Consider the following 144,179-nt stretch of genomic DNA (forward strand, 5'->3'; position numbering starts at 1 on the left):
TCTCAGACGCCATCTTGAATTCCAAGATGGTGACTTCCGGTTTCCGGAACAAAACCTTAAATGGCCGAATGACAATATGAGTATTTCAGGGATCGGGATGATGCGCAGACACCAGAAATAAACTCCAAACGTGATTTTTTAATTCAGGATGGTGACTTCCGGTTTCTGGAAAACATCCAAAATTGACCAAATACCATCGCATATGAGTATGATGCCAAGAGACGAACCAGAAGTCACCATCTAGAATTGAAAATGGCGTCTGAAGTCGATTTCCGGTCTCAGGGCGTCATTTGATTTTAAGATGTACACATATTTAGGGGAAGGGGGTACTCGACCATTCTGGGTTGTTTCCTAGAAACTGGAAGTCGACATCTTGGGATCCAAAATGGCGTCTGGGGTCATTTAATGGTATCAGAGCATCATCCCGATTTCGAAAATACTCATATTACTTAATATTTGATCACAATTTGGTGTTTTCCAGACACCGGAAGTCGCCTTTTGGAATCAAAAATGGTGTCTGGGGTCGTTATCCAGTCTCTGGACATCATCTCGATTACGGAAATACACATATTAGGGTATTTGACCATCTTAGGTTGCTTTCTAGAAACCGTAAGTCGCTATCTTCAAAATGGCGTCTGGGCCATTTTCCGATCTGTGGACATCATTCCAGTTGCGAAAATAAATATTGGATGGTATTTGACCTTGTATTTTCCATTGTTTCTTTGGCTTCTAGCAGCCCCTATCTATTCCGGAAGGACCATTTTGAAAGCATACCACTTACTTACTTACTTTACTTACTTAGATGGCCGTACGTCCTAAGAGATGGCCAATACACTCGGTCCATGGCTGCCTGCCTCCAGTTCCGCGGGCACTCGGTACTTCGCAGATCGTGCTCTATCTGGTCCACCCATCTCGCTCGTTGCGCCCCTCGCCTTCTAGTTCCCGCCGGATTTGAAGCGAACACCAATTTTGCAGGGTAGCTATCCGGCATTCTAGCTACATGCCCTGCCCAGCGTATCGTTCCAGCTTTAGCCACTTTCTGAATACTGGGTTCACCGTAGAGGCGCGCAAGCTCGTGGTTCATCCTACGCATCCACACTCCGTTCTTCTGCACACCGCCAAAGATGGTTCTTAGCACCCGACGTTCAAAAACTCCGAGTGCTCGCAAGTCCTCCTCGAGCATTGTCCACGTCTCATGCCCGTAGAGAACGACCGGTCTTATTAGCGTTTTGTACAGGATACACTTGGTGCGAAGGCTCAGATTTTGCGACCGTAGTTTTTTATGGAGCCCATCCTCCATCGTAGCCTTAATCAGTCTTGTCAGCTTCCCCGGGAAGCCGTTTTCGTCGAGAATTTTCCATAGCTCTTGTCGGTTTATTGTATCGTATGCGGCTTTAAAATCGACGAAAAAATGGTGTGTAGGGACTCTAAACTCATGGCACTTTCGGAGGATCTGCCGCAGTGTAAAGATTTGGTCAGTTGTATACCGTCCTTCCATGAAGCCGGCCTGGTAGCTTCCTACAAACCTGCTGGCTAATGGTGACAGGAGTTGGAAGATGACCTGGGAGAACACATTGTAGGCGGCATTCAGGACTGTGATCGCTCGATAGTTCTCGCAGTCTAGTTTGTCGCCCTTTTTGTATATGGGGCAAAAAACCTCTTCTTTCCACTCCTCCGGTAGCTGTTCTGTTTCCCAGATCTCGACGATCAGCCGACGATGCAGCGAGCTAGCCAGTTTGTCGGGGCCCATCTTAATAAGCTCACCTCCGATGTCGTCTTTTTCGGCCGCTTTGTTGTTCTTGAGCTGCCGGATCGCATCCTTAACTTCGCTTATTGTTGGGGGTGGCACATCGTCGTTCGTTGCACCGACCACGTCTTCTCCGCTCCTGTTGTGGTCTCCTGCTTGCACGCCATTCAGGTGTTCATCGTAGTGCTGCTTCCACCTTTCGATCACCTCACGATCATCCGTCAAAATGTCTCCATTCTTATCCCTACACATTTCGGCTCGTGGGACAAAGCCTCTGCGGGATCCGTTGAGTTTTTGGTAGAACTTTCGTGTTTCGTATGTGCGGTGCAGCTGCTCGCGCTCTTAATATTCCTCCTCTTCCTGGCGACACTTTTTTTCGTTGAAGAGTTGGACTTGCTGCCTCCGTTTCAGTCTATATCGCTCCACATTCTGACGGGTGGTTCTACGCAGCATTGTTGTCCGCGCTGCGTTCTTCTCGTCCAAAATCTGCCGACATTCTTCGTCAAACCACTCGTTACGTCGATTCGGTTGCACGTGTCCCAGGACTTCCTCCGCAGCACTGCTGATAGCTGTTTTCCCGGCACTCCAGCGATCCCCTAGAGGGGCTTCTTCAAGCTCTCCCTCTCCTGGCAGTGCATCTTCGAGCGATGACGCGTACTGTGTTGCGATGTCGTGTTGCTTCAGTCGCGCGAGATTATACCGTGGCGGGCGACGGTACCGTATGTTATTCACAACGGATAGTTTTTTGCGTATCCTAACCATCACTAGGTAATGATCCGAATCGATGTTAGCGCCTCGATGTGATCTGACATCGATAATGTCCGAGAAGTGCCGACCATCTATCAAAACGAGGTCGATTTGTGTTTCTGTTCTATTCGGTGATCTCCAGGTGAGTCTATGATGGAGGCTATGCTGAAAGAAGGTGCTACGTATGGCCATGTTCTTGGAGGTGGTAAAGTCGATTAGTCTGAGGCCAATTTCATTCGTCAGCTGGTGTGCACTGAATCGTCCAATCACCGGTCTGTACTTCTCCTCCTGGCCAACCTGAGCGTTGTAATCCTCGATGATGATCTTGACATCATGTTTTGGGCAGCGGTCATATTCACTCTCCAACAGCGCGTAGAATTCGTCCTTGTCGTCATCGGTACTTCCGAAGTGTGGGCTATGCACGTTGATAATACTAATGTTGAAGAAACGGCCTTTGATCCTCAACCTGCACATTCTAGGGCTAATTGGCCACCACCCGATCACCCGCTTCTGCATCTCTCCCATCACTATAAAAGCTGTTTCAGCTCAAGTGTGCTTCCACAACTCTGGTAAATGGTGTGACCATCCCTGTACGTACGCACCATCGTCCCCTTCCAGCATACCTCCTGCAGCGCTACGATGTTGAGCTGCGGGTCTTCAATTCCTCGGAAAGCACGCGGGTACTTCCTAGGAAGTTGAGAGATCGGCAGTTCCGAGAATCCAATCATTAGTCCGTTTTCGTTGCCTAGGTCCTAGCCGATTGTTCCGGTCCGTACTTTACGTTATTGCGTTCGTTGCTGTTGTTTTTCAATGGTGCGGGCTTGCAAGGCCAGCGACCAACCCCACTATGTCGCAGGAGGGCCATCGTAGTGCCATTGTTTAGAGTCCCGGGCACTACCAGGACTTGAGAAGGACACTGCGTTACTTAGAACGCTTCTGTTGGTGTCGATCCCAGGAAACTCCCTTCCGAGGAAGGAAGCCCCGCCCCCTGTCAGCATGCGACCAGCAGTCCACCAGGGTTGGTTACCCGACCTTCCAATGGTTACTCGCACATCAGTTGGTATCACGAGAAGGTAGGGGAACGGTAGCTGGAAGGCAGAGGTTCACTAGTGGGAACTGTTATGAAACTTTGGTCCAGTCATTAACCAAACAAATCATTAAAAGCATACCAACAAAACTATTAAAATGGTTGTAAGATTCCATTTAAAAAATCACGAAACCATAATATTCCTCAGTTTCGGAGCACATCCGCATATCACTAGTTATTTTTGAGTAATATCTGTACAAAAACATCGTTATTAAACACATTATTTCATTACGTTTAATGGCACTTAGTGCGTACTTTTGCCCCACAATGAGTTTTCAACTGGTTTGAGTATTATGACAAACATCAAAATATTTCCGGCAAAACAAATTCTGTTGTTTTCGAGATTCTGTAGTTTCTGGTTAGGTCAATCATAGTTCCCAAAATTAAGAAAATTAGATCAAAACAGCTCAACCCACAACTTTCCTCATAGCTTCGTCCCATTTACACGGAATCTTATGTGTTTACATGTGTGATTAACTGACGTTATAATACTGCAAATTCATACAATGTTGCCAGTTTATTTTATTCGTATGCTTCGAAAAGGCCAATGCGCACTTTTACCCCGTGCGTACTTTTGCCCCTCACTACTCTAATGTCAGTTGCTTAATTGTCTTGAGTCCAGAATACTTGCTATCACTGAGCGAATTATGAAAAGGGCAGACATTTGCACTCTTAGATACCTCTTTGTCAGTAAAACCAACAGCACAGAATGCAATAAGTCATCCACTCGCTAGTAGCGGGGTTAAAAAGTTCACCAAAGCTCTCACGGGTAATCCAATTCAACGGAACACTGGTTAATTGAGCCAAAACGGAGACGATCTTTATTGATAGCAGAGAGGTGTCAATGTTTCCAATGAACTGACATGTCTGACGTTTCGGCTGAAGGGAAGTCGAGTGAATTTTATTTTGATATTGTAGAAGAATTGGGAAATTATTTTAGTCTATGTAGTTGAAACTACTTTCCCAAACTTAATGAATAAGTTAGTGATCAGGCTAAAACACTTTTGTTTTCACATAATTTAATAGAAATAGCACAACGAGAAGCATTCATTATTATATTTATGAACAATTGAATTAACGCTATAAAAGCATTTATAATTACTCTTCTAGAGCCCAGTTGAAATTTTCTCGACCTGTTTCAGATACCGGCAACGATGGAAAAAGCTCCGGTGACTTGGCAAAGTCTAAATTGAGCACAACCTGTAGTTGCTGCATCAATGCGAGAGGAATAATGGAACAAAAAACTTTCGTAACGAGACACATTTTCCTGTGTCATGTTTATGGCGTACTGCTATTAGTGAACTTTGTTTTCAGCATGATGTTTTTATTTTAGTCTCTTGGTTGCTGAAATTGGCTACACTATAGCACAAAACTTTCCGAGTTTAAACTTGAGCTTTATTACAGCAGTGGTGGTTTTTACTCAATTGGCTGCTTTTCACTTGAAACTTATTCCTTAATGCTATTCATAATTGAGAGAGGAAAATTGGTGGTTAGAGTGCATGGTGAAAGGGAACCATCTGCTGATGTTAATATTGAAAACGATGATAATCAGAATACCTACAATATATTAGCGCTTGAATGGCCGCATGTAAATCATAATGAAACGAAACAATGCAATGAAGCCAATCACTGCTGTTGAGGTAGCTTTTGTTCCCCCGGTAGGGTCCTCGGAGCAAAGTACCGATTTGTTTACACGATTCATAATCCTTTATCAGATAAAGTTTATGGGATTGATGGCCTAGTAGTGTTTTATGAGAGCACGTTTCAAAGGTTTAATCATACACTCCGAAGACTCTTCACGTGTTAATTCACTAGTTCTGGTTACCAGGTTAGTTTTGCACAGTTATTTCCTGTTCCGCTGTAGTGGTGAAAGTTGAAAGAAATGCAACGGTTCATGGACAGAGCCTATGGTGCTTACTACGGGAGTCACATCACGGTGAAATATATTTCACTCTCATGCTCACTTCACTTTTTTAGACCTATTCCCGATTCCACCTCAAGTGAGGTGACAAAAATCACCTCCGTGGGGTGAGATTGACAGTGAAGTGAAATTGAGAATAGGACAAGTGAAATGAGATTGTTTCCCAGCTCAAAAATCTCTAAGTCCCAGAAAGTCGTTTTCTTAGATAACACCAGATCTTGACGTGTTCTGCACAGGGGGATGCTAAGGAGGTTATGTTTTATGAACCAACATCTCTAGCAGACAATAAAAGAAGAAGAAGAAAGAGAAACGTTATTTGTAAACATCGGGTGTAAATACTTGCAAATTATTGAATAAAGAATACTGTAAATAAAATTTACTGTGTTTTAAACTTTCCTGCAATCCGAACGATCGTGAAAACAGAAAATAAAACGTCAAAAACAACTTTGTTTTGGGCTGTATTTCGAATATAGCCCCGATATGAAACCTACTGTCAAACGTGTAGGAATGAGATAGGGTTGCCATTCCCCTGGTTCTGTATTTCTAAGACATTCGGCATCAAAAAAAAATGTTTTTTCGGTATCGAAAATTTCCTGAACTAGTTTGCATTTTTTTCATCGGGCAAAAAAATGAAAATTTTACCGCTTAAGGCACGGATCAAATTCGGATTCGTTTCGTTACTGAAGAATAAATCCAATATTTACCATTAGATCACAAATCAATCAACTTTAAGACTTATGGCAGCTTCGTGGAATCATTTCACCGTTCAAAATGGTCGTGAAATAATTCCACGCGAAACGTTGCTTTTTCCGTTCTCACTTCACTGATATGACACTCATAATAACCCAGATTCCACGGCAGATGTCACTTCGCGACGTTTTTCTCACTTACGTGAGTCCCGTAATAGGATTTTGTTCACTTCACTCTGATTTCACCGTGAAGTGACTCCCGTAATAAGCACCTATAATACACAAAAGGGAAAACAAACACAAATTCTACGTAAAAAAGAATCATGCATGACTCTAGTATTATACATAAAAAGAAATAGAGTAATAATTCTTACGTTTTCGTTACTCATTCCCAGGAGACAAAAGTTTCAAAAATTTTAAACTCGAATTACTTTTATCTAAAGCTCACTTTGTTTGGTCGGCATCTGTCACGAGAGAATCAGTCCTCTTGAAGCAAACCACTAGTTACAAGATACCGAGCCCCCGGATACAACCTCTGTCAACAAATCGTTGAAACGGATACCAAGCAACCGACCGCTGGCCAGTCGGTTGAATAAATGGTCAACTGTTTGCCGCAAACGATTGGGTTTGATTTACACAATTACTCACTCTATAACTAATCAACCAATCGTTCAATCTTTAATCGCCCGACGGACTGAAAATAAATGGCTCTAATCGAAAACCATTTCTGTCCGAGTATTTCGTTTCTTTTCCGTTACCTTTGTATTCTGTTTGATTTTTTTTTTGGCTTGGAAAAAAGGTCAGTCTCCTTGGAGTATGTCACCATTCGTACGCGGAATCCGAATTTAAATTGTCATTTATCGTCGGAATCAGTTGATTATGATTTAGTTGAAAGTGATTTGATGCGTATGGGTGTGTATATTGTAGAAGTTTTTCCGGAAACATTGTTGGTTTTTAGTAGTACATCGACTCAAGAAAAATTAGTTCCTTCTACGCCACTAGTGGGGTCATAACACTATTCTACCCCTATCCATCATGGTGGCCTATTACGAAATCCTATTTCGAAGTGTACCTAACCTTTTTTCTACTCTCTACCTCTTCTATGTGTGGTAGAAAATGCAAAACCAATAGATCGCGCTTGATTATTCATGAAATCTTATCGAACAGAGCATGGTGGAAAATAAAACCGAGTTGACTACGAAACCGGAAATTCTAAAGGTCTATAGCCTTGTGCGGTGCTCTGGCGGGGCTGGAGGAAGTGAGAGACGATATCGAGCTCTTCAGTAGCAATGTTTTTCGTGAATATTTTACGTGCAGGATTTACGATGACGGCTGTTTCGGCGGATGACGCTGTATATCCACTGTGTCGGTTAGCGATGCAATATTGAACAGAAGCGTTGCAGAAACTGTGTTCAATGCATTTTTAATTGATTTTTTTTTGATTCTATAAAACTTTTAATATAAGAACTTTAGACAGATTTCTCTTTTTCAAAACTAGTGCAAACATATAAAGACATATAAATATTTCCTTCCGGTTATTTTCATATAGAGTATACTTGCTTGCTTGTAAACGAGGAACTTGGTGGCTCAGTCAATTTTTGGCGTTCGGCGATCAATTTCAATAATTTTCCTTTTTTGTTCATCTATAATTTATTTGACACGGCACAAATACAATTTAATGTTTAACGGCGCCAATTATATCTGGTAGCTTACTTTCTAAAGTATCTTAATAACTAAAAGCAAATTTTTTATCCTCGCTGCCGACTACGAGCTGAAACTAAATCTAACTTAAAACTATAATATTTTGCATAAAAGCACTGGTTGACTGTATGATGGTTTTCATTGCCATAGGTAAGCAGCATATTAAGTTTGTTTCGCTGCTGGGCCAAGATATTACGGACTGACTGGCGGACTGGGTTGTCTCCCTCGGGCCTTGAAAGTATCGTGCGGGTCTGATTGCTGTTTCCGGATCCAGGGTCTTAACGTGTTCTTGTCGTTAGGTTGGATGTAGGCGGAAGGGGATAGGACTAAACTGGGGCGTGGATGGATTTCAGGAAAACGTATATAAGGGACATGTAGGATAGGTCACGGCTCGCCAAGACATCACGAACAGGAACAGCCGACTGCCTACCTTCGGCCTGCAGGGAAGCTATTAATTTAGACCTGGCGTCACGGTGTACAGGGCATGACCAAACAACGTGCTCTATGTCGTGATAACCTTCACCACAGGCACAGACACCACTCTCTCCGAGCCCAACACGACAGAGATGCGCGTCGTATCTATAGTGATTGGACATAAGCCGGGACGTCACGCAAATGAAATCCCAACCTACATCCAACCCCTTGAACCACGGGTTCGTCGACACCTTGGGGATTATGGAATGTAACAACCTTCCCAGTTCCCCTCTGGTCCAAGCATTTTGCCAACTGATGATCGTATTCTGACGTACAAATGAGAAAAATTCATTAGAGGCAATTGGTCTTTCATAAATTCCACCGTTTGTTGCGCCCACCTTAGCCAAAGAGTCCGCTTTCTCATTGCCCGGTATCGAGCAGTGAGAAGGGACCCACGCTAAGGTAATCTGATACGATTTTTCGGATAAAGCACTCAGATGTTCCCGTATTTTCCCCAGGAAATACGAAGAGTGCTTAACATCTTTCATCGATCGGAGAGCCTCAATGGAACTGAGACTGTCCGTAAAGATGAAATAATGGTCCGTGGGCATTTTTTCGATAATCCCTCGGGTGTACTGAATTGCAGCCAATTCTGCGACGTAAACAGAAGCAGGATTATCGAGCTTATGGGAGACGATTAAATTGTTATTGAAAATACCGAAGCCAGTGGACCCATCAAGAAGTGATCCGTCAGTGTAGAACATATTGTCGCAGTTGATGTTTCGATATTTATTGGAAAAAATTTTGGGGATCTGCTGCACGCGTAAATGATCCGGGATTCCACGAGTTTCTTCTATCATGGATGTATCGAAAAACACAGTAGAATCAGAAGTATTTGATAAGTTGACACGATTTGGAATATTCGAAGAAGGGTTAATATTTTGGGACATGTGATTGAAATACAATGTCATAAAACGGGTTTGAGAATTGAGTTCGATTAACCTTTCAAAATTTTCAATCACAGGACGGTTCAAGACCTCACATTTGATAAGAATGCGAGAAGACAGGCTCCAGAAGCGGTTTTTCAATGGTAGTACTCCAGCTAAGACCTCCAAACTCATCGTATGGGTCGACTGCATGCAACCCAAGGCGATATGCAAACAACGATATTGTATTCGCTCCAGTTTGATCAAATGTGTGTTTGCTGCGGAGCGGAAGCAGAAACACCCGTACTCAATGACAGACAATATCGTTGTTTGGTAAAGCCTTATAAGGTCTCCTGGGTGGGCTCCCCACCATTGTCCGGTTATTGTACGAAGAAAATTCACTCTTTGTTGACATTTTTTCATCAGACACCTAACGTGACAACCCCAGGTGCCTTTAGAGTCGAACCAGACACCAAGATATTTGTGTACCAAAACCTGAGAAATCGTTTAACCCATTAATTGCGTTTGAAGCTGAGCAGGTTCATGCTTCCTAGAAAAAACTACTATCTCAGTCTTCTCCGGAGAGAATTCGATACCTAGCTGTAAAGCCCAAGCAGACAAATTGTCCAAGGTATTTTGCAATGGTCCTTGCAAATCGGCAGCTTTGGCTCCTGTAACAGAGATTACACTGTCGTCTGCAAGTTGTCTTATCATGCATGAATTTGCCAGACATTCGTCGATGTCATTTACATAAAAGTTGTAAATGAGGAGGCTTAAACATGAGCCCTGGGGAAGACCCATGTAGCTAATGCGAAAAGTTGCCAAATCGCCGTGCGTAAAATGCATGTGCTTTTCGGACAGCAAATTGTGCAGAAAATTGTTCAAAATTGGAGTAAATACTTGTCGGTGAAGTTTACCCGAAAGAATGTCAATAGAAACGGAATCAAAAGCCCCCTCAATGTCCAAGAACGCAGACGCCATTTGTTCTTTGCGAGCATACGCCAGCTGAATATCTGTTGAAAGCAACGCAAGACAATCATTCGTCCCTTTGGCACGGCGGAAGCCAAATTGAGTATCTGATAGTAGGCCATTTAATTTGACCCAGTGGTCTAAACGACGGAGTAACATTTCTTCCATCAATTTTCGGATACAGGATAGCATTGCAATCGGCCTATAAGAGTTGTGATCAGAAGCTGGTTTCCCTGGTTTTTGGATGGCGATCACCTTCACTTGCCTCCAATCCTGCGGTACAATGTTTTGCTCCAGGAACTTATTGAACAAGTTCAACAAGCGCTTCTTGGCAGTGCCGGGTAGATTCTTCAACAAGTTGAATTTGATTCTATCTAACCCAGGCGCGTTATTGTTACAGGACAGGAGGGCAACTGAAAATTCTGCCATCGTAAAAGGTGATTCTATCGCGTGGTGACCCGGAGACGTATCGCGAACAATGTTTTGCGCAGGAACAGAGTCCGGACATACTTTCCTGGCAAAATCAAATATCCACCGACTTGAAGACTCCTCGCTTTCGTTGACCGTTACGCGATTCCGCATTCTTCGGGCTGTGTTCCAAAGAGTGCTCATCGATGTCTTCCTCGACGTCTCCCTCCCTCTCGTTCACGAACCGACGCCAATATCCGCGTTTCTTTGCTTTAGCCAGGCTTTTAAGCTTGGTATTAAGCTCCGAATACCGTATATAGTCGTCGGGTATACTTCCCTTCTGGAAGGCCAAAAACGCGTCGGATCTTTGCGTGTAGACATCGGAGCACTCTTTGTCCCACCACGGAGTTGAAGGCCGCTCTTTGATCGTTACGCCGGGATATTTCTTCGTTTGGGCTTGCAACGCGGCGTCGAGGATTAAGCCCGCGAGGAGGTTGTATTCTTCAAGTGGTGGATGATGTTGAATCGACTCGCCCGCTTTTGAAATCATTTCCTCGTATAACTTCCAATCGACATTCCGTGTGAGGTCATACGGAATGTCAATTGGTCGCATGCGGGTTGACCCGTTAGTAATTAAAATAAGAATAGGCAAATGGTCGCTACCGTGGGGATCGAGGATTACCTTCCATGCGCAATCCAACCGTAGCGACGTCGAACATAAGGATAGATCGAAAGCGCTTGGACGCGCTGGAGGTTTCGGGATACGTGTCATTTCACCGTTGTTCAAAATAGTCATGTCGAAGTCATCGCAAAGGTTATAGATTAAAGAGGAGCGGTTATCATTGTAGGGGGAACCCCAAGCCACACCATGAGATATGAAGTCTCCCAAAATCAAACGTGGCGAGGGAAGAAGTTCTATTAAATCAAAGAGCAACCGTTGCCCAACCTGTGCTCTGGGAGGAATATATATTGAGGCAATACAAAGCTCTTTACCTTGTATTGTCATTTGACATGCGACAACTTCGATGCCTGGAATCGAGGGGAGGTAAATACGGTGAAAGAATAGCACTTTCTAATCCCTAGAAGTACTCCTCCATTTTGGGTGTCTCGGTCAAGGCGAATAATATTAAAATCATGGAAGTTGAGATCAATATTTGAAGTAAGCCAAGTTTCACAAAGGGAAAATGCATCGCATTTGTTTCTATTTATTAAAACTTTAAACGTATCCATTTTTGGTAAAATACTTCTACAATTCCACTGTAAGACAGAGATAGAATCCTTCGTATACGCAGATGAATTAGGCATCGAAGGATACAATCGCTGCAAGGAGGGGCCATTGGGCAGTCAACTGCTTCAAAAATGATCTAACTGTTGGGAGGAATGCTGTAAGAAAAACTTTAATTGGATCGGGTATATTGAAATTTTCAAAAATCCAGTCCACAATGTCAGAGAATTTCACAAATCCAGAGTTTGTTTCAGCAACTGGGTGTGCAAAAGGAACAGCTGGGGTTTTAGATGTTCCTGGCAGTGCTGGGAACTCCTTCTGGGACTTTAAATTTGCAAGCCCAGGAGGAGTTTGCTTCGGTTTTTCCGCAGCACTGTTTGATTTGTTTGTAACTTTCATTTCACTTTGGGAAATCTTAGGACCTTTTCGGGGAAGTTTAGGAGAGGAAATATTTTTCCTCTTTCTAGACGCCCCAGGATTGGCATAAGATGTTCCCGCTGGTGAATCGTCAGAATCGGTTTCATCAGAGGACAACAGATTAAAGGGGTTCGATGTAACGGTAGAAGTTGTCACGGTCTTCTTCAGCATCTCAGCGTAAGATCGCTTTGAACGCTCCTTAAATGACCGCTTGATTTTATCTCTGCGCTGCATGTACACCGGGCATGTGGAGAGCTCATGCTGATTTTCCCCGCAGTGAATACATTTTTCAGCATTTACACTGCAAGAATCGTCCGCATGAGTTTCTCCACATTTGCTGCATCGTGCCTTATTGCAGCAGTAGGCGGCTGTGTGGCCTAGCTGCTTGCAATTGGTGCAATTCATAACACGGGGTACATACAATCGCACAGGCAGACGAACCCGATCGATCGAGACGTGGCTAGGGAGAGCAGATCCGGCAAACGTAACACGCAACGAGTCTGACGGAGTGTACACTTTTGTGCCGTTGACAAGAGACACAGACCGCAATTGCTTGCAATCTATGATCTTTACTTTTACGTCGTGACACAAAGCATTTTGGAAGCAGCCAAAACCGCTTGCCAAGATACACTCGACCGACAGACTCGAATCGGTTATGACACCGTCGATCTCCACGTCTCGTGCGGGTATATAAACGCGATACTCGCGTGTGAAAAGCTCGGAGCGAGCAATAGCGTTGGCCTGTTCCAGGTCGCTGACCACGACACGGAGCTTGTTGGGTCTGACCTTGGAGATTTCGGTCACGGCCTTGTACCCCTTCGTCAGGTCTTTCGAAATCTGCAAGATGTTTAACGGTATCGATTTCGGTCCTGCTTTTGGCCGAAAGAAAACAGTAAAGCTGCCCTGAGATCCGTCCGGGTAAAGCCTGGGGCGAGGGGAGACTGGAGAATTAACAGATGAAGGGTTGGCAGGAGGGACAGGGTCGGAGGGGTTCGGGGATGGTGGCACGGGAGGCGAAGGATCCACATCCATCGCGCTAAATCTAGCGCACAAGCGCCGACAGAACACGTACCTCTTTACTTCTCCTTTCAGCAGGGTTGGTTGTCCGAACGGTCGAAGCTGCAGCCGTTACAGCCAGCAGCACCAATACAGCAGCTCCAAACAGCCACCAGCAGCGAGCCGGGTGTGCGATCACTCAGCACAGCGACACAACTCGCTGTCAACTGTTGGCTTCTTCTTTTTCCTCCTTTGTGTTGAGATTCTCGTACACTGCTGTAGCACAAATCACTTAGCAGCCAAATCGGCTTACGCACCAGCAAACAGCCATGATGCGAAACAGTTGCACAAAGGCGGGCGACCTTGAACCTTCATTCGAGCAGGCAAACAATGCCAACACTTGCTCACGCGTCTTTTGTTTTATATTCTATCGAAGCGATCACCAAACACGTCCGATACTGATGCGTGTTCGGCACAGAATGAATTTCAATAATTATTCTTTTTCAAATCTCTATTTAACAAATGATTGGTAACCTTAAAAAGAGTCGTTTTTTCAATTGAATTTCAGTCATTCGAAAATAATGTTGAAGATTGCTGAAACACAGTTGTCGGTAGGTGGTACTCACCGTCCAAAAGCTATGTAAAGTCCAGCATGACATGGACGGGACTTTGTCTTTCTCTTGACTTTGCCTTTTTTGCCACGACCAGACATTGTAACTTGCAAATTCGATTGAACGAAATAGCGATATGACGAATGCTACTTGTATGATGAAAAAAGCCGTGTGGTTGCCTTGAATGCCTACGGAGAGGACTAACGTAAAAACAAGGCGGCGCGGTGTAGATGATGGAATGAAGGAATGTGTAAAAAAGGGCGGACTGCGTTGCACTTAGTTATTTAAACTTAAATTGATGAGTATTGGAATGCCCATGGCGAAATCCAAATTGTTAATTTGCAAAAATTGAATTTTCATTGATGTGTGACATCATCATGTTAAGAATCATCCTCTCAAACAGTTTACTTATCGAAGAAAGCGAACGGATTGGTCGATAACTTGAAACTTATGCTGGATTCTTATCCGGCTTTAAAATTGGAGTAATTCTTGATAAAATATGCAATTTTGAAACAGTTATTGAAAATTTTAACCATAAGTTCCATTGTTCTCTCAGGGAAATGTTTGATTAATATGTTAAAGTTCCCATCATCATGAAGTGTTTTCTTTTTTTTGAAATTTTTGAAGCCTTTGAACCTTCTGTTCATTAGATATAAGAAAACGATTTTTCTTACTGGAATAGGATTTGAAGGTTTCTTAAGGGGTAATATCTACCAAATGCTCAAAAAAACAAAGCTTTTTTCATGAATTTTTATGAAGGACATTTGAGATGTAAGATATATAAATAATATATCGTTGGATTAAGCAACTCTTGGAGAATGGAAAAAAAATTTATTGCTGCTTTTTTACAAAATGGCGGCTGTGCAGCAATTGCCGTAAACCGCTTTTTTTAAAAGTTGTACCGCGGAGAGCAGTAGAAGTCGTGCCCAACTCCATCATCACCAAAACAAAAATTTTCTCATTACCTACATAAGTGTCGCTAGTGAAGCACACATGATTATATTTTTAGACTTTTTCTTCGCAAAATGGCAACGGTTTAAAAAAAAGTTCATTTTCGACAAAAAAATCGACTTTAATTGTTTAAATCTTTTGTTGTTGTTAATCAATCGCCAAAATCGTGTGTACTTCACTAGATAATCTAATGAAGAAGCTACAGTTAAAATTTCAAGTCAGTCGGATGTAAACTTTTTCAGTTCTACTGCTCGCCGATTTTGAAAACATGGTTTTGAGAAAAACGCATTCAAAGTTTCAAAATGCTATAAATCTTAAGAATCGCAATAACAAAGCCCCTAATAATTTTTTACCTTCAGTCAGCTATTCCTGCGCCGTAAAATTGTCCTTCCTTGGTTTTATTTTCCACTTCTTTTTTTTTGTCATCTGATCTATGGCTGCGCCTAGCCTCTTTCGCGATGTCGGACATGTGATGCTTAGCGACTTTGACACAATTGGCGCCCGATCCCACGCAAAACTCAAACTTGTCACTCATATTTAAGTACTTTTGAATATAACTCACAGTTAAAAAGTATAGAAAAATTCAAACAAAGAATGTACACAACGAGAACGGCTGATCGACTAAACAAAGGGAAATTGTCAGTAAACACGTTCTGTAGAGACGCTATAACGGTTGAAATTTGATGCAGAGACCTCTATACTTCAAATTTGAAACACGATAACGATCGTAGGTAACTTCTGCTAGTTTACAAAGCCTCGAAATAAAAAGAAAAACGAGCATCGCCAAATTAAACGAAAAATATGATTTTGGAGTATAAAAGTTGTTCGGTAAAAATTGATTCAAACGAACTTTGAGTTTAGATCTGTACTTGGGCAATGTAGATTTCGATTCTTGGATAGTTTCAGCATGATTTAGGCCAATAAAACAAAATGGCGAAAAAAATTTTTTTTTGGGTTGATATAACCCCTTAAGGGAAGGGAAGGGTTTTGAGGGTTCAAAAAAAGTGATTTTTTTTATTGCATTCTTGACGAAAGTTCTATAATCTATGGTCCCGGCATTGATGATTCTATGTGAGTAAAATTAAAAATAAATAGCTTACTAAGTTTTATCGGGGTCTTTTCGCTACGAAAAACTTTAAACGCGCTTTTCTCAAATCGATGTTTTTTGAGTCGGTGCACTCTGTATCTCAAAATCTATTCAACCGATCGTTCTCAAATTTTTTACAGTATTTCCTTACATAATTTACGAGGTAACCCTTTTGAGATTTTTTCGTTTTCGTTTTTGATTTTATTTTTTTTATTATTAACAACAATAGTCATGAGTTTAGGCCAAAAATCGGTATTTTCACTTTCAAGTCTTGTAAAAAGTTTAAAAATTAAAAAAAATGGAAAAACTCGACAGAGATACCTAGAGGGACATAAAAATTAAAGGAGGTATGACGTGAACCGCAAAAAGTATTTTTTCTGAGGCGCCTGCGAAGAATTGCTACCATTCGGTCAATTTTCAATATTTTACAACCAATATTTTACAGAATATAGTTCAATTACTACTCTTTAATGTACAATAATCAGAAATAAATTTACTTTCACCGTACGCCCAAAAAAAAAACTATAAAAACCTGTTTTTTTCTGCCTTCTAAACCCTACCCCCCCCCCCCCCCCCCTACAGCTAAACGGGGATTGGTAAAAATTTGTCATCTGGTTGCGGTTACAAGTAGCACAGCGAAAATTTTTACTCTCTTCCTCAGGACATGTGTTCTTTTTGTGAGGGTGAGGCCACAATAAAGGCATTTACAGCCATGTTACAGAATTCAAATTCATGGCCATATTATGGCAAATACGGCACTTTACCCGTACATGAAAAAAAAAACACAAGAAAATGGGAATTTGGCTGAAGCTTTTCATAGACGTTTCTAAAGGCAAAAGATACCATTATGTACTATTGGTTTAATTTTTTGGAACACGATTCATTTTTGAAAGGCTATTGAAAAATGCTATTTTGGGAAGGTATATTTTTAAGGCCAAAATGGTTTGTTTCATCGGTGTGACGTCTTGGGCGAAGTTGTAGATAATAATTTTATCTTTCCGAAAAACATACACTTTCAGAAAATTTATTTATTCTTTGAAAAAAAAAATTAAAAGAAAAAAGAAGAATTCATTGTCTAAAAGAGCTCATTTTAAAAAATCTATTTTATTATAAAAACTATAAAAGATTACCTAAACAATGCAATCGGTCCTGTCGGACCGCTCAATGCGCGCTGAGTTGCGCACAGTTTGTAGATGAATGCTGTCCGTGAAGTTTATTAATTTTCCGTTAACTATATAATCCGTCAACAAGCTTATCGTTAATATGGTATCGAAGATAAACAACAAAAAAACAGTAGACCGAAGTAAACCATTTCATTGCTTCTGCCAAATATAAATTACAACCGACCGACCGATCGTTTGATAATAATAATTAAGTAAGAAGTAATGCTGAAAAAACAGTAATATGCATATGACTTGCCGGGTGCCACTATTGTGATAACACCTTAGTATTGGTGTTTTGACGAGTGGCAGGGAAATAATAACTACTTCAATTGAATAATTTTGAGGTGCTTAAAAGTGCCATTGGTGTAACACAATAGTAAAACCGGCAAGTTTGTTTGATTTATCTGTATTGCGGATTGCTATTTGCACGGATGACTTTTCGTGTTGTTTAGGAATTAGACTACTGCGTCCATTATTTAGATTTTTTTACTATACGTGCTATTACCAGTCACCCAGTATTGATCGAGTGATGACCGATTGCCTCGATACGCTTCCAGTCAGGTATAACGTGCTTAGCAGACTAAATTTCACTTGGTTGTAAGCAACCCTTGTTGAGATATTTGATTCTTTTTATGTATAATGCACCACAGCTGCATAGCAGATGTTTCGGATGACTTTAGTTCTGTTATTACTTCTTCTAGTTTAAAATCGCCGCCAGCTTTGCTGCGACCTGCTTGCTGCTGGTCGATGCACTTTTCAGTAAATCATCTTCTTGCAGTAGTGATCAGATAGACAATGAAGATTAATTATGTGCATGCTAGCTTTTATGCGTGAGTACTGCGAGTTCACAAAGTTAAATCGTATACTTAGTGTTGGCTGTGCTGAGGAAGATGATTGGTTGTTTATTTTAATTTAGACTGACACTGAGAATTTCACCTGAAATGTGACCTTGTTTCAGCTCTGATTGGCCGAAAAATGCGTTCAACATGTAAAAATGGAGGGAATCCGTTGGTAACTGACTGAGTATCATGCATTTGAAAATAGATAATTTTTTGACGCTCTCGATGGTTTTAGTTTTTCACCATGCACCCCTGTATCGCTTCGAATCCCGTAGTTTATTACGTAAATAGGAAAAAAAATCATCTCATAGGTCGGTCAGCTGAAGGAACTCGGTTCAGCAGTTTGTTTATTAAAGCGGAAGAAAGAGTGGTCTTGCAAGAGCCTAACCTTTCACTTACGTAAGCTGTGGCAAAACATAACAACTGCAAGAATTTCAAGAGCAGCATGTTAGGAATACAAGTTGTGACCATGGCCAAGCGAGGCAGAGTAGCAAGGTTTTGTTTAAAGTTAATGTTTAGTTAGGTAGGCGGATAAGGTCTGGGGTCAGAGTGAGCATTAAAATGAGAGTATACAGTTAGTTAGGTAGATGTTCGTGACAGAAAGTCAGTAGTGGATGATCGTGAGAGTGAGTCAGTGGGAGATAGTCAGTTGTGAAGTGTGTTGTAGATTATCGAGGTGTAAAGAAAAAGAGTTGTAGTTTACCATTATTAAAATTGACTGTTCCATATAAGTGTAAAGAAAAAGAGAACAGGACCGATAAATTTATGGTTTACGTACAGAAGATACAAGTGATGTTTTTATATAGACTGTTCCGAAAATTATAAATACATCTTCTTTCTTGAATAAAACAAAAAATACAGGATTTTTCAGGTCATTTTATTCTGAAATATAGATAATATGTGTTTTTTTTCCAGTTTCAATTCAAGTTGGGATTATTTTTCGTAGGATACGCGAGTTCTCTAACTTTTCTCTTAACACTACTCATGGGCTTTTGCACAGTGTGTTCTCCGACCATTTTTACCACTTTAAGCCAATCTTTTTTAAATTTTTCAACATTGTCCGCTGGTTTGACATATTTCCTCAGCTTTGCCTTGGTCAAAGCCCAAAAAGTTTCAATAGGGCGAATCTCAGGGCAGTTTGGAGGATTCATCTCCTTTGGGACACATGTGACATTATTTGTTTTATACCACCCTAGTGCATCCTAATGGCAGGAAACAAGATCGGACCAAAAGATTGGAGGATTGTTATGCTGCTTGACCATGGGTAACAACCTTTTCTGCAAACACTTTTTCACGTAAATTTTACCATTCATTGTGTCATTCGTAATGAATGGACGAGATATTTTCCACATTCACAAATGGCCTGCCAAACCATTACCTTCTTGCCGAATTTTTCGGTGTAAATGGCTTTCACTGGTCCAGGGACATCCTTTACCTCCGGTGATGTATAAAATTGCGGTCCTGGTAGAGTCTTATAGTCCAGTTTTATGTAGGTTTCGTCATCCATGATAACACACCCCATTTTTTTGGTCAGAAGTTTGTCATAAAGCTTCCGAGCTCTCGGTTTCACAGATTCAGCTTGTTTTGGATTCCGTTTTGGCTGCTTCTGCTTCCGACGGGTCTGCAGACCCATTCTCCCCTTGGCACGCATAACGTTACTCGCCGAGGTTTCAAGCTTTCTCGCCACATGTCGTACTGATACTGAAGGATGCCGCTTGTAGTATTCCTTAAACTTTTTGTCCATTGTGGGATCAACAGGCCCGGGTTTTCTACCACGTCTTGGGGCATCAGTAAATGTGCACTCTTCACAATACTTCCGCAATGCGGTTTGAACTGCTCCGACACTTCACCTTCTTCTCTGGCTAATTTTGTAATAGAAAGACCACTCACGGTGCCCCATTTGTGCACAATTCGCTTTCTTTGCTCGGGAGAAAGGCCACGCATTTTCAAAATTTCGCATTGAATGTTAGAAAAAATGACAGCATCTGTTTCTTTTGGATGTAAACAACAGGACGCAGCCAACGTTTGGTTGAATACTGCACGTTATTTGAAATGACGGTTGATCGTAAGTGTATTTATAATTATCGGAACGGTCTATACATAGTGATATACCACAAACCTAGTGACGCCTTCGCCGCTCGGTCCGCAACAACGCTACACCCCTATGAGAGAACCATTTTTTTAAAAAGTGGCATTTTTAGTCAAAAAGATAGTAAGATAGTAGAAATAAAGTTACTCTTAATTTTTGAATGAAATTAGCCAAGAAATAAAAGAAGATATCAATTTTGAGCGGCCAGATATATTTTTACTGGAAAATTTAAATTGCATTTTTAGCGAATCATTAGTTTTGATTTGAAATTCAAAAATTCCATCATGTTTCTGAGAAAGTTTTACACGGAAAACACTAATCACCGAGATGTGTTATAATTAAAACTCGAGTGACAGCATTTTAAAAAAATTAAATCAAATTTTGTTTAATTTGTTTATAAATTTAATTTTAATTTTTAAAAGAAATTTGAAACAACGGGTTTTGACGAAATATGGCGCTTTTATCAGAAGAGAGGAAAGTCCCACGATACTAGCGGTGGTCCAAACGGCTGAGTAAAGATTTTTCCATGGTGACCCTTTATAAATTCTTCGTTAAACATTGAGCCAAATCTGAGAAGTTCGTTGACCTATTTGTTCTTTTTGGCACATTTCAGAACGAATGACAAAAATCCACGCGATACTATAAAAAAGAAAATTACGTCCAATCTTTACCTATGAAAATAACCATCGTGAAACGTTTCAATATGTCAAAAAATTGTTCTTAATTATTGTAAAAATTGGCGAAAAATGCAAAAAAAGAATGAAAATCAAATAATTAACAAACACCGAATTTAGTAGACAAAAAATAAGTGTTAAATTTAGGGTTACTTTTTAAAGGTCAGAACTTGTAGAAAAAAGAATAATTTCGAATGAGGCTCAGAATCTCCATAAAAAGCATCAGAAGTAGGGTTTGGAATCCCGGGAACGATTTCCCGGGAATTACCTTTTCTCGGGATTCCCGGATCCCGGGAATAGAAATATTGAATCCCGGGATCCCGGGATTCCCGAACTCCTCGAAGAATTTTCCATACAATATTGCAATAAAACTAAATATCGTATCAAAACACGAAACTTACGTCGTAGAAGTGTAAAGCAGCTTCAAAGTGTGCATTATACGAAGCACATATTTGTAATATCAGATCAATCAATATTTGTGTAATATCAAATTATTTGCTTAAATTATTTGTCAAAAATATAAGCGTAAAATTAAGAAATATTTTCTTTGTCTTATGTCTTTTTTTGCTAATGACTTTACCACTAAGCGGATAGTTGCTTGATTTTTTATTGTTTATTGACAAAAATTTTTGAAACCTGTATATTGATAAAAAAATTGAAACCCGTAAATCAATGCATAAATTAATAAAATTCAATCAGTGTAACTTGGGTAACTTGGGCCGCGAATTCACATCAATTACGTAGGCATTCAAATGCTCTAGCCTGCCTGCCAAACACTGCTTTATCTTCAACAAACTAAGAATATTGGACTCTTCAGTTTCTAATAAAATGTAGCAAGAGCTGGAATCGGTGTTTTAGAAGTTTTCTAGAAATCAGACACCAGCGGTGATTCAGTGATCTTAAGCAGAGTTTTACAGAAGGGAATTACATCATTTGGGCTTAACGGAAAATTGTCAGCGGATCTGAGGCCATTGTTCACATTTCACATTTGCTACAAAAATCGATCGTGAATTTCTGGAGTGAACTTGAATAAGTTTTGTTTTTTAAACAGTTTTGCATGGAAATTGATAATGAAATTGTAAACGATTGTTTGATACCTTTTATTATTGAACTTTATTTGAAATCTCATTTTTGCTATGAACTTTTTTCCATTCCCGGTTCCCGGGAATTTCCGGGAAATGTGATTTTTCATTCCCGTTTCCCGGGAAATTCATTTCCGGGAATATTGCTTCGAAAATCAAAATAATTTAATTAAGCTAAAACATCTGTCGAGACATGTTTCTAAAAGCCTAAGAATGGTGAAGTATAATTATACCAAATTAAAATACCTTAGAGTAAAGCCATTGTAAAATAGTTCCCTAATAAAAAGCAACAAGAACTGGTTTAGCAAATGTTGTAAAATTAACGCCAAAGTTGAAGAAAATAGTTTTCAAGCAGCATTACATTCAAAATCTTCTTAAGCTCAGAAAATGTAAGAATTTAAGAATAGAAAATAGAAAACAAGAAAAAAACGCTTCCATGTACGATTATTTCCAGACCATTTTCAGACAATCGTAGAAAAACGCCTTTCTTATTGAAAAGGACTCTCTTTCAAAACAAACAATTAATGCAAAGCTGCATGAAATGCGATTCCAGAAACAGTAGAATTTTAGTATACTTACGTGTTACTTTTGTCACGTGTAAACTGCGCTTACCGTTGAATCATGTGATCTGTTGTTAGAGGTAGCTTTCTTTTGTTTCGATTCAAAACTTCACCAGTTTGTTACAAAATTCAAATATAGTTTATTGTTACAGGTTGATCATCCAATAAAACTCATAGCAGTGTTTCACTTGTCTTATTATGTAGTTTAAATATCTCTCTTCATTTGCTTGAATATTATCCGTTATAATCTTGCGGTTGACTTGCAGTTCTGTTACAGGCGCTACGTAAGCTTACTACCGCTGCAAATATTTAAACTTTTTACAAAATCATGACTTTGTTTGAACATTTCCCGCTGGAATGGCTGCCTATCTAAAAAATTCTTCTTAAAAACTACTTTCTTCAAGCCAACTGTATCTTATTGTTAGTATCGCTCTTGCATAAAATCATAATCTCTTCCAGTGATTTCATCTCGAAGATGAATGTTTGCCTACGCTATTCGGAACCTATAAAGCTACGACTAAACTTAAGATATGATTTGATCGATTATGTAATAATCCTACAATCGAAAAGTCAACTTTAATTCTTGATTTCCCCTTGATCGGTAATATGTACACATTGTCTACGGTTTGGGGATTGAACGTTGTTTGCTTTTTCTTAGATATGTAAGGGTTTGGGAATCGTTCCTATGTATTTAGTGGTGATTTGACATCATCAGTTCTTTAGTTCGATTTTTTTCAACGCCGCTTATGTGTGTTTTATTATTCTTTTTCAATTGTTCACGGTTTAAAAACCTTGTTTGAAAAAATGTAACGGAAGTTACATCGAACTTGCTCGACGCTCAATCATCAGTTAACGAACGATAGTTCGAGAACAGGATTTTCATTTGGAGGAGACTCAAATATCCAGTTTTTAGCTCAATGCAAAAAGTCTTTGGTATGAGTAGGGGTTTTTTTATATTCTGTGAAGGTATCAAAAATTGATAGCAGTTAACCTATAATGAACAAGACTTTGACAGATCTTTATAAAGGGAAAATAATTGATTCGTCTGCATGTATGTAGAGATATTTTGCACCGGTTTATGAAATTATTATATAGATCCACCTTATCAGGTCGCAGTCAGACCGGGTTATTTAAAATAATTTGAATGAAATAAATGACTTTTTTAACCTTTTTGAGTAACATTACAATTTAGTAAACCGTACCCTTTTTGTGTTGCTGTTACTGTATGGCAATATATTATTAAATACATTCTGAAAATAATCAAACCTTAAAATGTTAGGTTCATAGAGTAACGAATTATGAACTGTTTTTGTTTTGGTAAATACCTCGTTTTTAAAGTGTTCTGGAGAAAAAAAATATGAAAATTAGATATATTAATCAGTTATTCTCAAGCAAATGTCCACTTAAGATATAGACCATTAAATCCGTTACTCCATGCACAAAACGCGCTAATGGTTCTATGAATAAATAATTTTAAAATAATATTCAATTGATTCTGTGCCGATTTATGCTTAAAGTGGGAAATCATACAAACATTGAGAGAGCTCTACGGCAAGTGTTGCTGAGATTAAATTAGCTGTTAGCAGACGCCTACCGAATGCCGTCGGAACTCGAATACATGCGAACTAAGGCATAACCTACCTATTGTAAGTCCATCCGGTGCGAAATCCATCAGACTAGTCTTAGTCTCAGTGGGGCGCGCGAAAATTTTCCGCTTCCTTCGTAAAACCGACGACGGAAAACAAGGATAAAACAGCTATAAAAAGGTAATCAACCCGAATAAATTTTTCCTTTCGTTGAAGTGCGAGCTCTCTGTTGCTTTCAGTGCAGGTGAAAGCCAGCATCAAGCGATAACAGCGCGACAAGAGGGATTCTTCTAGTTGTGTAGGAGGTTTGATGGAAGGCTGGCATTACTCTCCCTCAGGGAAGACTAATAACCTTTTTCGCTGATGGTAATTTCATACACCAAGATTTCCCGAGCGCACTCATGGGGAACACGGGGAACACGGAAAACAGGAAAGTTTGTTGTTAGATTAAACGGTCTAAGTGGCTTGCACGAAAACTTGACTGACTAAATAATGTTGCTGCAAATTCCCCCTCGCGTGAGATCTACGGAATTGACTCTTTTTCAAAAGTGGTTTATGGTATTCACAACGTAATTATCTCTAACCTTTCTATATAGGTGAAGTGATGTCAGGGTAGTTGGAAAATTGGAAAATGTTTGTCCTTTTCACATGTTTAATTGCGTGGGGGTCGTTATAAAACGTTGCTATGACACTGGAGTCAACTGGGTCCGGTTAGTTTAGTGGAATGGATGTTGACCTGCGGTCGAGTAACTTCACATGGGCTGGGATGCACATTCTACTGATATGATGTTGTTTCTACTCCTGTACAAGCATTTACGTACACTTACACATACACCAGTTGCAACATAGAATTATTTTCACTGGTTCTTCCTACACTGTAAGTAATTTACAAACCAAAGAAGGGAATCAGAGCACACCCTATGGCTATTTTACATTTCGTCTCTCCTCAAGTTTCTAGACATCGGTTCCGGTTCTGGACCCGGACGATAATGTGGTTAGTAGGGTGGTCTCGTATTTCGAGATGGTCATAGTTGGTGCGGAAGAAAATGGTTCCGCAATAACCGGGCTTTCCAGCCCGCGAATATCCCCCTCCCCGCTGCCCAGCAGACTGCACTCGGGCCTTCGAGCAATCATCATATGGCTAGACTTGACCGCTATCCACTCGTTCCGGGAAGCATCGAACCAAGTCAGGCCCAGATTGTACCGCCCGTTCAGATTGGCATGCTGACAGTGGGAAAACCACCAGCCCCCTTCGTAATTGCCCGCACAATGGGTGTTAGAGATATCCCGATCGACGTCAATAGCAGAAAATTGCATGTGGTTCTGGTACTCGAAAGCATCCGAAGCGTTTCCGTCGTAACCAGCCAGTTCCAGCCGGAACCCATCCTCTCTGGAGCCGATTCTGAATGCGTCGTAATCGGCAAACCAGGTATTGTCATAGATATCCTGCATCACAATCCGTAACATCGAGCAGTTGTCGTTAGTAAGATGATGCAGTGCTTGATTACCGATCCAGAACTCCCCGGCCGGCGATCCGAATCCATTCGCGTAGTCTTCCCAGGAACGATTGAAGTCCACCGAGCCGTCCTGGCGTCGCTGGATGGTCGTCCACTCGTTGAAGCACTGCGTCATCAGGGGATGATGCTGCCCAGTCGGGGCAATTAAGTAAAGGTTCCCTTCGCCACTTTGGCCCGTTTCCCCCAGAGTTTTCATTTGCTCGATTTGGCTGCAATCACGGGGTAGCTTATTGATAATGGTCTCGTACTCGGTTTCGACATTTTCCAACTGTTGCACCAGTTTAGTAGTGTGCTGCAGCTCCGTCAGCTTGGATGAGACGTTGTAATCCGTTCGTGATTCGGCCTCAAACTGGAAATCGAGACAAACAGAGAGAAAGCGATAGTGAGAAATTGAATTAATCACAAATTCGATGGTTTGTTCGATTACATGGAAAGTCATTTTACATCTCGGACGATAATTTCGAACAGTAAACCGATTTTCGTTGATAGATTTCAAGGCAATGGTAATCGGCATGCCTAGCCAACACATACAGATTAGTTTACCTCTAGTACTGCACTTTAGGGAGGAGCGGCTTGATTTTAAGGTTGGTGAAAGGTGAAATTCACAAAGGTTAGGAATACGAAAATCATTGAAACACCAGTACGACTCGAAATGTCTTGCTCGAGGCTTAGTCTTAGACTACCGAGAGATACTGGAAATTTTCCGCTTTCAGCAGGTGTTTTTTAAAGAGTACCTGCTAAATCGCAAAGTATTAAATCAGTGCTTAACGTTTAACAAGTGCTTAATGTATCTGTTGAAATTTGGGTGAAAGTGAAGTGAATGTTTCCAAAACACATGGACGTAACAAAAAAGCTCGCTTTAAGCAGCTACAAGAAAATGTGACGTTTCACTTCCGAATGATCCAGAAATTTCCAGTAATAGGTATGATATTCTTTCTTCCATAGTTAATCCGCAATTTGTAGCTCTTCATTCTGAACATAATGCCGTAGTGAAGAAAGCTAAAGCTCCATCTATTGTGGTAATCGTTGCAAATTTTGAAGCTTCCCGTTCAGAACTTTCATTTCTTTAGTGTAATACTGGTTTTATTGACATACTATTTTCAGAAGATTTTAAATAAAGGTTTATAAAAAGTCTCAGAAAATCATCACAAGTTTTAGTTTGGAACTTTGCCGCTAGTTGTACTGCAAAATCTATTTTTTCAGTCTTGAACATTTGAGAAATGTGTCTAATTAAAAGTTGTAGTTAATGTTAAAAAAAAAAGTTCAAAAGGTTGTTTATAAGACACGACCGCAGAGTTAACGTAGAATACGACAGCCTGTCTTATGTCATTGTATTTCTTGGAATAGGTTTGGGAATACAATCACAGCCACGCACGTTAGCCACACATGCTATATAGCAAGCCACACACGCTATATAGCAAGCCACTCACGTTAGCCACACACGCTATATAACATGCCACGCACACTAGCCACACACGCTATATAACAAGCCACGCACGCTAGCCACACACGCCATATAGCAAGCCACGCACGCTAATAGCAAGCCACGCACGCTACATAGCAAGCCACACTCGTCATACAGCAAGCCACGCACGTTATGAAGCAAGCCACGCACGCTAGCCACACATCTTATATAGCTAGCGACACACGCTATAGATATTCACACACGTTATGTGCACACACCTTATATATGGGTCATTCCATGTCAAGTGATCAGGCAAATGCAACGACCCTCTCCGATTCGCTTCAAAATTAATAAAATGACTTGTTTTAGGTCGAAACTGAAAAATCCAGAGTTTTGGGTCAATCGGACAACCCCCCTCCGATTTCGAGGCCCTCTATTTTTGTATTTTTTGACAAAAAAATCATTTTCCATGTTTTGGAAAAACATTATATCTCAGAGACCGTAAGAGCTATAGGCGATATTAGACACTCTTTTTAAAGGTTATTAAATTTACAATCGAATGGCATCATCAGATTTTGTAAAGAGTGTTGCCAATATTGATATTTCCACGTTTAAAAACTAAAACTTCGTATATTTCAAAACACCCCCAATTTTTTTTCAAATCTGATGTCACCAATGTGTTCAGCGGACTGGCCAAACTGTTTTTCACGGCTTCCGCATATAGTTTGCAAACGGTGAACACCATATCAAAGTTTGAACAATATCCATTCTCGTGATGTTAAGTGCGATCGATTGTGATTTGCAGCTGTACACTTACTTTTTAAACTCCAACCTACTGAAAACACCATTGTTTTCACTGTCGTGAAAACTCAAATCAACCTGCGTATGTTTTGACAGAAACCACGTTATGAAAACACAGGAATAAACCATCAAAAAGGCCATGAGAAACCCACATTTGAGATGTGAAATAGTGCTTTTGTTTCGAGTGCGTTTCAACATTAGGTCACCTTTGTTGTGTGAATTTAACGAACTTGATATCTTAAAAGTTGAATATCTCCGCAATGGCGCATATTGCATTTTGTGGATAGATGATTCTTACGTAAAATTTTCCGCTGAACACATTGGTGACATCCGATTTAAAAAAAAAATGGGGGTGATTTGAGATAAACGAAGTTTTAGTTTTTAAACGTAAAAATATCAATATTGGCAACACTCTTTGCAAAATCTGATGATGCCATTCGATTGTAAATTTAATAACCTTTAAAAAAAGTGTCTAATATTGTCTGTAGCTCTTACGGCCTCTGATATATGCTGTTTTCCAAAACATGAAAAATGATTTTTTATCAAAAAATACAAAAATGGAGGGCCTCGAAATTGGAGGGGGGTTGTCCGATTGACCCAAAACTCTGAAGTTTTTAATTTCGACCTGAAACAAGTCATTTTATTCATTTTGAAGTGAATCGGAGAGGGTCGTTGCATTTACCTTCACATGAAATGACCCATATCCATACGCTGGATGATGGTGGCTTCTCAAACCACCTGGCGGTGCGAGTCTCTTTCAGTTTCGAGTTGTATTCACCCAACGATATCTGAATTCGATTACCGCTGGTGGGATCCAACTCAGATCGAAGGGAAACCGAACTGAAAGAGGTAGGAACTGCAGCTAACCACTACCACCCCCGCTGTTGCCCGCTGCTGATCCACGCTGCCTTCGCCTACTGCCATCGCTGCTGCTAGTAAACTGATTTGCTTGAGGAGAAATAATCTCTTATATAGCCCAAAGAGTGCATTCCTGGCCAACTAGGTACTCCATTCTGTCGTCCTTTTCAGGGAAAGAGGCAGCAAACGACCAATAAAAAGTCGATGTTTGCGTTTCGACAATGTTCAAGAATTTTCAGTATAACAATGGTTCAAACAATCAGATTACAGTTTTTTGCATTTGGACGGATGCTTAAATGATTTTCCAATCGCTTGCGGCAAAACTGATAGAAATCGGTTGAAAACTGACTGAGTTTGAAACGTTTGAAATTGGACAATCTTCGTGACGCTCTCGATGTTTTCGGTTTTGAAATTCGATCCTTGTATTGAAATTGGGTCCCTGTATAAGTTGCCGTAAGACGTATTCTACGTCAAAAAAACTTTGCCGAAGGCACATTTCTTAAAACTCCTTTTGTTTTGGAGATATAAAGTTTTTTATTACACTAGTCCCTAAATTTTTTTTTCAAATATCTCAAATATGTAGCATTTATGACACAATAATATTCAGTATATACATTTCACATCCAAACACACAACTTTGTAGAAGACACAAGAACGATAGCATTCACACAGACCGAGTTACAGAGACGTGTCGATTTTATCATGGTTCGTATTTTTCACGTTTCGTTTTTATTACTCTTGAATTCCTCACGCATCACCTATTCATCGACTTGAAAACCGTGTACTATTCATCGACTTGGAAACCGCGCACTATCGACCGAAAAGAGCTATCGACGGCGATGAGTTCGAGGTAGTCGACGAGTTTGTCTATTTTGGCTCACTGGTAACTGAGGACAATGATACCAGTCATGAGATCCGGAGGCGTATAATCAGCGGAAATCGTGCCTACTATGAGCTCCACAAACAATTGCGGTCGAACAGACTAAGCCCCCGAACTAAGTGTAACCTGTACAAAACGCTTATGAGACCGGTTGTTCTCTACGAGAATGAAACGTGGACAATGCTCGAGGAGGATCTGCGAGTGCTCGGAGCTCCCGAAAGACAGGTACTAAGAACAATCTTTAGCGGCGTGCATAAGAACGGAATATGGAGGCGAAGGATGAACCTTGAGCTCACGCAGCTCTGCGGCGAACCCAGTATTTTAAAAGGTGGCTAGAGCTGGACGGATACGCTGAGCAGGGCATGCTGTTGCTATCCTTCCTTCCCCTAACGACCGGCATTTGGAGAGACAAACGCAACGAGCGAATCGCTTCTCAGACCTGATGTAGTCTAGTAATGTGTTGTGTTTGTTTGTTGTCCCAGAAACATATGCACCATATCATCATTTCATTATGGGTTGAGAGGATTCAAGTTTAGTCGCGGTCTGTACACTTCATGAAGTGGACATGGGGAGAATAAACGACGATTGCATCATATTCGTTTCGTTTCCATCACTGTAATCGCCAAAGGCATTCGACTACTCATTAGTTACTTAGAGTAACTAATATGATTCGATCTAATAAATCTGAAGGCTATTCCGCTGGAGCTGCTCTTCTAGACGATATAGAAAAGGCATTCGATAGTGTTTGGCATGAAGGTTTAATAGCTAAAATGTCCAATTTCCTTTTTCCTCTTTACATCACAAAAATGAAACAAAGTTACTTGTTCGACCACTCTTTTCAGATTAACTACTTGAATGAAAAATCTGGGATTACCTGTTCGAGCTGGTATACCTCAAGGAAGTATCTTGGGTCCAATCTTAATTAATTACGCAATTAATTACACAGTGCAACATTTTTTTTGCCTTGGCTTTTATGTACGATTTTTTATGTACTTTGACGCAAAAACTAACTTCCCCGAGTTTGAACACATTAACCGTAAGGGGCAACAGTGGCGCCATTTCGAATTTTTAAGAAATCGGAAATTTTCGATGTTTTTTCGACACCATTTTGTTTCGAAGCCAAATATCAAAATTCTAAGAATTGTCCACATATTAGCATTTTCTTACCCACCCTTACTTTTAAAAAATACAGATCTTGAATCGGACAAAAACTTAACTCAAAACGGTGATTCAACGGAAACGGTTTTGGCATGGTTTTAGTATATTTCACAAAGGGAAATAATATCGAGCATATATAAGCACCAAGCTAAAAATAATTCGTAAGAACGGTAGTGCAAAACCGGCCATCATGGTTCAAGCTCAGTGGTTTGAGTATCAAGCAACATGTGTTTCCGAACGAAGGTTCCTTCAAAAACACCATACCGATAGGAGGTATGTGTTTTATCAACATAAAGCACCATAAAATTATACGAAAAAATACATACATTGCATTTGTACTTAAAACACGCAATCCAATGTCGATTTGAGAGACAAAATATCGAAATGTTTTGCCATTCAGCACATATTTTATATATTTTATCCTGAAAACTCTCTAATAGCGCAACTATCCAAATTGATATGCAACACTCATCATCCCACGCCTTGGATAATGTGTTTTTAATTACTGAAAAAAAAACTAAAGATTACAATTATGACACATCATCACCATCAAAAACCCAGTCACGAATTCATCTGTTACAGGTACTACTGCCATTTCAACCAAAAGTTTCATTTAATTGGTTCGATTGATTCATCGCTGTTGCTTGTTTACTGCCTTGTATGCTTCGTGATATAAGTGCAAAATTATGTGAAAGTGATTGACATACACTGATGGTTCATCATTCGATTTTCCCACAATTAATTGATGATAATTAAAAAACCTTGGTTGAATTGAAACAATACCGTTGATGAGCTGTTGTACAACTTGTAAACGGGCTTACGTTCCGGATGTTATAAATTAACATGTGCGCTGTGAGATACGACAATCGAGATAATTATAGGTCGTTTTGGGGTATGAACGTTGCATCAGATTTTTGTAATATCATAACTCAGTATATGGAGTGAAAAATGACCGAATAAATTCGACGAGTGAAGCCAACGCCAAATACCAACGAAGATGTGCTGCTTAATTACTCAGCTTAAAACGATCCATTTTTGCTTGGGTGCAGCATACAAAATCCCATACCAACTAAAAGTATCACTGCATTGGGGCCGGTTCTCCGTACTTTGCTCTATAGAGACATGTGAATATCGAGAACCTAAAAGAGCACTTTTTTCTGCTGCATGTACCCAACAGGGGAGTGGGAGATGGTGCATTGGGACAGTTGCTCTACCCCCTTGAACCACCGGTCGGCGTCGGCTAGCAAAACTGCGCATATTTTTTCTCTGTCCCCATGATACATGACTAGGGCCATTTATGGTTTTGTAGCCGACATCATTTCATATTGCGAATGTGCTTCCACTTCTGCGTGGTAAACCGATAACAGAACCATGTAGAATGATGGGGTGACCGCACTGGTGCCGTCGCCATTTGTTAGAAAGGATAGCATTATTAAGAGATAGGTTGATTCACCCTTCACCTTGCTAGCGAAAGGTTCGAAGGAAAAGAATGAAAATTGGTGCCATTTCAAGTTTCTTTTAAAACCTACAAGAAAAAATCTATTCAATACATACACAGTCGGCTTTTCAGACCAGTCTAGTGTGACTGCTGCCAGCTGGAGGAAGGATTGCTTTCTGCAGGTCAATCTAGCACGATTTTATCCCCGTTGATTGGTAGCTTCGCCGCTGGAAGAAATGAAAAATGATGTCCGTCCGCGAGTTTATCCTACATGCCTAGTTCGAACGAGGGCATGCTGCAGGACACGAGGCCGTAAATATTTCCGGAAAATATGTGCGCTGCTCTGCGAGGTTGACCGTTTTAACGACACCTCAGTCTGTTATTAGGTAAGTGAGTTGAAAGTAATGTCATAATTGATTATCGACGTTCACGTTTTAGCACGAGTTGTCATTGCTGCGTTGCTATAAGTATCCAACCCATGGATTTTCCCATAATGAAATAAAATTATTCATGAACAATTATATCATTGAACTTTCATTTGATTTAACAATCATCGAGCTAGCATATATTTGAAGAGCAATGCTAGCAGAAATAATCAATTATACAAAAAGGGCAGTCTTGCCAAAAATTCACCGTATTCTTATTTTAAGATAAGCGCAGTCATTGCCTAGAACTTTTCATCGCTCGCTACAAAGCAGATCGTCTGCCGAGATTCTGTGTCGGAGCGTTCAAAGAATGTTGGCTGTGAATTCATGTTCTTTGTATGTAGACACACGCACACACTGTTCTCTTTAAGTGCCCTAGGCTGCATTGTCAAGTTGATTCAAAATATTTCAATGTTTTTTTTTCTGTTCTGTTCGGAGTTACATTTCGTGAGGAGCATGATCTACTCCACAGTGACTATTTTAAATAAAAAGAATGATGACACCTTTCTAAAAAATAATACGGTTATCATCAACATTGTTCTAGCATTGAAGTATGATTGCAACACTGTTCGTATCATAATAGTGTATAACTGAAAAACTTCCAGCTGCAGAGCAACGGAATCCAAACTGAATCACAATGTGTGCCACTTTAGCATTTCAATTTCTATCAATATTTGCTTAATGTTGGCAGGCTCTTTAAAATCTCAGCTTGGATCCGTTTTCTTGGAAAATATTTTCTTAGAAACCAAGTCTAACACAGTTCGTCTGGTACGATGAATAGGTGCTTTACCTCCATGCGGTATTCTATCTTGCTTGGATACGCAACATAACTAAGAGATTTGAGCTTGGCAACCGAAAAGTAGAGCAACATAATTAGTAAGTTCACATTCGTTTTCCAAAACCAAGAGCAAGTTCCATTCAGCTGCTTCAACTTTGCGGAAAGTCTTGCAGAAGCTCGTCGCACTCCACTTTCGTTCCACTAATAATTGCCGCAGTTCTGTGGGTGTACCTCACCGAAACTTCCTAAGTGAAATGAAAAGCCTCGGTTTTCCTCTAGTAGATACTAAGAAAAATTAAATTGGCTACGAACGTGTCTGTTTGTTTTGGTCTGGAATAACGTTTGGCTCAACGTCATGAGCGAAAACCAAAACTAATAATCCAAAAAGTGCCATCACAGCAGATTTAGCTTCATGCTCGTCTTCTCATTCGAATCGACGACGGCAAAGTTTCTAAGGCGAGTCACGCAGGAAATGCGTATTTCCCAGTATCACACCGCAGCAAATTAGGTATGAACTCGCAAACTGACTTCGTACCGGTGTTCGCTCGGCTAGATTGAGACTGCAACATAACAAGGCGGGAAAAATACCATATTATATGCTCGTTCTGTTGCTGGTTATGGTGGAGGTTGATCGTGGTCAGTGAAAAAAATATATTAAAATGCCGACGCAGTGATTTCAGTAAGTTTCGAATGTGATTTTTTTTTAATTGCAACATTCACTTTATTGCGTGTCAATGAGTTCATTAATATTAGTTGGTGTAATTTTTGGTATGCACTCAAAATACTATCGAGCGTCGTTGAATCATTTTTAACTTTTTTTTAACTAGTTTAGTGTACCCGGTGTAGCTTAAGATAAATTCACATTCAGAATCGTTTGTTATATTTTGTTACTCATTCATTGGATTTTGATATGGCATCTTGGGTTACTAATCGACCTTTGGAACATTATCCTGGTCCTGGAATTTCAGTCCAGTTTAGCTTGTTTTCCTATAACCAAAGTCACCATCTTGGACTTCGAAATGGTCTCTGCTGTCGAATTTCGATCTGTGGGCATCTTTACGGTTCAGAAATATCCATATTGGGTAATATTCAGCCATTTTAGGCAGTTTTCCAAAATCGGAAGTCGCCATCTTGGATTAAAATTTGAGTTATTTTGCGCTTCTGGGCAGCAGTCCAATCCCGAAAAAAGTTGTTGTAGATGATACTTGACAAATTTAGTTTATTTTATAGGAACTTAAAATGGCCGTCTAATAATCGCAAAAAAAAACATCTGGAGATGACTTTCGACCTTTCGACCGTGAAGATAGATTTTGGAAATACCCATATTGGGTGGTAAACCGAAGGTTTTTTTTTATTCTCGCTTATTTTCCGTCGGTCTAGTTCCGCCACTGTTGTGGCCAATCACCGACGCCCAGGGAGGCGACTCCACACCCAGGACCCTAACTCACGACCCGTTTATTAACGGACCGGCGCCAACGGCTTTACTTCCTCATGCGATGAAAGGCGTGATCCCAGAGATTTTTCGCCTCAGAAAATCTCCCGGTGTCGGCTAGGATTGAATCTAGACCAGTTGGGTTGGTTGTGAGTGGATCACGCCACCTCACAACCATCGACACCTATGTCGGCGGTGGGATTCGAACCCAGGCGTCGAGCGTGGTTGGCGGAGACGTTACCAATCACACTAGGCCCCCGATAAACCGAAGGTTGTCATTTTGGATTTAAAAGCGGCGCCTTTTGTTGATTTTAGACCTTGCATGAGTCTTGATCATTCCACGTTGTTCCACATGAACCGAAAATCGAAACCTTTTATTTCAAAACCGCGTCAATTTTCGTGTCGGCCTCTGAGTATCGGAAATATGTATATTCCCATTCTCCAAAAAAATAAAAATTAAATAATAACATAAGGGTTGTATGCAAACCCACAACCGCAAGATTAACGTAGAACCACATAAGGTTTTTTGTCACTTGTATTAAATATTTTAAGCTTTCGTGCAAAAGAGCAGTTGAAAAGGCACAGAAATGGAACAAAGTGCATGCATTTTAATTATAGCGCTGAACGAAAATATTAAATCTTCATTTTATTTGTTTGGTTGTTCTAAAAAGGCCAGTTTGTAGTTCAATTTAAAATCGAATGTGATGTGGATATACAGCGGAAGTTTTGGTGAATTTTCGTATGTCGAACACATCGAAACATCTGTTTAATAGGCGAAATATTTCAAAATCTTGTTATCATTGGATACAAATAAAATTATCAAATTTCAATGAGGCACTCTGATAACAAAGTGGAAGGCTTTATTCACACTAGAAACTAGATACGGCCGGCAGATTATGTTTGCCAGCATCCCAAAAACATTTGTGTGTTGCCAAAATACAGCTATTAGTTAGGACCGTCCTAGTGGCCAACCACTAGTAAAATGATTGGTTTGGGCAGAAACAGGCCCTTATATAACCTAAATAGTACATTTCCGCTTGACTAGGTATATCATTCTGTTGACCGTGTTAGGAAAAGCGAACATTAAACGACCAATGAGAATGATCGAAATATGCGTTTCAACAAGGCGTGACCATTTTGCTTGACATGGTGTTGCATTTTGCTGAAGGAAAAGCAAATTAGGATAGTGCTGAGACATGGAGATGAAGTCGAATTTACAACTGTCTTTATGAAAGAGTTCTAAAAATTTGAATCAAGCGCAATGAATGAACGAGTAAATATTACCTCTTCGTTTGAGTACTTAATTTGTCTTCACAAAGACAATTTTTTGTTCAATTTAATGCCGGATATGATCCCGAAAAAAAAAATAACATCAAAAACACCATGAGAGTTGCTGTGATTGTACTCAGTTATACTATAATTTAACTATGTTTTTCATTGTAAATACATCAATTTTACATTAAATATTATTGTGCAGAACAATAAAAAACATTGTTTTTGCCATTTTTACCATGAAAAAAGGGGGGTTTTTATGTATCTTAACAGCATTTTTTCAGGCATGTTTTCCATACATTCAGAAGTCACTGACAATGTTTTCCATGGTAAAACTATTGTCGGTGGTAGATTCAACAACAATAAATGTTGTTAAAACGTGGTTATGACAAAAAATGTTTGCAAGTTCACAGCAAAAATACCATGTTTCTCAAGGTTACAATGAAAAACATTGTCCATTTACTGTTCTCAACGCAAAATACATCGTATTTTTTTTCGGGATACTGATTGCATCACTATGCAATAAGGCATTCTTTTGATCATACCACAGACTGACAGACGTAACACTGGTTCCAAGCTCAACCACCACAAAAAACTCAATCATTTCGAATTTTCATTCAAATAACAGTCGCGCGACCTCGCCGACTGAGGTGCTGTCATAATATTTCATACATTTTTCGTAGTTCCAAATTTGACACATGCACGTACGCTAGTGCTGTTGTCAAAATATAGAAAGCAGCGCGAACACGGCAGCAGGTGGTGCTAGTGTTACTTACGTAAACTACTTTTATCATCCGAACGATGGATTGATTGATAATTTGTTCAAAGTTTCACTTCGATTGGCAAGGATGTAGCATATTTTATAAGAAACAACTTTGTCAAAAACACCATACTTCCACAGACAAACAGATGTGCCACTCGATGACGATTTCATCGACCAGAAAAATAACGATTATTTTGAAATTTTGCTTAGTGGGCAATAATGCCGCTAGTGTTATCATTATTATCAAAGACAAAAACCATCAGTAATGCCACTTGTGTTGATTTAAGCAAGCGTGCACACCCATTAGCAAAAACAACAACCGATTTACGAGAATAAGTTAGTAGGCGATAAGCTCACATGGTGGCGCATGAGTGCAACGCTTTGAATAAGGACGAAGATTTTTCAGGATTTTACTTCGAAGAGGCACGTCTGTTTGTCTGGGATACTTCTAACTGCCTATTTAAATGGACTTTTGTGGAGTTTTTTACAAATTACCACTAAAAATCATTTTTATATATACTAAACCATTTCTATATTTAAGTATAAGTAAAACATAAGGCATCCTGTGTATATATCTGTTAGTAAATAAGTACATTATTTTAATAAAAATCTTTCTGTATAAGTATAAAAGATAAAAATGAACTTTCTTCAGTAAACTCGTGTATTTTATTATAGTGAACAACATTGTTGAACATTGAAAAATTTTAGAAAATCACAATGAAACGTTATATCAAAAAATTATTTTAAGGGGTATTCTAAAGGGAACTTCACAATGGTTCGTTTAAATTAGCAGATATAAGTATAATGTCTTTGACAAAATTGTTTCTTATAAAATGTGCTACAACTTTGACGACTAAAGTGATTTTTTATATCGTACAATTCGCGCTACGGGATCTACCCTGGCGTGATCCGGATAACCTCCCACCGTATACTGATCACTGTAGACTACTTGGCCTTGACACAACGTCGCCGAAAAATACAGCAAGCTGCTTTCGTTGCGAAAATTATGAATGGAGAAATTGATTCACCGTCGCTCCCGTACCAACTAAACTTCCGTGCTTCTCAACGTGCCTTACGATCTACTGGCCTGCTTCAAACCTCCTTTCATCGCACATCATTTGGATTCTACAAACCAGTCACCGCTGCAATCAGAACCTTTCTGAGTGTTGAAGATTTTTTTGAGTTTGGCGAATCATCCCGCAAGCTTGTGCATAAGTTGAAGCAAGCAAACATGTTGTAGACTTGACCCTGATTCTTGTTATTTATTAAGACTTTTGTCAGATAAATTGAAGTAAAATAAACAAATAAACAAATAATGAGAATAATTAATGGAACAACTTTACTGAAGACACTGTGGCTCTAAAATCAATTTTTTTGGGTTAAATAATTTCGATCACGTTTTTGCAGTTTTGGAAACAGCGTGCAGAGGTCGAATTCTGTGTTTCAACAAAACTAGACTATTTTTATTACAATCTTCTGCATTTGGGCAGATACATAGATGATTCTACAATCGACTGCCGCAAGAACGAAGAAAATCATTAGAAAAATAACTCACTTATTAGTATTTGAAATTAGAGATATTTTTATCTTTTTCCGTTTTTAGATTTCCGTTTTACGTCCTTATTTAGCCAAACTTCCTAAGAAACGTAGTTCTACGTCAAAAATTATAATGGACGGTATTTCACCATTTTAAAATGTTTTCCAGAGAACGGAAGTCGCCATTATGCAATTCAAAATGTCGTCTGTGGTCGTTTTCCGGCCTCTGAACATCATCCTGGTTCCAAAGATACTCATAAATAGAAGCTTCCATTTCTAAGTTTGGCAAGAAAAATCGTAAAAAAAACGTTTCATACACGAACATCTTGGAATGTTATTCTGAAAAAAAAAAATGACTTAGCAGTGAATACGTTCAGCAATGAGAAAAAAACTTTTAAAAATAAAACAAAATGGTGAATTTATAGAAAATCACGGCGGTTTGTTACTGACAACTCAAACAGCGTGCAAGATTTCGCTCTTTCATCAATATAACTATTTATAACAGAAATATAACAATATTTTTATGAACAAAAATTGTCAATTTTTCATGGGTTTACCGCACTGACGAAGCTATTTACCCATGCAGTATCAATCATAGTAACTCATGGTTAGCAAAATAAAAATCCATCAGTCAAACTCTAACCGCGATGGCGAAAACAGTGAGGCTGCAGCGTTCAGAAGTGTGCGCGTTCAAATGATGCTGAGCTCCGAGGTGAAGTCCATTTCACACACCAAGTTACCCAAGAAGGTGCTGCTGCGACTGTCAATCAACGAGAAGGGGGTGTCAAAGCCGCTCTTCTTTCACTCCGGACTGGCCGTTAATAGGAAAATTTATACTACCAAGGGCCTGCCAGGAGATGCGTCGTTCATCAAGAGATACAATGAGGGCGAAGACGCGATGTTCTGGTCGGCTCTGGCATCGGTTCCCTACTCGAAGCGCTCGTTTGAGGAGATTCAGCCGCTCCGAATATCGATGTAGACTCGAACCTACGACGACTGGCTTATTAGGCGAGTATCGTACCTCGAGACCATTTGGGAGATAGAACTAAGCAGAAAGAACTCAAAAAAATGCCTACACGCATATTTTCGTTCGCCATGGCGAACGTTCCGGTTGACTACTAACGTTCCATGGTAAATTTATCAAAGCTGTCTTATTTGTTTTTCTATTTCCAAAGTCCATTTTTTTAATGCAAACCTTAAATTGTGTTTTTTTTCAGATATTTAATTTATAATTATTGTTTTGTGTTTTTTTCACTGATTGATCTTTATCCTATGTTTTTTTTTTCCTGGGACAAATGATAGTACGAAATAGCACAATAGCATAAAATGATATCTTTAAACCAGAAGAACATCTGTGCCTAGTTTCACGCGAATCAAAAATGACAATAAAAAACATATACTCAAATTTAGATTAAAAAAAATACATTGTTTGGTAATGTTGTGGAAGCACAACAGCCTATTTTCAACATTAATAAATCAATAAACGAAGATGAACACACGAAATCATTTGTTTTACTCTCTCGTAGAGACATGTTCAAACCTAATATTCATTCAGCTCTCATGCAAGTTCCATGTAATCCTTCAAGAAAAATTTGAAAAAAACAAAAAAAAAGTCTTACACGATTATTTACGATTACAAATTTGCATCTAGTTGTAATATTTACATTCGTATCTGGTTTTCTGTCCATGTGAGGTAGGATTTCAATAAATAACGCCTCACTTTTATTTCATCGGTTATCAAACTCCTACCATATGACCAAAAATAGTTCACCAAACCATTTAAAATGGTTTTAAGTTTCACGGCGCCTCTCCGGGTTGGTTCCATCGCCATGGGCGATTTTTTGCACGATTCAAACACAGTTTAAATTTCACGCTCGTTGACTTCTCTCCTATCGCGAGGGACAACGGTGGATAGTTTCCCATAGGAAAGGGGGCGTAAGAAAAAATATTGTGGGAAACTATCCGTCTTTCCGTTTGCACCGGGCGGTTGTCATGCAATCATCATTCGTGTGGAACCCGTCGCCGGTTGGACAGTCGAGCACACAACCACACTATTCACTTTATCGATTATTATTTGTGAACAGCAATGCTGACAACTATTCGCTAGAGAAAATATGCAAACGTTAGCATGGAACCATCTGGGAATGGTATCGTTGGAAACGATGTCTACAATTAAATACGTTAGAAGAGAGATTAAATCAGGCAGAAACAGAGCGAGAGATAGAGCTGAGGTCGATCTAGATTGATTCCAGGATTATTTTTTATTTAATGTTTATTGTAATTGATTGAATGTTTCAATCGATTGCGAACCTACAAAACAGTTGGCATCTTCTGTCAGGAAAGTCAGAAACGCAAAAAGTATGTCATTCAGGGAGAACAGTATTGGTCCAGTTATCGTTCATTATATTCATTCGCAGTTAGAAGCAAAACAGTATTCAATGTTGTTTGCCTCGTCGTTTTCATCGTTGCTTTTTGTGACGAAATGTAACAGTATTATCGTATTATATAGCGAGATAAGAAACGATATTTGCTTGTGATTTTAAATTATATATCAATTAATGAATGATACCTGGCAATTCTGACAACAACTGGTTGCCGATCGTTGAAATTTGAGGCTCTGTTATGTGATTCGATTACCGACTTCAACCTCAAACTAGAACCAGCTCGAAAATTAAGCTATCTATTTCCTTTTAGATATTGATAACATAAGCTGCATTAAATCGATTCAGAGTATTCGGAACAGATTCTATATGGTAGATAGTACAGAACTGCTGAACTCACCTTTTCTAGCCGATTGTGGGCCATTTCTCGGTGGAGAAGAGCTGCCGACTTTATTTTATCCAAGTCCCGTTTCATCACCTGGATTTGCTCCTCCAGTTTGCGAACATTTTCCCGTTCGTCCTGTAAGGTGCTCACACTAACGGCCATCGCCTGGATACTTTTCGCGATGTTGTGGCCCTCCTCTCTCAGTAAGCCCTGTTCGGACGAAATCTGCGCTGCGTTGAACTCCATTTTCGATATCTCCCGCTTGATATCGGGCAGTGTTTTTTCGAACTTGTTTTGAATTCCCTCGACGTCCTCCAGCAGCTCGAGCATGGAACCGTGCAGTTTATCCAGACTAGCCACCTGCCGGCTGATGTTGAAGTTCGCATTCGCTAACCTGCGCTGTTCGATTTCCAAACTGCGCAGCCGATCGGCCATCCGGTGGTTGAAAATGTCATTCAGTTGTCGCTTCATTGCTGTCTGTTTCACCTCGAGCTCGTGCAATTGCTGGCGGAAAAAGCGATGATGACGCATCCGGTGGTCAGCTTCCGGCTCGACAAAATCAATTGTCTGCGGCACCTGTGCGATGACACTCTGGAAGTAGAAAAAGAAATAAGAAAAAACATTGATACATATTCATACCGGTAAACAGAACACAACGTGAACGTTGCCATTTAGAGGACTTAAAAAACTCTATTCAGAGGTAAAATGCGCAATATTCTGGTGCAGGTGCAGATTCAAGTCATAGAAACTTGTCCCTCCGAAAAAAGTTCCAACTACGCGCCTGATGGTCATAGACGATTAATTCCTATTGAAGCACGCGAGAACAGAAACACCTACGATTGCAACTGATGCATTGCCAATGATGTATTTGCCTCCGGCTTGCACTGATTTAAAGCATACATATCGCCTAAAGTGCAGCATCTGTCATAACTCGGAGGAAATGCTTTCACAGAGGCACATAAACCGGAGCCTTCGCCACTGAGTCTCAAACAAACCACACCAGGCACTTATCTCGTCCATTAATAATGGACCATCCTTGTGGGCTCTTTTGCAGGCCCGATACGGACGCCGTACTTCACTTGGATATGGATATTAGGGCGCCAATCATCGTATGGAAAAAAGTGACCAGAAAATTAAAAAAAAAAAACCCTATACAAAATGTTCCCTCGAAAAAACACCCTGTGCAAAATTTCAGCTCAATCGGACTTAAAATGGGGTGGCGCAAAGCGATTGAAGTTTGGCTTTTTTGAAAACCGAAAAATCACCCAAGGGGGGGGGGGGGTACGTGAAATTTCGGTTTTCGACATTTTTTTTTTGATGCCAAATGACTTAAAAACGCATGAAACGTCGAAAATTGGTGTCATCTGATTTTTTTTTTTTTGCAAAAATTTTCTCTCTGGGACTTAGTCGTTTTTTCAATTGCGGAAGGCGGAGTTCAAAATGTTTAGAATTTATCTTTTGAAATTGATCACTAGTCTCTCGAAATAGCTTGTTTAATGATATACACTATTCGATGCTAGGAATACATTATGTTTCATTAGGGTGGTTCATAATATTGTGTAAAAATAAGTATAAAATGAAAAAAATCACTTTTCACTGAATACCAATAGAAATATTCCTGAAAATATAATATTTGTTATATCATTGTTGTTAGGGTAGCAATGTTGAATTGGAAGAATTATAAGTAAAATGGCAAAAAACTACAGAACAAATTTACAAAATATATTAAACTACTCTGTGCAAAAAAAAATTTATCTAAACCAGAATTAAGATTGTGTCTCGTGGAAAATGTTGAATGCTTTCATGTCATTTGCAAAATCACACACGGGAGGTACATGGAATTTTAATTTTTGAAAAATGTTTTCGATTCCAAGTGTCTTAAACTTTTAAATGAAACGGTGGAAACTTATGGAATATGTTATATTACTTTGTTTGAAAAATCTACTCTCTAAGACACTTGAACTCGTCTTTCGAATGTTGTACCAGACAATTTATTCGTTTTATTTACCACAATAATGTCCTTTGCCAACACTTGAATGAACACACAGTGCTCTGGCTTATATAATCGGACATAAGACTGTATCGATGTTATTCAGTGATAATGAGAGTTTAGGGATCTTAATCAGATACGCAACACAATTGACTCGTTGTTTCTGGGTTTGCGTCGTTTTGACAGTTCGACCATACATTTTCTGTCAAGTTTACATCATCAGAACGTGAACGTGCCCATTGGCTGAAACTTTGCATAGACGTTTTTATAGGCAAAAGATGCCATTTTGTGCTATTGGTTTAATTTATTGAAACCAACTCAGTTTTGAAAAGCTATTGGAAAATGCTATTTCGGATAGGTATTGATGATCACAAAATTTTTTAGAGCCAACACGGTTCGTTTGAGCAGTGTGACATCTTCGGCAAAGTTGTAGATAATAGTTTTGTTTTTCAAAAAAATATGCACTCTAAAAACAAATTACTAATTTAAAAAATAAAAGAAAGTTATAAATTAATTATCGAAAACAGCCCATTTAAAATAACTGTTTTTTTTATAAAAACCTCAAAAGTTTACCTGAACAACGAAACCGGCCATGGAGAAATCGGGAAAAAAAGTTATAAATTTTAAATTTATTTTTTTTCACAGAGTACATTTTTTTGGAGGAACGAAGTTATTATTTACAACTTTGCCAGATACACTATGCCAATCAAATAAACCGTTTTGACTGTAGAAATATTCTTGATTCCTCATAGAGTGTTCTATTGGAAACTAAAAATATGTCTACAATCGAAACGGCATAGTGTCTTCGGCAAAGTTGTAGATAATATTTTGTCCTTCCAAAAAAATATGCCTTTTAAAATAAATAATTAAAAATATTTTTTTTTTCAAAAAAAATTTTTTTTCAAAAAATGATAACTTATATTTCTTAATTTCTATATGATCGGACTGGTTTCATTGTTTTGGTAATCTTTCGTAGGTTTTATTAAAAAAATCAAGTTTATGAAAAATGAGCCCTTTTGAATAATTAATTTTTAATCTTTCTTCTAACTTCTGAATGAATAATTTTTAGAGTGTAATTTTTTTGAAAAGACAGAATTATTATCTAAAACTTTGTCGAAGACGTCACACCAATCAAACGAACCGAAGAGCTTTTTTTATTTTATACTCATTTTTCACAATATTATGAACCACCCTATGCCGAATAAATGAACCACCCTAATGAAACATAATGTATTTGATGCTAGTAGGTATTTTTCATCCTTAAGTTATTTCAGCTGTTGAGCGTGGTTCATTCCCATATTTTCGACATAATATAATGAGATAGACATTTACCATAACTTTTCTAGAAGAACGACAAAAATGCAGGTAGGACTGGTATGCGGTTATGGGCAGTATAGTGTATATCATTATACAAGCTATTTCGAGAGACTAGTGATCAATTTCAAAACGATAATTTTTTTCGAAAACCGAAGTTTCACGTTCCCCCCCCTCTTGGGTGATTTTTCGGTTTTCAAAAAAGCCAAACTTCAATCGCTTTGCGCCATCCCATTTTAAGTCCGATTGAGCTGAAATTTTGCACAGGGTGTTTTTTCGAGCAGGTGAACATTTTGTATAGGGTTTTTTTTTTTTGAAATTCGGGATGACCATTTTGCCTGGCACCCTAATGGATATATCCCGTAATCGAGCGGTTGCGGTTTCATTAAACGATACAAGTTCACAATCCGGATAAATCCTTTTGTCTTCGCAGCCATCCGAACGAGCGTACGAGAAGTGGCCTCAAGAAGAAGCTGACGAGAGGATGGGTTATTTTTTTGCCTACCGGTGGATTGGTTCGCTACCTGTCGACACCGGCGAAGACCACTGCGGGAAGATTATCCGCAGAAGTGTTGGATTGATTTGAAACATTCATACGATGAATGGGATCTTCGTTCGGGAAACATTTCTGATTGGTTTCTCCTAATCGAAGTCAGAACTCGTACCTTCCCGGGTGGTTTTATCATGATTTTGCTAGCATTTTTGTAGTAGACTAAATTGGTACTGCCGTCAATTTTGAAAATGACACGAATTGACAAAAATTTGATACTTGAAAAGCTCAATAATTTAATATATTTTATCATGATAATCGGTTCAAACATTGTTTATTTTTTTAATTTCTCAAACGTCTTGTACGTTTTTACATGTTTTTGATGTTGTTCTGGTGGTGCGAAGTTTAACCGTTATGTAACGGTTAAAAATGAATCTCTCAGTGACTGAAAAGGTTAAATCGAATAATAAATGTCGCTTCAACTATTTTGTAATTTAATTCGAATTCGAATTCGAACATGGAAGAGCCCTGCGGTATCTATGTACATCGATTGAGTGGGTCGTAAAAGCTATAGATAAAAACATACAGAGTCAATGATGCAAAATAATGGAGCAGCTTTACGAAAAGTGAATAACCATTTCAATCGACTCTCTGGATGAAAATTTACACCGATGTTCCTATGTGCTGAAGAGAGCAGGTTCGAGTCTCGGCTTGGGAAAGACTGTTAGTACCTATCAGTAGGATCGTAGCGCTAGCCCCGCAATTGTCCTGTACACTAAACAGACGGCTGCGAAGTCAGTGTATAGAAAAAACAGAAGGCAAGTTCCGAATCGCAATGTAGCACCCAAGGCTTTGCTTGCTTTGCTTATGAAAGATTAACTAAATATTGATAGCTGTCTGATCATAGAGAAATGGGAAAAAGGTAAAATTTTCAAAACAAGCGAAGCACCTGAATGACCGAGTAGTTAAAAAGTGGTCAATGAACAAAAAAAAAAACAAGCGAAAAATATTTTTGCCTTTCTCCTAGAAAGGTATAGCAATCACTTGCAAAACCGAAAGTATAAAAGTGCTCCAAAGGGCCGAATGGCATATATCGACTCAGCTCGACGAGCTGAGCATTTTCTGTATGTGTGTATGTGTATGTGTGTATGTGTGTGTGTGTGTGTGTGTGTGTGTGTGTGTGTATGTGTGTGTGTGTGTGTGTGTGTGTATGTGCAGATTTTAATTCTCACTCACTTTTCTCAAAGATGGCTGGACCGATCCTCATGAAATTAATTGAAAATGAAAGGTCTTGTTGCCCCATAAGACCCTATTAAATTTCATTGTAATCGGATTTTTAGTTTAGAGGTTATGTGTCAAAATGTAAAAATCATGAAACATTATTATCTCAAAAACTACACAACCAATTTGAACAAAATTGGTTCCAAATGAACGGGCTACCTGAAAAACTTTTAACTTTTGAATTTTAAAAAGATTGGACATGTGGTTCAAAAGTTATGAAAAGAAACGTGTTCTAGAGACCGTTTAATCTCACTCATGTTTCTCAGAGATGGCTGGACCGATTTGCATAAAATCAGTGTCAAATGGAAGGTCTAGTTGCCCCATAAGACCCTATTGATTTGTTTTGCAATCGGACTATTACTTTGCCTGTTATGTTTAAAAATGTGAAATCCAGCTATGAAAAGGAACATATTCCGAAGACTACTTGGACTCACTCACTTTTCTCAGAGATGGCCGACCCGATTTCCACAGAAATAGTGTCAAATTAATGGTCTAGCTGCCTCAGAAGACCCTATTGAATTTTACTGTAATCGAACTGTAACTTCATTTGTAATGTACCAACTTGTGAAAATCACGAAACTTCATTATCGCAGAAACTGCACAACCGATTTGATTATTATTATCAGATGAGCGGGCTAGTTAAGGGTTAACTGATGAATTATGATTGAACACGTAGTTTCAAAGTTTGGCTGCCCTACACGTTCCCATTTCATTTGATTATAATCGAGCTTAAGCAACCGTTATGTATTAAATTGTTAATAAAACAACGAAAGTCTATTATCTCAAAGATTACATGACTTATTTGAACATAACTAGTGTCATACGAACGAGTCATCTCTCAAACTTACAAATAACAAACTTCATAACAATTTGATATGTGGCTCAAAAGTTATGGAAAGAAGAGAAATTCAAAGACTATTTAAAACTATACCTGCTTTGATCGATATATGTGGCCTCAACATAATTTAAATGTGGTATCGTACTATTTGAACGTTCCAAATTCATTGATTCCTTGTTTCAGATCTGCAAATGCACGACGAATCGGCCATAGGATATGATCAAAGTCAAATAACAAATCGTTTAAAATGATTGGTTTTATCGAAATGACAACATCCTCGACTTTTGGCTTCTGTACATCGCCTTAATTATGAATATAGTCATATTGGGTGGTATTCGGTCATTTTCAGCAGATTTTCTGTCATCAATCTGACACCGGAAATACCCATATTGGGAGGTATTTAGTTATTTTGGTTGTTTTCCAGAAACCAAAAGTAATCATCTTTAAATTCAAAATGGTGTCCAGGGTGAATGTTTGGTTTCTATGCATCATCTCCATTACGGAGATATCCATATTGAGTATTATTCGGTCATTTTCGACCGTTTTCTAGAAGTTGCCATTTAGCAATTTAAAACGGTGCCTGAGGTCGATTGTTAGCTCATTGCATCATTCTGGTTCCAGAGATACTCATATTGGATGGTATTTGGTTATTTTAAGCTGTTTTTCACAACCGGAAGTCGCCATATTGGATTTCAAAATGGTTCTTAAGATGATTTCTGGCCTCTGAGCGTCATTCTGGTTGAAGAAACGCCAATATTGGGTGTTTTTCGATCATTTTCGGCTGTTTCCCAGGAACCGGAAGTCGCTAACCTGTCTGATCCATATAGGCTCGAAAACTACCGAACCGATCGACGTGAAAATTTGTATGTAGGGGTTTTTGGTGCCGATAAAGGTTCCTATGATAGTTTGAGACCCCTCTTTCTTCTGGAAGGGAGGAGTCCCATACAAATGAAACATGAATTTCTGCACAACTCAAGAACAAACCAAGCAAATGAAACCGAATTTGACATTTGGATGTTTTAAGGGGTAAATAATATGTCCATAATAGTTGGATGAAACGCAAATTTGTGCACATCTCGAGAACAAATCAACCAAATGGAACAAAATTTGGCAGGTAAATGTTTTTAGTGGTAACGAATATGTACATTATGGTTTGACACCCGACTCCCTCTTCTATAAGGGAGGGATCCCATGAAAATGAAACACAAATTTCGCACAGCTCAAGAACCAATCAAGAATATACAACCAAATTTGGTATGTGAACGTTTTTAGAGGTAACAAATATGTCCATTATGGTTTACGCCCCTTCCTCTTCTGGAAGTACATGTTTCTTCACAAATTTCTGCACATCTCGTGAACTAATCAACTAAATGGAACCATATTGGTAGGTGAATGTTTTTAGTGGTAACAGATATGTTCCATAATAGACCTCAGACAACATTTTGGATTGTAAGATGGCAACTTCCGGTTTCTGGAAAACAGCCAAAAATGGCCGATTTCCACCAAATAAAATAATATCCGGATCTAGAATAATGCACAGGAGCTTAAATCGACCAAAGATAGCATTTCAAATTCTAAGATGGCGACCAAATATAATAATATCCGGATCTAGAATAATACACAGGAGCTAAAATCGACCAAAGATAGCATTTCAAATTCTAAGATGGCGACTTCTGGTTTCTGAAAACAGCTGAAAATGACCAAATACCACCCAATACTAGTTTTTCTTTAACCAGTATGCCGTTCAAAAGCCAGAAATTGTCTCCAAATACCATTATGAAATCCAAAATGGCGACTTTCGGTGTCGGAAAAACAGCGGCAAATGACCAAATACCACCAAATATGGGTATTTCCGGAACCGTAATGATGCACTGGAGCCACGAATCGACTTCAGACAATATTTTGAATTGTAAAATGGCAACTTCCGGTTTCTGGAAAACAGCCTGAAATGGACGATTCCCATTAAATATTAGTATCTCTGGAACCAGAAAGATGCACAGAAGCTAAAAATTGATCACAGACACAATCTTGAATTTTAAGATGGTGACTTCCGGTGTCTGGCAAACAGCCGGAAATGACCAATCAATATCAATATGAATGTTCGGAACCAGAATTACGCCCAGATGACAGAAATTGATTTCCCAGGCATATTTAAAGTCCAAAATGACGACTTTCGGCTTCTGAAAAACAGTCCAAAGTGACAAAATATCACCCAATATGAGTTTTTCTTTAACCAGTATCCTAAATACAATTTTGAAATCCAAGATGGCGACTACCGGTTTGTGAAAAACAGCCTAAAATAAACGAATACTATCCAATATGAGTATCTCTGGAACCAGAATGATGCAATGAGCTAACAATTGACCTCAGGCACCATTTTGAATTGCTAAATGGCAACTTATAGGCAACAGTCGGAAATGACCGAATAATACTCAACATGGATATTTCCGTAAACGTGATGATGCATAGAATTCAAACATTAAACCTGGACACCATTTTGAATTTGAAGACGACCACTTTTAGTTTCTGGAAAATAACCAACAATACCTCCCAATATGGGTATTTCCGGTGTCAGATTGATGACAGAAAGTCTGCTGAAAATGACAGAATACCACCCAATATGACTATATTCATAATTAAGGCGATGTACAGAAGCCAAAAGTCGAGGATGTTGTCATTTCGATAAAACCAATCATTTTAAACGATATGTTATTTGACTTTGATCATATCCTATGGCCGATTCGTCGTGCATTTGCAGATCTGAAACAAGGAATCAATGAATTTGGAACGTTCAAATAGTACGATACCACATTTAAATTATGTTTAGGCCACATATATCGATCAAAGCAGGTATAGTTTTAAATAGTCTTTGAATTTCTCTTCTTTCCATAACTTTTGAGCCACATATCAAATTTTTATGAAGTTTGTTATTTGTAAGTTTGAGAGATGACTCGTTCGTATGACACTAGTTATGTTCAAATAAGTCATGTAATCTTTGAGATAATAGACTTTCGTTGTTTTATTAACAATTTAATACATAACGGTTGCTTAAGTTCGATTATAATCAAATGAAATGGGAACGTGTAGGGCAGCCAAACTTTGAAACCACGTGTTCAATCATAATTCATCAGTTAACCCTTAACTAGCCCGCTCATCTGATAATAATAATCAAATCGGTTGTGTAGTTTCTGCGATAATGAAGTTTCGTGATTTTCACAAGTTGGTACATTACAAATGAAGTTACAGTTCGATTACAGTAAAATTCAATAGGGTTTTCTGAGGAAGCTAGACCATTCATTTGACACTAATTCTGTGGAAATCTGGTCGGCCATCTCTGAGAAAAGTGAGTGAGTCCAAGTAGTCTTCGGAATATGTTCCTTTTCATAGCTGGATTTCACATTTTTAAACATAACAGGCAAAGTAATAGTCCGATTGCAAAACAAATCGATAGGGTCTTATGGGGCAACTAGACCTTCCATTTGACACTGATTTTATGCAAATCGGTCCAGCCATCTCTGAGAAACATGAGTGAGATTAAACGGTCTCTAGAACACGTTTCTTTTCATAACTTTTGAACCACATGTCCAATCTTTTTAAAATTCAAAAGTTAAGGGTTTTTTAGGTAGCCCGTTCATTTGGAACCAATTTTGTTCAAATTGGTTGTGTAGTTTTCGAGATAATGATGTTTCATGATTTTTACATTTTGACACATAACCTCTAAACTAAAAATCCGATTACAATGAAATTTAATAGGGTCTTATGGGGCAACAAGACCTTTCATTTTCAATTAATTTCATGAGAATCGGTCTAGCCATCTCTGAGAAAAGTGAGTGAGAATAAAAATCTGCACATACACACACACACATACAGAAAATGCTCTGCTCGTCGAGCTGAGTCGAGTGATATATGCCATTCGGCCTTTTGGAGCACTTTTATACTTTCGGTTTTGCAAGTGATTGCTATACCTTTCTAGGAGAAAGGCAAAAAGTATCTGATCGGATATGAAACCAGACAGTAGTGGTCTCATATTAGTATTTTATCTGCCCAAAAGAATCCGTTTCAACTCAAAAGAGACGTTTAAATAAAAAGCACGACGTACTGTTCAATACAAAAATATGTTTGAAAAATCATCAATTGCACCAAAATTGCAGCTGAAATGCTGAAAAAAAATCACAGGAGAGTTGTGTGCAAAGCCACGACCGCAAGGATGAAGTAGAATACTTTTACAAAAAAAAACCCGGCTGCTTGCGTGTCAGTCATTTTTTAATTTGTTGTTCAGTTCAATATCAGGTAAGATACCGATCACATCTTAGCGTTATCACTGACAGTACGAATAAAGTATTCCTTGTGATAAAATAAACAGTGAAAAGCTGATTTAACACTCAAAACTGGACGGCTTATGTGTTGTCAAAATGAGTCATCATTTTCAATTGAATGCATTTACTAGTGCCCGCTATCGCACAGAGACTGCATCTCACTAAAGTGCCTCACTGCATCAGCTGCTATCGATGCTAAACCCGCTGCAACTGCTATGCTATCCGTAGCCATGCCAATGTTTTAGCCGCTATACGCTGCTATTGGTATCCGCTGTCCCTGCATGAGCTGGCCCAGCTGCTATCGAAGCTGAGATCCGCTGCAACTAGTGCACTATCCATTGCTATGCCACAGCTGTGGCCGCTATCCGCTGCATTGCTACTGATGCTGCTAAGGAAGGGCTGCTGTTGTCGCAGTCTAGAATTATAAAGAGCGACTTCATGTGAAACAGGCTCTTATATATGCCAAAGAGCACATTTCAAATGGCAAGGTCTATGACTCTGTCGACCGTGCTTGGGAAGCAATCATATAACGACCAATCAGAGGTCGAAGTTTTTGTTTTGACAAGGCTTAACTATTTTCAATAGTACAATAGTTTGAAAAAAAAAATTACAATTATCTGCATTTGGGAATCTTAGAAGATTTTCCAAGCTATTGCTGCGAAGGAAATCCATCTAATACTAACCGATTTATTAGCATTTGAAATTGGATATATTTTTCTTTTTTTTCGGTTTTAGATTTTCATTTCACATCCCTATGTAGCCGAACTTCCTGAGAGAAGTATTCCACTTCAAAAAATCTCCTGTGCGATTCCACAGAAACGGGCATCCAATTCATTCGACCATTTTTTATTTGGCTAAAACTTCTAGGACAAAAAAATCAATTTTGTGCTATTGGTTTATTTTTTGCAACACGACTTATTTTGGGAAGTTATTGAAAATACTATGTTAGGAAGGTTTCGATGATTACAAATATTTTTAGAGCCAAAATGGTTTGTTTCATCGATGTTAGAAGTCTAAAATAAACTTCAGATTGAAAATACCAAAATACTCAAACGTTCATAACTTTTTTGTTTTTCATTTTTTTTAAATTTTGACAGATAGTAGTACATTTTGTCATCTTCAATGTGTTACTAAATCAAATTTTTGAAAAATAGACTTTTTGAGATATTAATTTTTTGTGACAATTTGGTAATTTTTGCACAGAAAAAATATTCCATTGGTTTTTTTTCTAGAACCGCAAATTTGGAATTTAGAACCGCTGAACCACTTCAATCAAGCAAGTCGTTTTTCTTATATAGAAATTTTTATCTATCAGTTACCATTTTGAATATGCCCTCTTGAAACAGCAGTCGACATGAAGAACTGAAATCATAAAATGATTTTTTTATCAAAGAGGAACAACTGTGAAAAGTTTCAGTGAAATCGGAAACGATCGATCGAAATTGCGTGGAAGAAATCTTATATTGCAATGCATATGAGACAGCATGGCAATATATGATTTTTTTCTCAAATTAAAATTAGTGAAATTACCAAAAAAAATCAAGTTTTAGGAAAATTTTTTATCTGTTAGGAAATGAGGCATCTATGATGAATCGTGTATGAGCTAAGGGTGTATTTAATCATATATTTATCATCCATTTTCATAAGATATGGTGACGTTGTCGTGAGTGATGGGAAACTTATTGATACTTATCGATAATATTGATAAATGATGGTCATCGATATTATTGTTAATTTTTTGACGTTAGCGATAATTATCGATATTATAAGGGTGAGCACAAGTCAGTGCGGCTGGTTACTGGAGGAGACCCAAAAGAAGGAAACCTCACCTACCCTACCCCAGGAGTTGCTTCTGCCGCTAGGTATTTGTTGGGTGCTGCTATTCGACAAGATTTAGCATTGTTGGGGGTGGTGCGGGCGAGCCTTTAGCCCCGGGTGTCGCTGAGTTTCTGAGAAATAATGGTAACTAATAAGGTATTTATAGATTTTAGTTTTCTAAGAACAGATGAATTCGACAAGTTAGTACTGGAGAACTTTAAAAAAATATCCAAACTTTTTGCACCATCTCATAAACAGCAATGATACGAAATTGTAATAAAATGCATTTTCTTTGGCTTGCCAACTCTTATAATAAGATGGACATGCATAGCGGCAGTCTATTGGTAATTCTCTGGTAATTGTTTAGTAAACTTGGAACTGTTTAAGTTTAGGCAATGACGCAGCGACAGCGGTTGAATAAGATGGTCAAGCCGATTTTCCCGGCGAATCGCGACGCGGCAGTGGTATTGGACGACTAGACCTATCTCACCCTGGATGGCAACGACTAGCAGGGCTCTTCGTATTTTACCTCCCCCACGAAGGAAGTGAGCACCGAGGTAAAGTTTATTTCACAGACCAAGTTCCCAAAGAAGGTGCGGCTGTGGCTGACAATCAGCGAAAAAGGGATGTTAAAGTTGCTCTTCTTTCGCTCCGGGCTGGGAGTGAACGGGGAAATTTATAGTACGAAGTGCCTGACAGAAGTTGCGACGTTCATCAAGAAATACCATAAGCGCGAAGACGCGGTGTTCTGGCCAGATTTGACGTCGGTCAACTACTCGAAGCGATCGTTGGAAGAGATGGAGCGGCTGAATATCGATGTGGTACCGAAGTTGGCGAATCCGCCCAATGTCCCCCACCCGCTTCCCATCGAGAATTTCTGGACAAACTTGAAGCGCAAGACCTATTCCAACAGTTTTGTCGCGAAAACGGAGGAGGAATTAATAAAAAACGAAGAAAGAGCTTAAAAACATGGCTACACGCATGTTTTCGTCCGCCATGGCGAATGTTCCGGTTAACTGCCGGAAGGCTGCACGCAAGGTCGTAATATTTTTTTGTGAGGAAGCTAACATGATGACCTTCCATGGGAAATTTATCCAACTCAATTATCTGTCATAGTTTTTTTTCATCACCATTTGAAATAGTTTTTTTTCATCGCCATCTGAAATTTTTTTTTACCGCAAACGTTAGCTATCAAATCATCGATACTTATCGATAATATCGATAAAAGCCCCGGAATTATCGATTGCTATCGATGTCCGTTTTGGGCGATATTTCCCATCACTATGTCGTACAATATCGAGTATTGACACTGCCAGTATCGATATCCGTCCCGCAATATTCCTCGTACATCGAAAAATTTGAAATATTCGTATCGATACCATGAACTTGGCCTAATTTGATGTCTCGAAGGTAAAGGGCCTCTTTTTTAAATAATTTGTTAACAAGCTGTTAAAACCTAATGAAAATTGATGTCTTGAAAGAAAACACACTGGTAAAAGTAATAGTACCGTACAGTACAGGTGGAGCAGAGCGCTTCTGGTCTATCATTGCAGCGGTACATAATTTTTATTCCTGTGCAATCAGGAAAAACCGCAGTGGCACAAATATTGAACATTTTTGCAACAATTTTAGGTTATAAGATTTTTTTATTTTATTTTATCTTCTATGTTCACTAAACAATGCCCACTTTGATTTGTTCAGAAAAGTTTTAGGCAACGAAATTGTGTATCTAAAAAATTTATTTCGAAAGAAATCTGAGAAGAGCATTTTTTTAAATCACTTTGTTTTTAATTTTTTTTCAGTGTAGGGCCTCGAACATTAAATAGGCAATTCTAAAAAAACTGATTTCAAAAGAAATCTGAGATGATCGATTTTTTCAAAATCACTTTTTGTTTTAAAAAAATTGTTTTTTAGTGTAAGATTTAAAATTAAAATTTTCAAACACCTTTCTAAAAGTCATCCCTGGATCCCTTTTCCCCTTCTCTTCCTATTGTTCCGATATATCGATTTATGAAACACTTGAGTCTTTTTCAAATGTTAATATAAATATAACTTCTAAAAAAAATCCCACAAAGTTTCATGAAATTCTGAGAGGATGCTGCCAGCCCCTCAGCCGAGTTGGGCGCGGAATACTTCATAAACTCTTTCAAAATATGTCGTGATTCAAAAGAATACTAATAGGTAGCATAGAATGACATTTAGAGCCCATAGGAACATCTGTGTATAGTTTTAGCCAAATCAAAAATAAAAATTGAAAATATTTGAATTGAGGCGTTTTTCATAAAATTGCTCAATGATAAAGGTTTTTCTTAAAACAGGAAAAAGCGACAATTTCTTGGACCGATCAGTTTTAATTTTCTTTACTGAAAACATCATTTTTCTTTTCGTCAATAAGCTAGAATGCCCACGCGTGCACAGTATTCTTCAAGTGATTCTACTCCCAAGTAGGACGAGTTTTTTTGATAAAACACGATTTTCGACTTGTGCTCTACTAAGTAAACATTTCCTTGCAAACAAAAAGTTGATATTGATACAGTTCTTCAATGGAAAAATATACGACTACGGTAAGCATTCTGATTGCTCTTTATGTTTATATTGGAATTCTGTTGTTCACAAAACCTTCCCACAAGCGGTATTTTTTCTATCGCCGCATTCTGCAGTAAATTGTAGCAACCTTTCCAGAATACTACCAGGTTATCGCGAACTAATATACCAAATGGCTATAATTCAGCGTACTGAATGTTGTCATTGTGAATTATGTAAAGCTTTTCAGGATAACCCCCATTACGTAATCTACAGCTACCCTAAAAACAATTAGTGAGTTACGAATGTTAATCCATTTTTCACTTCCCCTCGTTGGTGTTATTCGAAGCGACTGACCAACAGTATTGAAATCTATCAGCGCAATTTAGGTTTTCCGGATCAGAATTGCCGGTACCAGCTGCCACCGGGATTTGAGCCACATTATAGCAGGATTAATATGGCTATTCCGATACGGTTATTATCGAATGTCGACTGGAGCATGAGCATGAGCTCGATGAAATATACAAAAACATTGTACAGACATGCTCTGATTCTCTTGCGGTTGTGTTTTGTGCTATTTCCAAGAAATTACTACTGGTGATTCAATCATATTTTATTGTCGTTGATTATTCTAGCACAATTTCTACTGGAAATAGGTTGTTATGATTGGTTGATTACATTTCCAACGCACTCGCAGCTGTGCACTTACCGAAACCGGTCTGAAACGAGGTGCCAAACTACTATCACAAACTGAATTGAAAGTAAATGTGGCATGGTTCAGTATGATTTCAGCTAGAAAGTCCTGTGTCACATTTTCAACTTGATTTAATCCTGCGACCCATCCCGTCACCCGAGAGCTTAATTCACTGAGCTGAGGGCGGCATAGGATCCGGTCGGTAAGTTGCTGCTGTCCCATAAGAGTGATTTAATTTGGATAATGAGTTTGGCACAAAAGAGATAGGAAAAACATTCTCAGAATGGAACGTGGAAACTAACAGAAAAAAAGAAAAGCGAATACGTGTTTCTTGGGACCGGAAATGGTTGTTTCGGAGAGTCAAGTGCAGATGGTCTTTTCTCAGCATGTCACACCGCGTGGGAGGAGACATTACCGGCATGTCGCCCATTGCAAAGGACAGTGAGTGGAAGCACAGACCCATCTGCCCGGAACGTTGGACGTGGGTTATTAAGTTTTATGGAAATGTTGGAACGCTTCCAATTAGTGGTTGTTTAAACGTCAAGCGTTATTGATTGTTCGACCCTTTTACGGCGCAAGGCCGATTCGTTCTAATTAAAGGTAACTGCCACTTGCACATTGGTATCGTAAACTTACAGTACACTCTGATTGCTCCAAAGAGCTGATTGCCCTTTCCTCACAGTTGGCCCTCTTCGCAGTAAGCTCTATCATATTTCCAGTGGCACTCAACCCAGGACCGGGGATGATTTCAAGCGAGCGGAATTAAATTTGGCCCAGCTTAATTGTATTTGCATAGCAAATATTTATACATTCAGTTAGCTTGGGGGAAAAGGAAGCACGGAATATAAAAATAATGAAAAATCTGAGGGAATAAAGCTCAATCAACTGTTGGAGACCACGCATGAATGCTTCCACGGTACAACCCAATGAAGAGTATTAAAATAGGGGATGAAAACTTAATTAAAAATGTAAATGTGTAACCATTTTGTAAATTCAGCGGGCAAATATTTTTTATAAGCGGTTTGATACCCAAGCTGGGCTGAAAAAAAGTGTATAGATAGATGGGTGGTGGATACGGGAGAGATTTTTTTTCTCGTTTTCCAACTGCTCCACTGGATTGTATAGGTGATGATATAGCAATTCCGTCAGCGTTTGTTGCAGCCAGGCTTATGAGTCGATTGCCTTTTCAGGGAAAATTATATTGTAAGGTAACAAAAAAACAATTTGTTGGTAGAAGGATACTTTAAAAGAATCCGTTGTTTTAATCTGCACGAGAAATCATACAAAACTAGAATATTTGGATAACATTAGCATTATAGCATAGCAATGAATAATAAAACAATATACTGTTGGGATGGTGCTCAATACTCTCTTAACAAACTGGGCGTACGCATACAATTGATTAGCAATCTGTCATCAGAACAAACAACTTTGCCGGGACTTCAATTGACAATGATTATGAATGATGTATCTGTTCCATATATTGATTCAACCATGGCTTGTTGTACAATTCAGAAGATGTGGAAAATAATAATTTTTTCCTTTCGACATGCATCACAAAAGCCGTTGTCACCGTACGTACAGAAAGAGTTGGATATTATTCACACTTGCCTTGTTAATTTTGTTGTGATAATAGGTAATTCACATTTTCCTTCTGGAAAATTACGCAAACTTTGTTCGATCATTGGATCTGATATAACCACGGCTTCCGTAGTTGTTCATTTCATATTTCAAGCACGTAAGGATACACGTGAATGTATCTACATGTAAAATATGCACAAGCTGCAGCTTCGCTGTAGCAAGAGTCCTATTTGCATTATACTTCCCATCGGAATGCAAATCAAAGCCGACCGGAAGGAACCGGTGTAAGTTGCAAATTTAATAAAGATATATAAATTTATATGCAAGCCCGTACTTCTTGCTGCTGCAAAAACATTCCCACCGGCAGTGGGACTCGCTTCTTGGGCGATCGCCTGCAATGCAACTTGCCAGCGGAAAGTAAAACTGATGCTTCTTTTACGGATGAGAGACGCAACAAATGCTTGGATTCCAGCAATCAACGAGCTGAAAAGTTCATAAACAACTGGTCGATGGCAGTACTGAAGATACCGTTTGTACATGTATAGTGCACATCCAAGACTCATTTCGCACTCAGCCCTCAGAAGTGTTGTGGTGCCACTGCGTAAATAAGGAAGCCGGGTGTGACCGCAAAGCAGGTTGCAAATAAATTAGGATTCGTTACGATGGTCCAGACAGCAGCTGTACGGAGGTGCTAGAAAAAGATTTTCTTTTGCAGAACGGCCACTAATGGAATAAATTTCAATTTACTCAATTGTTCGGCTTTTAACGGAGTCCACTTGAAGCACCTGTTGAGTGAATGCAGGTTAGATCGGGTGTTAATCTTTGCGATAATCTGTTTGTGGTTAACACTTCAAAAAGAAGCGCCAGAAAGCGGAACAGATTATTAGTGAGAAGAGCGGTGGGAGGAAAGCAGTAGTGATAAACAGGTAAAGAAAGAATGTTTTATCCCATAAGGGAACGGACCTAGATTTTGATTTTCCTTCAACATAGTTTTCATGACGTGGGTGAGCATTGTGCTAAATAAGTAAAGAATTGTGAAAAAAAAATCGACTTTCGACAATCGTTTGTATTACACTGCAGTAAACTCAACTGTAAAAAAATGCTTGTAGAACGTTGAAAAATGATACAAAAATATTAACATCTGTTTGCTGCTAGAATTTATAATTATCAATAATTTTTATTATTTTTTCAGCTTTAAAAAATATTGGAAAATTGTGTTTTTAAACACATTTACGTGAAACGCATCCTTTCCTACGGAATGGGAGGAGAGCGGCACCCAATATGATTTTTTTGTACACAACATTCCCAGTTATCGTATGATTAAAAATTCTGAAATCTTTTATGAGAAATTGATGGGATCATGAATGTGTTAAGATTTTTGATATTGCATACCACTCTATCATTGAAACTACACGAATTAAGATAAAAAAGCACTCTCGATTACAGTGATACGTTTATTATTGCAGTCTCCATCCCACTGATAAAGTTTACGGTTCTATGTACGACAAACTTTTTCTACAAATTGTCCGTACATTTCGAACTTCACAATTCAACAGCTCATAAACAGTGTATTGTGAACACAAATTTATTGCAGGAATTACAGGAATACGCGCAGCGGCTGGAGGTAGCGTTACCCACGGAAGAGCGGTTTGGGGCAGCTACTCTTAAAGACGGCTGAAGGAGCCGTGTGATGTGTGTAGTTCGAGTATCGGGGCAGCTCTCGAGCTTTTCGAAACTCGAAGAGGTTTAAGGTAAGGTGATGGTCTCTCGTGTTTACTGTCTAACATTCCGACAATAAGTCCAAATCAACTTTTCATTGCTTGACAGCAACCGTAATAAGTTGATTTGTTGTGCCGTTCCTGCACATACACCAGAACATCACGCCACTTTTTTTAATAAGGAAATCTCTCGTCGCGGGAGAAATGTTTCACCTGTGTTGGTTATCATCGTGCAATCGATTTTATTTGATGGTGATATTGTAGAAAGATAAGGAATAATGAGGGGTTTTTGGTAGGTTTTGTAGCTCTCAAGCATATGCGCATGAAATTTTGACGTGCATTTTGAGATCATAGGCGCTTAAAATTTATGCGCCATCAAAATAGTACGGGCTTACAAAAATGGTCTCATTGTTAGCAAAAATGAATTGGATTGTTTCAGCTCAGTTTTTCAGAAAAAAAATCTAGCCGTGTTCTTCAATACAGGGATAGATCAAAATCAACTTTGGATATTCAATTTATTTGTTAGTCAGACGACGATTCGATTTTCGTTTCAAGATTATGAAAAGTTTCAAAAATATCAATATGGCGCGGTTGGTAATTAGTTGGCATTAATCGTAGCCGCGATAAGCCTAGTTCAATGATATATATGTTGTAAGGTGCGGCAAAGGTTGGATGCCTGCATTATTAGAGAAAAATATGGTAAATCCCTGAGGCCTAGACAACTTTATTTTTATGAAACATCTGACATCACACCGACGATAATGAGGAATCAACAAATTTTGATATAAATAGAGAGGTGCACGAAAAATGCAACGATACATATTTAGTTTAATTGAATATTGAATATATTTCGAAATATATCAATAGTGTCTTGCCCCTACCTTATCTTTTAGGACGCATAATTTAACGACATAGGAAATTATTTTCAACCAAAACAAGACAAACTGGCGATAAAATTTAAAAAAAACTACCGAAAAGTACTAAGTTTGCTGTGTTACTTTATTAGATTTTTGGAGTTCTACGTCATCAATGTTCACAAATGCGCTGCAAGATGCTCTAAAGCATTTTACACACATCTTACGGAGACTGCGACAGAATTCTGCATCACACTAAACCAACTCAGCCGCTTTTGTCTCACCTGTATGTATATCATTGCCTGCATATATTTGTTTACAAGTTTGACAGGTTAAAACTGGGCATTTGAATGACCGCAATAAAACTGGTTTCTATGTTATATGACAGCAAGCTGGAGTGGTTTTAAGGGGCAATAGATAGTAATAATAAAACCAATAATAAAGCAAAACCGCATTGACTCTTGCCGGTTTTATTGGAAGTTTTATTAGAGTTTTATTGGCAAGCTATCAGTGTTCATTACGACTTGCTATTTTTGGCAACGGGTTTAACCGCCATAAACCGTGATAAAACCGTTAGAAAACCAAGTAGCTATAGAATTGTTACTTGGGTAAGGTTGTGGAGGACCAACGTGCCTTCGCGGTATTAGATGATTCTTGAAACCAATCCGACAGAAACGAGACGGAGAGATGCACAGCGAGCAAAGTAGATCGATCAGGTGGGAGACGACCTGCGGACCCTGGGCAGGCTGCAGAGTTGCGAGCTGCAGCTATGGACCGAGTGGAATGAACGACTCTTACGTACAGCAAAGGCCACACCACAGGTTGGGATTGTTTGGTAAGGTGAGTAACCAATCACGAGCTCGCTTTTTGTTTGTGATGTTTATTTAAGACCCATGTTGTACCTTGCTCCACTTTTTTTTGGTTTTGTCATTTTTCTAGTTTCGCAAAATGCAAAGAGATTTTATTCCTTATGAAATACGAATGTACGAAAATGTACGTGTAGCGGCTTGGTAAGAGGACAATCAAGTTCATCCGACAGATGGCTGAAATCGTATCAGAGAATTCTCATGAGAGAAGCCTATTGAACCACGCATACAACGCGAAGTTTGGCATCATCTTTCGAGAGAAAAACGTAGTCGCCAAAAATATACACCGTGAACTTCATTGCCTATTGCCATTGCCATTGCCGGGAACGATTCCCCGGAGATATTAAAAATAATGATTCCCAGGATCCCGGGATTTCCGAATTCCTCGGAAAATTTCTCTATAGTTTTATATACAACAGTGCAATATAACTAAATACCCGATTAAACGCAAACATCATCGAACTGTATAGCAGCACCAAAGTGCGCATTCCATGATGCAAATATTTGCTTGAAATGACAGTCAATATTTGTGTACTCGTGCAATATGAAACTATTTGCTTCAATTATTTGATATGAATATTACTGGAAACTGGTATGAGCAAACTACAGCAAATGGATTTCAGTGTGTTACTTCAAATTAAACGTTAGGATTTTTCACAACACAGACTAGTTCTTGGAAAAATGAACCTGATATGTTTTAGTTTTAGTAAAGGTTTCTGAAAACGTAAAAAAATTAAACCCAACTTGCAAGTCATTCTGCGCATAACTTTCGTTAGAAGGATTTATTATTTCATTATATCATATGAATAATGTAGAAAAAATCTGTTTTAAGCCCCTGAATCAATTCGACCTGAGATAAATAATCAAGTAACTCAAAGTGCAATTTGCGTGGGTTGTGGCCGTGAAATCAACGTAGAAATCATCTTCGCAGGTAAGTTACGTGGGCATTCAAATGCTCTAAAACCGATTTATTTCAAGTCGTATCGAATAGAGGTTTTCAATACACATAACAATGTCAGCAATACAGTGCCTCCACGATTATGGGTCAGCTACAATTATAGGTCACTTTTACGCAAATACGTCTATTCTCACGAAACTGAGCAATTTTCATTGGCAGTGGTATTTTTCATAACTCAATTGTAACCCTATTCATACGACTGAAATGATTTAATGTTGAAAATGTTACTAAAAACAATAATTCTGCTCGGTGCAATAAATGAAGCGATCAATAATTGTAGTAATGTTACGTTTTGCGGTGCACAATTGTAGGTCAGTCCATATTTTCGCTATTTTTATTACTTTTGCATGAAAATGCATCACGACCTAATAAAATAAATTATTAAAATAAATTATTATCAATAAAAAAATAACTTTTGTGATGGAGTTTGATGGTTTTATAAACTAAATGATCTTGAAGGCCAAAAAGTGACCCATAATTGTGTCTTTTGCTATGCAAGTACTATTTTTCTTCTAAGCCGATTTACACACATCAGCTGCAGTAAAACCAATTGTCGATCGAAAGTATACATCAGAACACAGAAATAGATAGTAAAACATTCGTAGTTAATAACTTTTCCGATTTTATATTCATTTTTCAACATTTAGGCAACACGTTGACTGACCCATAATTGTAGAGGGACTGTATATGCGCGAAAACTCATTTTCTATCACCAAGCTGTGTATATAAACCTTTCTGTGCCCCTTTAACACAATTTTCGTGACATCGTGACAAACATAATCAGTCACAAAACATAAAAAACCTGAATTAAGCCACCTAGCGGTAAGACCCAGCCTTTCTTATTCAAACTTATTATTTGTAAAAATAGATTTACATGGACGCTTCAATCCAATAAAAGTATATTCACTCTTTGGGTTCTAAAATATTGATGTTGTAATTTAAGTATAAAATATGAAATTTGACGTAATGTTAGTACTTAAGAAATAGCGAAATAAAAGAAATGACTTTTGATTTCGAACAATTTCATCACGAGCGATACCGGGAACGTTGAAATAATACGAAACCACATTTAAATTATGTTCAGGCCACGTATATTGATCAAAGCAGGTATAGTTTTAAATAGTCTTTGAATTTCTTTTCGTTCCATAACTTTGAAACCACATATCAAGTTGTTATGAAGTTAGTTATTTGTAAGTTTAAGAGATGACTCGTTCGTATGACGCTAGTTATGTTCAAATAAGTCATGTAATCTTTGAGATAATAGACTCGTTGTTTTAACAATTTTAGATATAACGGTTGCTTAAGTTCGATTACAATCAAACGAAGAGGGAACGAATAGGGCAGCCAAATTTCAAAACCACGTGTTCAATCATAATTCATCAGTTAACCCTTAAATAGCCTGTTCATCTGATATCAATATTGATCAAATCGGTTGTGTAGTTTCTGTGATAATGAAGTTTCGTGATTTTCACATTTCGACACATTACAGACGAAGTTACGGTCCGATTACAGTTAAATTCAATAGGGTGTTATGAGGCAGCTAGACCTCTCATTTGACACTAATTCAGTGAAAATCGGTTCAGCCATCTCTGAGAAAAGTGAGTGAGTTTAAGCAGTCTTGTGAATATTTTACTTTTCATAGCTGGATTTCACATTTTTAAACATAACAGGCAAAATAATAGTCCGATTGCAAAACAAATCAATAGGGTCTTATGAGGCAACTAGACCTTCCATTTGACACCGATTTTATGAAAATCGGTCGAGCCATCTCTGAGAAACATGAGTGAGATTAAATAGTCTCCAGAACTCGTTTCTTTCCATAACTTTTGAACCACATGTAGCCCGTCCATTTGAAATTAATTTTGTTCAAATCGGTTGCGTAGTTTCTGAGGTATTGATGTTTCGTGGTTTTTACATATTGATACATAACTTCTAAACTAGAAATCCGATTACAATAAAATTCAATAAGGTCTTATAGGGCAAATAGACCTCTCATTTGCAATTAACTTCATTGAAATCGGTCCAGCCATATCTGAGAAAATCGAGTGAGATTGGGAGAGCGTTACACACATACACACACATACACACACACACATACACACACATGCAGAAAATGCTCAGCTCGTCGAACTAAGTCGAGTGATATACTGCATTCGGCCCTTTGGAGCAATTTTATACCTTTAGTTTTTTCAATGATTGCTATAGCTTTCTACTATAACTATAAAAAGATCTTATTGATTTAAAAACTTACTAAAACAATTATTCAGAACATATTATGCCCCGAAAATAATAACTGTACCTTAATTTCCAGACGTTTAAAAAGTTTCGTTATTTCGAGGTAAAAGTTATGTTTTATCGTGGTTACCTTATATTAGGGTTTGCAATATTCCCGGGATTCGATTTCCCGGGAAACGGGAATAAAAAATCTCATTTCCCGGGAATTCCCGGGAGCCCGAAAATGGAAAAAAAATCATAGCAAAAATGAGATTTCAACAAAAAATCGGTTACAATTTCATTACAAATTCGCATGTAAAACGAATTAAAAAAAATACAAAAGATATTCTAGTATGCCGATCAAGTACAAAAAACGTTATTTTGCTAGCTTTCTTTTAAAGTTCATCCTAAAAATTTATGAATAGAAGAAATGTATTTTGAGTCATTTTACTATTTCAGGGAATCGTGATTCTAAAACATTATTTGAATTCTATTTCATTGTGAGCATTTTTGTGGAAGTTTTTAGTCAGTTTCTGTAGAACGAATTCATGTTTGGTTTCAATTGAAAGTCGTTTAGTTTGAAAATTGGTGATAACCGAAGATCTTGTCAAACATTGTTTAATTTAGTAATCGAGTTTATGTTTAACAAAGTTTTTGTTTTAAATGGGAAGAACTTAAAAATTACTATTACAAACACCGCATAGTAATAATTGTTCTGATTACAACAAAATACCGTATTCCAAGAAAGTGTACCAATTCCGCATTAATGCATAACGCTCGAAAATCTTGATTCGAATCAACAATATCGAAACAAACGATAGCGAACGAGCATTACTCAAAATAGTAAAAGCTAAAGGGATTCGCATTCTAGTGCTGCTGCCGCGCCGGTTCCTGCATCAGACAGGACAGGAAACAGCGAGCCCCGAGCGGCCGTGAGACACATTCTGCACCGAGCATTGAGTCAGCGTGGACGCAATTCCGCCACACCGGCACCGGCTGTACTATCGTTTTTCCAGCTACGTTGCTCAATTTTCTCACGGGATTACCGTGGATCGTATCGTATTCCTGCTAAGTGATGCCGGGCTCTGCCGAAGTGACTTGTACGATAAACAGCAATTCCTGCTTCTGTCCTCCATCCTTGCTGGACGGGATCAGGGTTTGCATTCGTAAATACGTGCTGTATAAACCACGGAACGAAGCATATAAATGTTGCGAATTAGCATAATGTGGAGTAACGGGAACCATATGCCGTTTCAGTTCGCGCGAAATAAGTTCATCGCCGGATCCAACCTGGTAACGCTCCTGCTCGTAGTGTACGCGCGGTAGTCACAACACAGGATCTATGCTGACCCGCTTGCCTAAGGGTAGCTGCGTATATCCCCAGCCAACCCCATCAAACACAATGCCATCGCAACGCCCTGGGGACGAGAGTTTTCCCATGCTCAAATTTAGTTGTATTAAGAGCATTTCACATGAGAAACCGGTAACCGACGACGGTGAATATGGATGAAGCTGCAAAGTCGTATAGTAATACTGCTGCATGCAGCCACCATTGTTGATCGTAATGCACATTTGGGGATACGACTGGCGGGTCTATATGTTGTTCAAGCAAATAGCCATCATGAAGCAATCTGCCGAAAAGGAGCAGACTATGGCACGATGATTAGAACAGCAGCAGAACTCATTTGCTTCGTTCCAGCCACGCTCTATTGTTCGGATGGTTGGAACAGGAGGAACACCATGATATGTTACGGATTTTCTACTTTGCTGTTGTAGCTTTGTGAACAGGAATTATGGCAGGGACAATGCTTCTACCTGGCATGCTTTTTGGGGGAGGTGGAATATTAATAGAAAAATTGTGTTTTATTTGGTTCAAATTATACTTTTGCTTTGTTTATATTAACGTTAATATTTTTCTGGGAACAATTGTAAACCTCAGGGTTGAAATTATTTTTTTTCTGTATAAAACATTTGAAAAATGAGATTCCTATATGAGATGTGAATTTGGTTCGGAAAACAGAATTACTTATTCGTGTCTTTTTAATTCTATGATTATGTTATCCCATGTTGTTATAAAATGGCACAGTCAAGTAATTTCATTCAAATCCTCCCGCGGTACGAAAATCTGTGCACAGTTATAGTTGTAAAATACAAGTACAAAGTACCACTTTCTATCTAGTTCGAATCGATCGACGGTACGAATTACGGTTTGTGATGAATAACTAATTTTCTGCGATGTATAGCTTGAGTACCAGCTTTCAATGGAGACCATAACGAGGTTACCATCAAACTAACAATCTGTTGAACAAAAATAATTAATCCTAACTGAACAATCCGAGGTCACGAGGCACTCGTTCCGTTCGCATTCAATTTTCTACCGGAGCATAAGCCCTCCCGCCGTAATCCCACACAGCGTCCCAGTGCAAACATACATATTGACCCAAGGACCAAGCGAGATGTTTACCGAGCAAACTTTTGGTAGAGGCAGTGGTTCAATATGTTATTTTCGCTCCGCTGGTAGCAGGAAAAAGGTAAAATATTTTGCAGCTGAAACAATAAATTTCCTCATATTTTTGGTTTATTGTCTTTTTTTTTTGTGACTCGACTCGAAAATTTCCCTAATCATTTTAAACCAACTCGTGAATTTTTTTTTTTTTTTTTTTTTTTTTTTTTAAGGGGGGATTTGTTAGTAGCTTAAGTATTTATGATAAATATTAGTAAATAATGAGTATGTGTGTCCAATCACAAATGGTGACTTCTCAACACTGTTAGAAATTTGTAATTTTAATTGTTAGGATTTGTTTGCTTTCGCAATTAGGACTTATCATTCGTAGGGATTTAAACCTACTTGTCAGAAAAGGGGAAGTAAACTTACAACTAACTTAATTGCTAACTTATTGGCTATAAAGAGAGCTTATCGTAGCAATTGAGGATTGCAACGATTTTTGTCGAAAATTGTTAATAATTTTATTTGACATAGCTTCTAATGGTTCAACACCAGTAAGTCTATGTAATTCGAGTGTACCAAACCAAGGAGGACGCTTCAAAATCATTTTCAGAATTTTATTCTGAATCCTTTGGAGCGTTTTCTTCCTTGTTGAACAGCAACTTGACCAGATCGGTACAGCATAAAGCATTGCTGGTCTAAAAATTTGTTTGTAAATCAAAAGTTTGTTCTTTAAACAAAGTTTAGAATTCCTGTTAATGAGAGGATATAAACATCTCGTATATTTGATGCACTTGGCTTGTATACTCTCAATGTGCTCTTTGAAAATAAGTTTTTTATCATAAATTAGTCCCAAGTACTTAACCTTGTCGGACCAACTTAAAATAACCCCATTCATCTTGACAACGTGATTATTGTTTGGCTTGAGGAAAGAAGCCCTAGGCTTATGCGGAAAAATTATCATTTGAGTTTTAGAAGCATTGGGAGAGATTTTCCACTTTTGCAAGTAGGAAGAAAAAATATCTAAACTTTTCTGCAATCGACTGCATATGACACGAAGACTTTTTCCTTTTACGGAAATGCTTGTGTCATCGCAGAACAATGACTTTGTGCATCCTGGAGGCAAATCAGGAAGATCTGAAGTGAATATGTTGTACAGGACTGGACCCAAGACTGAACCTTGAGGCACACCTGCTCTGACAGGAAATCTATCAGATTTTGAATTCTGATAGACAACCTGCAGAGTTCGATCAGTAAGATAATTTTTTAAAATTTTGATTAGGAAAATTGGAAAATTAAAAGTTTGCAATTTCGCAATCAAACCTTTATGCCAAACACTGTCGAATGCTTTTTCTATGTCTAAAAGAGCAGCTCCAGTGGAATAACCTTCAGATTTGTTAGCTCGTATCATATTTGTAACTCTGAGCAATTGATGAGTTGTGGAATGCCCATGGCGAAATCCAAACTGTTCATTTGCAAAAATTGAATTTTCGTTGATGTGTGACATCATTCTGTTAAGAATAATTCTCTCAAACAGTTTACTTATTGAAGAAAGCAAACTGATTGGTCGATAACTTGAAACTTCAGCTGGGTTCTTATCCGGTTTTAAAATGGGAGTAATTTTTGCATTTTTCCATAATTTGGGAAAATATGCAATTTTGAAGCAGCAATTGAAAATTTTCACTAAAAATTCCATTGTGCTCTCAGGGAGATGTTTGATTAGTATATTAAAGATTCCATCGTCACCAGGTGCTTTCATATTTTTGAAATTTTTAATAATTGATTTAATCTCATTCAAGTTAGTTTCAATTATTTCTGCAGGTAAAAAATTCTGGGAAGAAATTAAATCAAATTGATGTGTGACTTCATTTTCAATTGGACTCACAAAATTCAAATTTGAGTTATGAACACTCTCAAACTGCTGAGCAAGTCTTTGAGCCTTTTGTTCATTGGATACAAGAAAACGTTCACCATCTTTTAAAACTGGAATAGGCTTTGAAGGTTTCTTAAGAATCTTCGACAGCTTCCAAAATGGTTTTGAATATGGTTTCAATTTTTCAACTTTAGTCTCAAAATTTTGATTTCTCAGAAGAGTAAATCTATGTTTAATCTCTTTCTGTAAATCTTTATAAATAGTTTTAAAAACAGGGTCACGAGAACGTTGATATTGACGTCTGCGGACATTTTTCAAACGAATTAGAAGTTGAAGATTTTCGTCAATTATTGATGAATCAAATTTCACTTGAGCCTTTGGAACAGAATAATTCCTGGCATCAACAATTGCACATTTTAATGCTTCCAAAGCGGAATCAATATTCACTTCGTTTTGCAAATCAAGCTCATTATTGAAATTTCTCTCAATATGAGTTTTGTATCTTTCCCAATTAGCCTTGTTATAATTAAAAACAGAGCTCATAGGGTTTAAAACTGATTCATGTGATAAAGAAAAAGTTATTGGAAGATGGTCAGAATCAAAGTCAGCATGTGTGATCAAATCACTACATACATGACTTTGATCTGTTAGCACCAAATCAATTGTTGAAGGGTTTCTTACAGAAGAAAAGCATGTAGGACTATTCGGAGACAAAATAGAATAGTATCCTGGAGAACAATCATTGAATAAAATTTTGCCATTGGAATTACTTTGAGAATTATTCCATGAACGATGTTTAGCGTTAAAATCGCCGATTATGAAAAATTTCGAACGATTTCTGGTGAGTTTTTGTAAATCACCTTTAAAATATTTTTTGTGCTCGCGTGTGCATTGAAATGGTAAATATGCTGCGGCAATAAATAAAATCCCAAGTTCAGTTTGAACTTCAATTCCCAAAGTTTCAATAACTTTCGTCTCAAGATGGGGAAGAGCACGATGTTTGATTCGGCGATGAATAACAATTGCAACTCCACCGCAGGAACCCTGAATCCTATCATATCTATGAACCACGTAATTGGGATCATATTTTAATTTTATGTTAGGTTTCAAAAATGTTTCAGTAATAATTGCAATATGCACATTATTTACTGTTAAAAAATTAAAAAGCTCATTCTCATTGGCCTTCAATGAGCGAGCATTCCAATTTAATATTTTAATTGTTTTATTTAAAATCATTGCTAAATTTTAAATTAGAAACAATTTTAATAGTAAAATTTGTGCCTATTTGAATGGCTTCAAACATTGATTTTGCCTGCAACATGGCGTTCATAAGATCGAACATTGCCTGTTGCAAAAAAGAAAGTTTACCTGCCGTAATAGGCCCCAGGCAGTTGACATTAGCAAAAATATTTTCGGCAGCAATATTAGCTGGAGTAATAGGTGTACAATTATTTTCTAGCGTGTTTTGCTTACCCATATTAACGGTCATTTTCGAACTACCAACACTAGGCGGTATAATGTTCGAACTACCTGTAACCTGTGCATAAGTTAAACGGGTATGCAAAGGAGTAGGTAAACTATGCGTCACTGGTACGCTTGGAGAATTTTGTTTTGAAGTTGGTTTTATTTGAGAAATTGAATTTTGTTTACCTTGCCTTGCCTTAACAATTGCTAAACGGACTGGGCATTGATAAAAATTTGACATATGGTTGCCGTTACAATTCGCACAGCGAAAATTTTTACTCTCTTTCACAGGACATGTGTCCTTTTTGTGAGAAGAGTCTCCACAATTAAGACATTTTTGGTCCATGTTACAGAATTTGGAACCATGGCCATAACGTTGGCAAGTACGGCATTGGGTGATATGCTTTTCACCTCCGCCATACTTCCTATAAGTTTCCCATTTTACACGCACATTATACAAAGCATGTGCTTTTTCAAAAAATTTTAAGTTGTTAACCTCATTGCGGTTAAAATGAATTAAATAATTAACAAGGGAAATTCCAGTTCTCTGACTGTTTTCGCCTCGTGATTTTTGTTTCATTAGAATTACTTGGGTAGGGGCTATGCCAAGTAATTCTGTTAAAGTAAGTTTGATCTCATCAACGGTTTGATCGTTGGTGAGACCTTTCAAGACAACCTTGAACGGCTTGGCGTTCTTGGTGTCATATGTAAAAAATTTGTACATCTTGTCAGTTAAATACTGAACAAGACGATCACGACCCTTTACTGAGTCGGCTAATAAGCGGCATTCACCTCTACGGCCAATTTGATAGGTAACTTTAACGTCAGAAACAAACGTTGAAAGTTCCTTTTTGAATATATTAAATTCAGAAGAAATAGTTACCACAATAGGTGGAACTTTCTCCTTTTTTAAAGATTTTATATTTTGTATAGTTTCATTATTGGTAACTTCCATTTCACCAGCTTCTTGCTCAGGCAAAATATCAAAAGGATTGTCACTACAGACACTCGATGTATCAGAAAGAGATGCCTCTCTTTTCCTCCCCGCAGCGATGCGAGGTTTCTTTTTCCGTCCAGCCATTTCGGGTGATACGAAAAAAGTTAAAACAAATGTTAAATTCAAAAGTAGGTAGTCTTGAGAAAGACTGATGGGAAATAACTTTCTGGTAGTCTTTAAAAGACACACTGACAAAACGCAAACTTTGAAGCTATAGGCAGTCAAAGACCAGTCCACAAGCAACCGAAAAAACGTCTGATCTGTAGGACAGTTCAAGACGCACTGACTCGAAAATTTCAGTGTTGGTACTAATAGAGGATTAGTTATGAATCACTCTACGGTACCTAACTAACTGGCCCGCTCTGGGTTAGCAGTGCATGAATGCACCCCCTCCCTCGCACTTGGTTTCTGAGCAGTTAACTTAATTTTGGGTTCTAACTTTTTTTTAAAAACAGAAACCAACCTCTGAGTCATGCAGTTATGAATAGCTTTAATGTTTGTTCAATTATATTAAAATAATACCCTGCTCAGTATAAACAGAAATTTGTCTATCAATATTTAAATTTCAAATTGCTCCGAACCGTTCAAATATTTGTACGACTGCATTTGACAATTGCGCTCATGCTGTCGCTGTTGACAATCATCGGGTGTTGCTTAAATCTCAGCTAACACTCACAGCCATAGCCATGGCCATGGCCATGCGTTACAACCGACAATACACTTCCACTGACCATTCAAATAAAATCGCTCCAGTTGCAGCAAAACAAACAACATCAAGGCAGATAAAAAGCGAACAGGTAGGATGCTGCATAGACTGCAGCAGGTGCAAACCGCGAATCCGTAAGCGGTGTTTAAACGAGTATTTTTTCCCCACAGATAAATGACGGTCGTGAAGAAGACGAAACGATGCAAAAGGAGCGAAGATAAATATGTATAAACATCTGTACGCCCGAGAAAGAGATGTGATTGAATCGGAGTGAGCCTTTTTCAAACCCGAACTACAGAGAGCAGCTGAAAGGAGGGAAACAAAAGGACAGTTACCGAAAATAAAAACGGTTTCAAAGTAGGAAACGATCGTCCTACCGGCGCGAACGGACGAACGAAGGCTGCATCTCGCTATTGAAATCTGTTATGCCCCTGAAAAGTGGTTCGACTGTTGTGAAGTCTGAAAATAGCTGGCAGGTGATACGGCCGGCCAAAACTGGTTGCAGGCCGAACAGTTTCGGGGCAGAGAGCGTCGAAACGGTTCTGAGAGTGCCATCATGTCGATGACCCGCAACTGAAGGGGCTGCAATAAATAAGACTTTAGCGCAGGTTGACCCTCGTCAGATTTGGATAAGAATGAATAACTAGGTTTTTAATGGCCCCGGGAACCGATGTTCTACAGCTTCAAGCGATTGTTTTTATCAAAAGGTTATTTTTGCGGTTTCGAATTGAGATTTTGAATATCGTTTTGGAGTTATAATCGTTCGTACAAAACTTATGAAAAAACACATTTTTTGTGATGATAAATATGACATCAAAAGACATTGCAATATCTTGCAAAATTAATATTGATTGAAGACTGATAAATACGTGAACATTAGAAGAAAAAGCAGGATTGTTAAAAATCACCAGTTTCGGTGAGTAATATTCAGTTAGTGATTTAGCGATTATGATGATTTTTGAGCTGGCTAGCGAACTGTTGGTGTCACCAAAATGTTGGCCTTCGGAACGCTAATCGCTAATTCGCTAATTTTTGCGGAGAAGCAGAAAAAAATTACACAAACTGTGAATTGCTGATGGCGTGAATGAAATGCTTCAAATGATGGGCATTCTTCGCTGCGAAAGTTACTTTTGGAACGTTTGTTTCATTTAAACAACGTTCAATCATCTCAATTGACTAGAATTCCTCTCTTTACGACACAAATGCAAGTCAGTCTTTATACCCTAGAATGGGGTGCCAGTTATCGTACACAGGAGCATTCTAACGCATTCTGTGTTTAGTTTAAATCTGTGTAATGTCCGCGGTCCATGAAAAATTTTTAGAAAATATATGGGCAGTTGTCCACGAAGGGGGGGGGGGATCAGTTCCAAAGATTGCTATTGCGAGGAATAGTAAAAAGGTGATCGAAAACTGAGAAAATTGAAAAGTTTGGTCGATCAAGGTTGCGAAAATACTTTTTGTCGCTATCACGCTGATTCTCACCCCATGTTTCTGAAGCACCCGTTGCATCAGACGTTCGATTTCTCCAAAAAAAAATTATTCCACGTGCCAGTGGAGAATTAATTTTCTCCCCGAACGGTTAACAACATCTAAAACCATACATTTGGTCGGTCGTTCGTTTTGTTTGCGAAGAACACCGGTTCTAGGAATTTCAAATCGCTGCTGAAGGTGCGCCGGAGAACTTAGCAACAGCTTGAAATCGGATTAAGTTCTTTTCGGAAACGAGGTACAGGCCGGACTCGATTATCCGGAGACTCGATTATCCGGGGGCTCGATTAACCGGGGCTCGATTATCCGGAAAATATGGTTCGATTATCCGGAGTATTTTTTTTATTGTATTTCTATAACGTACTTTTGTCTTTCGGGTCATTGGGAGGTTCGGGGTTGTTCATAATTGTAGCGGTACAAGCCCCGTCCGCTTAGGCAGTTCGTTTTTGGCAGCTTTCTCGTCGTTCCTTCAACAAATTCTTACCCAATAACTTTCAAAAGCAAGGTATTTTGTTTTTTTTTTTTTTGTTTCCAATGAGGACAACCGCTATTGGTAAACCGGTTTCGGATTTATGGCAGGAACATATTCCTGTAATATAATGGCCATGATCATTACAGTACTTAGAAACACAAGCAGGCCTGTACCGGTTCTGTTCCGGATACTCTCGAATTATTGAACCATAACTCATCAAGCGAACTTAATAACGACTTGAATTCCGCAAAGTAGTCCATATTGAGCGTTTAGGTCGTTATAGGTCACTCAAGAAATAGAAAACTATATGAGTGTTGTTTTATTTCGTTTTTGCATCTTCGAGATAATCATTATAACAAAATTTATTATAACGTATATATGTATAACAAACGCCGACAAACAGTCAAAAGACAGTTTTCAATTTTTTTCGTCGACACATGCATTTTGTACAATTTATTATAATAGAAAACTCACTGTTCTAGATGAGAGATATTAAGAATTTAAATAAAAAAAATGGCTCGATTATCCGGAAGGTTCGATTATCCGGAGCGAAATGTTTTTCAAAACTCCGGATAATCGAGTCCGACCTGTACCACAAAATTTTTTCTTGTTTGTTTGCACACAGCTCTGAATGTATGTTGTTCTGTTCAGTGAAATATCTTTTTAGCACGACAATGGCGGTGGCATATTGTTTTGTTTCCAAGTTACACAGTACTTGATTGGTTACAAATGGGTGTCTTGCACGAGTTCTTTCTAACGTTTCTTTCTAACGATATCTGGATTATATCTTGAGCTGAACGGTGGGTATCTCATCCCGTTCCGAATTCGTTGATATTCTGAATGCATTACTGAACTCACTCCGTGTTAAATCTAAACAACCAACAGGATGCGAAACTTTGTGCGTGTTGTTGGTCAGCCCCATTACAAGCATGTCCTCAGTCAGTTTCGCTCTTTTTCGATTATGTCGAGTCACATCTGTAGCTGCCCAAGCTGCTGAAGATTTGGGCAAAAGGTGCTTATTATATTTATCCGTACCAATCTATATGTATTAAGGGTTATCGTTTGTAAACCCGGCGATAGACAGCTGCAGCCTGCAGGTAGACGAAATGGAGAGTTTTTTAGAACGACTAAAGGCAAAAAAAAACACCTTTTCTCAGTTTCTCTGTCTATCGAGTTGGGCAGTTCGAACGGTGCACGAGCGAGAAGATAAAGGCAGGTGATTTCGGAAGAATAGAAAAAAAAACACCGCATTTTAATTTGTTCGTTTAGTGCGTCATTTGGGTCAGAAGAATCCGCTCAATTTCTATGACGATCGGTGCGACAGCTGCAGAATAGGAAACAAAGTTGTTTTTATTGTTATTAGACGCGGTCAAAACGGTATTCAGGTAGAAAATGTAGTAATTTACACACGAGCTGCTGATCATGCAGTAAAAAAATAGGATTCTAACTAACGACGAGATCAAGTTTTGCGAATGGCAGATGGTTTGGAAATATTAAACCTTTTGACGCAATTTAAATAAAATGGATTCTGTAAATTTCGCTAGTTTATAAAAAATTCAAAACAGTTTAAACTCTTCAGCATCACAAGTACTATTTTGCATATTTATTTGCATTGTATAGTATCACTGAAAATATTCACAGCCTGCTTTACAGTCTTGACATCTGTAAGAATAATAGAATGCCAATAGAAGTAACATAAACAAGGGAATCGAAGGAAATGAACAATACGTCAACAAATGGTTCCACACAACGCCTAATTGACTTCGGCAAATATTCTGTTCAACTTGGCATCACCGCTTTGTCGTATGCAATGAACATCGTCGAGATTCGTGCCGCCCTAAGAACGAGACGCGGGTCGTGAAAGACACTGGAGCAAAACTCCATCATTTTTCCAGGCAGGATAATTTCCCTCACCGTATGAAGCGAGCTCTTTTGATCTTTGCTTCCACTTCCAGCACCTGAGGGCATTTCACACAGATGTCAAGTTTTGTGCTCTTCGAGACTCGTCGCTGTCATGCTCTTTTCGCGTCCCCATGGCACCTTTTGCCTTGGCTGCAGCACCGTCGCATGTCCCTCGGCACCTTTCATTTTCGATCTCCAGCGCATTGTATCCACCGTTAGAAAGAGCACTGACAGCTTCAGAATTGTTCAATTTGCTAAAGCGGACGTGACAATTTGCAACGGCTGCAGAACGGAAACGCAACAAACAGAGGCCTAGAACCCGCACGCCACTACCGGCCATCCCACTGCTGTCGTGTCTTATATGTTTTCGTTCTCAGCGAAGAAACGACGCCAGTCGCTGCGGGTCCAAAAAGGCTCAGAATAGCTTGGCTCGCATATCGAGGAAACAATACGGGGGAAAATGTGAAAAGCGAATATTAGACAATGCAAACGGAAACTCGGAAGGCCACTTTGTTGGCGAAGTTGGCTCAAGGGTGGTGGTTATTTTTCTCGATTTCCGCTTCTCCGAATCTAATTCTCCTGCTTTCCGGGGGGAATGCCGTGCCTAGCTTAAATCGGTTAAGCCAACATTTAAGATTGGAGCTTGAAATAAACGGGGACTGAGAATTGTACGATTTGTGGGAGGTAGAATACTACCGAACATGTTTATATTCAATTCGATTTATATCTAAGATTAAGAGGCTTACCCACCGTAATTGATGAAAATAAATGGCATATTTTTTTTGTTTTTCATTAGTAGGTCAAAGACTTTCCATCAATTCTGCTTTTATTTTGAACGTTATAATAATATTCATTTTGTAAGAATACCTTATTATGAAACTAATGTTTAATTTTGTTTTGTATGTTGGCATAAATTTAAAACTGAGAAGTTTTCTGGTCTCCCATAATAATATTGACTACGCATGCTTTTCGCAAAATTGGGGAAATTGTAATAAAATCGAAAAATATAGCTTTTCGCAAACAACACCAACTTTGGCATGCCTTTACATTGAGAAGAAAGTCTAAATTATGCAATTTAACTTGACAAAAAGTTATTTATAAAGAGTTCCTCTCTGTTCGTTCTTGATTTTATTCAAATTGATAGATTAACTCTCTAGCGCCCAAGTTAATTTTTAGACGGACTTCGGTGAAATCACTATGAGTCTTTGTAAACATTTTTTTAAGTATTTATTGAAGCTTTTTAGAGGTTTGACTGAAGCCCGTCCAAAGGCGGCACTAGGCACTAGAGGGTTAAAAAATCAGATACTGTCTTTGGAGGCAATAGCATAGTAAGATTAGGCATGTCACAGTAACAAGTTTCTATAATAAATAATGAATACACTAAAGTCGCTTTTTACGCGGGGGATACGTACCACGTAAAAAAACCCGCGTAAATTCCGGAATCCGCGTAAAAAAAGCCGCGTAAAAAACCGCGTAAAAAGCGACCTTAGTGTACTGAGTAAAACCAATAATGGAATATGGTCAGATTTCAACAAACAAAAAAAAAATTAATAAATAAAAATGGAAGAAAATTCAACCTCCTTCGATTTAATTTATAGTTTGGTGTTCATTTTTTTACTTTCGTAACTTATATTCAAAGTCGTGAAAACGGATGCATTTCCAAAGTAATCATAATTTACATGGTTAATCATAATTTAAAATGATTGTTTATTTCATTTAACATCAATAAAATACAATTATTCTTGAAAGTACTGGAAGTACTAAAAAATACCTTGAAACTTAACCTTCAACAAAGAAAAAACAAATTTTCATTTCTCTATCCTGAACCTTTTACTAAAAGTTTTGTTAAAACTTAAAGTCTTTTAGAAAAAATATTAACGGAAAAGTATATATCCTCATTTTTGTAAATTAAAATTCATTGTTTATTTTCAATTTTTTGTAATGAATTTTTTCTACAGTGTTTTTTTATACAGCAGCATTCTTTCCATACAGTTTCTTCCTCCGACAGTTTTTCTGTGCAACCAAATGCTTTTTGAGCTACAATACTTTGAATAAAACCAAGTAACTAAGCAAAGATTATGGTAACCAACTCGTGGTTCGTATGCTGATCTTTGCGAAGGGAAACGCAACCTTAATGAGCGTCTGTTTTCCAGATTAGGTGCGATTCACAGCAGTGTTTGACCTTTAGCGGGCCAAGATGGCAGCCCCATCACGAGACTCGGAAGCGTGGCCCTTGTAAGGCAATCACACAACGAATAATCAAGAAAATATAACTCGGAAGTTCCGGCAAGGATCTAGGCAACGAAAAACGGACCACGAGTGGAAACTCTGTACCTGAAACTGCAAGTCGCTAATTTTGTTTTTGGCGGAGACAGTGTGCTGCTAGAACAGTTAGAACCCTGCAAGTTCGGCATCAGTTTTAGAAAAGGTAGTCAAGTCATAGGCTTCGCAGACAACCTAAATGTTATTAGGAAAAATTTTGCGATGGCGGTGGAAGCAATCTACGCCAGACTAAAAATGGGTGCTAGGAGACTCGGCCTATAAATTAATGCGTCGAAAACCAAGTATATGAAAAGGAGAGGCTCGAGAGAAACCACCGTTAGCCTCCCTAGGAAGATGATCATGGACGACGATGAACTCGAAATGGCAAATAAGTTCGTGTATTTGGGATCTCTGGTAACCACCGACAATAATACAAGGAAGAAGATCCGACGGCGTATTCCAGCCAAAAATCGGGCCTACTTTGGCCTTCGCAGGACGTTTTGATCCTGGAGCATACGGCGCCGCACGAAGCTAACGATGTACAAAACCCTAATTAGGTCAGTAGTTCTCTATGGACTTGAAACACAACGCTGCACAGGGAGGACATACGCGAAGTGGCCTTTTTTGGACGGAAAGTGTTGCGGACAATAATTGGTGGAGTACAAACCGAAAGTGTAGAGTGGCATAAGGATATTGATCACGAGTTGCAGGCACTACTTGGAGAGATTCCCATTGTGCACCTGACAAAGGTCGGGAGTCTGCGATGGGCTGAACGTGTCGCGAGGATGTCGGACGAAGGGGCTCAACGTGCTAGGTGGCTTGACCAGATTAAAGCGGATCTGCGAGTGTCAAGAAACCTAGGAAACTGGCGACGCGTAGCCCAGGACCGAGGAGATTGGAAGAAAATTCTTTATACGGCACGAGTCCCCACGGCTCTAATCTGCTGAAATAAGTAAGTAGAAAGCATTTCAAGAATACGCTTTAGTATGCTGGAAAGATTCGATGCGCAATTTGTTTTAGTAAAATATACTATTGCGAAAAGAAAGTTGATTTCGATTTTTTTAATGCCAACACCGGAAAAAGTGAGCATGAATTATCTACACAGTACACGCAAAAGTTGGATGGTGCGGAACCGCATCAATATAGTGTTTTATTAGCACATCCGCTGTACTATTTTGGAACTAGTGCAACGGATGTGTTTTGTTCATAACGCATTTGGTGCTCTTACCCAAGTAACACACGTTGTTATAGAACAGTTGGGATAACTCCTCTAATCCAATTATAGATTTCAGTTAATATTACCTTTCCCATGACATCTCTATCACCAGAAAAGCGCAAAAACTGGGGGCTACTATAACAAGTGCTGGTGCTATATAAAGTGTTATATAACTTTATGAAAGCAAGCCAACTTGTTAGACTGAAGCTGCAAAATACATCTCGAGTACCAATACGGTAAGAAAACGTTCAAAACAGGTTATTTTAGAATTGTAATTGCTAACTAATCAAAACATCGTTGCCGCAAGCATAAAACTTCAAAATAAAAAGATTCCAGAACGGCGCTGATTTACATTAGGAACAATAAAAAAAGGGATTATGGCGTTTCGAATAATTATTCGATTATAATCACCGAAAAATAATAAATATTAATAGATCAACCTTTCGATGCTTGTAATACAAAGTTCTACGTGCGCGTCTAATTTCACGGTGAAACATTGTGTTTCACTTCTGAAAAAATCATGCGTCATTCATTGGATACCGTTTTCTTTTTGTCAATAAGTGGAAAACAGATTATGCATTACAGAGTGTTCGCTGATTTATTTCATTGCGAAGAGTCAATTTACCCCACTTCCACATTGGCTTAGTTCGTAAACAACTATCTGGTATCTCTTTCTTACATGCGTAGTAAATCGCAATGTCGTTTTTTTGGGTAGATCTGCCCTGACCCAGTGCAATAGGGAAATTCGCGCATTCGTGGGTTAGATTTCACCATAAAAAAGCGCATGCGCAAATGCGTTGCTATGACAACATTTACCCAGCGCATGCGCAAATGTATTGTTACGCGCAGTGCAACTAGATCGACAATCGTCTCGTCAGTGGCACTTTCAATCAATTATAAATTGATTATAAAAAGCAATGTACAACTTTTCAAGATGGATTGTTTCTGTAGCTTGAATATTAAAGTTGTTTTCGCATAGTTTCAACGTTATCTAGACTTAAAATATAACAAAGCTAGAAAACATTGTTAGATATACGGTAACATAGAATGAAATGATATTGGTTTCACTGCAAGCGTTTTGTTTATCTTTTCATGGCACACTTTGACCCACCTAGAATAGTTTTATTGAAATCGCTCAAATAATTTTAATAACAATTTGATCAAGTAATTTAGCGTTGGCTGCTAAATACTAAGACCAACCATAAAGAAAGCACTTTGCAGGTACGTTTGTTATTGTTATTGTTATTGTTATTAGGCGTGAAATATTGAACTGGTACGGCTGTCCCTGCTGGGCATTTCATACACAGTTTTTTAAATAGTGTAAACATTTGGAAGACAACTTGAAAACAAGTGCCATTCATGTAATAGTTATTGTTCGCTTAACCCATGCTATCGAAAAACATCTCTAAAACCAGAAAAAACTGTGCTTGTTTTCGAAATGTGGTTGAATGAATGATTAAAAACAACTTCTCGCAAATGATGTATTTTAAGTTGTTTTCTTTTCAGTTTTGATAACATCATAAACACAAGTTACAGACGAGCAGCGGCAGTTTATATTCAATAATCTATATAATACAATTATGCTATTAAAGAACATCTCGAGAATAAGAATATAACAACACAAGTTTTCAATTGCGCTTATAGTATTTTTATATGACTAGTGTCATTCTGAATTCTTTTCTCACATGTTTTGTGTGTTACTTGGGCAGCGAATGGTCAATGTATTGGACGGCTCAAAAGCATTACACTTATGAAGTATTAACTGGTGCTAGTATTGCCATGATGATTTGTATTGGTATTGGTAATATTTTTCAGAATGCTGCTATAGTTTAAGCAGTGCAACCAGTAATCAATACTGGTGATTTTGGTACTAACTAGGTACTAACTAAGCTAATATGAACTGATCGATGCACTATCATGAAATGTTTATCAATTTGGGGGATATTACCATTCATGATTTTGCATGGTTTACGTAATTTTATGAATAATATCTCAATTGTCATATGTCATATTTCCATATTTCTTCTCGAATGTCTTTCCTGAATATAAAAAATACATGCTACCGCTTTAAATTTTAAGTTAGAGGGAAATTAAACCAAAAATAAATCATGATTTTGCAAGTTTTACTCAGTTTTGTCAATAATATCTCAATTATTACAATTACGTTACAATTGCTTCTTATCAAAAGTCTTTTCTGGAACATTAGCGAACATTTTTTGTGTATCAATTTTCATCGTTTTTAATTTCGAGTTATAGGTGAAATCAACATAAAAAGTTATGATTTTTTTATGTTTCACGTTGTTTTGTGAATGACAACTCATAGTATTAGGAAAACTTTATCTTTTTCACAAATATATTTCTTTGACATCTACAAACATTTTCATGTAGAATACTTCAATGTCACTGAATAATTTTCTGATTTAGAACGATTTAAAATGATAGTGATTACTGCCTACCACAGAAATGGAATATTAACTGCGTTATATGGAATTTCATTTTTGTATCTTAGAAGATGATGACGACGATGATGGAGAAGAAGAAGAAAGGCAGATTGTCGTAGATGAAACTACTTGACAAAAAAATAAATTTAAAATTTTCAGTCATCATTTTGCTAAGTTTTCCTGTCGTGTATTACTTTTTTAGGAAAAATATTTGATCTCTCATCACTCTTCCTTTGCATCAATTCAATAAGGTGTTAAAGTTCAGTTAAAACTTTATAAAAACCAAAATTAATCCACCTAGCGGTCAGACCCAGCCTTTCTCATTCAATTTTTTATTTGTTCAAGTTTTTAAATGCCTTCAAGCCTAGAGAACACAAAAGTTGACAAATTCTACAACATGGATTTTGAAGGTGAAACTATGTACTTTCATCCTAAATTTGTTGTTGTTGCATATATATGCAAACAAAGAAGTAGGGTGCCTCCGAAAAGTTTCATTTTACAACGAAAAAACACGTGTAACTTTTTTCTCTGAATGGTTAGCAATTATATTGGTGTCAAAATATGCAGTTTTTTACGCCCTAAAAGTCACTCGAACATTATTTTGAAATCCGAATAAAACTGAAAAAACTAGAGCAATAATAGTGCTTTTTTACGAACCACCCCAAATGAATTTTGAAAATTTGCCATAGAACAGTGAAAAAACAAGATAGAGCGATAATTTTTTTAACAAAGTTTCATGAAATTTAATTAGCGACAATTTTGTGAAAGACAATATTGCTCTATGTCATAAGATAAAAAAGTTACAATTTTTATTTTGAGTACAATAGGACCACCCTAGTAACCAGTCATACCAAAAGATAGATTCCTCTTAGTAGAGTAACTTTCTAGAAGACAAGAAATCTCTAGCATCTATGGTTTCCGACTTACAGATTTTTGTCGTGAAATTTCACGATTCCGACCATAGTGGCTTGGATGCCGTCCCGATTCACGTTAATATGTCCATATGAAAAGTTTCACCTACGGATTTTAAATCATTTCAAATTGGATTGTTTTTATGAAACCAGTTTTGTGGTAGCACTAAATTTGTTGAGAGAAATAATAAAGATTATAGTTGAAGTTTGCACTTTATATGTATGAACTGAACCGTTGGAATGGCAATTTTTTAATGTTCTAGACTTTTCCATTTTTCTTTGTGGACTCCGAGTTTTATAATATCTATGTGAGCTTCATCTTATTTATTTTTTTCTCTCACTAAAGTACTCACCGTACTTCAAAATATTATATATTAAGTAGAAAATCGAAATGGAATGGTACTAATTTTCAAATTCATAGGTTGCCCTTTTAATGCAATGATTGAAGTTTCATTAAATACTCTTCCACTTTACTATGCTATTAACGATAATATAAACACGTAAATTGATATTCAAACTAAGTTATGAAAAAAATGCTACGTACGTATATCACTGCCGATGGCTGTTGTTCCCCGACGACAGATTGCAAACCAAGTGATAAAAATTTATTAAAGCAATAATTTTCAAATTAAAATTACACTTACTCAGGGAAATTGAATCTCGAAATGATACATTGCCAATTACATTCGTTTATCATGTGTATTGCGTTGAATCACCTTCGTGTCGCGGACCGGTAGGCATTTATTGCTCATTCCAGTTCGATGCAACCGCACTGCTGAACCTGCGTACACCTGTTTTGTTTTTCGTTTTTCAACAGCAAAAAAAAAAACGAAACATTTTGCTATGAAAAAATGACCGTTGAAGTAACCCTCTCTCCCTGTTGGGCAGCATAAATTAAATTCATGTTAATTACAGTTCACATATTCACTCTCTGTTCTATGGGAAAGGCAGAGAACCGACCGGAACAGCAGCAGATAGATCGCAGTAAGAAAGGAACTGCAAAGCGGGGGAAATAACGACTGCCGGTGTCACGTCATGCAGAAACTTCCGTTGATTCTCGCTGTTTCTCTTCTGTAATGAACTGAATTTTTTTTGCCTGTCCTCAACGCGACTTTTTTTTCGACGAAATTCGTGACGGGTAACGCATTCTCTGGCCAGCTCGCAGGCGTGGTCCTTTCGAGTGTATACAGACGGCCGCTTCCTGCCACCCGCCGTGGTCTGCGAAAGGCTAATAAAACTTTGAGCCCCTCGTATTTCTTTTATTGGTGATTGTGTGCGTGAGTTTGGAAATTGAACTTCTACCGACTGGATTTTTCGTTTTTGGCAGGTTGGTAGTCACTTGCACTCGAACGTTGATTGAAATCATATTCGCAATATGTACATGTTAGTGCAGTAGGATGCTTTTTTGGCTAATTAAGGAAAAAATATTTTGGTTTTAAAATTATTTATAATCATAATAAAATTGATCATCGCATTCCATCTGAACGGAATAAGGTAGACATTGCTGCTGACATCAATCATCAAGGAAAATATTCCTCTTTGCTGAAAAATTTCTAAACCTGGTCAAACAAAGTGCAAGATGTATGCGCATAAAACTGGTCAACCATCTGACGCTGCTGGGCTTTCCTTTGAAGCGCATTCTATGTTCAAAGTTTTTTAAAGTACTGCTGATGGGTGATTATTTGAAAGTCGCGTTATAATAATTTTCCTTACCTTCTCTCGTTGTCTGTTCAAGCTGCGCCGGATATCCTCGGCGCTTTGGACGGCTTCCTCGCGGAGCTCCCGCACCAGCACCTCGGTTTTCTCCTGGCGCGATCTGAGGGACTCCAGCTCCAGTCGCATTGTGGAATAGTCCGCCCGCAGCGTGTTGATATCTTCCATCAGTTGGTTTTTCAGCTGTGCGTCTTTGGACACATTGCTGGACGATTCTTGCAGTTCGGCCAGTTCGGAACGTATCTCCGCGATCGATTGCGATAGCCACTGCACAGTCAGCCGTTCCTTGTTCGGGGAGTTGCTTTCGCGAAGCACTTTTATCTCCTCTCTGGGGATAAAAGTGAGAGAAGAAAAAAACATTCTATTATTATACCATTCGAACCGCAACAGCAATGGGAGTAAAGTTTTACCAGCAGTCGAGTCAATTTGTGTGGTTTTAATTAAAAAGTATTGTGGAGAAATGAAATAACCAGAGTCTTCGGGGTGAATGGGATCCGCAATTAGCTGCCTTGCCAACGAAACAGTTCTCCCCTCCAGCTGTTAAAGGCAGTCGCTGCCCCGTTGCTGGTCATACGAAAGTAAAAACGGATAAACGGACTTGAAGAAGTCTGCTGTTTTCCGGCCAGCGATGGGAGGATTTTCCATCATCAATTATAGCAAATCCCAATCTACGATGGCTTGAAAAGTATATTGGAAAACGAATGGTTTCATTCAAGAACAGAAACGAATAAAAGGTGAAATATCGACCGCGTTAGAAAGTGAGTCCCAGCGGCTTTACTGGCGATAAGAGAGAATTACAATTATTTGAAGATGTGTGCGTGTTTGAATGAGTGTTGAACTAATAATAAAATAAAATGTTCATTGTGAATTCAAACATACATCGCAAGTATGGGACAATGGGTGTGGGTAAAGAAAATTACAAAAAAGAAATATTTCCGTATGAATAACGTGTACGAAATCTTGTAAATTCAATAATTGTAAAAAAGTTTACATGCACAGAGTTTCCGGTACCGGGCCACCATGGTAGAAGAATATTTGACTGGTGAAAGGCGAACAAAATTTGTTAGGTTTTCCCAAGTGCTCAAGTGAAATTTGATACATCCTAGTGAAAATAAATAGTGCTCACCCTTTTTGTAACTCACCACGTTCAACAACCAATTTACCAAAACGAAAACAAAGAAGCCCACCTGATAACTAACGCAAACATTAGATTCCCGTCACGTTTCGTCTTTCCAATTGAGACTCGGTACGTGAAGCTGGTGGTTTCAACTTCGCTAGTCATGTGCCTAATGCTCGAAGTATAATGGAGAATGAATGAGAAGAGCAAAAAAAAAATTCGCCAGTTTACCGTCTCATCAGACCATGTCAAAGTGTTTTGGTAATGTAACCCAACCAAAATGGTTCATTTAACATCGATTCCCTAGGAAGAACACCCCATCATATCGGCAGTGCACCGGAGGCGAAGGCAGTGGCGGCTAACAGCCAGTAACCACACCCCAACAAATTTTTCCACCCACCTTTGCTGACTAAGCTGACAGAGCAGCACACGACCACACGATGGCGCGTGAACTCCAGACCACATGCCCTAACAGGCCACAAACATAGCAACAGCGGCACGGAGCTACAGCTTGGAACGGGCGGTGCGTGTAAAACGATACTCTATACTTTTTCGCTCAGCAATCAACTAACCCGGCTAGAACAGAGGCCGAGAGGCCTATACCTGTCAACTGCCTATAATACCTGTCGCCACTTGCTCCGTGCGCAACAAACAGGAACCGGTTGGCGGCTTCTCACCGATAGCAAAGCGCCTTAATGTATTTATCGCCAAAGTTCACAGCCGACAACGGATAGAGAAAGAGAAAAAAAGACATCGAACCAAGATAAATGGAAAACTTATGACTCGTCACCTTCGTTAGTTCGTGTTCCTTTGCTCACCCAGTGTGGGTTTTCCTTTCCCAAACTAACCAGCAGGTGTTTTGCAAGTGGTGAAAATTAGTTGAAAATAGTTTTCGAACGATTCGTGAGTCTTTGTAGTTTCCATGAGAAATAATTTACGCTTTTTAGATGTTTTTTTTTTCCTTTGGTTTAGAAATACAATTCCCCGTTTTGACATGCTGAAGTTTCAAATTGCCTTGATATGTTATTCAGTATTTCAGTATTCCATATCTCATTTGATTACTTGGCTATAACAACCACTGATAGAGAATCAATAATACTAAGTAATTTAAAAAAATAAAATGGGCAACCATTTTAATAGACCATTTTTGATCTGGCTGAAGTTTTGCATAGATGTTTCTTTGGACTAAAGTTGCCATTTTGTGTTATTATTATATTTTTGAATCACGACCAATTTCAGAAAAAGGTTTGTGTAAAAATACCTTTAAGTACCTATTGAAGATTACAAAGATTTTTACAGCTAGAAAGGTTTCTTTGATTGGTGTGACATCTTCGGAAAAGTTGTAGATAATAATCCGTCCCAGTAGCTTAATTGGATAAAACACCATTGTGGGTTCAAGTCCCGGCTGAATTTTTCCAAGTCTGTATCATATTTTTCAGTTCGCTTATTTTCCGTTTCCTTGACGGTTTAAATTGTCTGCTTTAATGAATGCGTAGTTGTTGTAAAACGAAATTTTCACGCTGTATATTTTTTTCTGGAACAACAAAAATACTATTCATACCTTTTGGTTCAGATAAAAAAAGGTAGTTCCATTGGAAAATGGTAACCTTTGACTGCTGTATTTTGGCAAAACAAGAACGGGGTGGTGACAATCAAAAATTGTCGATCGTCAAATTTTCAGTGTGAAAAAGAAAAGTGCCTTACTCCCATTGTCGTTGATAGCACAGAGATGGGATTAGCATCATATACGATATCAAATTGAACAATAAATTGTCTTTTTGTTTGAGAGGTAATATTTCCTCGCACTTTCATTACACTTCATTAGAAAAGTTAGAATACATTGACAAAGACGGTTGTAATTCGATTTCATCTCCATGTAGCATTACGAACTAAATTTTCTTTTTCTTCTTCAATATGCAGCATTAAACAGCAGCGTAATAAAATGATGCATAACTGAGTGCGGCATCTTCTGTTATCTGCCCCCAACATTACATGGTGGCACATTAGTGCAACTTTTCAAATAACGACGAAGATTTTACAGGATTTTTCATCGAAAAGGCACGTCTGTTTACCTGTGATTGTACTATGAAAAAGGCTTCGTTTTCTCTAACACGTTCGACAAAATATTAAAGCTAGTAAACCGGGAATGCACTTTTTGAACTAAACAAAAACCTGCTTCTACGCAAACCAATCAGTTTACTAGTAAATGGCCACTAGAACGGTCCTGACTAAAATTGGGTTAAAAACTGATAGCGTAGCGTAGCGTGCGCGTAGCGTAGCGTAAGCACGGTATATTTCGTAGATTGCAGACTGATGACTAACGTTTCCCCGGATTGTATGAGGTACAATATTTGGGAGTAACATTTAAACCAATCTGAGTTGAAGTAGGCCCGATAGTCATCATTACTGGCCACGCCCATCTTTACCGTAGCTTGGGGATATTAGAAAGGATATTGATGATGTAATACTTACTTAATGAGAGGCCACCGACTCAGTGACACTCTCGTAAGTACTACGGAGTTGGATTAAGGGGTTTAGGTTGTTGACGCAAAAACTATCTATCAAAATTGAAAAACTGGCAAAATTTCATGCATCCAAAGCCCTTAAAGTATATAAATATGCAAACATGCACTTGAGCCAAAACATTTTCCTAAATTCGATCTCAAACCGCCAAACTTATCATAGTACAGTTGTCGTGTATTCATGTCACACTGCTACAACGATAATTTATAATTATAAAACTATTCAGCTGCAACATTTAACCAAAAGCTTGAAAAAATCGAAAAACAAAGGCTCACAGAAACTTTGTTCTGAAAAATTTCGGGAAAGCATCCAAACATCGTAACGAGAATGGTTACGTAGAATGGTATGAAATTACACTAAGGTCGTTTTTTACGCGGGGGATGCGTTCCAAATTTGTATGGGCCCGCGTAAAAAACGACTTTTTTGAGTTGCAAATATAACAAAGAAAACCGTCCTGAAACGTTAAAACCTCGTTTGAAGATGATAGTGGCCAATCTAGAGACCAAAATTCAATATTTAAAATTTTGAGTATTTACACTAAAAATTGTGAATTTTTTTGAAAACTGATATATCACTCATGGCCTAAAACGGAAAACGTGATTGAAATGAGGTCGATATCTTGTACCGTTTTTGAGTAATAGAGGAGAGCAACCCGCGTGAAAAAACCGCGTAAAAAGCGACCTTACTGTATATATTAAGTCAAATTTTTCTCGGCTTGCTCAAAATACTAACGGGACCGACCCGCCATGCGCGGTTAAACAGTTCAAAACAAAGAAGTGTCAAAAGTGTTATTTTGTGTTGCGTCCTGCGCCTCAAACACGAATTGAAACAAAATTTCAACACATTATCGAAAAACGCACTTGTCGATTACTGGAAACAAACGCGCAGCACATAATTGAAAACAAAAAAAACGAGATTCATCGCACCCGGCAACCCAGCTTGGCAGCTCGGTAATAAAAAAATGTTCTACATGTCTAAAAAACTTCGGACGCCAAACAGATCATTCACACATTCTCACATTCATACTCTTGCCAAAAGGGCAAGCCGAAACCCGCTATCAGCTACCACACAAAACCGAGTGCCTAAGCATTCTCAAAAAAATGAGACACAAAACTTATACTCATCTAGATCATTCTGATGATGGTGCTTTGTCGGTGATGGTATGCACACCGAGCAGCACCAAGCGACACCATAGCACAATGCTATCCAACTGCCGTCTTCTTCGCTCACATCACCACGCAATCTTTTGTACGTGCATAACACGCCGCTAGCCAGAGCGAAACACCGAGTTAGCACTTACACTTGCAAAACTTTCCTGGCTTTGCAATTTGGCAATTTTTGAGCGTGGATAAATTGGCCATTCCAACGCTAGAAACACTCGCATTTTCACTGATACTTCATTATTACCGCGTTATAAAAACATCACTGATAACTTTTCTTCACTTTTCAGCAAATTTGCTTGCATAAATTACTTGAAATTCAATAATTTAACAGAGAGGTTTCAGAGCACGTACCATCAATCAGCCGTGCTCAATTGGGTTAAAAACTGATAACTTAAAAAATATTTTCATGCGCTGAGGTAAAAAAATTGGCATTCTAAATCTACTCGGCAGGTATCCACCAAAATGAAATGATTCTTACTTTTCCAATTCTTGACCAATTTTCGATCTTGTTCTTCAAAGTTCGTTCCCATATAGTTCCTGTAAATCCGGATCTCCGGGGTCAGTTTCATGATCCAAGGCAAACAATATCGGTATCTAAATTGTCGAAATCATTCCAGCATCATCGAGTTCGTAGATTCACCACCCACTGAAATAGCGGCAAAAGTTGGTGACGATAACGAAAATATTGTTTGTGCGAATGTGCTGCGGGAAAGTGCTTTTGGGTTGAGAAATGACATAGTTTATGAGTATGTTATCATCGATCTCTAAGTCACTTACAAATCACCAAAACGGAATCAAAATTCAGACAAACATTTCGGTTAGGAATACAGTAGAAAAATAGCGTGTCGCAAACCACAAGACTCGGCCTGTCATTGTGATTAAACCTGTCGAATCTTCTGAATCTACAGACTAGAATTTTTTGAAAGAAAAATTGGATCCAAATATAAACAAAATTGGAAACTTTAGAAACGGGAAAGCTGGTTCGATAATTTCTTAGTGTGCAATAGATTAGAGTATAGGGCAACGTCATCGCCGAAGATTGTTATCATGTCATTGGACACGACCTGCTGGACCTTATTAATGAAATGCTTGCAAAACTTGAAAGGAATCACTTGTCGTTTCAATCCTCAATATTACTGGGACGGATAAAGTCGAAGAGTTCGGGCTTATTAACATGTTACACACGTTAGATTTTTTTTTTAGAATTAGCTCCAAAAGGCCAGCTGATGGATTATTTAAGCAGTAACGATTTGCTAGTCCCAGACTAATCAGATTTTCGAGAGCGTCACTCTTGTTAGTTTGCATTGAGGCAGGTTTCAGCAAAATGGAATGAAAAAATCAAGGCTAAAAAAACAGTTTTTGCCGTATTTTGGAGCTTTTGAAACAATTTTCAGGCACGATTTTGAATAGATTTTAGTTGTTCTGTAGTATTCCTTGCAAACAATATACAAGAGCAATTCTGTGAATATTGTTCGAATTTTTCTGTCTTTTTAGAAACGTCATTGATTTCGCTGAAAATTTGAATTATGCTAGTACGGGCTAGAGATTTAATTTTGTGCTATTAATGTTTATTTTTGAATTACGACTAACGGTTAGTTTGATAATTTTGCCATTTCGAAAAATATGCACCATGAAAAACCAATTTTTTTTTCATCGAAAGAGATGAAAACAAATTAATCAAATTTTTATCCTAAAAAGCTCATTTTTATAAAACTTTGTTTTTTTGACGTAGAGCTACGTTTTTCTTTAGCCTACCACATAGGGATGTAAATAGGAAAACTATTAACGAAAAGGGGACGAAATATGTCCCGTTTTAAATGCTTATAAATCGGTTTGTTTTCAACCATTTCCTTCATTTTTGCAGTAATTGTTTGGAAAATTATGCACGGATCCACCCAAATGTAGAAAATTGTTGATTGATTATGCAAACTATTGTACTATTGATAATTGTCAAGCCTTGTTTAAACGAAAATTACGTCCTCTGATTGGTCGTTATATGATTGCTTCCCTAGCACGGTCGACAGAATCATATACCTTGCAATTGAAAACATGCTGTTTGGCCTATATAAGAGCCTGTTTCAGCCGAAGCCGCTCATAATAGTTCTGGACAGCGACAAGTTGTCAACAGCAGTCGTCCTTCCTTAGCAGCAGCACTAGCCCTGTGGTTGGTCACCACGTCTCAGGAGCAGCGCGGTTCTTCTCAGCGTGTGTCGCCAGACTGCCATTATTCCCCCGCGTTAGGGCAGCATGAAGATCGTCATCACCAAATCCAATTTTGAACAGCAAAATGCCTTTTTTCAAGGCAAATAAATAAGTCATTGAAAGTTAATAATTTTTGACAACGTAAGCGAGCATTCTGTGCGGATTCCAGCAGTTACATCTGTCGCGGCCGTCTAATTTACAGAAGGTGAAATAGCTTCCACAGTGCATGTTGTCCGTGTATCTTAACTCCCCCACTGTTGGGGCACAAAGGTTGCGATCAGCAACCGATTTTGAACAGCAAAGGCAAATAAACAAGTAATTGAAGGGTGAAAATTTCCTAGCATCAACACAAGCAACTTCCCGGGATCCTAGCAATCAAATTCTGTTGTAGTTTATTTAGTTTTAGTTTACCCCCACTGTTGGGACAGCACAAAGGCCGCGATCATCATAAACGATTTTGAATAACAAACTGCCCTGTTAGAACGCATTCACAAAGGCAGTTAATTCGAATATGCAGTACTGATATAAAGTCGATTCTATCAATCAGCATTAACAGAATTTCGTCGTCTCCCAGCTTGCAGGTTGCAACATGATGCAACACTTGATGTTACAAACCGCAATAAAATACGGGTTAAAGCCGTTGCGTGTGTGAGAGCACCATCGGTGTTTATTCGCTGGAAACAAATATCGAATGCGAATTGTGGAATAATTCGTCTAAAGAATATTAGAGAATTAGACAACTGAACTGAAGGGCGTGGCCTATTACGTAGCACCCTTCGGCTATAAAAGAGCGTTTCTGGGAAAACTAGCTACATTCATTATTCGGAAGATGAGCTGGATAGACCCTCCACAACGTTGACAGCAGTAGCAGCAGATATCGGCACTCAGCAGTAACAGACCATAGCAGCGGGTCGCGCCTGTGGCTGCCTTCAAATTAAGCACTTGCCCTGTGGTTGGTCACCATATCTCAGGAGCAGCGCGGTTCTTCTCGCTTCTCAGCGTGTGTCGTCAGACTGCCGTTATTGCCCCACTACTGAGGCAGCATAAAGGTTGCCATCAGCAAATCCAATTTTGAGCAGCAAAATGCTTTTCTCAAGGCAAATAAACAAATATTTGAAGGTTAATAATTTTTTGACAACTCAAGCGAGCAATCTGTGCTGGATAGTAGCAATTTAAATCTGTAGCAGCCGTCTAATTTACAAAATGTGAAACTGCTTTTACAGCTCGTGTTTTCAGTGTCTTTATTACCCCACTGTTGAGGTAGCACAAAGCAGTAGTTCTACGTCAGTTATGCGATCGTGTCTTGGATACAACCTCCTACTTTTTTTTATTAAAACCAAAAAAGTTAGTTAAGCATTGAAGGATCAATGAAATGTTGAAAAAATGTATAAAAACACAACTTTTATAATGATTCATTACGGTAAAGTTTTAGAAAGGCTTTTATTAATTTTGTCTCTCTAGAAATACCGTAAGACAAAAAAATAAGAAAATAATAAAAAATATAACTATAAATTAAATATTTTAAAAACCCACTTTTTAAAAATATTTTTTTCTGTGAAAACTACATCTCTGTAAACATCATATTATCTATTGCGTTTGAACCCAAATCTGATGCGTTGTCAAAGTACCACACTAATATCATAATCATCTAAACATGTAAACTTTCGTTCGGGTCACGGACAGAAAAGGGCAGTTGAGATAGAGTGAATAAATTTTTCCTGACAATTAACGTGACCTGACAAATCGTGCCGTGTCTCTGTACATGAGACACCATATCCGAACAAAAAAATTAGACACATTCAAACCAGTACTCTAGTTTGAAAAGCATTCCCTACCTTATTTTAACCGAATGCATTTCGGAAAGGCGAGCTAGGCCTACGGGTTAAAAATTCCATTACTCATTATCCTACATTAGTTCTTCACATTGGCTAAGCCTTAACTCTGTATAGGTATGCATGCGATTGGGTCATAATCATTTCCTGGACCATCCCAGCAGTGTATCCTGCAGCCCGAACAGCTAGCTAGCAAAAAATTCCCCTGAATAAAATATTTCGCATCCAACTCGATGGTGGGACTACACGAGAACACAGAGCAGACCACTTATGTATACAGGCTGGAGGATGGATATTTTGCCGATATGTCCTCTGCGGTTGAATAACGCCGGTCTCGGCTGTGATGACCGTTGGGGGCGGAAACACGGCGGGTAATCGACATGAGGGTCATCATTCGTATCTGTGGTCAAAGGCCAAAAGAACGATCAAAGGCTAGAGGACATTTGCAAGCCAAACCCGTACCTGATGAAGTTATCTTTGCGAGCACAAGAGAGAGAGAGAGAGAGAGAGAGAGAGAGAAAATAATACCATTCGGTAGATGTTTTCGCTGGTCGTAAGAAATGCTTGTTATGCAGACGCTAAACATAGACTGATGTCGAGAATGTGCGCTATGCGAGATTGATTAGATGGATATCTTTTATCGGCAGGGATAGGTTTCGGTAACTTTGGAAGGCTGATATCATTCAATTATTTGGCATTTTATTAAAGAAACTTAAACTTAAGTAATTGGTGTGAGACTATAAGACTTGTCTACCTAATGCAGATCAAGTTCTACTGCGGAAATAACATCCCACTCAAGCATCGACCATGAGTCAAGCAACTGCGAGTCAGTAGCGTTATCTGCTGGGTTTGTAATGACAGCACGCGACCTAAGCAAACTGTTGGCTATTTTATTTTAAAATTTTACCTCCCACCCAACATTCGTCCTTTGACCCGGTGAATCCTTCACCTCCATCATTAGGGTCTTATCGCTAGCGGCCAACAATTGCACTCGTCTCGCAGCTAACGACGCAAACCAGGACGATGAGGATGACAGATTGCGAAAGTGTCCAGCACCGGAACATGAAGACAAATTTTCACCCATAAAGCTCTGTTCTATCCATTTATCAGCACGTTTACTGTTAGTACAGGGCAGGGAGAAGTCACGCGAGAGGCAGAGTTCGGCTTTGTGTCATTGATGGTATGAGAAAAAAAAAACAAAAGATACGGCTTCTAGTTGTATACGCGCGATAATAAATATTCTGCCGCTCCGATAACGGCTCTTATATTCAGTGCCAAGGTATACAACACCTCTGCCGGGCCCGCACACATCCAAATACCACACCCACTGGGTTATCGTGCTGCTTTCAGTCATTTTTTGTTTGAGCCCTGCTGTGACGCAGCACAAAACATGGGCTGTGGGCATACTCAGCATTATCCTTTTGTCCTTTGTTTTAGCTAATTCGAGCTTCAAGACTTGGGGAAGTATCGAATTTCTTACAACGACAACAATCTATGCTGATTTTGAAAATGAGCCATATTCACCTAACATGAAAGTAAAATAAAAATCTCATACAAAATATGACTAAAGAAACATGACAGTAGGTATGACAAAATTTGAGTATGAACATGAATAGAATAAAAAAGCCTTGTTCTGTTTTTCAGGGAATTTTCTTTTTTCTGTTCTGTATCTCATTAAAGTTGAACAGGGGCTGTTTATTTGAAGAGCATTCAACAATTCACGGTGGGAGCAAGCATGGAAAATTCCATTATGTACTTACATTGGTTTTGGTCAATGGTTTTGTCTAGAACGATAAAATTGCTTAATGTAGCTCAAGTTTCAAAAACAAAAAAGTTTCTTTTGAACAATGGTGCGTAAAAATTTGGATTTTGAAAAAGGGTATCTTGGATCGATTTCCGGTTTCTAAGCATTATCCCAGTTTCATGTATACTTTATTTGACCTTTTTAAACTGTTTTGCTAAATCAGAAGTCGCCATCTTGGATTTGAAAGCTTTTGAGAGTCATCTCGATTCTGGAGAGGTTCCTAATGAATGTTTTTGCCTTTGTCCTAGAAAGGTATAGCAATCACTGGCAAAACCGAAGGTTCAAAAGTGCTCCAAAGGGCGGAATGGCATATATCACTCAACTCAGTTCGACGAGCTGAGGATTTTCTGTGTGTGTGTGTATATGTGCAACTTTTCAATCTCACTCGATTTTCTTAGACATTGCTAGACCTATTTACACAAAATTACTCTCAAATAAAAGGTCTTATTGCTCCATAAAACCCTATTAAATGTAATTGTAATCGGATTTTTAGTTTGTATGTTATTTATCAAAAAGTGAAAATCACGAAAGTTCATTATCTTAATAACTACACAACTACTCAAAGATGGCTAGACTGATTTTAATGGAAGGTCTAGTTACCCCATAAGACCCTATTGATTTGTTTTGCAATCGGACTTTTACTTTGCCTGTTATGTTTAAAAATGTGAAATCCAGCAAAGATTTTTCTTCTATCTACAAAGATAAAAGAGTTAGATACTTGATTTAATCGAAAATTTGAGTCACCCTAATTTTTGCTAACTTTTCAATAAGCGCTTTATCATATGTAACAACTTTGTAGAAAAAAGTTTTTCTCTAGAATATTGCTATAGAGCTCTAGACCCAAATTTCCCCTTAAATTTGGTTCCTGGATCATTGTGCAACGGTCGACAAAAGCGAAAAATAATTTTTTTTGAGGTGCACTAAAATTCACGGGAATGGTCAAAAACCCAAAACCTTTTAGTTTTTCCAGTTTGAACTCTAGGCCAAAACCTGTGTTTATCAGTACTATCTAGAGTTATGAAACAATGGATCACACATATACGCTTTGGATACCAAACGATTCGTGTTTTTCATAAAATTTGTCGTTGGCATCGAGAGCTCTTCATTGAAGCCAGAATCCGACCCAAGACGCCATATTGAAAATGTTTAAAATTACGACCTCCAGTTCTGGGAACGATTTGGGAAGCAGCCGTGATCACTTCTCTCCAGGTGCTCTCGTCGTCGCACATCCTTCTCCCTATGTTAGTAGTAGAGTTACAACTCTACAACTCCGACCCGCTCACTATCAATATTTCGCTCCTTAACTGTGCGAAACGGGGACATACGAAAAGCTCATGCTCATCGGTTTTCTCCGGGCGCGGACACATTGTGGACACGTAGGTGACTTCGCGTGCCCAACCTTGTGCAGTAACTGCCTAAAGCAGCCTTGGCCTGACAGCATCTGTGTCAGGTTGAAATTAACTTCCCTCATGACGCCTCTCTATCTATCCGGATATCTCCGGGATGAGTCGGTGCGTCCATCTATTCCCACTGACCTCCTGGTGATTCGTATACCTCTTATGTCACGTTGGTCGAAGCACTCTACATCCTTTTTGACAATGATGCTGATTCAAGGATCGCTTTGGGGCGATTGTGCATCCACCGGCACTAATCGACTTCTGTTCCGATTTACGCTTGTTCACTACAATGACCTCTGTCTGATAGGGCGCCAACTTCAGTTTCCTGGAGTGCATCCAATCCTCAACTACGAGTATGGATAGCGCAGCTTTCCTCCACCTCGGTGACTGATCCACCGTAGACTTTTAAAGTTGTGTCGTCCGCAAAGCCCACAATCACCGCTCCCGGTTAGAGCTTAAGCTTCGGCACACCGTCATACATGGCATTCCACAATACCAGATCCAGGATGGAACCTTGCGTTACCCCTGCGGTAATCGGGACGTATTTCTGACTCTCGTGTGTGTTGTAGACCAGCACTCGATTCCGAAAGTAACTTTCCAGAAACTTGTATAGTGGCACCGGCACTCTAATACTCCGAAGCGCGTAAGCTATAGAGTCCCAGCTGGCGCTTTTCACGTCTAGCGTGACAACTGCGCAATAGCGAATGCCCAGTTTTTATGCTGAAGTGGTACCCGCCTTGGTGACGGACAGAATAGCATCCACTGTGGACCTACCTTTGCGAAAGCCGGATTGGTTGCTTGACGAACCGGTTTCACTCTCGGTGAATCTCACAAGTCTTTTGAGGATTACCCTCTCAAGCATCTTGCCCATAGGCACAGACAGATTGGTCTGTATGCCGATGGGTCACCTGCTGGTTTCCCAGCCTTCGGCAGTAATACCAGTCTCTGTCGCTTCCACTTATCCGGGAAGAGGCAGTCGTCTAAGCATTTGTGCATGACCACCCTGAACAACCCAGGGGATACCTTTATGGCCATCTTGATAGCCAGGTTTGGGGTTCCGTCAGGTCCCGGTGCCTTGCTCACCTTCAGGGAGTTTGCGATCTCAATCAGTTTACCGTCAGTTACCCTTGCCACTCCCTCGACCTCTGCGCGGCTGCCGTCACTCGCTGTTTGTGGTGACTCAGCAGTCGGAGACCAGGTGTTCGACTTTATTCGCTTGACTATAACCGCCGATTTGTATGCTTGGTACACTTCATGGTAACATGCGTCTGCGCCAAACCCCATTTTGCAGTTTGCCGTCAAGGGTTAAACGCAAGACGCAGATTTCGGGATCTCAGATTCTTCTCTCTAGCATGCTTATCGATCCGCTCATAAAGCCGCTGAGTGTTCAGCTATATCTTTCTCGTTGTTCTCGATTTTAATACGTTGGACAACTTGGCGTGGATACAGAGCTGCTAAAACAGCGTTATGGTAAATGTCACGCCAAAATTGATATTTTTCATACAAAATCATACAGCTCTATCCGTTTTGGTTGGACAGTATCATGGTGAGCGGCTTTGATTCCAGAATGATTCCAGAATTTTTTTTAGACTATTCAAAAATTTCATTGCTGGTACATATATTTCTCTCATGCATAAAAGCCCCGTAACAAGGGTGTCATTACTCAACGTATTGAGTAGAGTTTAGTAACACTCTGTAAAGCTATTGTAAACCATCCACATCGTTTGTAATTGTTTTTATATGGTGCTAATTTTAAGTTTAAGTCTGCGCCAACTTTTTGTAACAATCAAATCTTGTTGAAATTGCATTACAATACATGTATCTCACATTCAGTAATTTAACAAGCATAAAAAATTATTGCAGAAAAAAAGGTGAACTAAAAATACACTAAAACATCGCATTGCAACGAGTGCTGTCGAAATCTTTTTATCTATAGCGTTCTGTAATTTTCTAAAAGCTCTTATAACCAGGTTTGTTGTTTCTGCTCAAAGAATGACTGGCATGTAGGAGAATATCTTTCACTGCGAAAGCAACTACTTTGACACTGGTGGGTAAAGCGAGGCACTTGATTAAAAAAGCAGTGAATCGCGTGAATCTGAGGAGCATGCAAAAAAAAAAAATACCGCGGTGGAATCTGAAATATCTCTTTAGAGAGATAATAAACTGGTGCGGCATTTCTCACACGAAAGGATATTACGCTCAATAACTACACAACAATCGATCTCCCAGATGGTCTCGAGGTACGATGTTGGCCTAACAAGCCAGTCGTCGTAGGTTCGAGTCTCGTCTCGGGAGAGACTGTTAGTGTCCGTAGGATCGTAGCGCTAGCCCGGCAATTGTCCTGTACACTAAATAGTCGGCTGCGAAGTCTGTGTATAGGGGAGAACCGTACAAGACGCACCAGTTGGGTAAGATGGCCCACGCTATTAATTCCCCAAAATACTTACACATGTGGCTTCTTATGACGAAATTCATCGCTATTCTCATAAAACCCCAGCTTCTCTACAGTTCTTAATGAAAAAGTGTGCCATAATGACTAAAATACTCGAAAAACTGTGCAATTGGCTGTGGCTCTGTCCAACATGTAACTATTCATGAATTTTATTTAAGCTTTTATGATAAACTGACTAGTAAATAATACAAAAAACTATGGTTCCCCTAGCCTTTACACTTTTGGAGTTTATAATACTATGAGTATTTCAAATTATTTCACTAACTTTCATCAACTTTTACCTAAAAACAAACAACTAAAATTGGGGCAAAATGCACAATGAAGAGCTTGCAGGAGATTGCTTGACAACTGAGAGCATGTTCCATTATTTATGATTTTACTTTCGAGACTTCAAGTGCTTCTGGCTTCGCGTGCTGATATCTGCTAGTGGCATATTAGCCTACTGCTTTGGAGCATACTGACCTTTGTTGTGGTGCGTTTTGGTCACGGGCTTGTTTGGCGGCAGTGGTAATTTTTACCAAAAAAAGACAATGAAATCGAGTATTATAAATTAAACTCCGTCATGAACATGCAATAAATAGATCCTACAATCTTCCTACTCGTTCAATGTCGCTTTGGAATGATTTGAAGCGCGGTAATTCGCGCAAATGCTTAACTGGTGCGTTTTGTACAATCCTCCCCTAAATAAACAGAAGGTCGAGTTCCGAATCGGGACGCCCAAGGCTTTGCTTTGCTAACTACACAACATAGCTCACTGCAGTGCTTCTACTATTTGTCTCTTAACTCTATCCCCGCGGAGAGAAATCAGTTTTTACATCGAAAAATGACATTCAAACTCTCATTACTCAGCAACCACATGCATAATTGGTACTAAACTATATTGCATGCTGAAGACCAATCTGTTCTCTAACTGCTTAGAATATTTTCATCGTTAGAAACTTGAAGTATAGTTGTTAAACTGTTTTTATGTCAGGTGATCTGCCGGTACCCGGATAACTGTCCCACAATGAAAAACAACATGTTGAGTAAACGGCGATTTAATATTATCTGTGAATTTTCGGATTTCCAGCAATTACATCCAGAACCAATGACCATAACAGTTTCATGGCACCACAATATCATCGTTGAGAACAAAAAACCATGGATGGAATTGGTTTTACGTTATATAACTTGAAAAAAAGACAAACTGGGACAAAATATGCGGGTACATCTCAAAAGTACTCGCATATTTTGTCCCATCACATATAAATTCAACCAGCAACCGGCAGTATCATTGGCAACGTAGATTGTACTACAGAAAAACAACATTAGTCTAGTTAATTAAATGACATACTTCCATATGCCTAAAATAATCCGATATACACTAATCTGGAGCAAAATTATATGTTTGCAGTTTGTACCACTATGCAGTGGAACTGTAATGCGGGTACTTTCAATATGGGACAGAAACAACTTGGTATTTTTCCATACAAAAGTATCAATTTTAATTTTTTGACGTAGAACTACGTTTTACTTTAGCATACCACACAGGGATGCAAACTGAAAAACTGGGACGAAATTTGTCCCTATAAATCAAATGCTTATAGGTCGGTTGGTTCTCAGCCGATTTTCTTCATTCTTGCAGCAATCGATTGGAAAATTATACACGCATCTGCCCAAAAGCAAGAAAAATTTTGTTTGAATCTACGAACTATTGCACTATTGAAAATTGTCAACTTGTTGAAATAAAATTAGCGTCCTCTGATTGGTCGCTTGCTTGCTGTGTGTGTATTATATGGTATCATGTGTGTATGATATGGTATGATGTGTGTACTGCCGGTAACCGCAAGTCAGTCCTATCTGTAAAAATGTTAAATCGAGAAAACAGCTTCGAAAGATATTTTATTCACGCTCAGTTATCACTTATTAAAGATGAATTATTTTGACAATATGCATTCTAAAATATAGTTTGCATACTAGCCTGCACTAATTACGTTGTAAAAACCACTAAAATCATTGCTTTTATGATAAAAACCTTGAGTGTGACTGACTTGCCGTTACATTCTACACCGAAGAGAAAAGTAACCGCAAATCAGTCACATTGCCATGTTGAAACCATAGTGCGTGTTGACGTGTTGTTATTCGTTGCCGTGGAAAACTGTCAATCCTTCGCTGTTAGGAAGTGTATGTCCATGAGAACCGTTTAAAAAATGTGGACGTTGGAAAATCTCATGATACGGAACCGATGAAAGCTTATCCGGTGAGGACTCGGATAAGAAACTGAAGCCGGGACTGCAGTTGGTTCATCCGACAATAAATGTCAAGATGATCCAAATCCATTTGAGGTTCGAGCATAACCTTTGGAGATTTCTTGGAACGATTCCCTGGATTCTGATGGAAGTTTTTTCGATACTCAAGTTTTTCCGGATAGAGCCACGAAGAAGCGAACCAAGAAAAAAAATTGACTTGAATTCGTGTTAGCAGAAAATTGCTCCACATAAATTCATCATCAATTCAAACTAAATATTTTTTCCCAATAATTGATAATTGTTACTAGATAACTTATTTTCATCTAAACGGTTATATCGAACTTCTCTTCTTCACTTCCTATCCATTTTACTGTTGTATTATTCATGTTTTATTTTGTAAATCGGAACTGACTTTCGGTTATTTTTCTTCTGGGACTGACTTGCGGTTACTTTGCATAATGGGACAATTCGACTTGGTATTGATTTCCATTTTTGTTGAACAAACCACTATTTTTTATCGGTACATCTGAAAATATACTCAAAGCTAGGCCAAAATCCTCAAAATTGACAAAATTACAGATGGGACTGACTTGCGGTTACCGGGAGTATATGGTATAATGATATGGTATGATGTGTGTGTGTCTATGATATGGTATGATTTGTGTGTGTGTGTGTGTGTGTGTGTGTGTGTGTGTGTGTGTGTGTGTGTGTGTGCTGTGTATGGTTTTTACCTCGGCAGTTCATTAGTAGACATTATAACTCATTACCCAAGTAAAAATATTGGTTTTATCAAAGTTTTATAGCGCTCAATACAGCCAAAAAAGCGCTATAAAACTTTGATAAAAACAGTTGTGTTACTAGGGTAATGAAACACTCAATGCATTTGTTAATAGTGTACGTAGTTCTACGACATTTATGCGGTCGTGTCTTGGATACAACCTCCTACTTTTTCCAGAAAATATGATAACATGATTAAGTCAATTCTCGATGATAACTCAAAAGTGACCAAAATCAGTATGGGACAGTTATGCGGGTACCGGCAGTGATGCCATATGGCACTACCCGCGGGGAATGGGTTAAACATGTATCAAACGAGGGGAGCATCTAGGTAGGGTAGTATATTGCGTTATTTGCTTTGCATCTCTTAGCACGTTTGCTCTTCGAATGGTTTGAATTTATCCTAGCAGTGAGCAACGCGGTGTACTACTGTGTATTCGCACTAGAGTGATTTACCGCTCTTATTTCGCTCAGCTGTGGTGTAAGCAGCAAATGTATTAATTTTTCTGCGAGCGGTAGAAATACAGCACAAAACAAAAAAAAAAGAAGTGGGGTGCAAAAAATTGCTGCATGCAGCGCTTATGTCCATGCACATGACTCGTATGGAATTGTATAAACAACTTTTCTCCTCGTACCAAAAAAAAAAACAAATTCTTCAAAGCAGAAGACATTAATCTAGCGTCAGTCAAAATCATATGACATGCTGTCACAAGTGTATGCGTGATAAATAAATTGTTTAACTCTTAACTGCGCAATGTTGTTAAAACAACATTAATAATAACGTTTTAAAATATATGTATTTTAGTTATTTTTAGAAATATTAGAACAGCTAGGCTCTAACGAAGAAAACTTAACAGCTGGGAGTACTGTATTTGAATGTTTTGTTTTTATTTTTGCTGTCAAAATCTCGAAAACGAAAAAAAAAACATGGCGAGATCTCCGACTGGTGCTGAATGTCTTGGAAAATGAATTTTAAAATAAGGTTAGTGGTTAGTGAAAATGTTTGAATTATCAGAAATTATACTAACAAAAGGTCATTTTCAGAGTTACTGTTAACAAAAGTAATTGTTTAGACTTTATTCTGCGATAAAGTCACAGTGTTGTTTTAAAACAACATGGTAATATTCGCACATTCGAAGTAAATTTTTTAATTTTTTTATGCATATTGATTAGTTTTAGAACAGTAAACCTGTTGAACAAAGATTTTATGTTTTTAGATGATTTTTTAACATCGTGCGCATTTGAGGGATAAATTGTTTCAAACGTTTTTTTTTAAGTTTTGAACATTGTTCGGGAAATCAGCTCTACAGAAGCAAATGGTCTCAGTTTCGCTTTATAATTACCATACTACACCGCAGCTTGAATTTTTCGGTTATTTTTTTAGAATAACGATAACTTACTCTCGTTTTGTCTCACTCATATATTAAGAATAGCATAATAAACGTAACATTTGAAAAAGATTTTCTTGCATATTAGGGCCACCGAAACTGACAGGAATGGTTGAGAAGCTATAATTTTTAATTTATTACTCTTTTGAGCTTTTGGAGTACACCTGTGTTGATCAGTGTAATTATGTTGTTTGGCAAGGTCCCGAAACAAAATGTTATTTGATAGATGAAATAAGTAGAATGGCAGTCTCTACTGATCTCTACTGTTTTCTATGAAAGTGTATGTTAATTAATTACAACAAATCATCAAATACCACTCCAGTTACATTTTGTTTGATGTGCGTGACTATTTCCAGTTTACAACCGGGTCTGTCTACAATAACAAGTACCTATTGACCAAGCTGCCAAAAGGATTTCATTTTATAGACTAAGTGCACTGTGTATATGTTTGCCGTACGCATCAATACAGTTTGAAAGCAGCACAAGCATTTCCAATTCAACCTTCCTCGGTAGGGCATTGGCACTGGAGAGGGGTCTGCAGCAACATAGAATCACCCCAGTCGACGTGAAATCAATTAGTGGCACCGTTATCTGATATTCCCTCGCACGAAGCATGCCATTTTAGGTGCCCGAAGCCAGACTGTTTGTTCGTTTGCCAAAACCAGCCATTGAAACCTTACCTCCTACGTAGGCTCTCGGTTTTTCCTCTGTACGGCACCGGACCATTAAAATGTACCTTTGGAGTCCACATCCAGTCGGGCTACTCCCCAGTTCGAAGATACAATTTGCAATTGTCATGTACAACGCTTTTCAATAATAGCCGGTGAGTGAGGGAACGTTTTTGTAGCCCAAACTCGACTCCCAATCGAATCGATAATCACCGCGACCGCAAAAAGGACTCGGCATGTTTACCGTGGGCCCTTTTGTGCCAATCTGTGAGGGGGGTTTTGGTGCCACGCTAGAGCACAGCAGTCACGATACGGCGTGGATATTTACAGATATAGGCTGTGCTTGTTTTCCTGTTCGGTTGGATTTTCCCAGTTTCGGTAACCTACAGCTCGCTTGATGGGTGCAAAGCGGAAACCATATTAACAGCGAAATGCGGCGGGCGAATAAAAACATTTAAATGCTGTTTTTCACCGAAAATAAACACGAATCAATACGGAACAACTGTTGATTCGGTTTTATAGCTGATACTACACAACGATGTTGCCACGTTTTATTTCTATATGCTGAGGTAATGTTGTTGTGTCCGCAAAAAAAACTAAACGGGTTGTTTGCTTTCGTTCTTTTTTGGTGCGTACAGTGAATTACTTTCGGTATATCAAAGGAATGTTTGTAACAACCTCCAGTTTTTCCTAGCAAGTTGATAACATGGACTAAACTTGACCTTTTGTGTCATGTTATGATGTTCAAACTCCCGTTCTGTCGTACGTGTCGTATCGTTTTCGATTTAAGCTTTTTTACAAGTCCTACAAAAACTCCTCATTTTTTTCGGTTTTCTTCTTCGGTAAAAATGGTCGCCTATGGTAGTGATATGTTAATTTATTTTCGTTCTCCTCAGTTTCTTCCTATCGGGACATCAGCTCGTGCCGTAATATATGCTGCATGGATTAACCTAAAAGAAATATTGATTATTCGTTCAAACAAAAATCAATTATCCAGTTCTATGTACTTCGCTCGTCCGTTGTACTGAGGAGTTTGTCTGTAACATTATTGAGATAGTTTTCGACTATCATTAATAAATCCCAACTATTGCATCAAGTATTCCAGAGTGGAAACTTTCATTTCGAACAAAGATAAGCATCGTAAAACTTTCAAACAAGGTTATCGAAAGCAGCTTGCCGGTATTTTGTTTCCTTCTACTAGGGACCGACTTTGATTGATTACCGCGCGGGAGGAAGCGAAATGTGTTAAGGTAATTTAAAAACTTTTTTCATATGCCATTACACTATCCTGTCACATCCCGGTAGTGGAACAATCCCACTTAACGAAAAGGATACACATATTTCTTCTTCGAAACCCTTCTCTAAACGCAGAGTGTTCCTCCGCATCTGCATAAAGGTATATGCTGTAACGACCTGAACGGTTCGTCTGTCGTAAAACCCGCAACACGCTCCATATCACACATGGTCGCAGCCTCGTGGTGGGCGAACGTGTGAAAATAACACCTATTTTCTCAGTCCATATCAGCATACGTGGCTCTTCAAACCAAAGGAGAGGATGGTGTTGAAAATGTTTTGTGGCATCCGGCATTCAAATTATGCTCCATCTTTCCTTGTTGTGGGTGAGACTGATGGCTCCGCTCATACTCGAAAGGGCACCGCCTGCAGAAGGTGTGCGTAATTGGGTGACGACGGAAACGGGCTTGCTACCCAGGGATGTAATGTGAAGGCCGGAAAAAGCAGTGGCATCGTGTTTTCCTACACACATTCGTAAGTATACGCTTGGAGTAGCAAAAAATCAGATGCGTAGACGTGGATATGCAAAAACAGCATTTTCTGTTGCCTAAGGGCATGATACAATGAAGCATGTTTTGCACAACTGCGCAGGTGAGAGGTAGGTCTCGACACGGATGAGGTTCTTTCGGTAGAAGTCCTTTTCCGCCTAGCTTACGAATGTTAGCTGTAATGTTCATCATTTTGCTTACCTACATCGTTTCTCCCACTTGGGTGGCTTTACGTATCTGTACTCGGAAGAGTTTCTTCAACAAAAGATCCTAGTCGGAAAGTTGTCGACGGGAAAAAAACACATACCGCAAAATGACTTCGTAACTCAAAGCAATTGACATTCGTATGCCGGGTGAGGGTTGAATTGCCTGACAGCACAATGGAATCAGTAACGGAATACGTTGAAATGGTGAGTTATTGGAATTTGGTTCACAGCACTTGGACAGAGACCCGAGGATAGATTTTGTTTGCACCTCGCTAATTGAAGTTAATGTTTTATTCATACTAGGTGTCAAAGTAGATGCTATTTGGACTTTTTGGATAACTAGAATGTGAGCGTAATGATACGTATCACACTATACGAGTGTTTAGCTGTTTCTTCAAAAACTGAAAATTTTCGTGTGATCCCAAGTAACAAAACTGATTTTATCAAAGTTGTATAGCGCTGTTTTGGCTGTATTGAGCGCTATAAAACTTTGATAAAACCAAAATTGTCGCTAGGGATTGTTCTCAATTATATCTGAGCTTGGAGGAAAATTAAAGGTGAAATATTTTTTATTTTCTGGGGGTTGTGTTATGTCCACGGTCCATACAATTTTTTTAGAATTTATATGGGCAGTTGTCCACGAAGATGGAGGGGGGGGGGGGTCAAAATTGTTAAAAATGTGTCCACGTGAAATGTGGATGGGCCCCAATACATTCTCATGCATGAGGACGGATATATGTTCCATGAAAAACACGAATTTATCCACCTACCGGTGTTATCTGGCCTTTCTCAAGCAATATCTTTTATTTGTTAAAAAGTTTAGCACACATACGTTAATTCTCAAAAAAAAAGAAAACATAAAAGTGTAGTAATATTTTTTGTTCTGAGAACAATAATCTGTTTTCTTAAAAATAATACTTTTTTCACAACTGTATCATCTTCTTCTTATAAATAAATATGAAATACCGTAACACAGTTGATGTTTTTCATATTGTTCTCTACGTTCCTGAGGTGTATTGGTACAGTAGAACCCATCCCCAGGCATCATTTTGAAATCCAGAATAGTGACCTTCGGTTTCCCCAATACACCCTAAAAAGACCAAAGACCATCCAATATGAGTATTTCCGGAATCGGAATGATTGGCGGGAAATCCAAGCCAGATGCTATGATGGTGACTTCTAATATCTGAGAAACAGCTTAAAGTAACTAAATATCATCTAATAGCATCTAGATGATACTTAGAAACCGGGAATCAACTCCATTTCATTTATTCAGAGTCCATTACATTGAGTATTGTTCGTATTGTCTCTTTGCTCGGTGAACACAAGTAAATGTAGCATTCGTAAATGTTTTTTTATTTTCGTTACATACTTCTCATTACCAAATCTTGAATCTCATTAGAAGGTGAAATAAACTTATTGAAAGTTATGATTCGTTAAACATTTAGACTTATTACTTGTATTTTTAAAATCAAACTGACGTTCATGTATAGTTGCCTTGAGGAAAGTTCGCGAAAATGCTAAAGAGAATAATGTTATAAACTTTTTTTGTTTATGCGTTCTTATCTTGAACTCATATTTCATCCAGCAAAAATAAACTGATTTCTATCATTTCACCAAATCCACTTTTTTTTACCGTGATAAATTCGAAACTTAATTGTATTTCTTGAGCCGAGTGCCTAATAATGATAAAAATCTTTTTAGTGCTGATACCCGTTTGTTTCATCGGTATTAGTGTATTCGACCAAGCTGTAGATAAGAATAGATAGAAGATAGTTATTTATGCCTCACGGTAACCGGTCAGCCGGAGACTGTTGGCTCGTTAGTTTTATTTAAGCACGTTGCAAACCGGAGTAGGTTTCGTTCGGTCGATTCGCGTCTACCAAAGAGCGTTTGCTTTCTTGAAGGTTCTTCGGGATTGATAATAAACATTTATGTAAATACTTAGATGCTTCGGGTTGTAGATAATTTTCGCGAGCGTCAAGACAAGAAAGATACTCATCGTTCGTTCGTTCTCGTGATGAGCGCGCTTCGCGCGCAGCATCGTTCGATTCCATCAATTACCACGGAGACAACAGAAACAACACAAACCTTCCTTTCTACCCCAGTCGTAGAAATTTAGAAATAAACTTGGTCTAAGTATGACCTTTTGGCTGGAAACTGCTCACCCGTTGCTTTGATATAAGCGTGTCGCAAATCGGAGAAGGTTTCGTTCGATCGCATAGTATCGCAATATATTACACAATGTATAGCTTTCACGGCCACCGAAGTGCGTTTGCTTTCTCTAGGGTACTTAGGGTTGGTAATAGACAAACAAGCTTAGAAGCTCATGAAGCTTAGAGTGATGGATGGATTTCGCACGCGTCGCTCGCATAGTTTGGCGGTGTTTGAAAATAACGTCGCGAGTTAACGTCGTGAGCAACATCGCTCGATTCCGCCACTTACCACGGTGACACAACCTTTCCTCTCCGTCGCAGTCGTGGAGATGCAGAGGTAAACTCGGTCTCCGACAACAACGACTGCTACAACTCCTTCCATATAACATATTTTCTCACTCTAACGACCGTAAGGACGTGGCCGGCGCCGTTTTCGATCTATACAAAGCGGTAGCTACTGAATTGTTGTACACTGAAAATTACAAACTAATACCAAGTAGCCATATATGTGAGTACTTGTGCAGCTTTACTAGCTCAGATCGGTCACGGAGGAGCGGAATTGTGCGGTCGTCAAGTTCAAGCTCAAGCAATAAGTCGTAACATTAACATTGTTTATAGCACAAAATGAAATCTTTAGCCCATAGGGACATTTGTGCAAAGTTCAGCCAAATAAAAATGATAATTATAAAAACATGGTATATTTTCACAGAATTGCAGAAAAACTGTCAGAGAAGTATTTGTAGGAAAACTGACTGGTAAAAAACATACACCGTATATTTTTTTTTACACACTAAACTCAATCAAACAATAAATAAAGTTTAGTTTTACAAAAAAATCCATTTTTAAGATACTTTAGAAAGTAAGCTACCAGATATAATTGGCGCCGTTAAACATTGAATTGTATTTGTGCCGTGTCAAATAAACTATAGATGAGAACTATAGAAACAATAGAAAAAAAAAATCCATTTTCCTAATTTGTTTTAAAGAAACTAATATTTGATAAAAAATCAAGATTGAAGGAATGCGGTCTCAATGTTTTGTTTTACAAAATTTCAGAGTTTTTCCTCCACTTTTATCGTTTTTATGAATACACCGTATTAAAAAACCGTGACAAAGGTCGAAAAACCAGAAGGCCAATCGTATGGATGTCAAGCAAAAGATGCAAATTATTAAAAGAAAACAACCATCAAAAAATAACAAGGGAACATCACAAAAAAACCCAATTAATACACCTAGCGGTGAGACCCAGCCATTCTCATTCGAACTTATTATTTTTCAAAATAGATTTACACGAACACTTCAATTATTAGAAAAAAAATCACCTTGATAATTTCTGCTGCGTTTATTTTCCACTCTAAATAACAAATTTTTGGTAGCTAACAGCACAACAGGAAATGATTGTGGATAGTATTTTTTGTTGAATAGCATTGTAATTAAACAAAAAAAAAACTAATTTTTATCATTTCACTTCCTTCATAGTTTTGTTGGATTCACGGGAAGATGTTTTTTTGACCGTGATAAACTCGAAAAAGTACTGTATACTGAACATTTAAAACATAACATTCACACACATATGAACATACATTAACACATACACATGCATATAACATGAAATAAATCTTCTTCAAATATATAATATTATTTAGGTCGGACTCGTTCATATATATAGTCTCGATTATATATCATTCGATTATAGATCATTTTAGATTCGATCATTAATGTATAGTAGATTTTTTTTTTTTTATTTCAAGTATGACTTATCTGAAAATGTCGTAAGGAAACGTCCATAAAATACGTGATGCTTGAGGAGAATGGAGGCAGAGTTATCTGACAAAGTGTCCAACCCTACCAAAATTTTTTAGGATCTATACGATAGAAGATGGTTTCAAAAATATTTGTTTTTGTTCTGCGGAATTATTGAACGTTTTCTAAATTGATTCATAAAATAAGAATTTGAAAAAAATTAAATTAAAAAAATTTATTATGAAATATTAAAAAAAAATTAAAACTAAAAATAAATATTAAAAAGGGTTAAAATAAAAAATAGTAAAAATTGAAAAAGATTAGAAATAAATCAAAACTGTCAAAAATATTTTTACGAAATCAAAAATTATTGAAAATAAATAAAAAAAAAGATAAAAGTTTGTGCTAAATAAATAGCGAAATAAAAGAAATGAATCTGAATTTCGAACACTTCAATCGCGAGCAATACCGGGACGTACAAATAGCACATTACCAAATTTGAATGTTGCTGAGGCCACATTTTTTTATCAAAGAACAAATTGAAGTCCGATTATAATCAAATGAAATGGGAACAGGGCAGCCAAACCTTTCATATGATACTAAAATGGGGAAACGAGTGAATTTGAAAAGTCTTCGGAACACGTTTTTTGCACAACTTTTTAACCACATGTTCAATCATTAAAACATTCATTAGTTAACCCTTAACTAGCCCGTTTATTTGATACCAGCCTTGGTGCTACATTCCGTATCGGAACTCGACCTTCTGTTTATTATACAAAGACTTCGCAGCCAACTACAGGACAACTGAGGGACTAGCGCTACGATTCTCCTACTGATGCCAACAGTTTCTCACGAACCGGGATTCAAACATACGACGACTGGCTTGTTGGGCCAGTATCGTACCTCGAGTCCAGTTAGGAGAGTCATTTGATACCAATATTGTTCAAATATGTTGTGCAGTTTCTGAGATAATGAAGTTTCATGATTTTCACATTTGGATACATTACAGACAAAGTTACAGTCCGGTTAAAATAAAATTTAATAGGGTGTTATGAGGCAGCTAGCTCCTTTCATTCGACACTAAATTTGTGAAAATTGGTTCAGCCATCTCTGAGAAAAGTGAGTGAGTTTAAGTAGTCTTCGGAATACGTTTCTTTCCACAACTTTTGAATTACATGTTCGATTTTCATAAAATTCTGTTTTTTTTTTATTTTTCTGTTTTATAGCTCGATTTCACTTTTTTAAACATAACAGATAAAATAATAATTTGATTGCAAAAAAATCAGTAGGGTCTTAAGGGGCAACTAGACCTTCCATATGACACTGATTTCATGAAAATCGGTCCAGCCATCTTTGAGAAACATGAGTGAGCTGAAGTAGTCTCCAGAACACGTTTCTTTCTATAACTTTTGAAACACATGTTCAATCTTAATAAAATTCAAAAGTGGAGGGGGTTTAGGTAGCCAGTTCATTTGGAACCAATTTTGTTCATATTGGTTTTGTAGTTTCTGAGAAAACTAGACTTCATTTGCAATTAATTTCATGAAAATCGATCCATCCATCTCTGAGCAAATCGAGTGAGATTGAAAAGTTGCACATACACACACCCACTCCCTCACACACACGCACACGCACACTCCCACACCCACACAACCCACACACATACAGAAAATGATCGGCTCGTTGAATCGAGTCGAGTGACTTGTGCCATCCACTTTTCGAGTCGAGTGATATGTGACATGTGCCACCACTTTTAAACCTTCGGTTTTTCCAGTGATTGGAGAAAGGCAAACGTTTCAATTCATTACAGATAGATAGAAATACCAACGAGAGAAACATAAAAAATTAGTTGCTTTAAAATCACAAACGTTGAAATTTAAGAATTTTAGAGTATTTAAGTACTAGCTTCCTAAAAACATGTGAATAAAATAAACATATGTTAAACGAGCGGAATCTTTACACAATAAGTAGAAAAACGGAAACAGCAATTTGAAGAGAGAAAAAATATTTAAAAATTGCTAAGGGCAATAAAAAGTTTTAACGACTAGACAAAAAAATAAAATTAACAAATTTGAAATAAAAAAGACTACTTAAAGAGAAATAAATGAAATAAATTGTAATCAAAACAACAAAACTTTGTGTAATAAACAAATAAGGTAGTGGAGAAAAAGGGAAACAGTAAAACATATAAATGGGAAAAAATGAAAAGAAAAAGATGAGAATTTCAAATTCCTGCATTCCAGCAAGTAACATAAAACTAGGAAGTGTAAAAACACACAAAAAACTACGAATGAATAGAAAAAGTCAAACTAAAAAATAGCCAAACGAGGAAGGTGAGTTGTAATTTGAAAACAAATGATTCTGAAACCTGAATCAATGTGAAGAAAAAAGAAAAGACAAACAGTCACAAAGATCAAAAAAGTAAGAAAATAAACATGTTCAACAGAAACATGTATAAAATGCACAGGTAGAAGACAATTTTGAAGTTTGAAGTTTTTATTGGTTGAATCTCACTAGAGTAATAAAAAGAATCTCTCACGCGTTGACCGTTACCATTAAGCATCTGGCATTTGTTAAGTTTAAGTTGAAACAGTTTACGTGTGTTGAATTTTTAAAGTATCTACTAATGCGTAATAATTCAAAGTGGTTCGATGAAAGTGGATCGTCAGAGATACACTCAGATTTTTTACTAGGTATTTTTCTACACATTTTTTCGAATTAACGATTTTTTCACGCGGATTTTTAAATCGAAGGATTTTCAAATTACGCGTTTTTATACGCGGATTTTTTTTATTAACGCGTTTTTCCACGAGGAACGTATCCCGACGTAGAAAAATTGAGTAAATCTAATATAAAGTGTTATATTTGCTCATACTTCGAAGAATAGAATGACTTAGTCATTTTGTGCCCAGAAAAGGTGTCCTGATTTCTAATTTCGACCAGACCCTGACCTATTAATCAGTAGCCATTACCTATCAATCAGTAGAGTATTGTTTAGTGGCTGTTAGTTTTTTTCAGTGCATATTTTCCAAAAAAAAAACAAATTTCTATAACTTGTCTCTAGATAACATTTTAGTGAAGATCAAAGCATTTGAAATACGTTCGTTCAATGATTTTGTCAACATTTTCAAAAATAAGCCTTGAGCCAGAATGGTCTAAATATCTATAGAAAAGTGGCGCGTTCTCTAGTCGATAACATATTACAAAAAAAAAATCATCAAAAATGTTCGTTTCAGATTTCAGCATGTCAAGAACGCTGTTCGCCCATTGTTGAGTTCAAAATTTGAAAGCGTGAGCTGAAAATGTATCATTATGTACCTATTGTTGTTTGTATGGTGTGAATTTTATGCAATGACGTGCCCAATGAAAGATTCCTTAGTTTTACTTATGTTAAAAATAGATGCAACTCTGCATGCGATTTCGGTATAACAGAGTAAATATTTACTTCAGGTAAAAAGTAATTCACCTATCATTGATAGTGAAGTAAAACGTTTTTGAAAAAGAAGCACTAAACAATGTTTGCACAAAATTTATAAAAACAAATTAGGAAAACAAATCATGAGGAATATGATAAAAGCTTTAGTTATTGGGAATTTTTTAATCTACTACTAATTATAATATTTAATCATCAATGCTCATTAGTCAATATGCGCGCGTATAAAAAGTTACGATTCTTATTTCTATAACATCTCAACTTACCTCAAATGATCCAGCTCATCGCGAATTTCGGCACTCGTCAACTGTATCGAGTTCTTGCGAACGTACTTTTTCAGATTGTTCTCGAGCATCTTGTAATCCTCACGGCGCTGATTGGTGAGTGTGTTTAGCTGCTTGCTGAGCAGCCGCACTTGGTCCTCTAGTGAAAGGGTCGGCACCATGGCTTCCCCGTCGAAGGTATCGGTCCCAGCCACTGGGACAGCTTTATCCTCAAGCCGCACAAGGTTCAGATTTACGTTCGCCGATCGGTTCACATTATTATTATTATTGGCCGCCGAGCTTGGCCCGCCAAGGGTAGACGCGGTTGACAGAAGAATTAATCCTAGAGCAATCATCAGCTGGGATAATAAATTCACCATTTTATTTACTTTGCCGTAGAGTTTCTTGGTTGCGTACTGCTCCATCACACAAAGTTGTTCTCTGAGGCTATTTAGTATCCTTCGGTGCCTTTCGTGGCCGGTGGGGTTTTGCTCCCACTCGCAACAGTATGAATCGTGCGAAGCGGAAACTCAAAATGAATTATATAAACTTTCCCAGCAGCATTCGTTATTCTGTCGTTTTTCCTGTTATCGGATCACGAAACGATATCCACAACGAGCAATAAACTTTCAATTATAACCGCAATTTGTTAATATTTTCTACTCGGGCATAAATATCACGGTCACTGATTTGTATTTTCAACACACTTTGTTTCACAGTATGGCTTTTGCGGTTTGTTTTCCACGCAGTTCGCACAATTCACGTCAATTTGGCATAATTTTTGCTATAAATATCCGCATCCGGTTCGACTGCGCTCAATAAATATGGTGAATGATTGGAAACTGTCGAACGAAGTTAAAACAAACTTGCTGTCGTCGCTTTCACTGTTTTTTTTCTGTTTTATTCGACAAAAACAAACTTTTATATATGAAATAACCGGGACAGAATTCACTCTTTGGGGGACTCTACCGGCCGTTCTGCGTGGATTCTATTTTCGTATTCTGTGTACAACAATGGAATGAATTTATTGGCAAGTAAACGGGGATTTGCTGATGAACGTCGAAATCACCTCACCTGGCATAAATAAATCACATCCGTTCTAACACGTCACTCGATTTGGCGTTGTTCACCCACCGCCTAGCACTTCCGCACATCCAATCCAGCCACTCTATAAATAAGTGATTAGCACAGCGGAAAAACTACACACATGTGCACAATCCATGCCACAAGTTGATTATAACAATACTTTTTGCACACCTGTTCCACGCAGCGTGGTCTGTCGATCAAGTTGATCGGTCACTCATGAGAACGGAAAGTTCCCAGTAAACAACGGAAATATAACCCACGTATCAGTCACTGAATAACGTTACTCCATTCATAAATATTTAATTCGCGCTCTCCAAACAGCCAACGAGCAGAAGGATAAGGTGCTTCGTTTCCGGTGATATAAAAAAATCAATAGCTCCAGCGCACCGAGTAAAGAACTACACATTCCTAAAGCAGGACATCACACCAGAAACGAGGTGCACTTTGACAGCCGGGTATGGGTCCGTTATAAAGCAGCGCTATAGTTAAGGATTCCAGAAAATTTTACGCACTGCCGCTTTCTTCGAGCTTCAATGGCATGCACAAGCCGACGCACTTCGTCTTTACCAGCACTCCACACTATACGTGCTTTCGAACGGAATTCTTCGGGAACAAGATTAGAGTATCCTTTTCACGCAATGGTACACACTAGAACTGACTACACGTTAGTCCTTGCCAATTGCTTTTATACGGCAGGTAACCGAGGACTGCTCTCGCTCTCTTTCTGTTCTCTCGGAAAGTGCATTTTCCTGCCGAATTATGTTTTACTATGTTATGCTGTTATACCAGCGTAGCGTGTGAATCGAACATGCGAGAGAGGGAGCGGGTGGTCGCATTTTCTCTGAGAATTTCTCGGTTTATGCTCCCTACTAACGAACTCTCGCAAATGCAGGTGCAAAACCTGTATGTAGAAAACATCGCAAGGGGGATGCTTTTTTCGACACTGTGCACGAGTTGGCCAACGGTTTTGTTTTGCTTTTGGTCTTCGAGATTTTTCATGCATGACAAAACCAGGCAATCGGAAGATCCACGTGGCTGATGTAGCAACCGAGAGTGTCGATGGGTCAGCCTGGTAATAGCACTGAGGGCACGACTAATGCTTGGAGCATAATATATTCTAATGCATATTAAATGTAGCAAAAAGTGTAGAAAGTTATGTTGTCAAAGTCCGGTGTTTCAGTGGTGGAACGAACCCAATGTGTGTACGACAATATGTCGCAAAATATACTTTATGTTATAAGGAGGAAGGGCTCGCCAACATTTTATCTTCAAAATTTGACTTATTGTATAGTGCAAGATTGATATTATTGTATTGTGATTAATTATTCTTTTCACTAAATATTTTAATAACAGCAATTTTTCAAGAGTTCGGTTTAATCTCAAAGAGGCCAGCGCGTTACAACTAAGTAGTGATTCATGTACAGTAACTTTTCGCTAACTGGGTGCTGTTTAACTGGGCTATAGCCCAGTTAAAAAGCAGATGAACGTCAAAAATCAGCGTTTGTCGTATTGCTGTCAAAACGTGATAGGGGCACATGAATAGTAAATTGAGAATGATTTTCTCAGTTTTCAGTTCAATGGATTTTGGTTGTCATTACATATGCGATCACTAGATATCCATCTACTGGTTACCAGGGTGAATAAATATTTTATGAAAAGAACATGTTTCCAGGCAACGGTTAGTGCGAATTAAGCACGCGCAAGGCCAACAATTTATTTTTTCTCATTTTCTGTTCATCAATCAGGTTTTTAGTGTATTTGTTTAAAACATTTTCCAATTTTCGCTGAGTTTTGCCTAGCGCGATTACTTTCGAATCCTCCTCGATATTTGACGACATTTGAAATGTCAGCCCAGTTAGCGAGCGACATTCGTTAACTGCCCTCAGCCCAGTTAGCGAACGAACAGTGTACTCCCTTTTTACTTTTTCGTTAAATTAAATTGGCAAACGCCAGTAATTCTTCATCGGACCACACTCTCAGCATGATCCGGTGTAAAGCACGATACAGCTGTTCGCTCCGGACTTTGAAGAGATCGGCTGGAATGCCGTCTTTACCAGCTGCCTTGCACCTACCGCTGCTTTCTTCACCTCGTCCATGCTTAGCCATCATCCTCAATCACCATCCTGCACAGTTTGTTTACAAATAATTTACTAATAATTATTATAGATACTTAAGCTACTAACAAATCCCTTTATAAAAATGCATTATTAACCATTTCATTATTTTTCTGAGCATTTTGTGCTTTGAAGACATAAACATTCTAATATTTTTTTTTTGAAATCTTCAAAAATACCGTGAATCAATAAATGTTAAATGGAAATTAACTGTACTCTAACATGGGTGGATTAAGAAAAAAATATTTACATCGTACCTCCACTATTCCCTGTTTACCCTATACATTCCTAAACGTATAAAAAAATAGATAAAATAAAATATAACTTTGACAGAAAAAGTCCCGGAGATGTCTGATTTTTGGTAAAAATGGGTCCTCAATAATTTCTTAGAACAAGGTTTTCTTGTGAAATGCAACTAATAAATGTTATGTACAAAAAACTAAATTTCTACTAACTTTCAAACAAAATACTCCATTACTCCAATTTCTAATATTTTTTAAAGTTTCATATTTTTACTTTTTCTGAAACTCTGCGAAATAAGCTATTCCTCTATTTCTTAACACAAAAAAATTGGTTTCTATTGACAGAAAACATTAATTAACGATAGAGATTATGCGGGTCATTCATAGAAACAATTGTTGTGAATACAGTAACAAGCTAGGATTAACGCAAATGTCGCTCAGGAAGTAAGTTCCACTTTTTGCCCTTTTGATGCATTGTGTAAAGGTTTATATTGATCAAACCAAAAGAAATTTAGACATCTGTTTCAGGAAACATACTTACTTACTTTACTTTACTTTGTTGGTTAACGGACCATTCACCGGTCTAGGGCCGAACGAATCAGAGATGTCCAGCTTCTTCTGTCTTGGGCAGCCGTTCTCTAGTCTCCTCGTACACCAGCAGATCGTGCATCTTCTTCCACCGCGCACATCCACCACATGCGAGGCCTACCACGGAGCCAACGGCCTCTTCCTGGTTCTCTACTGAAGATAGTTTTGACGGCTCCCTCGTCAGGCATTCTGGCTACATTTCCAGCCCACTGAAGCCTGCCCCGCTGTATTACCTTCACTTTATCAGCATGATTATATACCTGGTACCTTGGTACTGGTACTACCTCGTGATTCATGCGTTTCCGCCACACTCCATCACGCTCAAAAACTCAGAGCACTCGTCGATCAGCTTCCTTCAGCGTCCATGCTTCATGTTCGTGAAGGGCCACTGGGAGTATCAGCGTCCTATACAACGCTAGTTTTTTGCGAGTTTGCAAACTACGGGACCTTAGCTGGTTACGTAGTCCGTAGAAGGAACTATTCGCAGCTGCAACTCGTTGTTTCACTTCACGGCTCATATCGTTGTCACATGTCACAAGCGTACCAAGATAAACGAATTCGTCAACCACTTCAAATCGTTCCCCATCTACCTCCACTTCAGCATTCAACTTCCCACGCTCCCTGCCGGATTCCCTCTTAAAAGGAACGAAGGCCTGCTCCACGGCCCTACGGTCGATACCAATGATATCAATGTCGTCCGCAAAACCAAGAGTCATGTGAGATTTCGTGATGATCGTACCGTTTCTTTGCACGTTTGCTCTTCGTACTGCACCTTCAAGGGCGATGGTGATAAGTTAGAGAGGGCATCCCTCTGCTTCAGTCCATCTAACGTTACGAACGCGGCTGATGTTTCGCCAGCTATCCGAAAGCATGATTTCGATCCCTTCAGTGTCATACGACTCAACTTAATTAGTTTCGTCGGGAAACCGTGTTCCAGCATGATCTGTCACAGCTCGTTTTTTTTCACTGAGTCGTATGCCGCCTTGAAATCCACAAACAGATGGTGCGTCTGCAAGTTATACTCCCGGAACTTATCGAGGATCTGTCGCAGGGTGAAGATTTGATCCGTCGTGGAATGCCCCTGTCGAAAACCAGCCTGGTATTCGTCCATAAAGGATTCCGTAAACGGTTTCGATAGTTGCAATATGAGGCCTTCCAACTAGTCGTTCGCCATTTGTTCGTCCGCCCAGATCCTTAGTGTTATCTTTTAGAAGTTTGTTCTTCCCAGCGGCCCGTTTTTCAGCTTACTAATCGCCTTTTCAACCTCCTCTTGTGTTGGTGGTTCCACAGCTTGTTCGTCACTCATAATCGTCATCCAGATCCTGCTCTGCTCATCCGGCACCTCACCGTTCAAAAGCGCCTAAAAATGCTCCATCCACCTGGCTGTAACCGTCGGTTTATCAGTAAGAAGGTTGCCGTTCTTGTCATTACACATGACCGGCACAGGAAAATTCCTGCTTCTGATTCTGTTGACTGTTCTATAGAAGCTCCGCACGTCGTTTCTAGCAAAGTTGTCCTCTGCGCTGCCGAACACCTGCTCCGCATACTCTTCCGGCGCTTCTTCCGACGGTGGACTCTTGCCTCCCTGTATCTCGCTTTGCTCTGACGCGTAGCCGCAGTGAATATGCGGCTCCTGGCACGGTTCTTCTCATCTGTCGCTTTCTGGCTCTCGGCATCAAACCAGCCGCTACACTGTCTTCCACGCGTCGTACCTACCACCTCTCTCGCAGTCGTTTCGATGGCGCCGAGGATACTGCTCCACAGCCCATTTATGTCTTCCACTCGTTCCTCTTGCTGTTCTGCGATCCGTTAGTCCAGCTCTGTGGCGTATTCTGCTGCCACGCCATCAGCTTTCAACCATTGAATGTTTAAACGCGTCGTCCTCTCTGTGCGAGATTTCAGCACGTTCGACAACCGTGCGCGGATCTTACAAACGACGAGATAATGGTCAGAGTCAATGTTTGGTCCCCGAAAAGACCTAACATCAGTAACATCCGAAAAGTGCCGACCGTCAATCAGTACGTGATCGATTTGGAAGCAGGCTTTTACATTTGGATGCTTTCAGGTGTGTTTCCGAATATTCAAACGTGGAAAATAGGAGCCACATATGGTCATTTCTCTGGCCGCGGCAAATTTTATCAGCCTCAGGCCGTTTTCTGCCTTCCAATGACCGGACGGAAGAATTCCTCCCTCCCAACCTGTGCGTTTGCATCTCCGATGACGACTTTTACGTCGTGTTTTGGGCACTCGTCATAGATTCGCTCAAGCTTGTTATAGAACTCATCTTTGACTTCATCGGATTTGTCGTTTGTCGGTGCGTAGGTGTTAATTAAACTGTAGTTGAAGAATTTGCCCCTAATCCTCAACACGCATATACGGTCATCTACGGGCCTCCACCGGATGACTCTTGTTTCCTGATTTCCCAGTATATGTGGTATTTGAAAGAAGTGTGTGCAATAGGGTCTACTGCACGGAATTCCCTTTCTCCGGAATTTGGCCACCGAACCTTTGGAATCGCTGTGACTCCCTGCCGCTGTAGTTCTCAAGCAAGCAAGCCACGCCGGCTGAGATCATCGAGAGATGAGACGTTCCAGGTGCCCAATTTCCAATCGTTTACCTTAATCTTTTTCCGTGTTCATAGCCTAAGTGGTTACCGATTGATCCGTTCCGTATTCCTTACCAGGGTCGCGATACCTACATCCTGCTGATAGGGCTGCCATCTTAGGTGTAGCTGGCGGGATACAGCATTCCATAATTCAGCCGCCCGCTCAGGGTCAGATTTTTTTTTACGGCGTCCCTAATATGGGGATACAGCCGCGTACGCCCCCTTTTCCCAGTCAGCATACAACCATAGTTTTCATCGGGGGTTGGTTACCTGATCTCCTCTAAGGTTACTCGTATTCCGTTCGGCACCTCGTGGAGGTTGGGATAGGAGTTGCCGGACAGAGGTGAATGACCACAATGAAGTCTCAAGTTACACGTGTCCTACCATTTGCCAACCAGGGAACATACTTTAAAGATTAAATTGAGTTGAAAAAAATGACGTGAAAAATATCCCTAAACATTTGAACCTAGTCAGTCTAAAGTCCAAAATGCAATATTATAAATATTCAGTATTTATATCTTGCACCGTTTTTAAGTTATTGAAGAAAGCAACCCGCGTTAAAAAACCTGACTGTATAGTAGAGTTGTATAGTAGAATTTGAAGTTGATCCGAATTCATTTAATCGACCCACAAAACGCTTATATTTAAAAAATTAGATACTCATAAGAATTGCTGTTTGTTTATCCCTTTGAGAAGTTTTTTGCCTTAGTTTCTTAAAGTAGTTATATATTTTGCGTCGAAATACTCTTTAATCATAGAAACATATGATTAGAGACATTCACATGTTACGTAACCCTCAATTTTAACAATACCTTCCATCCCTGAATAACAGAATTTTCCATGGGGGCCTCGCACAATGGATCTCTTCATTGAATCTCCCCTTCTTTTGAGTACGTTACGTAATAAATGAATGATCTCTTGTATTCTTTAGAGGATTTGAAGCTACCATTCAGTGATTATATCCCTTGTGAACCGTCAATATCGGATTGGTGAAGCAAAATTATTTAAGTTATTAAGAGCTCTTTGTATGCACACGGGGCGAAATGGGCACCCCTCTTTTGAGCAAAACAACGCATTTTTAATACAATGTGGTATTTGGAACTCTTCCGTAGTTACTACAGTATCTCTTTATGTAGAACAAAAGTGATTTGTCTGTTTAAAATATGGAAATAATTTGAAAAAATCAACTTGGTTCCCGGATGTTGGGAAAGTTATTATTATTGCGTACTACAAAATAAGCTTCTACGGTCGTTTAAATGGCTCGATCAAGTATGTAGACACATCAATATGACGTATGGGTCGTACCCCAAATTTCACCATCATTGAAGTTTTGATTTTAAGCTATAATTAGTGTTAAAATTTCATGTTAACTTTAACTAATTCGATAGGGGTGAATTGGTCACCTTTAGGTGGGGTGAAATGAGCACACCTTGTCACATAAACTTACCTGAAATTCATCTTGGTAGACTTGTAAGTTTGTCTGTTTCCATAGTCAGTGTTTGTTTACAGTGATGGTGCGAACATATTTTAGAAAATCTTTGAGACCGAATCGGTCAGAAAAAGGGACCGCAGGCAGAATTGGCCACCATAAGACGCGACGGGACATTCACGAAACAAGCCGCCAAGTATCACGGCATTTCGCGACAAACGTTGGCCAGTTTCAAGATATGTTCTATAAGAGTGCTCGTTATACCCCGTGGGTGCTCATTGTGCCCCACACATCGACTGATTGCTAGTTTTTGATGCATGAATCTAATTTGTGTTTTTCACCATTATACGATGAACTTTTCAATTTGTGAATAGTGTACCTTTAATTATAGATAGTTGATTCAAGTTTTGCACTGAAGACAGCCTAAAATTTTTGTCGTTTTCCATGCTTAAATCAGCAACCAAGCTAGGGTGCTCATTATGCCCCTATTCCCCCTATGAAACAGTTTAGCACTAGTTATCTAAATTCACTAGGACGGTGATTTCGAAGTAGAATACTTCTCTCAGGAAGTTCGGCTCATAGCGATGTGAAATGAAAATCTAAAACCGAAAAAAGTGAAAAACATGTCCAATTTCAAATGCTAATAAATCGGTTAGTATTCGATGGATATCCTTCGTTCTTGCAGCAATAGATTGAAAAATCTTCTAAGATTCTTACAAAAAGAAGATGATTGTAATTTTATTATTCACGCTATTGTATTATTGAAAATAGTCAAGGCTTGTCAAAACGAAAAATTCGACCTCGGATTGGTCGTTACATGATTGCTTCCCAAGCACGGTCGACAGAATTATATACCTTGCAATCGAAAACATGCTTTTTCACCTATATAAGAGCCTGTTTCAGCCGAAGCCGCTCATAATAGTTCTAGACAGCGACAACAGCAGTCGTCCTCAAGTATGGAAATTTTCACTCACCAGCAATATTTCATGCAAATGTGTTCTTTGATTCATCAGGTATCGTTCAATTATTTCCACTCGCATACAAGTTTTCCATAGAAACGCTGCTGATTGTTATTCGCTTCTAAGAGTTCCGAATACCATAGAAGGAGACTGAATGATTCAAACACGATAATAGTTATTGTATCCAAGTTCACTTGCATTCAACGGTATCGCGAGAAACTTTGAGATATTATCGCCAGTGATACAAAATTATGAATCCAAATGAACGTTAGATTGCGTTCAACTGTTTGCGCACCGAAGCAAGTCGGTATCATCAATGCCTACGGAAATGATAGCATGGTGCATTAGCATGTGATATTTGACATCACTAAGAACATCGGCGATATATCACGGTGAAAGCACGACGTGGAGTAACCGAATTACGCCTGCAAGCAACCAACATTTGAAAGGATCGTTGCGATCGCTTGAGTGCAATCGTTTACGATTCTTTCATGAAACACTCGCTACATGTTGCTCGCTCCACCTAAAGCAGGCAATACTGAAACAAAATCATCAAAGAAAGCTACCATATATTTCTTTGCTATGAGTTGTCTCTTGCATGCGTGAGAATGTGTAACTTTTAATAGCGATGGTTTGCTGGGATTGAAAGCTTATGAATAGCAAGTTCAGAAATGATACCCGAATGATTGTTATGCGACACGATTTTTTTCATCCTTGGTCGTCCTCCCTTAGCAGCAGCACTAGCAGTGCAGTGGATACCAGCGATAGCGGATAGCAGCCACAGCTGTGGCGTAGCAATGGATAGCGCACTATTTGCAGCGGATCCCAGCAACTATAGCAGCTGGGCTAGCTGATGCAGGGACAGCGGAAACCAATGGCAGCGTATAGCGGCCACAACTGTGGCATGGCTATGGATAGCGCACTAGTTGCAGCGGATCTGAGCATCGATAGCGGCTGATGCAGTGAGGCACTTTAGTGAAATGCAGTGTCTGTGCGATAGTGGGCACTAGTAAATGCATTCAATGAAAAGTTGACTCATTTTGACAACACATGAGCCGTCTAGTTTTGAGTGTTATATCAGCATTTCATTGTTTACTTTATCACTAGGAATACTTTATTCGCCCTGTCAGTGATAACGCAAAAATGTGATCGGCATCTTATCCGATACTAAAATAAACAACAAATTGTCCCTTCCAGGATGAAACAAAAACTTGATTGAGGAGTTAATATTTTCTAATGAGTTAATTCACATTGTAAAATTTGTAAAAGTTAAAAATTTTACTTCATCTCCGTGTCTCAAAACGTACTGAGTTACCTTTTCCTTCAGTCATGAGCACGACATTCGAAAAAATTTCATCTTACAAGCAACTTACTATATTATTGAAAATGGTCAATCCTTGTTGAAGCGCAAAATTCCATTGATCTGATTAGCTAACGTTTATTTACTAGAAAAAATGACTAACACGCAAGCAGCCGGGATATCTTTCTTGTAAAAGTATTCTACTTCAACCTTGCGGTCGTGGCTTTGCACACAACCCTCCTGTTATTTTTTTCAAATGAAGTCGGTAGATCTCATGTTGATCGAATTGCATTTCTTATCAGTAACGATGAAACAGAAAAGTTCTTAGGCGGGCTTAAAATTGATTCAAGCCCCGGTAAAAATATCGCCTAACAAGTTCATAAAACGCTAGTGGATTGGAATATTTCGGAAAAGTTCCGAAAACTAACAAATATCACTTGTCCTCTTCATATCTAAGAACTTTTATGCAAAATATATTACTAGCACAAGCATCGGAACTTAAACACCTTTCTTCAACCATTTTACAAGAGCATCAAACGAAATCATTCACAACTTCAATGATCCAAAAGTTCGCTCGAAATGGTTCGATGAAGATTGCAATCGAATCAAGCAATTTTATGCAATCAAGTTCGCGGCGATTATGAAGTGCTCTTGGAGTTAGCATTCTCATTTCTTGGTTATAAAGCGACCCTTTTTCACTTATCGCACGCATGATTCATAGTAAAAAAATGTATTGCCTGAGGAAATATTTGCTCTGATCATTGACGATAAATTGCATTCGAGACATGTTCCTTTTTATAGTCAAACTTTACATGCAGGTGTTTTTCGGGTGTACGAACTATTCAATTTATGAATTTTCTACGTGATTCTTTCGCATATTTCGAAATTGATAGTCGTTTTAGACGTTGTAACTGAAAAGATGAAGAATCGCGTGTGGCTTTCAAGCGCAGAATAAGTTGAATTGGCTTGATATGCCGCTTGAAATTAAACAAAAAAATTATCAGGCGATTAAAAGCGAATGGTCCTTAAGGTTATACGATATTGAAGCCACAAACAGCCAATTTCGAGCCACCACTTCGAATTTTCAGAAGCACGAGACTCGGAAATAGATAACGCATTCCCTGTGAAAACGCTATTTTATGTTTGCTTCACCACAGCAAACATAAAACAGCGTTTTCACAGATGACGCATGACCTGTTACCGAGTCTTGTGCCTTTGAAAATTCAAAGTGGTGGCTCGAAGTCGACCATTTTTGGTTTCAATACCGTTTGGCCTCAAATAGCTGATGTCGAATGTCGCAAGCATTAATATCCTGAACAGTTACTGGTATGTAATTTATCCCATCTCGTTTTATATAAAACCAATGCATTCTTTTCGAGTCTTGAACAAAATATTGATTTTTTCGACCGTGACCCAGCCGAATAGAAAAATAATGAGGAATAGCAAACTTCTGTTAAAAATTATTCGCTATAAAGACGCCACAGAACATGGTGTTAAATTCATGAAAAATTCTAACGTGTTCCAACACATAATGAAGACGAACTTTGGTTTATATTGCATGTTGTGGATTCATATCGTAAAAAAACTCACCTCATTCAAATTCCGAACTTTTTAACAAACACCAAAAGTATTAGATTATTTTAAACTTAAATTAGGATAATAATATAACGGTTTTATAAAAATACAAGTGTATTTGAATACGTTTATCGAGAGATATATGTTGAAAAAAGAAAAAAAATCCGTACAATTTTCATGTAATTTCTAAAATACAAGCGCTTTGTGGGTCCATTAAATAAATATAAGCGCTTTGTAGAGGTCAAAAGGAAACTTTTTCAGCCCAGCGCTCATTAAGAACGATAGTTTCAGAAACGGCCATATAAAATATGGCCACTCTACTGTATAGTATTTTACATTTATTCAAGGATTATATCTGTTCAATTATTTTCAAAGGTAAAACTTTTGTTAAGGGTATCAGTTTCTTGCTAGTTATACGTTCTCTTCAACAATTGATATAAGAAAACCGACAATGATGGTAAACAGGTTAAAAATAATAATTTTTCAATTTCATTTTGACAGCCCCCCGAACGTAAACTCTACGCACGGTTGTGGTAAAGTGAATTTGAATAATCCCAACTTGGATGATATTGCCACGATGCAACGGTGCAAATTTATTGACAACAACAAGATGGTTGGTTAGGTCAAGAATGTTGTCAGTGTGGTTGCGTAATTGTGAGGTTGAATTAAGAAATCCATTCCATCGATCAGTGTCATCGTCGCCATTGGAGTGGGCCAGAAGTGCATTGTTCTGGATACCACAAACCAGAACAGTTTGATAGTGCGAGCCTTTATCACAAATTCCACTTGTCAGATATGAATGCCCCTCAAAGCAAGCAATGTGGTGACAGGCACGGTGGAATTTCAATTTTCTCGTGATATTGCCGCGAAAGAATGAGATGACACGTTTTGAGGCAACCGCAATTAGAGTTTAGGTATATGTTTCGACGGTGTCTGAACCGGGAATGTCTATGATATGGTTTCTATAGATTACTGCACGACAACGGAACGAAAATGCAATGCGTGTTTCGGTTGAAATTCGAAACGTCCTTTGAACTTCGTATATTATTAATGAGGAGCTTTTTAAATTTAAATTTTTCAATGTTGAAAAAAAAATTGAATGAAAAAATGAAACGCAGTATCAGCGGTAAGACTGATCCAAACGGAGTTCGACTTCAAGATAACTGCTTGGCTGTTTGCTTACCATACTCTAACGACAATTCTAGATAAACATTTCAAAAGGTCCTATCTGCTTTCATCGTTTTCCTGAAGCGTCTTTTCATTTGTGCAATGGTTCCGCTTTAGAAATTCTCCCAAGCGTGGTTTTCGTTCAGAAGGCTAGAGTGATCCCTCCGCTATCAATTTGTGCGAATAACGTGTCATAAATGGTTTTCAATAAGTTTTGGTGATTAAACAAAAGTGATCGATCAAAGCAACGATCAAAGCAGATAGGACCTTTTGAAATGTTTCTCTAGAATTGTGGCCTGAACCCGAAGTAGAGAGATCAATGAATGATTCGGAGAAATCAATCAATTTATTTTTTTCGTCATTGTTATCACAGCTCCGCTATGAACTGTTTGTATGACTTCCTCTTTCAAAATAATCTTATACATTTCATTCGATTGCCGGAGAAGAATCACTAGTGGTACTATCTCTTGGCACATTTTTCTCCCAAATTAAGAACTTCCCGGTTCATAACTGATGCTTTCACTAATAGATAACCCACCGCAAAAGCTCCCTGTTGTAGATATGTAAAATGGACTACGTGTGGGAAATGCGGTCATCCGCAGTTGGCCGACCAGAGCGAGGAAGAACGGCTGGAAACGTATTGCCAAGATATATTGTTTTGGCGCCAAATTCGAATTTAACTTGCGCGAGAATTTTGCCCACCCGTACGCAAGGCTATATATAGGTGCCCTCCTGGCCATAAGATAGCAATCGCTGCACTAGAGAGGTGGTAGAAAAATGCCGCAAAAAGCGACGTGAATAATGCATTACCCCCGACATGATAAGGGCAGCGGGTGAGTTCAGATGTTATGCTGGCACGGCACATGTACGTGTAACACCTGCTCCAAATTGGCGAAATCTTCGTCCTTTCCGGTGTGCCCGTCTTCATAGTTTTTTTTTTTTTCATTTTAAACCGCGCTAATCCGATGTAAAGCGGGCTCTTGAATACGTGATGAAGTCCTTGCAGAGATGTGAATAATGTACACTTTTTAGGGCCGAAGCCTACACGCTTCGGCAATGCACGGTTCGTGCACACGAAGCGGTAAATTATAGCCAGTCAGTACATAAGAAGGATTCAAAAAACTCACCGAAATCTACCTATTGGTGTGATCTGACTATTTTAATAATCGTTTCTTCTATCGTTTTGGTATCTGCGTTAGGGAAATTTGCTCCGTACGGTTGTATACGGCTTTCTTAGCAAAATTCGTTTGCCACCTTTTGTATAAAAAATATATGCTGAAGTCTGCTTATGATTAATTGACTTTCGCTCAATTTGATTGAACTTCAACTCAACTTCACGCTAGTTTACTGCTGAAAAAAGTCAACTGTCATATCATAAAATTATTGAACTTTTTTATTATCAATCAAGCATTTGTTGTTCGAAATCCATACAGTTGTGGGACGGCACTGGAAAACCGGAACCTTTTCGTTATACTTTTCACAGCATGTTTCCTTCATAAAGTAGGACGGTGTCGTAATATTTGAGTTAAAACTATACGGGTTTTTCCTATACAAGGTACGTGTGCATAAACGCACGAATATGCAATCTCTCTAGTAAGCCGAACAATATATGTCACGTAGTCCATCGGGCTTATCGTTGAATAAAGGAACTAGTTTCGTTTAACATTATGTCCTTCCCACACGAGAAAAGACAAAAATACACCGACAAGTCACAATCTAAGATATTTTTTCAATCGCTCGCTGGTTTTTATTTGTTACACAGTGCCTGACATACCTACCGACTAACCGCCCTCTTTTTATTCGGGGTGTGTTCGGTTTTTCCTCTTCCTCGGATGTGCAGCTTGTCGTAGTTGAATAATTATATCCACACACTGTTACGGTTATACGATCGCAAAAGTCGTGGGGTAAGTCACTAGACCTCTATGATCCTCTATGTACGTGAATAGCTAAGTACACACCTTTTGCCCTCGCCTGAAATAAGGGCTGCCATAAAGTGTGGGGATATTCGAAGTCAGTCGAACCGAGAGAAACAAAAAAGTGGGTTTTTTGAGTAGGTTGCCAGATACACAGTAATTATTGTGAGCTTCATTTTTCCGTCCCGTTGTTTATGACTTCCTAGGCTGCTAACTTTATAATAAACAAAACAAAAAAGTTTTAGTATCTCTGTTACTGCTGTCACTGTACTTAACTGTTTGGGGATTTTTGCATTCAGACAAAACGCATTGCGTTTTAGTTCAATAGTGAAACCCGAATTTCGCACAAAAAAATTGACAATATTCTATTTGCAAAACGATAGCATCACAAAAATAAATGGCCAAACTGTTTCTTACTGCTAGCCCTTCTCGCTACATCTTTAGGTGTTTTCAATTGAGCGGGCAGCAAAAAAACTGTCAGTTACATAAAGTATGTGCCCGTATCCTTGCGCCATCACCAGCACGTATAGTATTCCCCACCGTTTTTTTTTCGTCGATTGTACGATGGTAAAAATTCAACGACCTATGCGATCACCGTCGTTGATAAGGGAGGATATGCTTAAAAAGAGGCCAACCGTAACACCAGCAGACCACGCTCCATTCATCTGAACGGCGGCGTAGTTGGTAGTAGCACGACCCCCGCGATACCCAGATGGCGTTCGGCTGACATCTGCTGCAGCAAGGCCCGGGCGAGAGACAAGAGAATGAAATAAATTGCATGAAGGGTGCATAGAAAAAAAAATCGCACTCGAATGGCGAACACACAACGTTGGTTGCCTTGCCGGCCCCTGTGCAGTGACTGTTACAAGATAGGAGACGAACGTTACGCTTATTGTACACGCTCGTTCAAAAGTTTGAAATACTACGCAGAACAAAATAATACCTATTTCGGAGTGTAACAAAATCAGCATGCTTTCGGAAACGGAAAAACTTCAGCGACGAACCCCGCGAGTAATTACTCTGCGGCCTTTTGTTGCACTTCCAATCAAACTAGGAGTACCAAAACTGACAGAAACGCTTATAAAGCTATAATTTTTCATATTTTAACCACACAATACTTCACTTAAACTCTTTTTGATAGATAGTAGCTTAAATTTGTTTCGATTTTCATAACGGAATACAACACAAATTACTGTAGTAACAGCATCACTGCGAATGAACCCCAAGCTTTGGCAGTCAAAATCCTGATGTGATCGTTGAAGCTGAGCTCTCATGTTCCATGGACACGTTGAAATGTTGTAGTTCCCATACTATACTGGTGTAGCGAGTAAATAATAAAACCTTTGCATTTTGTGTTGTTCACAGACATACAATTATCGTCACACCAGATCTCGGAATGTTGATATCTTCCTGAAAGGCAATGCAGTTATCCGGAAACAAAAAGGTGCGACAAGATTCCGACAAGATTCCCGTTTCTTCACAAAATCGCAGTAGCGTGATGGATCCTGTTTTACAATGGTCTGGATTCTGGATAGATAATCTTCGTGAGAGGCTCACTTACTTTTACTTTTATGGCGACAGATCGTTGAGAATCCAGAATACGCCTCCACAAAACACGGTCTTGGGCTGCTCCTCTCCAGTCTCCCCTTACACCCGCTGCTCTCGCATCCTCGTCGACAGCACACATCCAGCGCGTGCGAGGTCTGCCTCGAAATCGTCGGCCTTTATACGGTTATCTGCTAAATATTATCTTTGCCTATCGCTAATCCGCGATCCGTGCTACGTGGCCAGTCCTGCCGTATTTGATCAGCTCGATAATATCAGCGTGTTTGTAAACTTCGTACAACTCGTCATTCATGCACCTGCGCCACACACCATTTGCTAGATCGATCGGCCTCCTTTCACGTCCACGATTCATGTCCGTAGAGCGCCACCGGGAGGCTACGGGACCTAAGCTGGCTACGCAATCCATAATAAGCCTTATTCACTGCCGCAATCTGTCTCTTCACCTCGTGGCTCAGCTTGTTGTCACACGCACGAAAGTACCAAGATAAAAAAAAATCGTCGACCATTTCGAAAGCATTCCCATCCATTTCCACCGCAGCACCAACACACGCAGAACTATCACGCTCTCTGCCAGCCACCATGTCTTCGTTTTGGCAGTGTGCATGGTCCGCACAAATGACATGTTGGTGACCTTTAAGAGAAGATTCATATTCGTATTAGGATTATGTTCTGTAAATGGTCAGGAATGCTGAAAAAGCGTCGAAAAGGCGGGGCTTAGAGCCTTATACGAACTTTTAGCAATTGTCCCAAAGTGGTTTGTTAGAAATTTTCTACATTTACATATTTCCAACTGGGTGATATTTATAGGAGAAACCAGAAACGTTTCTAATGTTGTTTTAAGTTGTCACCGCGAGTCGTATTTTTATCAACACATCCATGAATATTTTTCGTGACAAAGTTCTAAAATAAAATATACTGTTCGTGACCAACTCCTGAACATTGCTATTTAATTTTTTTTATTTCGCCGATAAAATTTAGAAATGATTGAACGTGTACATATTAGTAATAACATAGAACAAGTTGAAATTGCGATGAATGCCAAAAGCTATTTTCAAATGCAATCCCATTTTCATGGAGAAAGTATGTCGACTACCCCTTAAAATTTTCGCGCGCCTACCCAAAAATTAGGTTTCAGATAGTATTCGTAAAATTATAAATATTTTAGAAACACGAAAAATTTAATTTATTGATTTTTTTTTAAGCGTCTGTCTGTTAATGGATAACTCTTGTTGTAGTTTTGTTACGAAATATATGAAAATTATCAAGGAAAACTTCTAAATCATATTATGGTTTAATTGTATAATATATGTACTACTTTCGTCAAGTATTGCCTCCATTTTAGTGAGCCAACAAACTTTAGGTGCTCGTCACCAATTCTTGGTGACTTTTGTAAAAAAGATGCATTCCTCTTGATGACGGTTAGAAATCATTTCCTTATTCTTCAATAAACATCAATTAATACGGAAACTCTTTTGAGACTAATCGAACGTTAGTTTCAAGAAATATGTGACCTTATTAATTTCAACTAATCTTTTCGAAGTTACTTGATTAAAAAGGATATTTACTAAAATTTCGCGAAATTTTTGAAAAGATCACATATTCATAACAACATTTGACATATTCTTTACAAAAGTCACGCTGACTAAAAAGTAACATTTGTTGATTGAAGCCCGATGTTCACTTTTTCTTATATTTATTTAAACTAGAAGAGATGATTACCAAAATCACTGCGGCAATGTTAATGACTTATAAGTTTTTTTCTTCAAAAGGTCACAAATTATGTTGAACAAAACTTTTGACAAATATTCTCTCACACAAGTCACAGTGACTAACAGAGGAAACTATTCCTATGAAGGTCACCCTAAAGTCATCAGAAAAATTTAAATGTACCTCTTAATGACTTAGTGACTATTCTAAGACAACATACCATTTGTACTTCAAATTATCACCGTGACTACTTAATGGAAAAAATAATTTCGTTTCACAAGTGGAATAATTTCGCCTGTGACCCTTCAGAGAAGAATAAATGAATTTTAGTTCAATTATCACAGAGACAAAATAAAAGAAAAATTTGTTTTATAATCATAGCGCTAGTGTCTTTTGTAAGAAAACTCACACAAGTTATTCTATAAAAAGTAATGGTTATTCGCGTACAAAAACTATTTCCATATTATTTTTAAAACATTCGGGGGACAAATGTAAGAAAAAGTCTTATTTTATTTGTGACTCTCGTGCGGATTGGGGAGTCCAATCATCGCAGCTTCCCTTTTGAGACCCGTGAAGGCCTCCTCAACTGCTCTACGGTTAACACCAATTATGTCAATGTCGTCCGCGAAGCCTAGAAGCACGTGAGGCTTCGTGATGATGGTGCCGCTTCTATGCACACCTGCCCTTCGTGTTGCACCTTCCAAAGCTATGTTTGTTGAACAGCAAGTTCGAGAGCCCGTCACCTTGCTTCAGACCAATGCGTCCGAAAATTCGTCCGCTATCTTGACGCATGATGTGAAACCGTCAAGCGTCGCACGTAACAGTTTAATTAGTTTTGTTGGAAAACCATGTTCTAGCATTATTTGCGCCAGCTCGTTGCGTTTCACTGTATCGTACGCCGCCTTGAAGACAATGAACAGATGGTGTGTCTGCAAGTTGAGCTTTCGAAACTTGTTGAGGATCTGTCTCAAGGTAAACATCTGGTTCGTTGTAGATTGCCCCACTCGAAAATCGCATTGGTATTTTCTAACAATGGCTTCCTGCAACGACCTTAGTCGCTGGAACAGAATACGGTAGAGAATTTTGTAAGCGGAACTTAGGAGGGTTATGCCTCGATATTTACTACAGTCGAGTCTATGTCTCTTCTTGTAGATAAGGCATATGAGTCACTCCAACCAGTCCGTAGTAGTTGTTCCTCTGACCATACCCACAGACCAGTCTGGTGTATTTATTTATTTATTAATTTATTTATTTATTTATTTATTTATTTATTTGTTTATAGCATCATCTGACAGTTGTCTTAATGAATTGATAGTTAAAAGGAACTTAGTCTAACAATTTTCTGTTTAAAAATATGTGTGGAATCACCAAAGTTAAAAAGATGTTCAACATTTGCAAAAATTCTAACCATGTATGCTGCAGGCTCGTAGTAACCGTATTTCGTGCGGTGGAATGTATTTAGTAGCATCGATGAAGTTCCGGTGAGTCTATTTCGCCATTTAGAATCTTAGCAACGAATAATGCCTGCTGTGTCTTTCGGCAACGTTCAAGCGTATCAAGTCCTAACAAACGGCAGCGATCCGGATACGGTGGAAGACTAACTGGATCATCTGACACACGTTATAATCTCCAATTCCAAGACAGCTGATGCGGGGTCCAAACCACGCTTGAATTTTCCAGTATGGGACGCACTAAAGAGCAATACAACGCTTTAAAACAATTGAGATCCTTGAAATCACGCCCAATTTTTGCAATGAAACCAAATTGTCTAGTGGCTTTAGAAACGATCGTTGTGCGGTGTCTTTCAAAAGTCAATCTTTGGCCCATGATAACGTCAAGATCGTTTACATGATCAACTATGTTTAGCACCATTCCGTCAATTGCGTACGTAACAATTATCGGTGATTGATTCCGGTGAAATGTAATCACCTCACATTTTGCGGTGCTCAGTGTAAAGGCGTTTAGTTTACACCACGTCACGAAGCAGTCCAGTAGGGACTGTAAAGGGTAACAATCTTCAATATTACGAATCGTCAAATAAATTTTCAAATCATCGGCGTAGACAAGTCTGCAACCAATTCCTAGAGCGCTAGCCGCGTCGTTGAGAAAGATAATGAAGAGTAGTAGCCCAAGATTACTACCTTGCGGTACACCAGATTTGCTCGTGAAGGAAGTAGAGACATTAGCGCCGAGCTTAACCTGCAACGTTCTATCACACAGAAATGATTTCAACCACTTGACGAAACCCCGAGCAGGAGAAAATATCATTATAATATCACAACCAGATATTTGAAATACACCTCATTTTGATCTTAATATGGTTTACATAGTTGGTAAAATAACAAAAAATAATACCAAAATATTTTTCCTCCAAGACTATATGAATACACTAGGGTCTTTTTTTACGCGGTTTATTTTTATGCTCTTTATTAAACGCGATTTTTTTACAATAAGACGGATTATTTTTATGTGATTTGTAAGACTATTTGAGCGCGATATCAAAAAAGTTCAGTATAGGTACATCTAATCTCACCCCTAAAAACCGGTTCAATCAACCGCGTAAAAAAAGACCCTAGTGTAACAAAGCTTGATATTTCAATAACAAACCAATAATTTACATTAAAAATCACGAAAATGACCGATTCAAATATTTTCAACTTATTGGACACTGAATGCATAACTGATACATTATAAATAATCAACAACGAACAATTTTTACTTAAAATTTACTTTTAATCAGATATTTTAAAATTATCTCAAATATCTCATTGAAGGCATAGCGAGATATGATATCGAAATTTTATGATATTTTCATATGCACGTTTGAAAGGTGAATATCTTTCGAATAACACGATAAGTCCTCATAACTAAATATGTTATTGATGAGCTATGATTTTGTTATCCTCTCCTGCCCGGGACGTGACGATGTTCCCAATCGCAATTTTTTTTTTCAGCAGTATACAATGGTCGATGCGATCAAAAGCTGCTTTCAGGTCGGTGTAAATAACATCGACTTGCGCTTTTCGTTGAATTTCAGCGATACAGTTTGATGTGAAGTCCATGAGGTTCGTTGCTACGGAACGGCCAGGTACAAATCCATGCTGATCGGAGGAAATATAATTTTTCGTGCAGTTCAGAATAACAGTGCTCACAATAATTTCGAACAACTTAGATGCCACACACAGATTAGTATTTTCACTATAGTTTCTTATATTTTGACGTTCACCATTCTTTAAGACTGGAAACATTTAGGAGTGCTTCCAAACCTTGGGAATTTTTTCTTGCACCAACGATTGATTAAATATGCAGCAAAGTGATGTAGCCAGAGTCTCTGCACAGCGGCATAAAAGTACAGCCGGGATTCCATCGAGACCAGCGGAGAAGGAAGTTTTCAGTTTTCTTGCAGCGGTAAAAAGCATTTGAGGTGTTATTTCAAAAATTTCAAGGTCAATAAGGTCAGCTGGAACTTTGGCAGCGGCGCGACTTGCGTTGTCGTTAGAAACACAATCAGAAGCAAATACCAAAGAGAAAAAAAAATCCGAATAGCTCTCATGGATCAGAAACCGAGTAAGATTCGACATCATCAAGGTAGGTTTTCGTAGGGAATGTGGTTACCTTTCGTTTTGAATTCATAAAATTCCAAAACTTTTTTGGATTTCTCCGCAAGTCAGTTTGAACATTCAAAACATATCATTTGTACAGGCTTGGATTTAACTTTCGATATTCGTCACTTGCACGCTTGAAGTTTTGTATCGAGTCAGTTGACCGCCGGCGACGCAGTTTACGTAGGCAAGCGTTCCTTTTTCGTTTCAGTTCTCTTAAGTGGCGAGAGGTCCAAGCAGGGTAAAAAGATCGTTTGGAAAACGGTAAGTTTTCGTTGAGCCATGAACAAATAACTGAACAAAAACTTTCGGCCATCCGATCAACACTAGAATTGCACTAGACAGCCGCTCGCTCCCGACTTTTAAAAATTCGGCCGGTAAGCCGTCCCAGTGGCTTCAGCTCTTTGCAATCATTCTCCACCTCGTCCAATGTTGGTGGGTCCACAGCTTGTCCATCCTCCCCAATTTTTATCCTGTTCCCCTCGACGACTCTCCTACCTTCCTTACCGTTCAACACTACTTCAAAATATGGCTTCTAACGCCTGGACACCCGCGATTTATCGGTAATCCGATTCCCTTCCCTGTCATTACACGGCAGGTACTGGCACGATCCGATTCAGGAGAAGCAATTTTCGAAAAATCTCTGAATAAAATTCTTTTCAACGGATTCTTTCAAACAAAATGTTCTAATATAAAGGTTATGAAGTGGTTTAACATTGGGATACCCGGTAAATGACAAAGAAAATGACGGTAAATTGTATGAAATGGCTAGTGTCACATGTTATATGATACATATAGCATGTCACATGCAAGATGTCACGTGCTACATTACATGTAACACAAGATATTACATATTACATAATATTTTACATGTTACATTTTTCGTGTTACATTACGTGTAACATGTTACATATCACGTGTGACATATACAAAACAAGTGGCATGTTCCTTATTACATGTAATATGCTACATGTTACGTGTTACATGATAGTATTACATCGATTTATGTACATAGACCACTCTGTTCCGAAACAAAACGGCCATTCTGTTTCAGACGAATTTTCAACACGGAATAAATCAGCTTTAAAATTCGATTTTCCGAAATTTTCTTAATCTCCCAACTTCAGCTTCTTGAGTAGATGCGGTTTATGCAAAAAACTCATTTTCGAAAAAAATGGTCCTAGGCCACTCTGTTACGCAACGGCTCACTTGATCACTTGATCACACGTATTGAAGTCAAAACTAATAATTACACTGTGCTACAAATGAAAAAAAAAACAAAATGCAAGAACTTCTGAAGTGACCTAGTGTAGGTTGTAGGTCTTGTTGAGTGTAACATTCGCTCATACTAAAAATTTTCCAGAGACCCCCAAAATCTGAAGTTATGGTCAAAATACGGTTTTTTGGACTTCAGCGCGAATAATATTTTTTAACTCAGTCATTTATCAACCAATTTATAATATTCAAGCAGTTTTAGAAAGAAGACAAATAAAGCTTTCAAAATATATACAGGTTTGTTCTAATATCAATTAAACATGTTGAGTTATTTGAGTGTATATCTAATTTTTTAGACTTTTTCACGCAATTTTTCAATTTAATTTTAAATTTGCCGTCTATTTTCGTAAGATACATACCACATATACACTATAATTCCAAAAGTATATTCAATTCTGAATCAAATGAAAGTAGTTTTGTGGAAATCGGTTGAAATTTGACTAAGTTACATATTTTATAAGAAAACTAGAATTTTTGTCTTCTATCGCACAACTATTTCACGGTGCTACAAATGACGAAAAAATGCAAGAACTTTTTATGTGACTTAGTGTGGGTTGTAGCTTTAGTCGAGTGTTACTTGCGCATTTACTTGAAGTTTTTCGAATACCCCGAAAATTATAAGTTATGTTCAAAACCCTGTTTTTTACCTTAGCTCACATTTTTATGTTTAATACGATCATTTTTCAACCGATTTTTTATATTTTGGCTGTTTTGCAAAGGCAAAAAAAGAGCATTTGAAACATATAAATATGTCTGAAAAGTTTACCTAGATGTGATGAATAGTTTTAAAATAAATAAGATGGTTTATGTTATTTTCAATTTTTTTAAAATTTATTCGCAATTTTTCACACCTTTTTGTAATGATGGAGCTTCAATTGCTAAAAAATTTAGAAAGTTCTTGTTAGTACCGAACGAAAACAATAGGTGTTGCTAATGAAAATCTGTTATAATTTAGCTGAGAAATGATTTGATGAAATCTTAGTAAATGGTAGAAAACATCAAGTCATATCTCAGCCAAATTATAAAAGATTTTCATAAACAACACTCACTGTTTTCGTTTGGCACTAAATGTAACTTTTAAATTCTACAACAATTAAAGCTCGTTCATTACAAAAATGTGTAATAAATTGCGAATAAATTTGGAAAAATGTGAAAATAACATAAACTATCTTATTTATTTTAAAACTATTCATCACATATACGTAAAATTTGAAAAAAAAAACATCTTTTTTATTTAATATAAATCATCTTGTTTTATTAAAAACTATTCATCACATATAGGTTAACTTTTTAGACACATTTATATGTTTCAAGAGTTCTATTTTTCGCCTTTCCAAAAAAACATTAACATAACATTTGACTAAAGCTACAACCCATACTAAGTCACATCAAAAGTTCTTGCATTTTTTTTTTCAATTGATCCGGAATTGAATATACTCCCAAAACTCTCACAAAAATGTCCGGCAAATTTAAAATTAAATTGAAAAAATGCGTGAAAAAGTCTAAACAATTAGATTTAGGCTCAAATAACTCAAGATGTTTTATTGATATTAGAACAAACCTGCATATATTTTGAAAGCTCTATTTGTCCTCTTTCTAAAACTGCTTAAATATTGGAAATCGGTTGATAAATGACTAATTTAAAAAAATATTATATGCGCTGAAGTCCAAAAAACCGTATTTTGACCATAACTTCAGATTTTGGGGGTGTTTGGAAAATTTCTAGTACACTGAAATCGCTTTTTACGCGGTTGATTGTACCGCATTCGAAAGATTAGATTAGATATACTTGTACTAAATTTATTTGATACCGCGTACAAATGATCTTCCGAATCGAGTAAAAATAATCCGCATTATTGTGAAAATATTCCGTTTGAAAAAACGCATAAAAACAACCCGCGTAAAAAGCGACCCCAGTGTATGAGCGAATGTTATACTCAACAAGACCTACAACCTACACTAGGTCACTTCAGAAGTTCTAAATCGCTGCAGCACAGTGTGGTGTGTGCATGTCAGTGGCGTGGAAGATTCTGATCTACCCCACAGTCCGCCTACTTTATCAAACTACTTATATTTTGCTCACTCATTTTTTTTACGTAGGACTACGTCTATCCAATTTGAAAATCTAGCAATGAGGCTATTGAAAAAGTGGTCAGGATTTGAGCGCTTAAATTTTAGTCATTTCTTATCAGATTCTGGAGTTTTTGGCATCAATCGATCAGAAATTTTTTGTTTAGAAAACAGTCGATTGATTGAGATAATATTAAAAAATTCGTAAATAACATAGCTTGTCTAAATCAGACGAGCAATCAAGCAATCACCTTCATCTCCAGCACAGTCGGTACTAAAGTAAACGAACGATTTGACTGTTCACGGCCAGTCTGGAGCGAAAGAAGAGCGGCTTTGACATCCCCTTCTCGCTAATTATCAGCCACAGCAGCACCTTCTTGGAGCTGTTGGTGTGTGAAATGAACTTCACCTCGGTGCTCACTTTTTTTGTGGGGAAAGTAAAATACGAAGTGCCCTGCCAGTCGTTGCGATCCAGTATGAGACAGGTCTCGTCGTCTATCACCACCGCCACGTCGCGATTTGACAGGAGAATCGACTTTGCCATCTTGTTCCGGCGCTGCCGCTGCGTCATTGCCTGCAGTTCCGAGGCCAGTAGCCAGGTACCTTTTCACGCAGCGATATGGCCACTTTTTCCTCTGTTTTCCTCTTCAGCATTCTTTGGAGCTTCTTGTCGCTCAGGGTCGTTGGCCATCCGGAACCGGCCTTTCTTTCAATGCTCTGATTATTGTCCAATAGTGCCAAGATGTAGATGCCGGAGCGGGTGTATCCGGTGTCCACGTACTGCCGCACGATGTCCGTTTTCGACGCGACGGGGTACCGTTCTTTTAACGCGCACACTTCTTCGCGGAGTAGCTTCACTGTTTTCGCCATCACGGTTAGAGTTCGACTGATAGGGTTGTCATTTTTTTTCTGCTGACTCATGGGTCACTATGATTGATGCTGCATGGGTAGTTTCGTCAGTGCGTGTGAAGGTAAACCCATGGAACATTGGCAATTTTCGTCCATTTTTTTTACCGCAAACGTTATAGCCAATCCTAACAGTGCTCTTGGTTGCTGCTGATGCTTCTGTTCCAGAAGCTAGATTAGAGATGATCGCGGGCCGCATGCTTGTGTTGCGTTTATACATGAAAATGAGACCATCTCTTCCACGGGAACAGTTGGATGATTGATGAAACGACCAATAACGTGGAAGCGATGAGATGCGAGGTGTAAAGGCAGTAATCAGTATATTTTTGCGATATCTTTGCATGGGAAGCGCGCTAGTGGTTGGTTGTATGTTATTGATTTTGAATTAAATTTGGACTTGTTGATTGTTTTTTTTTTTCAATAATAACTATTACATCGTATCATGTCGTATTATTGATGCCAATAACAAATCTTACAAAATACAGGAATCGAATGGTGTACAAACTATACACACATGTGACGATTTTTACATCGCTATACGTGAATGAAATGTTACATATAAAACGTTTCACAAGATGCGAGAGAAATCTCAAAATGGACCCTTACGGAAAGACGTTGCCTTCACGTCAAAAAGGTTTACTTGCAATGAAATACTATTTTTTTTGCTTTCTACATTACCTTTATGAGCTTGGAAGTCATATTGCAGAAATTATGAACTCGGCATTAAAACAAATCTACTTGATCAATTGATTAGCTTATTATTTACTATTCAGATCAAATGAATTTCAGAAAATTTCGACTGTTATATATTGTTATATATCTTGGGTTTTACTTTACATTTATCCTAGTGACCCACTATAATGGTGGAAGTATTTTTTGACTTAATTTGTTTGAATTGTGAAAAACAACTTCAGCGTGGCTTTAACATTTCTTTAAGTAATAATTTTTTTTGAGCTCGCATGTATTTTATTCAAAATTTTCTAACTATACGCATAGTATCTTAACGTTTGGTACGAAACTGGCGCTAAAATGAACTCGATGCAATAATAATAAAAGGTTCGTCGCTAAGATAAAATTTGGGCTTCAGATTGTAGCGGTCGCTTTTGACATCAGCAGAAAAAAGAGTGCCAGTGGATAATGCTAGCGGAAGTGAGAAAGCGTTCGCCTAATGGTCAGAAAACGCAACTTGAAGAACGCGACTTTTTTCAGGACAAATTTCAATACCTGCCTTCAAAAACCTTTAGCACCAATCAGTTTTTTCGTTAAAACTCAGCGCGTATCTAAAAACAATAATTGGTGTAGTCTGTGTGGTTGATTATAGAAAAGATTGCTATCGGTAGTGTACGTATCACTGCGCAAGGTTACACCGTGCATAAACTAGCGAATGCAGAATAAAACTGCGCGGAATAAAAAAAAGCATGCTAAGGGTGTTTGCTATTTGCGTAAATGATTTGTTAGATAAATTGCATGGATGTATTATTTCTTCCCCTCTGCTATAGCCGCGTTAGGTGCAATATCATTAATCTCTATGCCGCTTTTGCTAGGCTGGCTGGCGCAAGATTGATTTTCCAATGCATTACAACTTGCACCAAGAGCACTGTTAGACTAGACGATAGTAGCTAACGATGGTGATGAGAGTGATGATGTAGGTGATGACCTGTTATAACAGTGCTAGAGTTTGAACAGGAGTGAACGCTGATTGAGCAGGATATAAATGAGGTGGCTGCTTAGTATTCTAACGATATAAATGTGATAATAATCCCAATCAATTCCAAAGTTATATATTCTGACAGCAGCATCACTTTTTAATGTTAATGACAGTTGGGTAAGGAACGGCTTAAGCAGTAGCACCTATTTCAATCAGTCGAAGAAAACAGGCCTCAAACTCCTGAATTTTGATCAGTATCGAAAATTTCAATGATCGAAACGAAAGCTTTGATTGTCCAGCTGTCTTACATATATAAGAAGTACCGTTAATCACAAAGAAATCTGTGAACAATCATCAATTGAAACGAATCGACCTATATTGCAGTAATTCAGGAGCCACTTCGGGTGCTTAAAATAGTAGGAGGGTGGTATGCAAGACACGATCGCATAGTTGACGTAGGACTACAGTAGTTTTATATTTTTCTTTGAGGCTCTGTTTTATTTGAGCTCGTGCCAAAAACGAGCGATTATGTCAAATCACATTTCTTAGTTTTCTTAATTATTTCAACCAATTTAAGCTCAACATCCTCCAGAAGAAGGGTATTTTGGTTCTTTGTAATGCCGAAGCGGATGACCGGAATCGTTAAAACGGTTCCTGGAATATGACCGGAACATGTGCCGGTAATGTAATGATCTAAGCAGTACTAAGCCTCTAATTACTCGAGTAGTAATATCAAGTATCTAGGTCGTCAGCCTTAATTCATAAAGCGACACCTCAAACGACTTAGAACTATAACTAGCTCATTGGTGGAAATATCTATGAAAAAAAATCGTACATTTTGATCAAGCATTACAATGAACGTATGGTTGCTGGAGATTGCTGGAGAACCATGGACAAATTAAGAAAAACGTGTATTTTCCGAATTATTAATAATTTTTCGAGCTTAAATTTAAAATAACTCGAAAACCGATGCCTTTAGAATGTTTGCTACCAAGAGCTTTTTGATTCAAAATGACTCTCTGCATCTTTTAAAATCATCAGAATACAAATATTTTGAAAAATGTTTAAATAAAAATTAAAATAAAAAATTAATCTACCATAAAAAAAATTATTTTTCATTTCTCCATCCTGGACTTTTTTTCAAAAGTTGCGTAATAACATCAAGTTTCTTTACAAAAAAAAAAATTAAAAAAAATTCAACTCTTTGTTTTTTAAATTGAAATTTAATGTTTATTTTTAATTTTTTTTGGTCAAGAAATTTTTATTTTGTACAGTGTATATTTTTTATGGTGCATTTTTAATTCCCTATAACTCATTCTCAGACAGTTTTTCTATACAACCAACGGTTTCTGGGCTACAGTGCTTCGAATAAAACCTATGCCAAAAGGCATACGCCCCTTTACTCATGGGTGTAAAAAATCTCTCCACCTGTGAAAAATGCTCAGTTTGCTAAGCCAAATACGTGTGCAAAGTTTCATTCAAATCAAAAATGGTCGATATTCGACCATAGGTCATTTGGCGCGATCTTGCTCTTTAGCAAAATCGAACTGGGTCTGTATTTTGATTATTTATTTGCAGAAGTAGAAGAAAAAATATTCTCTTTAACATTGATGAATGCCATTCAGTCTAATACAGTCAATTTTCTTCAATACACGAAAAGGCAAGCTTCTTTACAGACCTTAATTGAGTACGATTTAGTGGAAATTAAACAAAATTTATTTGTCTTGTGAAATATGGTTAACTCTCCGATCACCAAGCGGCGAAGTTATCACATAATAAAATTTTCCTGCAGTTACAAGTTCATGGAAAACTTAACGATAAAGAATAACAGTTTTTAAACCAGACTTCCTGTGTACGTGCTTTTTTTCAAGCGACGAGAGAAATCTTTCTCTCGCTCGTAGAATTTCCATGTATGTGCGACGAGACGAGACACGTCACATGCAATTTGCAGGTTGCTCTTTCGCTTCTCTTTCGGTTCAAATTGCGACGCGCAAGGCGATGTTTCATCGCACTACGAACTGAGCGAGACGCCCGTACTGTACATACTTGATACAGCTCGTACGCTACAGCTCGTGAGACTTTTTTGTGTACACAGACTTCCTGTACATGCGCTTTTTACTCAAGCGACGAGAGGTTTCTTTTCTTTTTTTCTCGGTAAGAGACTGCGGCGCACCAGACGATGTCTCATCGCTTTACGAACTGAGCGAGACGCCCGTACTGTACCTTAGTGAGCCTGTTTATTAGAGAAATGACAAAGCACTCACCGTTGAGGAAACTGTCAACATCAAAACGTGTCTCTGCGTCTCTCTGGTGTATAGGCTGCCTATCGTACCTACATACGATATATGCCGTCAGACCCTTCTGAAGGTGTATTAATCGGAAGAATTCACAAAACTATATTACTACGATCAGATTATCACGAACCTTCAGAACCTGATTTGCTATATCTATACACTAAGGTCGCTTTTTACGCGGCTTTTTTACGCGAATTCCGGAATTTATTCGGTGTTTTTTACGCGGATTCCGGAATTTACGCGGTATTTTTTTTTCGTGCGGATTTCGGTTTCTCTTCACTCGGATTGCAGAATTTACGCGGGTTTTTACTACGCGGATTCCGGAATTTACGCGGTTTTTTACGCGGCATGTATCCCCGCATAAAAAGTGACTTTAGTGTACTCAATTCGAAAATTCTATCCAACATCAACATGTACTAGAAAATATAAACAATTTTAATAGTTTTACTATTTTTAACTCCCGAAAAACTTATGTTGTAATTTCAAACCACATTTTTTATCCTTAGAACTACATAACAGAGTTCTATCATAAGATAGTCAATGACATCTAAACCGACGAAAGAAACACTTCTGTTAACCAACGTAACACTCCTGCATCCGGTGAAAAGAAAAATATTACTCATTTTCGTACCGTTAGCATAATAAGTATAGTAACAAAACGTTTAATTCATGTTAACAAAAGTCGGATGAATTATTCATAGAATTTTGAATTGATAAATAAATGAACTAGGTTAAT

The 144,179-nt window shown here is 38.4% G+C and overlaps 1 protein-coding gene across 1 annotated transcript; it reads right to left on the reverse strand.

Moving 5' to 3' along the window:
• Window positions 1-22,419: 22,419 nt before the first annotated feature.
• On the reverse strand, window positions 22,420-115,128 carry LOC129721431 (protein scabrous). Its single transcript, XM_055673986.1, has 4 exons — window positions 113,401-115,128; window positions 84,265-84,592; window positions 40,934-41,509; window positions 22,420-25,755 (listed from the first exon to the last, which is right to left on the reverse strand). Exons 1-4 carry the CDS (start codon window positions 113,820-113,822, stop codon window positions 24,844-24,846), a joined length of 2,238 nt encoding a protein of 745 aa, XP_055529961.1. The 5' UTR covers window positions 113,823-115,128; the 3' UTR covers window positions 22,420-24,843.
• Between the last annotated feature and the right edge of the window lie 29,051 nt (window positions 115,129-144,179).

The sequence above is a fragment of the Wyeomyia smithii genome, chromosome 2 (assembly GCF_029784165.1).
Source record: "Wyeomyia smithii strain HCP4-BCI-WySm-NY-G18 chromosome 2, ASM2978416v1, whole genome shotgun sequence".
In the NCBI taxonomy this organism is placed as follows: domain Eukaryota; kingdom Metazoa; phylum Arthropoda; class Insecta; order Diptera; family Culicidae; genus Wyeomyia; species Wyeomyia smithii.

What these genes read in the sequence shown, in the direction of transcription:
- LOC129721431 (XM_055673986.1), bottom strand. Translation starts at nt 113,822, where the DNA reads ATGGAGCAGTACGCAACCAAGAAACTCTACGGCAAAGTAAATAAAATG. An exon ending in GATGAGCTGGATCATTTGAG is followed by an intron (nt 84,593 to 113,400) that starts GTAAGTTGAGAT and finishes TTTTATCCCCAG; the next exon opens with AGAGGAGATAAAAGTGCTTC. An exon ending in CCCACAATCGGCTAGAAAAG is followed by an intron (nt 25,756 to 40,933) that starts GTGAGTTCAGCA and finishes CTCGATTTCCAG; the next exon opens with TTTGAGGCCGAATCACGAAC.